Here is a 144,179-nt window from a genome sequence, read left to right as displayed (position 1 = left end):
GCAGCCCCAGTCCAAATCTGCAGACTGCACCATTGCATTCTCATGACCACATAACATGAGGCAAGAGCAGGCAGAGAAGGCATCAAAATTAGCTCAGGAAATCCCAGGCAGAAATACATGTGTGCATGTCGTGTGGTAGGTATGTGGTAAGTCACACCTACTTTTGGGCTCACTATAACTAGGCAGATGGATGGCTCGGTGTAGAAGGACTGTCTTGATGCAGTCATTGACCATTTTAAAATAAGGCAGAATTAGACTGGTAAGTGCTATAAGTTACACCAGTTATCCAGAGCTTGGAAATCCCTTATAGCCACACATGATACAGAGAACGAATGGGACAAAATTAATTTGCCCTGACACATGATTATTACAAAAAGCAGTGCTTTGGGAATGAAGGTTACCTTTACTTAAGGCCGCAGCCTGCTTCACAACTGCTGCTTCACACTGATCGCATATACGTGCCCCGTGCTCTTTGCATCCAGACACACTGCGCATCCACCCTCTCACTTTGGGTTCAGTGACAGAGTCCCATTCTATACATGGCTGCACAGCTCCCAGAGCAGAAAAAAAAAAAGCTCATTAAGACTCAGAAGCTATACTTGTAAATTAAATTCATGCTGAATCATTTTCTGGCCCTCTTCTTTCATGTCAACTGGCATGGAAGAGCCTGCCTCTATACCATTAAACTCCTTTATTCTTCAAAACAAGGGTCTACTTACCCAAATGTCTGTTGGGAAGCTTCCTTGGTTTATGCTGACTCTTCACCATGCCCAGGAGCTCTCTGGAGCCTACTGGTTGCCCAGGGCTAGGAGCATGCCAGAGACCAGTTTAACAACTTAGCAGTACAGATAGTTGGGTTCTAACACCTGGGGACAGTCCCTGGCTGCTAGTGTAGACATAGCCAAAAAGTCAGGATCCTTCCTCTCCTGCTGCTTGGTCTTCTCTGTATAAGGAAATTTGCGGTGTAACTGAGATGAACTTGTACCTAGCCTGCTCTCCTGGCTGAGGAACAGGCAACCAGGACTCTGACTTCCTTCTCCCTGTAGTCCCACCTAATGCCTTGTTCTCAACAGAAGGCATCACGGGAATGCATCCCCCTATGTATGAGAGCTGGAGTCAGTGCTGAGCAGGAAAGAAAAAAGAGCCTTGTTAATGCTTTCCCTTCTGCACAACTGAATAGAAATTGCGACCACATAGCCTTTACCCAGGAACATCTCTCCGATGCGAAAAATCCTTATGTAAATGGAACTGTAAATTCAACCCTTCCTCAACTTAGTCCCCAGCCAGTGGTACTGGCACTTCAGCTAGTATTTCAGCGTTATGTAAGCAGGAGTGTAGGCCTCTCCTTAACTTAATGACACTCCTTTTCCCTGCGCCTCAGTTTAATACACCGTCATTGCCAGTACCTGTTAACTGCTGCAGTCTCTGGAGAAGATGCTGGGAGCAGTTCGAGTAGCAGAGGTCTGGTGCTCAATGACTGGCACTAAAGGTTCAGCTGGGCCTCAGGTCTCAGTTTTCTGGCTGGCAACCAGTCGACTCAGAGCTGTGGGCTCTGTGTTGTCATGCTGGAGTTTAGTCCATCAGTCAGATGCTGCTCTCATGTGCAGACACAGACATTTTTCAGGCATCAATGGAGTCGGCCAGCTGTTAGCACTGTAGGCCACTTTTTCCCCCTGCATGGAGCATGTAGGATGCCGTTATTCCTTGTTCCAGTTTAGCTAGGGGGAGCGGAGGGAGAAAAGCGAGAGGAGAAATATGCTGGGCTCTGTTGCCAAATCCTCGAGACTGAGCTTCATGAAAACAATGCCAAAATCAGGATTAGGCGATATAGGAGCCAAGATGCTGTACAGCACTCAATACCAAATTTTAAGTAAAGCTACTGCACTTAGAGAGGAAACTATTACATTTTAGGAAGAGTGACCACATTGTTCAGCACAAATGCCTCTTATAGCTGGTAACTGCAACGTAACATAGTATTATAGAAAGGGCAGGAGCCAACTATTCTTGTAAACCAATGAGGAGAGAGCAAAAGTGGTATTGTTGTTGTTGTTATTATTATTATTATTACATAATTTTCCATTCTTAATACTGCCACCAGAGACAGTGAACTTCCTTCCACAGCAGACAGTCAAGCAAAACTTGATAGTTTCCATTTACCAGCATTCACACAATTTGTTTTGGTCCACATACCATGCAATCCCTGGTTTACCCAGAAATATCTGGTAGACAAAAGCTGTGCCTAAAAATAAGCCAGCAGAGGAACTAAACACATCAATAAAGAGACTTTGTTGATATGTGTAACATCTTTAGAAAATTACACAACATCTAGTAATAAACTCTATTACAAGCTTTTACTATTCCGTCATGTTGTGCACTGCCTCTCCTGTTGTTCATATTTCTATAGCACTAAGGAGGTTTGTGGACCCATTCTGTTTAGCCACCAGCACTCTGTTGAATAGTACCAGATTTTGTGGTCTTGCAAATCAGCTACTTGTTGGAGGAGAATTCAGTAATACAGACAGAGTCTGGAGATTTTCTCAGTGTGAGAGTCCACAGGCTTTCTGGATTAGAGGCTGTTAAGAATCATTCACATTTCTCTCAGTCATCAGGTAAATTAAGCAGTCATCTTTTAATTGAAAGCACTGTAAAGGCAACATTCTTCTATAAACCAGGTTTGTGGACTGTTGATGGTTCACTGCACTCACAGGCTGAGAAACAACTGGTTAGACACTATATTTGAAAAGCTCGAGGGACCAGAGTTTTTGAAATGAATCAGAAAGTACTAAAGAAATACCTAGACTCTGCATCACTGTCTTAGGGTTTGGCTGCAAAAGGCTTTGTAGGCTGACACAGGCTCACTCTGCCCACACTCCAGGCAAACCTAAACTCTTTCCATCCCAACCAAAACCAAGGAAACTTTGTTCTAGAGGCCATGCAGCTGTATTACTGCTGTGTGGATCACAGCTAGTTTCTTCTGCCTCTCTCAGCAGGACTTCTTTGCCCAGGTTCGGCACCCTTCTCACCGCAGCTTCCAGTCTGGAGCTGTCGTGTCCAGCTGCCTCATTGTACAAGCAACTGAGCTGTATGTCTATAAAGTATCACACAGCCATTGTACTGTAGAGTAATCTTTGGGGGATACTTTCTGAGCAGGAGAGATGGGCAAAAAACACTCAAAGTCCTTATCTGAGACCCCTCTTGAAAACATATTACTGTACAGTTCTCAAGAAACAGTACTATTTCTAGAATTCATTCTAATTAGAGAAAAACAGGTCAAAATCTTCTGAGTCTGGAAGTAAATTCTCCAGGAAAATAGGCAACCGAGAATTTATACTAGCAGTTCTTCAAGGACAGAATTGTGCTCTTCTTAAGAAAAACAAATGGTAAAGCCACAAGTGCCAGACCCACCCAGAGACTGTGCCAGACTGCAGTTACTGCATGCTGTTAATGAATGATGTCAATGCTATCTTAATTTGGCCCATATAAATATAAGAATACATTTTATCAGTTTTCATAAATACATGTAATATAAGAACATATCTTATATAAATATAAAGATACACTGAATTTACGGCAGATGATGTTAGTGTATGAGCGAGAGAGATGCTCTAGCAGTCAGAGAATAGGAGTGGGGCACGGGTATTCCTAATGTCAAAGGTGTCAAAACCTTCCTCAGTCTCCGTGCCTCACGTCAGTGTTGTAATGACTAATTAGAGCAAGAAAGTGTTTCTCTGCATATGGAGAAGGGCAATAACAATGCATCCAGAAGGCTCACTCTTTGGGAGTAAGCTCACAGAAGATTTCCTTGTCATGATGGCTTTTGGTTTCACTACTGAGAAACATAAGGCTCACCAAGGGGTTGGGAAGGGAAGTTCTTTAGATGATTCTGTGTGCTATCACCCAATAGTACATGAGTGGATACATTCAGTGTGGAACCAGGTCTCATCTGCTCCTCTTTGTGATAATTTTCACTGATAATTGAGTCAGTGGAACAAGGAGTACATTTATTAAGTTTTCAGAAATAGAGCATTGAATTTATATTGAATAGAGCTGAATTTTTTTAAAAGGACAGATTAGCATTTGAACTGATTTTGAAAAATTGGATAAATAGACTGAAAAAGCTAGGAGGAAATTCACTGGGGATAAGTTCAAGATACTGCATGTAGGAAAGATTACTGCTTTGGAATTACTACAGCAGTAATGGGCTGTGCAAATAAAGGATGAGAAACAGCTGGTTGGATAGCAGTCCTTCAGGAAAAAGTGTGTAGGCTAAGCTGAATAGAGATGATGCCAGGCAGTCAAGAAAAGTACAAGTACCTTAAGCATTATGTATAAATAGGAGTCTAGCTTGCAAGACACAAGAAGCAGTTCTGTACTCAGCTCACCATTGGTACTCTGTGCGAATTTGAGCATCACTGTTCAAGCAAGATGTGGGCAATTGGAGGGAGCCCAAGAAGGCTGAATGGCTTGGGATAGTTGCATTAAGAGAATTCTGAGGATGAGAGTCTTCAAATACATGAAAGGCCATCAGAAAGAAGAAGAGAATATTAGAAGAGAATTATCAACTGTAGTGAGCATAAGAAGTCATGAGCTGAAAATACATGAAGAAAAGTTCATATTAGACATTGGGAAAACTTTCTGATAGTTATGACAGTGAAGCACCAGACTGGACTGCTGTGAGTGATTGCAGGATCTTTGTCATTGGAGGTCTTTAAGAAGCAATTAGACAAATAACTTTCAGGAAGATAGAGTTGATCCTGCCATGGCATAAGGCTATGGACTTGATGACATCCAAAGGACCTTCCAAAATGACTATATTTCTGGGATCCGTGTTTTAAGAATTACCATCTGGAGGAAAAGGGTGCACTATCTCTTAAATGAGACCAGGGATTCTCCCTTGAAGGGCCCAAAGGCCGGTGCTAGCCAGCTCAGCTTATCAGTGCTAAAAGCTTCAGGATAAGGGCTGGTGTGTGCAGACTTCTGTGGGTGAAATAGAAGTACCTGGAGGAATTAAGACATAGTGTTTCCAGGGAGGCTTGCAGGTTTGACTCCTCTTACTGCCCATTCCTGGTCTTCAGCCATTGCCCTTGTACTGGAAATGCAACAGCAGACATGATAAAGAAGCAATTATCCTAGCAAAATCAGTTATTACAGGCGATTCATATGGTAATGATGGCAGTGAGGATGATGGCGGTGATGCTCAACTGTAGTAAGGATGATAATAACCGGTGTTTTAGGGGACGGATTACAGGTTTAATCGTAATGAATAGTTTATCACAGATAATGAGTTTTATGGGGGAATACAGTCCCTAGGAAAATGCCTTGTTCTGAATGCCTGAAAATTACATTGATTTAAGTGGCAGGCTACCATATTTGCACTATTCATTTGGAAGGGAAACACAGCACTTTTAGTTAGATATTCTTTGCTAACCTTAAAAAAAAGGCTGTTAATGTCATGATCGTGGTCATGGTAAGGAGACACATTACAGAGCCCTGCATGTTTATTGGTCTAATTTTTATAGGCTCTAACATTTTGCTGTTTAGTCCTACTCATTTCATTTTGTTCTGTTTCTGGAATAGAACGAAAAACTATCCCAGTGCTAAAAAGAAACTAAGTCTTGTGAGTATCTGGTGAAATTCATAAGCAACAGAAAACCTAATTCTGGAGAATGCTTAAACTCCTATGATTACAGCAGACTTAAACACAAGCATAAATGGATGCTCTCTCAAACAAAGGAAAAAATATATATGGCCTGGAACCATATGTTATCACTAGAATTATTGTTAAGTGCATTCACTGTCTAGAACATGTCCTTTTCTTAAAAAGGGTTGGAAGCTTAATTTATTTGTCATAGGGAGAGGCTAGGAAACTAAGGAAGAAGAAGTACATGATAAGATAGAATAGAGAAGTTACCCATGTTTTAAAAATGGATATACATTTCAGACCCAAGAAAACATTACTTTGCCTCCAAAAGAAGTAGATCTGGGCTACCAGTATATTTCCTTTGCCATTCATTTAAGTTCTCCTTGTCTTGTGTGAATGCTGAATTCACTGTAAGATCATTCCTGATATTTTTGATGCTGTTATGCTATCACTGTTGATTTCAAACCATGCTCTGTTTTACTTCACAAAGTGCCTTCCAAACTTGAACAGGCTGCAGAAATGCTGAAATCAATACATGACTCTTGAAGGATAGATCTTTTGTAACACAAAAGAGAGAATGACTAATAGATTACTGGGGCCTTAACAAAACCTCAACAGATCCCCATATGGTGCATTGCAATTAAGAGTAGAGGATAGATTTATAATTTTTGGGGTGGAGGGAAAAAAAGAAAAGAAAGAGTTTTGGACAAGAAAATGAATGAGGTGGAGACAGAAGTGATGTGTGGCCATACACAAAATAGAAACCCTTCTTTCTGAGCCTTTCATCTCCGGGTCACTGGTTCCAATCGAGCCCAGGTCGATAGTGAACAAAAATCATTTTAATCTGATGGCTGTTTGCTGACCTATGTGAAATGAACTGGTTGTGTCAGCCCACTTCCCAGCTGACAGCTCTCCCCATCGTCAAGGCCATTGCTACAAGTGGCAATAATTGGTACTTTTTTGAGGCAAGCTCAGCTAAAAGGCTGAAGAATGGAAAAGGCAGTAGAGCTGAACCACCTCACTCGTCTTGTTAAGCTGCTTCCTCCAGGTGAGTGCTGGGGGACACCAGGGGAAGCTTGCACTACTGTTGCCCAACACTACATCTGCTCTTTAAACAAATAAAAGATTTCAGGGCAAGGCAGAGTCCTCTGAAGTGGTAAAGGCTTCTCATGAACACAGATCTGTTAGGGAAGATGTGGGGTGGTAAAGCCTCAGGCCTGCAGGCCTGCAGTATATTGCAGGCGAATACAGATGTCTGTTGGCAACCCCGTGAAAGGGTTTCTGTGTAAGCACAGGACTCTGAAAGGACCGGTCTGAAAGGACCAAGTCCAGTCCCCAGGGACTGGGAGCTTACAGGTATAGTTCTACCTGCAAAACAGGAGCAAGGAGGCCCAAGTCCAACTTCCATTAATGTCAGTGGAGGATTCCTGTTCTCATTCACATACAGGTACATCAAAAGGAGTTTAATAACATTTTCAGAGAATTTCAGTTTTTAACGAAACAGGCTCATGTGAGGGCAGAATGACCAGTCTAAGTGAGAAAGTGAGCTGAGTCTAAGATGTTGAAAAAATAGAGGAAGAAATAAAAGATGGACTTTGAGAGGTTAATAAAAGCTGATGCCCTGTAGAGGACAGCTTTAATCATGAATTTCACCAGCATTTGCCTGAGCAGCTAATAGCTCCCCTATTGTAAGGAGGTAACATATTATGAGGAGGATATTATGACAGGGACTTTCAATCACACTTTAAGCAGTGGGGGGCTCAGATGCCCCTAAAAACAGTGACATGGCCATGGGAGATCAAAGATGCCTGTCCACCTGCTCCAAGATGCTCTGGATTACTGGGAGCACCACCAGGTGCTCCCGCCTGAATGGTGCAGACCAGTGTCATCCCACCCACCTCATCCCTTGCCCTCCAGTGGCTCACACATTAGAAGTGAGAGTGTCATCCCACCTGCCCCACAGCTCTGACCCAGGACACAGGCTCTGTGACTGGCCAAAGCACGGCTACCCTGGTGCCAGGACACCAGCGCAGTCCTAGAAAGGGCGACATTACTGTTTCTGTAATGCTCTGCTCCCCAGCAGATTTGAGAGGACCTCCTTGCCCTTATATTATCTCCTGTCTCCTATTCCTCTGCTACAGTGTTGGTAGAGCCCATGTGGAGGAGAAAGGCTTCACTTCTAAGGCCTCTCTTTCTCTCTCTTCTACAAGGTAAATCTGTGCTTGTCCTGCCACTGCAGACAACAGAGCAAGTGTTACCAATGGGTGAAGGGAATGAGATTGGTGGCAAAGCTGTGAAATGAAACCTCACAAAGTGGGAAGTCTATCTTGCAAAGATCCATTTCCCCTTTCAGGGATTACACCAGGCACTCTCCAGGTGGAAGGGTCTGTGCTGTGAGTGCATTTCCTGACACCTGCATGCACTGCTTCTGACATTGCACTTCACAAAAAGATTTTGTGATATTCCACCAGCTGTGGGACAGAGGTGCATTGGATAGGGACACAGAAAAAAAGAAGCCTGAAAAGATTAGGAGGGATCTAGGTTTTGCAAGTTGTGTTGTGCAACTAAGTCTTTGCCAGATGGGCTCCTCCTTCACATAGACTCAAAACTCCTTTCTGACACACATACCAAGCGTCCTTGTCATTTGGCAGAGTGGATGCTAGGGAAAGCAGCACCTCAATTTTCAAAGTAGAGGCAAGAAAAAGGCAAGATGCTGTCTCACGTAGTGCACTTCTGAACTCCAGCCATTGTCAGACAGACCATGGCCAGAGAGAAACTGTGTGGAAAGGTGACAGCGGTCCTCAATGGGATATGCACCCTCTATGCCATTTCTCTAGAGCAAGAGGGAAATGACTGATGTGACTGCATCAAAGAAATCCCTTTTCAGTTTTCACTGGTAATCTGCCATGTTGCTGACAAAAAAAGAAAAAGCATGAACACTTTTAGCAACTTTAGTCTGTATAATAATGAACATCGACTGCTGGTGAAATTCTCTGTGCACACTGAATTCCTTTGTAGCTAAGTGTCTGAAGAGTGTGTGAATGCTTGAAGTATATTCAGATCTCCAAAATCTGCAGGAGAGCTGTTGCCTTCCCATTAACTGAAATCTTTAGGAATGAATTGGAAAGAGGTAATGTGCTAACAGGCACTGATGTCACCTTGGCCTGAGTCAGTCAGCAATGGGGAGGATGAAGAGAACTTACAGGACTGTAGGCAAGAGACGGGTATTATGCAAACTAAACTAGCTGGGCTTTGGCTGGAGTCTTATACTTTCTGGGATCCTTTCTCTATTTAATCCAAGTTAAGCCTCTGCTTAGGGAAATATGGATTGGCAAAGTGAGCCCAGATCTTTGCTGTCAGGGTAGGTACAAGCTGAATTTTACTGCAATGGATAAAGAGCTGGGAGGACTGTCTTGCCATACACAAGGAAAAGAAAGGGCAGAGCTAGGATGGAGAGCCTGTGGGATGAGCCCATTTCCTCCGTATGCTATGGCATAAAAGATTTGTGATTCACAGAAGGGCAGGAAATTCTACTAACAGGAATGTCATTCATATAACATCAGATGGCAAGCTAAAACATACAGAAGTCCTCCTGTCTTTGAACATAAACCAGAACAAAAAGTTCAAGGACAAGTAGAAACATCATCCGGGGTGAATTCTAGGCCTTCTTCTAAAGAATTTGGTCTTCTCAGAGATTAGATCAATACTGTAGTAAATAGGCCACAAACAGAAGAACCATGTTTCAGTCAGGAATAGAGGGATTTCCATAGTGGCTCACACCTCTGGTCCATTTAGTTCAGTGCCCCAATGGAGCCCTCACCATGTGCTTGCTCAGAAGCTGTTAGGCCCCTGTAATAGACAGTTCTGTGACGGTATACCTGTTTTAAACTGTGTCTATCTAAATACTGCATTCCTGTGACCCCTTCAGACTTTGGGTGAGCCACAATGAATATTCTTAACTGGTAAGTTACAGGGTTTAGGGACTAGTTTTCTGCAATAATTAGGAATTATATGAGACCACCTAGTTCATTAAAATAAAATGAAAGTCGGAGTCAAACCCAGGACTGCAAAGGTAAACAGTGCATGAATTCACTGCCTCTGTATTTAAAGCCTTCAAAGCCTTTCACTTAAAATCCTTTTCCACTCTGGATCTCAGCATGCATCTGGCTGCAGGGAGGTTTTGTGTGGTGGTCTGTCAGCTTCCATCTCCAACACAGTGAAATTCAACTAATTGTAAGTGCACATTGCTCCAGGCGTACACCAAACACTGCTACTCAGGCCATGCACACGTGCCGTGACCCCATCCACCTACTGTAAAATATGGTATTCTCTCCCCCTACACTTTTCTTTTTTGTTACTCACAGTCACTCAAAGGATGACAGATCAGAGCAAGGAGCAGAGATTCCCATTGTGTTTCTGCAAAAATTGGTGCACAGGGATTTGGTGCCACAACAGTATATGTGCCGAGAATTGCAGCAATCATTGGATTGTGCCTCTATTAATGAAAAAGAGTTGTCCAGAGAGCACAGTGTGAGGCTGCATTTGCCTTCTAACTTTGATCTTACCTGCTGAAGCTGACCTCACTAGCATGCCAGGCTCTCTGTACTGCAGCTGAGAATCAGAAGCGTCATGAGAAAGAGGAAAAGAAAAATGGGAAATAGCTCCCAGTTAAAGACTCTCTGTGACCCAAAATAGCCTCTGTTAGTACTAATCCTCAGTTGCTTGTGTGGTTCTGAAAGGTCAGTAGCCACACAAGCTTAATTTGCTCATTATGCAAAACTGTTTGGTTCCTGAGCTTTCATGAGACCAGTATAGGCACAGATTACTGGCAAACTGTCCCCAGCTGTCTTTTTTCAGCATATACTTGTCCTTCAGAATTTACAATCTGTGCTTCAGAGAAGTCATATGATTTTGTTTCTTCTTTCCAGACTGAACAGGCCAGGCTGTGCTTCCATCAGAGTAGGTTTTGTTTTGTCACTCCTTAATCTAGTATCTTTTTCAACTTAATTTTGGCGATCAGCTTGATTGTCACAGCTTGTGAGTGTACACTTGACAGCCATTTTGCTTATATGAAGGCCATCGCCTTCAACTGGCCCCTATTTTGGGGTCATAATGCAGGAGTATGTTTTACTCTCCTCCCTCCAAAATTTCATAACTCACCAGTAAAAATACTGAGATAATTAGTTGCATCATTTTTGCAACTGCCAGTTGATCAGCAAACTGTTATGGTTGCAAATCATATGTTTCATCCTTCTATGCTCATGTTTTTTTGCAGTCTTCATGGTCTCTCTGAAGTAAGCAGGCATCTGCTTCGCCATGGCTATCATCCTTTGCAAGGGCCTCAAAACTCTTGAGGTGCATTAAGCATGGCTCTGAGCACACCAAACAGGTTAATCCCCTTTGGGCACTTAAGCAGAGCGTAGGTGTCTCTGAAGTTCAGTGGAGCTTAGCCTGGAGGCAAGTGCCTGCTGCTGAACCATGCCGCTCCAGTGGCAATGGGAGACATTCAGGAGCCCAGGGAACTTTGCTGTCCAAAATTCAGAAGCCAAACGAGGTTTGGTGCCTCCCCAGCTATGGGGAACTGGGTTTCAGAATTACTCTCTTTGTGCCTCAGTTTTGTTTCATTCCTGCTTAAGGTGCTGGAAGATGTCATGCCTATGTCTTTATTGTGTGTTAATACAAGACCAGGCATAATGTGAGCCTGATCTTTGACTGGGGACTGTAGATGCTACTGTCAAATAAGTAATGTAAATAGGATCCATATTTGGTTAGTTGTTGGCACACCTTTTAGGCTAATCCTCATAAAGCGAAGTTCAATTCAGAGTAACCTTTCTGATGTGGCTAGCTTGATTTTCAGCACTATCCTGCAGAAGTGTTTCTTGTCCTTCAGATCACCTGCTAACTCTCCTGTCATTTTCAGTTGACCTGTGACACTCTATAATTCAATGCTGCTTCAGTGACAATAACATTAAAATTCAACCACACAAGATCAACAATTTAAATAAATAGTTCTAGCTGCTCTCAAAGAACTCATAATCCAAACGGCTTTCACTGCCACTCACCGCTGAAATTCACCACTTATGCTCACCTAATTATGCAACACTTTTCTTCCCAAGCCATTGCACCTGAAATGCTGATTATACTGTACTTGGAGTGCTGCATGCTCTCTGAAGGACTGTTTGTGGTGTCTATGATGTTGCCACTTGGTTCCCAATAGGAGTGATCCCATTGTTATTTTCTGCTCCATCTTGGGAGGCAATAATTGAAGTGCTAACGTTCAGGGATGCAGCCACAATACAGAAAGAAGTGGAAGTGTGACAGTTTCCTTGTTGGAGATGGGGTATTGGAGCAAAGCAATTTGCCCAAAATCTCATTCTCATTTCTGAGCAGGGCAAGGATCATGATCCAGGAGTGTCAGACCCCTGTCCTGACTGTTAGAGCACCCTTCTTTCTCTGAAAATAAATAGCAGGCAGGAGAGCCCTGAGGAGATACCAGCTGCTGCTAGTTGCCTTAGGAATTAACTTATTAGAGAAAAAGACAGTTCCCCAAAATATTTGAAGAGAACAATTCAATTTCATTAAATAAAAAAATATCTGAGAGGAGTGAATAGGGAGAGACAGTGTGTGGTGCATGCGTGCAGATATGTATATCCTCTCTCCCTAACTGAAGTATTCTCATCAGTTTTGCTGCTTCAGTACTTTATTTCTAGGTGCTTTATAAAAGACAGATCATTCCAAAGACTAAAGTCAAGGGGATGTTTTTGGGGGCCTTTTGATGTTGATTCAGAGTACAATGGGATTTGCTAATAGAGCAAAGATAGCTTTTGCACATATAGCCAGAATAAACTGACATGGCAGTGAATTCTCACTTTGAGGGCTGAAGTGATAAGGACCTAAGACTTCTTACTGATCTTTGGCAAGAAATGCATTTCATCCATAAGGCTTCCCAAGGTAAAAAGTGACACTATAGCAAACCGAAAACACAAGTAAAGATATCTCTGCTTCTTCTCACTTGGCCGTAAATGTCTTACCCATTTGAACTCCCATTTCCTAGAAGAGATTACAATTAGGAAGGAACAGATTAGATAGAATTGAGCAGCTCAGCTGATCCTGACATGCATTCTGATAGGTTTTGTGTTTCTGAAAATAGCTATTCAAGAAAGTTAGGGCTCTTTCCTTTAATGGAGACTTTAGGTCTAGCATATGAGATGGGTTGTCTCAGAGCTCCTCATCCACCTTGTGGGCAGAGTGCCAGCCCCTAACACCCAGTCACAGGAGGAAATGCAGGGGGCACAGCCTAAAGGAACGAAGGAAATAAATAGCATGTCTTTGCATGTCCTTCCTTGCTCAGGGACTTGAGAAGGGCCAGACCTACTCTTCTCACAGATTTCTCAAAGTCCTGATTCCTATCTCCTGCCTTCTCCATGATTTCTGCAAAAGGTCACTAAGTTTTACCTGCCAGTAAATTCTCCCGTGGCAGCTGCTTCTGAGAGCTGGGTCAGTGCTAGGAAGCAAAGGACTCCCCACTTTTCTAATTCCCACAACACCTACCTATATGAGGGCCTGCATTTTTCCTTCAGCATTCTGGATATCAAGACAAAGCATTTTCTCCCAACAGGGCTATTCCCCTTGCCTATTGTCCTCTACAGTTATGTTATGGTTTCTCTGAGAAGCTAGAAATCTCTAAAGCAGGTGCTAGTATGGTTGGGTTTTGCCATGTTGACTATAAGTAGTAGTCATTAGTAAGTAAATGCTGAATTCCCCCTCTCCAACTGTTGCATCTTTCTCATGCAGCTTAAGAACATTATTCATCTCTTTACTTTGTTTCCTGCCGAGCTTGTTCCAAGATATGTCCAAGATACAGTATATAACTCACAATTATTCTACCACCATTCTATTTCTAATCTTAGTAAACTGAGGTGTAGAGATTATTTCTGAGGAGTTACTGACAAGTCAGGAGGAGCTGTTGGTTTGAGGTGTGGCAGAAGGTCATTAACCCCCAGCTAGTCATAATCCCCAGGAAATGTCCACCCTGCAGTCATTACTGCTGTTAGGATGAAAAGTATTATAAAAGAGGAGAGCATTATTATGAGGTGAGAAGGGGATTAAAAAAAGCCAAAGATGTTTTTCTGAGGGTAAATGCCCTCATAATTTGATTTGATTTGATCTGGATTTCCTTTTTCTAGCAATATTGAGCTTCAGCAGAATGAACACTGGGTTGCTTTAAACCATTGCTTCCCTCATTTGTAACTCAGTTTGTACAGGCATACATTTTTTGTTGTTGTTGTTTCTCTGAATACTGTTTATTTAAGTAATTGTTGGCTCTTTTCCTGTCCTTTGTTGACCCCAGGAAACAACTTTTTTTATGTGTTTCCATTCTGGGATTTCTATTATCTACTGACGAGCTGGGTGTACTTCCGTGAAAAGACCCAAAAGAGAAGGAGAGAGAGCTAAAGTTACTTGTGAACTAAAGTCAACTTATCTTCCAGTCCGAGCCCCAAAACAACCATCACTTGAAGTAAAGCACTTGGAAGGTAGTTTAAAAGTCTGTTTCCTAGGAGCAAATGAGGATGCAGTGATATCACCTTTATGAAGTTAAAGGAAGTGATTTTACAATTTGGTGTAAAGAAGTCATGCTGTTAATTAGTCACATTTATTTGACAAAAATGGGGGGGAGGGTGGAAGAGGGAAAGGAAGTTGAGAAAGCAGAACAGAGCAGAAGGGAAAAAATCTTTATGATGAGGTGCTGGGCAGGATGAAGGAACAAAAGGAAGGCTTTCTGCCTGTCTCCTGATATTTTCCAACTCAGCAAAAAAATCCATTGTGTAGCTTCAGGGGAAAAAAAAGTTAAAGTTGAAAGCTTAGTGTGTGAAAGCAACTGCTCAACCATTGTGTAATATGGGCTAATGTAATGTCACTGTTTCCCCGTGATGTAAGTAGCAATTTTTGTTCCAGTTGCTGTGGTCAATGTTATCACTTTCACTTTTCAAAAGGGGGCAAAGGAGTGTGTGGAGATGGTATTTCTCGTTACCCCCACTGCTCCTTCCCCACCCTGAAACAAATACTTCTGTTAGGAAATATCAGTGCTGACCAGATGTCACTGACTTTTTTTTTTTTTTTTTTGCATGTGTCCCTTAACAGCTGGCAAGAATATCAGCTCAAATTATTCACCACAAGCACACTCTTTCTGTTTGTCTCCAGATAAAGGGATTTGAAATCCTGGTTGTCAGAGAGGGATGCTGAAAACTGTGGAATGGATTTCTTTGAGCAAAGGGAATACTTCTTGAAGATCCTTAAACCAATCAGCAATGGTCATGACCAGCATATAAAACAAAACAGATCCATTAGGGTTGGCACTTCTCACTCTCAGAAACTGTTTTAGCTAAGGATGTTTTCTTGGAACCACTGGGAAGTGGCTTGTTCATATCAATCAGCAAATCTAAATATAGAGACACTTTTCATTTTGGTCATGTCAGCTGAAAAAAACTTAGATGTGGTTACAGATGGGAAATAGAGTGGGCGGATGATAAGAGATTGCTGTGCATGGATGCTCTAGAAGCGCTTTGGAACAGAGCCGCGTGTCTGTGCTACCTTGGGCTATGAGTGCTGCACGTTGTGCAAACAAATCGAGGGCAGGACTGTGCCACGCTTGCAGTGGGACTGCGCCACGCGCAGGTGGGTGTCGTAGCCCTCAGAGGCAACGCTGTCAGGGCAATGAGCAGCACCGCTCGACCTGGAACCGTGCTACAGCAGGTACTGCTGTGCACAGCGCACAACGGGCTGATTTCTCTTTATAAGCCATGAGCCGACAGTCCTTGTCACCAGTGGCAGCGAGGACCATTACATTCTGTGTAACTATAACTTTCTCCTTTTCCTCTCATATTTACAGTTATAGCTGGTTTTCTCTTCTTCCCCTGTTCAAATCTGTCATAGGTAACTACTGTGTGCAGAATAATGCTGTGCTCTTCCCCAGCTACAGCTCCATTTCAACAGTAAGTATGTTTTCCTTATATGAGCAATCAAAGAGCTTTGAGGAGTCTGATGCATGATGCTGTTAACATCATCTTTCATTCATCTTCAGATGAATGACAAACTGAGATCAGATGAAGACAGCACAGAGTTTCTGAAAACTTCCAGACAGTGCGGAAGCAAATCTCAACTGTTCAGTTTAGTTCTCTCTCTAAATCAGAGAGAACCAGTGGTTTATTTAATAATGCAACATGTCTTTTATGATGGCTTGTAATAGTTACTTTAGAAAAGACATGCAGACACTTTGTAATGAACAGTAAGAACACCAACTAGCATTGGGAGAGGACATAACACATGACATTTCCCAGGTAGTCAATGGTTACGTTATGCTTCAGCATATGAGGGCTTATATTCTATTACTTATCCTCTAAAAAGTAGCTGTGGGGTTCTTCATTATTGATATGAACAATGATCCTTTTCTAAAGCCTGCTAAGCCTTTGAAATGACATCAAAGATGTTCAGAGGCAGTAAATTCCACAGGTGAACTACATGTTGTAGCTTCTACTTGAAAAACATCGCTTTCTTTTTTTATTTTATGTCCCTTAATTTGGCCTTTTCCAGCAAACAAATAGTTGAACCCTATTCCTTTTTCCATATATTATCATGCTCCATCTTTACTTCTCCTTTAAAAAGGAAAGCCTAGTATTTTCTTGTAGTATAGAAGCCTTTCCATATGCCTGGTCACCTCCACTGTTGATCTCTGCAGAAAATCAAATGGGGCTCTAGACTACTGGAAAGGCATTCTTGGGTGACCTAGAGTAAGTAAACGCTTCTGTTAGAAATTCTTGCCTCATTCAAGTCCCAGCATTGCCATGACTTCAGTGGGGCCAGGATATCTGCTTCTTTGCCTCCATTTTTGCAGCTGAAAAACTGGGAATTATGATACTAGCCATTGCCTCTGAAGTGGTTTTAGATGCATATGAAAATTAACTTGTTATATAGAAATTAATGATAATTATTAGTGTATTATTTTCCTTATTGTTTTCCATCACAATATTTTGTACGCTTCTCCAATTGCCCCAAGGCACAGAGCAGATGTTTTCACTGAGCTGTCTTTGGTGACTTTTAAATTACTTCATCATTGAAAAATGGCAGCAGTGCCAGCCTTTTGTTGTAACATTTAATCTTGTCATCCCCCATACACTTATAAAAAGACAACGTCAGGGTCAAATATACATGACATTGGAGCCACCATCTCAGAGTATTTTATGTAAACAGCAAGAGAGAGATGGAGAGGTAAAGAGAGAAAGAGAGTGAGAGAAAGAAACAGAAAGAGAGAGCAACACAGGCAGCCGGGCTGACAGAGAGACAGAAACTTATTTGTGCAATTCAAATGCATCATAGTTTCAATTTTCCTCAAATACTGATGGCCTTAAATTCAAATATTAGTTTAATCTGATTCTTGAATCTGTTTCATCTTAGAAATAATGGGCAAGTTCTTTATTAAAAAAAGGGAAAAACATTCCTCAAATGTCTGACAATGGAACATTACTGAAAACTTTTGATTCCCCCAACAAAAAACCTATTTAAAAAAAGACGAGTCATTAATCAGTAACAGCTGCTCCCAGCACCTGTTATTTATTCCTGTCATTAACACTTCCTTTAGTATTTCTGACAGAAATGGGTATCTTTCCTATCTGAATGTACTGAGCTCTCTGGAACATCCCTGGCATTTGGCAGCTACATTTGATCTACAAGGTGCATTCGCAGATTACCCCAGCATGGTACTGGAGCTTTTTTTTCTCACTTGTGGATCCTTTCTCTATTTTAAATGGAGGTTTAAAAAGCACAGAACATCCCTTATCTTTTACTGAATACTTGTGTGACATCTGTTTTTCAATATGCCCTGGTTAATTGGTCATAGGAGCACAGGCACATGCTGAGTATGGGGAAATCAGTGACCATTTAATCACAGGCAGCCTGTCAGATTCAGAGAGGACAGCCTAGCAGGGCTAGGCACTCACAGGAGATTTGTGAGAACCACCCTCATTTCCTAGTTCTTCCCCAACTTTTCTGTGTTCCTTGTGCATGTTATTTAGTGCCAGGTTCTTAAAATATGTAGGTGACAAAAGATTCACAACCACCACTGACCTTAACCCCCTAATGCCCAATTCTCACTGGGGCCAATAGAAATTCAAGGGACTTGCAGCCTGGGTTGTAAATGTTAACATCTCCTGCTGCAGCCTCGGGAGTTTGGCACACCCTTGCGTGGCCCCAGCTTCAGAGAACATGCATCAGCTCCCAGTTACCTCTTCCTCTTTCTCTTCTCAGGGCAGAAGGCTCCTGAGGCTCTTCTAGGGTAGGAGAAGAAATCAAAGCAGATCATAGAGCAACAAGCCCTCATGTGCAGCATGTGTCCCTTGTGCCCTACACCTGCAGGCCTGCTGTGCTAAAGCTTGGGACAGGGAAATCCTGCTTTCAGCAGTCATCCAAAATGCTCCTGTGCACAGGCAGAAGTGAGCCCCGAAAGTCCAGCCAGTTTTGGCAACCTATTTTAAAACTCTTGTGATGCAAACAGATACGTTTCTGTACATAGTTAAGCCTGTATCATCATCAGTGAAAGAAATGCAAGCATACCACTAATATTTGTGCTGTTTCCTTTTTCCATCTCTCTAGTTAATAAGTATCAGTCAAGTCTGTTTGACTTGCTTATTCACAGTTGAAACATTCAGATTTGTAGTGGTTTCCTACCACCATTAGATAATATTTTTTGTATGAAAGCCACTGTTTTCATTCAGGACTGTTGAAGTTTGTGGCAATATTTCTGTTAGACTTGGGTTTTATAATGTTATGTTAGGTAAATGCATACATGTGGTTGATGTAGGAGGACGTTGCTTCTTTATTGCAGATAGATAAAGAAAGCAGTGTACTGTATTTATCAAAAGGAAATGTCAGCAGAACTTTATAGTCTAGTAATTAGATAACGCGGATGAGTCTGCCGAATTTGTGCACTCACAACTGCCATTCCAGACACGCTTTCCAAAGGCGATTAGAAGAACTTACACAACAGTATACATTTGTCATGGTTCCTTTCTTTAAACCAATATAGAAGGAGAGAAAAGGAATATCCAAACTGTAACAAACCTCATGTGCCGTTGCTGCGTGGTCCCTTTCTGTACTGAGCAGCCCAGCTCACTTCGCATGAGCTCCCTGGGCATCTGGTGTTTCCAGAGGAGACGGGAATGGTGGTGGTGGCAGCTGCGCCAAGCCGTCACTGTTGCAGCACAAGGAAAATTCCTCACTCCCTTTGATTTGAAACAAGGTAAAACCAGACCGGAGCAAGGGGGTACATTTTTGGGACAGGTGGCCTTTGTAAACACACACATGTGCATCTATGGGAAATCCCGTAAAGGAAAGTCTCTTAGTGTCTTGAAAAGGAAAGGGACCAAAGAGGAGCCAAATTATCTTGGATGTGGAACTCAGATCCAAGTGTTTAAGGCCTGATTCTCATCTGCACATCTTTTATTTTAAATGTCAATGAGGTATTTTGATTCTGTGCCTGTTGAAAATGTTCTGGAGAGGTTGTTAATGGTAAAGCATTAGCCTTTTATGTTAAAAGCTTTTTTCTCATAATGTTTTGTGCCTTATGTAATCAGTTGTTCTTAAGTATACCAGGTTTTCTTTGTGCAGGTTACCAGTAAAAATAGTTTCTGTCATATGGCCAAATGCTGCAACTTGCCTGTGTTTAACACAGCCTTCCTCAGGCCACTGAAGTGCTACTTAATAGGGTCCAGAAAATAGGGAAAAAAAAGAAAAAAAATAATGTTCACATTCTAAAGCAAAATCAAAGTAAAATATACAATTTTTTAATGAGATAAAATTCCCAGAAATATTTTTTGAAGAAAATGAACGGAAGTTTTCTGCTAACTTGCTGTCTGCCGGGAAGCACTTACTTGTCATTTTGCTATCTTGCTTCAGGAAGAAAGTGAAACTCATAAGAGCTTTTCAAGAGGGTATTTCAGTTTTCCATACCCAAAAACCAGTTTCCCCACTGAAAAATGTACTTTCTCAAAATAGTAACTGTGACATCCTGTGAAAAGGGTAATTTTCTGCCAGGTAAAAATGCTGATGAGAAATGACCAGCTCTCTCTAATGCTAACTGATCCTGACAGTGCTGGGAGTTCAGTGCAGAGATGGCTCTATGGAGTGTGTCCTCCCACCACTAACTCTGGTCATCATTTTCTACCAGAATATGTTCTGCCCTTTCCCATACAAAATGCTGTCCTTACAAAGTTCAAGTTGCATTTTATGAATGAGAACATAGGACGCTGTCTTTCTCATCCTTTCTCCTGTGCAGCCTTCAGCACACTGGGAAATTACCCTGTGTAGATACATGTGCTAACTAACTGTTGTTAGCCCACAAAACTTAAAGTGCTCAAGCCTTGCCCTGACAACCTTGTATTTTTTGAATTATACCCGCATCTTTGTAGCCACACAACCATGCTCTGGAGAATGCAGTGGTATAAAATTGCTTTCACCAGCAGAGCTTAGATGAGTAAACAAGGGAAGGGAATTTATTTTTACTGACATAAGTGACCCTTATTTCAACATAGCTGCATCCACACTGGCCATTCTATTCATATAACTTTATACCAGGAAAAAAAATCCTCATGGTCATATATAATTCATGTATAGAGCAGGCTTTTGTATAAATAATGCCATGTTGATATAGTTACCCCAAACAGCTGACGTGAGACTGCACTGACCCTCACAGTTACCCCATACAGCTGACACAAGGCATTCCTTGCCAACGCCGAGTAGTAAGGCATTCTTGAACGCGGTGCTAAGTGAGACACTCTGGATACATCTGTGCTAGCAAATTAAACAGCTCCTGCTCTCTGGAGCCCAATCACCTGTGTTGTTAAATTGCGAGAATGGTTTCTGTCACGCTTTTGCCCCATGCAATTAGCAGCCTTCCGGGCGCAGATCAGAAGCCTTCCTAAAGCCAGTTTCGAAGTGAGTCTGTGTTGGAGGCTGAGGGAGTTTAATAGTATGGGTGCAGGCTGCCCCATGCCAGATGACTGCAGGGCCGCAGAGCAGTCCCAGGCACATTTATTAGTGCAGACATAGCTTCAAAAGCTAGGAGTTTTGTTGAAGGAGACAAGGCCTAAGCAGCAGGAGAAAAGACGTAGGCTATTACTTCCTAAGGAAAAAAGCCAACCTGTCATAAGGGGGCTGTAACCTCTGTCCCCATCTTCCCCTTGTCTCTCTGCCCCACTCAGCAGGCAACAGGCTTTATATGCGGGGGCCTGTCTCCACCTCTGCCTCAGTTCAAGCAGCAGGATCAGTGGCCATATCTTTGCAACAGAGGCTCCATGTAGTTATGAAAATCTGTTCCACAGTGCACATTGGGTCTTCTCAGGCCAGGCTCTTGATTTTTTTCATTTGCATAACATATGGCAGGACACAAAGCTGGATACAGCCAGGAGAAAAAAGTAGTAGAGAAAGGCACTTGGAGGATCCTCATTCATCAAAGACCCAAGTAGATCGCAGACATCATGAAAGTCTGCTACTCCTTTAGGGGTCTGGTCTGGAAAAAATAGTTTTCCGGTGATTTTCTTCGAAATATGTGACTTTGGATGTTAGGCCATAATGCTGCAGAGGATTCCTAGTGTCTTTCAACGGAGAATTCACATCTGCATTATTTCTGCAGCTCTCCTTCCTCATCCCCATAATCCCAAGCCAAATTTAATCTGTACCTCTGCCTGCAAAGCAGGATTGCTGGAAGACAGTCTGCTTCAGACTTTGTTTGCAGGTGCTGATTTAGGAGAGGAGGCTGATGGCAGTGGAGCCCCTAGCCTACTCCCTTTGGTAATACTGCCTCCTTTGGCAGCCTTTCTGGGTCATGGCCACTCAGCTACATCCCAAAACACCAGCACATCACTGCACATGCATTTTTACCACTGCAGCTGCATCCCTCCCCCCACAAGTTTGTCTTCTTGCTTGCCAGCATAAGGTTTACATATCCTCTCTCAAACGATGGATGTTTCAGTTGTGATTGGGGTCTTTATTCCATGCAAGTTCACCGCAAAAATAGCTTGCCATCTTGCAGACAAGCAATCTGACATGCAGAGATAGGAAATAGCTTTACTTGCCTCAGAGGGTATTTTAACATTCCCCATCACCACAGTATCCTCTCACAAGCACAAATGACCTGCTCCCTGTTAGTGCAAGCAGGAGGCCCCCATTCTCCTAAGACGCTGGAAAGATTAAGTGACACAGGTCTGAGGTTGCGCAGGAAGTCTGGAAGGAGTGCTGGAAATAGAGCGGGGCCCTCCGGAGTCCCACTGCAGTGCCTTGACCACAAGACCATCCTTCCTCTCCCAAGGTTACACATGAAATCTGTGGTGGAGCCAAGAATAGTACCCAAGTTTCCTGACGCCCAGGCCATCCTCCCTCCCTGTGCACAAAATAAGCATAAATACCAATTTAAAGTAATTTATAAACCTATGTGTTGCAATTAAACCTCAGACGCGCTGTCTGAGCCCAAAACTTGCGATGTTTTGAAAGCTGTGACACACCTTACTTAAAAAGGTCATTTTCTCAGACAAGGCAGCTAGTAGTTCCCTGTGGCAAACTCTTTCCTGCTATCTCAGCTCTTTTAAGTTTCTAATTTGCCCTGTTCATGTCAAGTCTGCAAAATATTTAGGTGGTGGAAGCAGTGCCCCTGATGCCACCACTTGCCATAGAGGAGCAGCTTTATAGCTAGGGGCACAGCCTGAAGTGTGCCGCCATCTGGAGGAGGGCACAGAATGAGGCCAGACATGCCCAGACCATCCCTCACTGCTGCCCAGCAGTCCTCAGGGGGACAAGCAGCCTGAGTAAGGGCTGACCCAGCTAGTGCTGCCATGAGCTTTCGCATCCCCCACCTGCAGGGGACATGTGTGGCTTCCCCAGGGGAGCAGAGATGTGCTGTGTCAGGAAGGGCATGGTGCCATGTGTCCCTGCAGCTCGTTGGAGTCTTTCCATTAATTTTAATGGGCTTTGGATCGGGCTCTGAATTCTCAGCTGTCCTGGCTAAATGGCCTCCTCAAGCTGGCTCTCCTCTCATTTTAGACCAAGGAGGCCTTTTGGAGACCCTGCTGGCAGGGAGGTTCCTGACACTTTTTGAGACTGGATCTTCCCTTCCTCCTACAAGTGTGGCCGCAGCTGGCAGCCCCTCGTGGGGCCAGCACAGGCGAGAGCCAACAAGTGCCTTTTGCCGCCTCTTACCCGTTGCGTGCACTGTCTGTATGCCCTGCCTGTATGTGCCTCCTTCTCTCTCTCTCTCCCATGCAGATGCATGCATGACTTCGATCCATCTATTTTTCCCTAGAAAGGACCAAGTGTTAATGATGAGGAATGTAGATCCATTGCTCCCGATTGCATACCGCAACCTAGTCTGGTCATGCAAGGCTCCTGTACATATGTTCGGATTTGCGGGACTTGCTTAGAAATCCTGCCTGTGGCAGTAGCCCCAACCCTGCTCATCATGGAAACTGAAAAAGCAGTTAAACTCATTTGTGTAGCTATCATTTGAGATGGCACTTCAGAAAGACATGACGTCCTTCTTTTTGCCCATGGCATATTTTCTTTCACTCACCAAACTCAGCACTGTTAGTAATTAGCACAGTAAGCAAACTGAGTTTTCCAAAGGTGTATTACCTGCCTAAGTTAGGGAGATGCTGATTTTATGCTCATTTGCAAGAGAAAGAAGCTGTATGTTTTGCCAGACCTTTACCTGACAGTATGTTAAAGTAGCACTTGCTCTAGCACTGAAGACCTATTGTTATTACAGAGGCACTCAAGTCATCAATGAGCTTTTATTTTTTATTGCAGTTTATATGGAAGTAGCACTAACAGGGCCCAGCTGAGACCATGACACTGACTGTAAAAAGTGCAGTACATAATAAGTGAACAATCCCACTCCAGAAAGCTTAGGAAGAAGAGGAAACAGAGACAGAGAGAACTGATTTGCCCAAGGTTAGAGAGCAAGTCATGACAGAAACAGCAGTAAATCACAAACTCAACCAAGGCTCACTTGTATGTCTGATCTGTGTGATTATGCTGCTTTGAACACCCTGCCACCATACACACTGTCATGCCTGGGATAATATATAATGCACTGACTGCGATTATTGGCAGGCTGTTGTGTTACCGCTCAGATTGGAAATGCTCTTTGGATCATCACTGTTGGTCTGCTTCCTAGCACCTCATGTCACTCTCCTCATAAAAACCTTCCCTAAAAACACATCTTGGAATAAATATAAAGGATTATACACTGTGGTGTGGATTCATGTGAAGTATGTCTGGTATATCTCTTCCAAGGTTTGGCTTGGTGAGAAGGCTGTATAGACCAGTAAGCCCCTGGAGTCAAGGTTTGTTTTCTATCGACCTCACTCAGAAGTAAAGTCCTTGTTGTTCACATATTTATGTACATTAAAATAAGGCAAATGCATATATAATTTAGAGTTATACATCACTAATTGCAACAATTGCTTCATATTTCCTGGTATCCCATTCTTTGCTTTCAGGGTAGAATCCAACTCCACTGGAGTGAATGGGAGCAGAATATTTTCATCAGCTCCAAGAATGGCCCACAATGAACAGGGTGGGTTCAGCTTTAATGGATCAGGAAGGAAATATTTTCTTAGATTTTCTTTTTTTTTCCCCCGCAGTGGAAAAACACTTTGCATGTTTCTGAAAAGACTCTGTTAACTAACACACAGGACAACTTGCAGGAGAGCTAGTTAGGGCAAACCAAACAGGGGAAACTGCCTGAGCATTCAGGGCCAAGCCAAGGGAAGGGACCACACATCACTCTGGCATGATGGCAGCAGGCACTAAGGGCATAGTCAAAAGCAATGATACAACCGGTACTTTAGACAGGTGTCACACTCAGGAGAGTTGTGACATTCAATTAGCTCAGCATCACCCTTCCTGGGTGGGAAGTGCCCCCTCCAGACCGGTCTGAGGGGGCAGCTCACTTCCCGTGGTCGGTATAAAGGAGCTGAGGCCGGGTTGCTGTCTCTGACATGCCTGGGGTGCCCCAAACTCCAGGCAAGGGTTGGAGATTGCAAGAAGTGAAGAGTTGTGTCACAACAGGCCCCGTGTCTGCACTGAAACGGAGCACACTTGCACTGCTCTTTCTTGGGAAGAGATGCCGTATCTGTTTATACATACACAGTCCAACGTGACTGAACAAACATTATTCAAGGTTTTGACAGAAGTTCACCTTTGAGGTAAGAGTGAGCACAACCACAGGGTCAAAAGTTCAGAAAGTTAGGAGGAAAGGAGGGGTCCACACAGAACTTATTCTCTACTCTTTGTGATAGATCTCAGTCCCACCCCGCCTCCCAGTCAGCCCACAGAAGCCTGCTAGATGCTTGGTTGTAAGGTTCAGTGCATTTGTCATGGGTTATGGAATAAACATAGCACTTTGGTTATCATTAATAATATTTATTTTGGAAAAATATTTTTAAAATGAATTTCTTCATTAACAAAACAGTAAAAAAAACCCTCAAATAACATTTGCACAATATTCCATAAATACATTTATATACAAAAAAATATAGTCACATAGACCCGAAGTGCCTTTTTACATATTTACCAAAAAATTTAAATTATAAAAAATGAACATCACAAAATACTCAAGCTTTACAATTATCATGAAAATATTTTTACAGATTCAAAAAAATAACACACTTTTTCTCACCTAGTAAAAACACATTTTAGTATCAAAAAAGACAATAAAGGCAGTGTTTGTGTCTCTAATTCAAGAAAAGACTGGCTCATAAGAATCCAAAATATACACTTCAGGCAGTGCATGCTTCTTATGTAGTAAGTAAGTCCATTCATTTAAATATATATAGAAAAGCAACTGACCATAGTGCAATGATAAAATTCGTAAAAGGCAGTGCAACAGTAATCCTTGAACACAGACCCTTGCCTAGTGTCCATCTTGTTTCTTTATTTTGCAGTCACTTTGCTAACTTCAGTAGAGAACCAGCTCAAGCCTGAATTTAGTTTCTCAGCAGCAGTCAGTGAAGGAATCTATCTCCCATTCCTCTTTCAGCAGCATTCATTGGGGCACGTCTCCTTTGAAATTGTTCTGAACAACAGCTTTGCCATATCACTTCCGTTTTACACCTGTTCAGAGAAAACAAGAGCAGAGACCAGCAGAGATTAATAGGAAGAAAAAATATGGCTGTAAGGCTCAAGAGGGCCAGGAGTCTTATCTCCATGTCAGGCAAGAACAGACTCCATGTTAAGCATACTAAGGGGCAAGCCAGTAGATCATGACTGTACCATAATTGTATCCTTGTCAGCAAGAGTCACTGTACCTGTGACACCCGCTGAAGCAAGTGGCTTGCATGACCAAGGTTGTCTTAATAAAGCACAGGTTTTTACAACCTCCACAGCGCAATAAACTCAAGAGAACCAGATTTCAAGAGCTACAAATCAGTGTGGCATCATGAAAAACAGCTTAGCTGCCCTCACGTGTGTTAGATGAGGATCGCGCACCAAGACTTTTCTCTGCTTTTACAATCACCAGGTGATATACTAACCTCAGTTGCTATGATGCACTCGTCTTTCTCTTCTGATATGACATACACCGACTGGTACTTTGTGTCCTTTGAAGTGGAGTATACTGAATCTGGTCGTTTTCTTTCAGAAGTATCACTATTGAAGACAAAAAAAGACAACACAAATCAGATGGCTGCTGCTAACACCACCTACAAGACACATATACCTTTCAGAGTAAAGCTGTTCCCCCTGCACTTGGATACGAAGGATACCTCTTTAGTTGTACTGCACTTTTCTCCTCTGCCTCTGAATCATATGTTTCACACTTGGCTTCACATTTGCTGTGCTCCTCTTTAACAGAGTCCTCATTCTTGAGTTCATGCACCAAATTGTAATCCACTGACGGGTATCTAACTTTGTAGCCATTTTTATCGGAGTTATCACTGTGAAAGTCTACTTTCTTGTTTGTGTTTTTAATCTGAGTGGCACCAATGACACTTATGGAAATGTCCTTCTCCCGCTGGCAGTTTGCCAGGTTGTTCATGGTCTCAGTTTCACTCCTACATGCATCAGGCTGGTGGTGCCTCTTTTGCATTTTGAGTCTGACACAGACAACAACAGCAGCACACCCCAGCAATAGCATCAGGACCAGAATAATCCCAGCACACACCGCGATCCAGGGGAACTGGGCGTTCTGGCCTTCTGTGTACTTCTCAGTGAAGTCGACAATTACTGGTCCCTGAGGCTGCTCGGGGAGCAAAAACTGGCAGTTGAGTCCGCCATACCCCCGGGCACACTCACACACATAGCGGTTGTTTCTTTCGTGGCACGTTGCCCCGTTGTGACAAGGGTTGTGTTCACATCTGCTCACTGGGGTACTGCAGTTCTTCCCGTTGTATCCTGGGGGGCAGGTGCAGGAATAGTCATTAATTCCGTCCTGGCAGGTTCCTCCATTGACACACGGAAAGGAGGCGCAATCGTCCACATTATCGTCACAGTGTCTTCCAGTAAAGCCAGCCTGGCACTGGCATATGTAAGAATTCCCAAGATCAACACACTGGGCTCCTGCAACACATTAAATGGGACAAGCACTGAGAGGTGTACAGTCGGGCTGCCCAACCTCGGAGCTTCTGCTTCGAATGCCCAGGACACCCCAAGTGATGTTCTCCAGGTGATCATCACAATCAGCATTTGAGAAAACATTCCCTTTTGAGAAAGGTTTCGATCTTTGCTAGGTCTGTTCCACCATAAAAAAGTATGCTTTTTTTTAAAGGGAGATTTTTCTTAGTGATATTTGCTTTTCTTTCACCATCCTATTAGTTTTTTGACATGTCACTTGGCTTGGACAATAAAGCTAGTCCACCTGAGTATCAATCACATCACAGTCTCATGCTGCAGAGCTACAGTGGCAATGAATGTGGAGGACCATACTAAGGAAAGTCTTCACTAGTTTTATCAAAACGAGATGATTACTACCACAAGATTATAAGTAACAATATTTAGGATTTGTAAGGTATTTCCCATCCACAGACCTCAAAGAGCTTTTACAAACCACTTGGAAGAAAGCCTCCACATGTTTATGCAAGAGGCGTCAGGCCAAGTGACCTGGCCACAGTCACCCCTTAAGAAAATGCTATTTGTAGCAGTGAGCTATATCGTGCCATTACTTTTTAAGCACAATTCCTCCGCCAAGTCAACTATTGACATGACACAGGCCATGATTTATAACTGGGTCTTAATATGAACTCCAAATCAGAAGCCTAAGTAACTGGACAGTCTCCTTTTAAAAGGTCACCTTTGCATGTTTGGCCTTACCGTTAGCACAAGGGCTGGAACTGCAGTAATCAATTTTCTTTTCACAGTTGAACCCAGAATAACCTAGTGGGCAGCGGCAGCTGTATCCCCCATCAGGGTTGTCGGTGCACCTCCCGCCATTGAAGCATGGTCCGTCAGCACAAGTCATTGCACTCAGCTCACAGTTTTTACCGTAGAAGCCTGGGGGGCAGGTACAGGAATAGCTGTTCTCAAGATCCTGTTGGGAAGAAAAAAGAATTTTTGTTTGTTTGTTTGCTTGAAATATTTAACTGAAGTTGCCACAAAACCCCAAAAAGGATTTTGGAAAATCAGTGCAACTGACATTTCCTCCTCCTTTGGGGTTTCACATGGCACAAGCAACTCAAACTTACAGTGCAGCTTCCACCGTTCTTGCAAGGGTTGGCGTCACATTCATTGATTTCAATCTCACAGATGGAACCTGTGTACCCAGGTCGGCAAGAACAAGTGTAGCTCCCCTGGCCAGTGTTGGTGCATGTGGCACCATTTTTGCATGGCTTGTGGTGGGTGCAGTAGTTAAGGTCTGTAAAAGATTTTTTTGAAAAGAGAGATCCATCAAGACGCTTGCTACTTTACAAGGCTAGCAGAGCGCAGATGAGCTGGAAATAGCTGCTTGTTTTCTGTGTTCTAAAACACACGCTCAGGCAGGGCCTGAGCACTTACCCTGGTTACAGAAAAGGCCACCCCAGCCTTCCTGGCAGTTGCACTGCCACGGTTGCTGACAGGTACCATGAAGGCAGCCTGGGTATCGGATGCACTCGTCACAATATCGTCCCTGCCAACCCACTCTGCATCTGAAAAAAAGAAAGCCAACAGGAAAGTCTTGTCAGATTTAGATATCTCACAGTTGGAAACCCTATCGCAAACTCTGCAAACACACTGATGCCAGGGATTAAGTTTCCTAAAAGCCTTCAGTGATCCTTCATGAGAGAAAGTCACCAAGTCCAACTGTCGCATCAGCTTTCATCAGCCCCAGCTATTTCTTCCACTTCCTTAGGTAGTGCCATGGTTCCAGGTAGTTAATTTGTTTACTCTAATAACAGACAGCTAACCCTTACACATGGTACTGTAAACTCATTAGGTAAATATTAATGGCACTGATGTTTGACTTGTAGATTAATACTTTGATCTGGCATTACCTGGATTTCTCAAATTACCATCTAATATGAAGAAAGGCACTTAAACTGACCCTTGAATGACCAATGGCTTATTTAACACCAGAGCATCAACATTAAAGAAGGGAGCAGAAGGGGAGTGGAAAACTTACTTGCATTCCCCAGGTTTATCGCAAAAGCCATGTTGCTCGTCACATCCAGGCAAACAAATTGCTGTGAACGAATCAAGCAGGGAGAGATAAGCACCAGGACCAAACGCCTCCTTCTAAAAGCACAATTCTGAGAGCACCTTGTGGGCAGGGAGTGAGCCTCTTTTGCTGGGTCCAGGCAGTTAACAGCAGCTGAGTTAATCTCCAAAGTCTGCAGGAGTATTGATCTTGCCTAGTAACTGGGCACTTTACTTATCACCAGGGATGAGCATTCTTCTTAATACAGTTGCACACAGACAAAAGAGGGCTCACAATTGCTCCCTTCCCCACAGCCCCCCACCCCCCTTCCCTTCCCAGTGAGGGTCAGAAGTCCTTTTTTCCAATTCTATGCACACAGCTCCACCTCTTAATATCCCCCGAAAGTGTGTGTGTAGATAAGAGTGGACAGCTGGTGTGCAGGGTGCCAGTGCAAGACAGCTGCTCTATTGTCTATTCTCTCCCAGCAGCTGCCCCACTGCAACAATACCCCCAGCCCCGGAGCCAATGGGGCCGCGGCCGGCTCCCGCGCAGCCTATCCCTGCCCACAGCTAATCTATGGCACGCGCGTGATTTCGCTGCAAAAACTTTTTTTCTTATTCAAATAAATAAGTCTAAAGTTCTTCCTCCCTCCTTCCCCCCTTTTCGCTCCCGCCCCACTCCGAAAAGGGGCGGGTGGGTACAGACATGGTAAAGAGGTAAGCGGGCCAGCAGGAGGGAGGATGAGGGAAGGAAAAAAGGGACTTCTGCTCATTACTTCGCCTGGTTATGGAACTCATTAAGCAGGCACTGCAAAGTTTTAATTCAACAAAGCCAGCCAGAAACAATGGCATGAGAGGGGAAGGGGGAAAAAAAAAAAGAAAAAGAAAAAGAAAAAGAAAGAATCAGCACTGATAATCAGATCGCCTCAAAGTTGGAAAGAATGGAGCTGAGGGCAAGTAGACGGGAAGCAATCTGGGACTGGGAACTCTGCTTGCTAACAGGAAAACACTCTTTTTGCACACACACACAAACATGTCCCTATTGCCTAGGTCTGTGCTGTTGTTATAAACTGTTTTTCCAAGACAGAAGGAAGAGTGAACAGCATACATAACGAGTCAGGAAAGATAGAAAACATTCTGCTTTGCTATGGGAAGAGAAGCAATGCATAGGCATCCCAAAGTGCTGACAGCCTCGAAAGAGTTCATTATCAAAATGCTTCCTTTTCCCCCACCCCTTGACACAATCGGGATAGGCACTTTTGATCATGGGAAAGGTTGTAGTTCCTATTTAAAACACTGTCAAAGGAAATGCAAGCCTCTTTGCCTGCTGTTTATTGTGCAGCATTGTACCATGAACTGTTAAAAGCATCTTAGCGGTCACTAACAGTGTGAATAATCAACATGGGCCTGTCTGATAGCAGTCTGTCTGTGACCACAGCGTAGGCTGGTTTTAAAAACAAAAACAAAAAACAGAGAGGCTGCTTTTCACATTGCAACAGTTTTCTCCCTACCTCCCTGGCCCTTTGATGATGGGAGAGCAGCCCTCACACGGTAGGTAAGTCATCTGCCAGCCCACTGCAGATGTGCATATACACACAAACAGAGAATGCCATCACATGCTACAGTAGGATCTCTGTGTGTGTGTTTGCATGCGCATTGCTATGTACCTACAAAGGGTGATGATCTTGTACAAAACTGGATGTATCTGACATCTCGGACTACCCTCCTCTTATCTGCTCACTATTCCATCTTTTCCTGCTGTATCAACACACCACATTCCCAAACAACTTCAAGCTCAGGTTTACTCTAAAATTCACGTCCCTTGCTACTTTATTAGTAGTAATCATCAAGGGAACATCATAGAAGTGAGATGGGGAAGAAAGTGAATGTTCCTGCGGTTTCAGGTGCAAGAGTATCTGTCAGTGGCAGGTTTATGAGTACCACAAACGAGAAACATACAGCCTACTGCCCAGAAGCATATCTGGGATCTCCCAGTACTTGTTTCAATACAAGGTAGCAAGACATCAGACCATAACAAGCCTGCCATTCGGACAGATGCATGGATGTTGCCAAAGCCTAGCTTCCTTTCCTGAAGCCATGTACCCCTCAGTTCATGATACTGATGCACCATGGTGGGAGGGGTGGGGCAAGGTGTAAGAACTAGACCTGATATATTTTAATACATCCTCAAGCAGATGTTGAACATTTTGCTATCAAGTTTGACAATTACAGCAAAGAAGTGAGAGTGTAACATTGACATTGTCATTTTATTAGCTCGAGATGGGGCTGTTAACTTTCTATGGTAACTCTGAGGACCTCCTGACCCCCATACCAGTAAGGCCCATACGCAGCACCAGACCTCCACGTAGCCTAACTCGGTTCCCCCTCTCTTGTGGGGGCTCACATCAGAGCAACACTTCCCAGCGAGCCCCATGGGCACAGCTGAAATGATGCCTGGGGAGACAAGAAGTTGACACTCACGCTCAGTGCAGTACTGGCCTTTCCAGCCCGGGTTGCAGACTTTCTCACCACGCTCCCCGCAGGTGAAGTGACCAAAGGCATCGTCCCGGGGGCGGCAGAAGACAGAGCAGCCTTCTCCATAGTAGTGCTCGTCACACACGAAGCGGTAGGAGTACTTGAGGTCAGTGCGGCCGCTGCTGTGCAGGTCCTGGGACCACTCTTCGCCCACAGCCAAGTGCCTCTGCGTGGCCAGGCGGCTGATGAGGCGGTCAGGGTTTTCTGTGAGGAGATGGAGCAGAGAAGCAGGATTAGGGGACCTGCAGCAGGCAGTGGCAGAGGAAGACACTCAAGGCAGGGGTCTGCGGTGGGAGGGCAACTGCAGAGGCAGGATCACTAGGGCCGTGTGCCAACAGGTTGGTGTCTTTCCATGGTCTCCCGAGAAGGAGCAGGGATGGGGACAGGGATTGCGCTGTGCAACGCAGAGAGAGGGATGAAGCGGGATGGCAGAGCGGCAGGGCGGGGGTTATTCTGGGAAAGGGCCCGTTTTGAGACAGTTACCTGTGGTGAGGTCGTCCGGCGAGTCGGTGTGCAGCGCTTCGATGATGAGCGAGAAGGTGCCCTGGGGAGAGAAGGAGCAGAGACCGCCGGCCGGCGGGCCGTGAGGGCCGGCAGGGGCAGGGGGCAGCCCCGGCCCGGCCCCAGCGGGGTCTTCTGGCCGGGCCCCGCCACCACCGCCCGCCGCCCCCCACTTACGGGCCAGGTGAAGCCGAAGGGGAAGCGGATGGGGTTGCTGAAGGCGGCGGGGTCGGCGCCGCCCGCGCCGTCGGGGACGCTGAAGGAGTTGGCGCCGAGCACGGGGGTGATGGCGCTGCCGTAGGTGCAGGGCGGCTCGGGGGACACGCTGGCCTGGTAGTGCTTGAGGCACACGCGGAAGAAGGTCTTGCAGTCGCACTGCTGCAGCCCGGCGCCGCCGGGGCCGCCCCCGCGGCAGCAGTTGCGGTTGCCCAGCAGCCCCTTCTTATTGACAAACTCCTGCAGCTTCAGCTCGAAGACCCCGGAACAGCCGACCTGCAGGGGGGCAGGGGTCGGGGCGCACACCCCGCGGCCGTCAGCCCTGCGGAGCAGCCCCGCTGCCCGGCCGCCCCCCGGCCCCGCCGGCCTCCCCCTCGCACCGCGCTGCCCCCCTGCAGCGGGCCGCCTATAGGCCCCCGCACCTCCGCGGGGCCGGTGCGCGCTCGTACGCGCGCAGGGGACCCCTGCACGTCTCCGCGGCGCCGGGGGGGCGGCGGCCGCGGGAGCCCCCGGGTACTCACCTGGCAGCGGCACAGCAGCACCGAGAGGAGGGCGAGCGTCAGCAGGAACCGGCCTCCCATTTTGGAGGGGCAGGCTCTGGTGCCCTCGCTTGCCTCCCCCTTGTCTCTCTTCCGAGGGGAAAGGGGAAAGTGTCTCTCGGGGGAAGGAAAAATTTAAGCGGCCAAAGCCGCTTGTGCCAGCAGAGCTGGAAGAGTTAGTGTCACGGTTTCCTTCTTTCGGGGGTGTCTCTGATTTTTTTTCCCCCTGTCGATGTCTCTAGGTGCAGCCTCTCCGTGACTGACAGCTCTTTTGGATGGCAAAAAGAAAAAAAAAAGGTTAAGATTATCGGCTAAACTCTTTTTCTTTCCCAATCCACGGTGATCCTCCTTTTCGCCAGGAAAAATAAAAATAAAAACAAAAAACAACTTAATTCCCAATAGAGGCAGAGAAAAGGCTTCCCAAGGAAGATTAAAAATCAGCGATCTGGAAATCCCTGCAGACGAAGCGGCGGACGAGGCGGCGGCGGCGATAATTCCCGGTGCGGCGAGATGCGGGGAGCAGCTCTGCGCGGCTCCGCGCGGCTCCGCACGCCCTGCGCACGTCGGGGCTGATAGGTGTCAAACGGCAGCAGCGGCTTGCAGGTCACGTTGGAGCCTTGATCCCCTTTTCTTTACTTTTTTTTTTTTTCAAAAGAAGCACAGCTGTGTGTCGTCGCTGTGGACTTACTTTTGTTTTCAGAGGAATCCCAGCCAACAAAAATAAGCTCGTGTCTCAATAGCCGCGCACGGAGCGTGTCCGGGTGTGCTCCTGCGGGGGGGCTGCGCGGCGCCCAGCCTCGGCGGCTCTCTCTGAGTGTGAAGCGCTGAGGATCTGCCTCTCCTCGGGCGCCTGCCTCCCTTATATCCCGCCGGCCGCCCGCATGCCTAATGAGATGCAAATGAGCAGCCCCCCAATCTGGCTGGAGCTGTCACAAAGGAGCCACTTTTCCAAACCCTCCTCTCAATGGATCGCCAAATGGTCAGTGAGCTGTAAAATGTGCAACCCTCCTCCCCTCCCCTCCGCGCTCACAAAACGTGCTCATTTACATTCCTGCAAATTTGGTAACCGCAAGAATCCCCCTTCTGCTCCGGGGAGAGGGTGACACCCCCTCTGCCCCGCAGAGAGGCAGCGCAACGCGCTCCGGCGAGAAACCGACCCCGGCGGCTGCGAGCCGCGATCGCCTCTCGAAACGTGCAAAGCACCGCCGCGCCCCCAGAAAGTAACTTGCTGATCGCGACCATTTCCAGGGGGATCTGCAGCTTTAAAGGGACGGGGGTGGGGGCGAGCCGGCTCCCCACAACAAGGGAAAGCTGATCCCTTTAAATTCACACCATATTTCCCCTGGCGTGACCGGGATGACGGGCGGGCAGGGCGGCGGCGGCGGCGGCGGCGGCGGCGGCGGAGGAGGAGGAGGAGGAGGAGGAGGAGGAGGAGGAGGCGGCGGCGGCGGCGGCGGCGGCGGCGGGGGAGGAGGGGGAGTCACGGATGAATTTGTGCGAGCCGAGCCCGCCGCTTGCTCTTCCTGTGGCTCCGCTCGCAGCCCCGCCGCGATCCGGCCGGCGGAGGTGCCGGGCTGCCGGCTCTGGCCGGGCTCCCGCCGGCGCCAGGACCGGGACCGTGACTGGCGCGGTGCGGAGCGGTGCGCGGGCGGCCGCGCCTGCGGAGGGTCACCGCGCACCCACCTCTGCACGGCAGCGCCGAGCTGCCCGCTCCGCCCGGGTCCTACACCCCTGTATGATTATTATCATCATCACCAACAACCTCTCCCTCTCCCTCTCTCTCTCTCCTTTTTTTCCCCCCCCTCCTTCAGCTTAGTAAAAAGTGAGTTTGGTGTGTGTCGTTCGCGTGGCTGTCATTAAGGCCGTTTGTTATTGTGTGAGGGCTGAATCAGTTGGCTCTTTGTGCTCTCAGCTGTATGGTAATGTAGACAGCACCTGCTCGCTGCACAATGAGAGGGAGAGAAAGAGCTCCCCTCGGCGCACGCTACTGCCTCTACAACAATGTCCGCACATTTTTTAAAGAAATCCCTTCCAGCACTTCCCCCCTCCAAAAAAAAAAAAAACTTTACACCAGCCCTCACCTTATTACTTTTTTACATATCCATCAGACACTAGAACTTTTATTTTGATCTTAAAAACATGGAAAGGAGTTTACTGGTGTGGTGAAAGAGGGGTAAGAGATGATTACCGTTTGAGCAGTTTCTTAATGATGGATGGAAGCGGAGGATAAAAGTTTGCGGGTGACTCTGGCATGTCACTCGAAGCGGGGTTTTCCACTTTGTTCGGGCCCTCTGTTAAACACCTTCGGTAGGCGCAGGCGGATTCATTAGGATGCAAGGTGTAACTGTCTCTGTAAATGTCATTTTAATTGTAACAGCTCATTTCAGCACAGATTAAGCTTGTGTGCGAAAGGAGAGGATTTGGCTACAATAACCTCACTGTAGGTATGCCGTACTAAAAGCCTTATTATGGCGACTTTATTGGGTTGAAACGTGCATTTGCATGGCAAAATGTGACTTTCATTGAAGCAGATGTCTTGATCACAAATTATCTTACAATGCGCTGAAAAAAAATCTTAAAGACTTCTTAAAGTAAAAGCATGGGGTAATACTAATTAAAAGAAAATCACTAATGAGTTCATTCAGCCCAGCTCCTCTTGACTGCTACAGGACTGTAGCTGTGCACGTTCATTTACTGGGCGTTTGTGGCAGCCACCCCAGACGCAGGCAGGTACCCTTGGCACTTAAATAAGCAGGCAGATTTTTGCAACATTTTACCGCCCTGCGCGCATGGCCTTTAAATATAATTGTGGTCGAACGAGAGCTCGATATTCAGGTACGCCTCTCTCCACCCCCCTCCCCGCCCCCCCCCCCCCCCCCAGCCGTCCTCGACGCTTAGGCAAAAGCGTAAATGTGCAGGAATGCTTGTTTTCGCCCCAGAGCCGTATCTGGGCGAACCCAGGAGCAGCGATGCCGCGGGCGCCTTGCGGAGGCGCTGGGAAGGCGCCCGGGCTGCGCCCCGCTCCCCGGGGGCGGCAGGCAGGGAGGGCTGCCCCGGCCGCGAGCCGAGGCGAAAATCCGCCCCCGCGCTGCCCTGCCTCTTAACCAGGAGCCTGTGGGCGCGCTAACCAGCGCACCGACCAGCCACGCCGGCTTGAACTGTAAATTACTTTTGCCACCTAGCGTCAACATCTTTTCAAGTGGCTTGCCGCTGCTTCGGAAACTTTGCCGCGGCGTTATCCCCAGGCCGGGGAGGGGGATCACTTCGCAGAGAGTTTACCAAGCAAGTGGGGCGGGAGGGGGGGGCAATGTCTGCCCCCTGCATTGAAATTTGGGGGTCGCCCGTCGGTGGAGGTGAGAAGTGACATATCACCGCGGATCTTCTAATCTACGAGAGAGAGAAAGTTGGTCCATTAGCATCCCCTTGCTTAAAAAACTGGAAATAAAAAGTTACACGCGCGAGGGCTTTAACCTTGTAGGGGGGAGGGAGGACCCGAAAAAACTTGCCCCAAATCCTTAACAACTCCCTTTCGGTACCGGGTATTTGTTAAATTGACGTGGCACAGATTTCTCGATTACCGCTGCTGAGCGTGACTGAAAGGCGCCGTGAGATCCGGCAGGATCCTGCCCACGGCGCTCATTCTTCTCCGGTTTAATTTATGCCACGCGATTCTGTATTGGGGAAATCAAGCAGAAAGCTCCTTTTTCTGCTTCTTTCCCCCCTCTCCCTCTCTCTTTCAGATGCTGGGCTAACGGGGAGACTGTTTAACTTAAGTGTTTCTATAGGAGGCTGTTGTAGTTTAACTCCTGCCCACCAGTAGCTGAGGCGAACAAAGGAGGGACTCGAGGTCTAACTATTCATCCATTCTCTGCACTTTAATTTTCATTGATTTTGAAGACAAGGGGAGCCCTTAGGGATTCTCGCTGAAGGGGGATGACACGCCTTTAGACGCGATCAGCCCCCTAGCCAGCCATCTGCTCCTAACCAAATGGCGCTTTTTCGCTCCCAACCGCGTGTCTCCGCACCGCGCTCGCCCGCGGCCCCCCGCGCCGCCCCCGCGCCCGCGCACCGCCGCGGGCCGCCAGCTCCGCGCCCGGGGCCGCCCGGCACCGCGCCGAGCCGCCCGCGCCGTCGGGGCCGCGCCAGGCCGGGGCCCCCCCGCCGCCCGGGGGGCGCGGTGCTCCCGCCTGGCGCAGCCCCGCTGCCCCCGGAGGGTCCCGTCGCCGTCGCGGCCCGGGCAAGCATGTGCCGTGCCGCCGCTCGGGAGCCGGCAGCGCCCGCCCGGCCCGCCGCAGCTTCTCTTCCCAAACGAGCCAGATTATGGGAAAAAGCCACTTCAAAGGGGGCCGTTAATTAGGGCAGCGCGCTCCGGGCCCTGGCGGCGACCCCGGTTTCTTCCCGGGACGGAGGGCGCCGGGCATATGGCGGACGGGGCGGCGGCGGCCGGCGCGGTGCGTGTGGAGCTATGTGCAGCCGGGTGTGCGTACTATTGTAATGAGGCCCGCAGCCCCGCGGAGGTATGTGTGGGCCGCTACCCCTCCGGCACGGCCCGCGGGGGGCGGGGGGGGGCAGGCAGCGCACCGGGCGCCGGACACCGGGAGGAGCGTGGCCCGGTGCCCCGCACGGCGCCCCGCCGCCGTCCCGGTGGGTGGGCAGGGGCGGGAGGTGCGGGGGCGCAGCCCCGGGGGGGCTCCCGTGCGCTTCCCGTGTGCGGGGAGCGGGGAGCGGATTAAGGAGTTTAGCGTGTAGGTTAGCCCAAAGTTGCAAAGGCATGTGCTGATTAGAATAAGAAAGGGCAGTCGCGTGGCTCAGCTGGCACACAGAGAGGCCAGATGATAGATAAGCAGCTCTGGGCCTTCCCTCCCCCCCATCCCCCTTTTTCAAATCGCAAATCATCTGCTCCGGCCCTATCCTAGCCCCTCATTTTCATAACAATGCTTGTGTGTTTACCTGTGATCCTAGGACCGACGGGGCATTCCTTTGTCTCCCGATGAGATTACCGCAGCCAGCTGCTCTCCAAGCCTTCCCTGGGCAAATCTGAAAGTGGCCGCTATATGTGTTTTACTGATGGCACACGAGGAGAAAACTAGCGCTCCCTCCCCCTCCTCCTCCTCTGCGCTAGTTGTTTGTTTGGGTTTATTCCCTGGCTTGTTTCCGACGTGATTTTGCTTGTGAGGAACTGCCGTGGATAAAATTGGCCACTCGTGTGCGTGCGTGTGCTGTTGGCTTCTTCCCTCCCCTTTTAGCTCCAAACTCGTTTCCCCAAGACACTCACGATCTTACCTCCACTAGAAACCACTGATTGCGTTTGGACTAGGTGACCTTCTGAGATCGTTTCCAACCTGAAACAATTTGTCATCCTAAGAATTATCCTATGCTCCAGCAGCCCATCCATCCCGTCAGGAGCCCGGCATAACCCCATGGCTTGCCTCGGTGCGGGTGTCACAGAGCAGAGAGGGGGTGACTTGGCTAAATTTGTGTACATGAGGAAAAAACATCTGTTACAGCATTTCTCAGAAAAATGTTCTGCACTCCAGCTGGGAGATTTTGCTGGATGGCTGGGAATAGTCCCTCTGTTGACATCCAACTTCAGTAGCAACACTGCCTGTCTTCACCAGTTTCTATAGGGAAAACTCCTCTTCCCTGTTCCCCGGTTTAATTACTCATAGTCTTGAGCCAGAATGAACTCCTAATGGTATCTGCACAGACCACTCTTTCCCTATGACTGCCAACACAGCGTGCTGCTGTACTGTACTGCACTTCATGCATGAAGGGTTTTTCTGGTCCCCTGTGGCCTGCAGCCCCGCTTGCACGGTGTGCACATCTTGTGTATTGTGTGCTTGCTGCAGTGCAAAACCTGCTGGAAATTAACTTTGGAGGGGGGGTGTTGTTTGATAGTATGTTTCCAGGGCTTTCTGAGCCACCTCCGATTTGCCTTGTTTTTCTTTCATTCTGCATCTCTCTGAACCTCAGATGTGTGTGTGTGGGGGGGGGGGGGGGGGGGAGAGAAGAAAGGGGCAGAAACTACTTTGCAGAAGGTGATTATGAAAAAGAGGATGGGTATGGATGGGGCGGGCCTGTGCTTTTGGAAATGCTCTCTTTTCTGAGAGCATCTGCCCGCAGATGAACAGATGTGGGCACCTGCGGTGACAGGCCACATATGCTCCGTCCTATTCACAGGCATTCAGACATGGCTACAATGGTGAGGCTTTGTGTATGCGGAGTCACCAAATATATTAATCTGCGCTCCCCAGAGCACTGCTCTGTTTAATTTTTCACCAGCAATAACATCTGATCTAATCCTTCCATCAGCTCCCCAAAGTGCCTCTTTTCCCCGCTGAAAATATGTGAAGTTGCTCAGGTCTCCACCTGTTGCCTGCAGGGTGGAAGTGGGTCGCACACCTGGAGAGGCCCTGGCATGCCTGCAAGGGGTTTATCCCAGCCCACTGCTGAGAGCACACACCAGCAGAGCGCAGCCAGGTGGGGAACACGGTGGTTAAATGGGGCGCACCTTCGGTTTTAATTACCAAACAAAACCAAGCAGCTCTGCCCCCCTCCCCATTCCTGCCCCGTTCCCGTTAAAACTGCATATAAGGTCCCCCCACGGGTCGCTTTGTTTATCAGGCTCTAGTGGTTATTATAAACATCGGTCAATAGGCCACGCAGCCAAAAGGTAACATAAATCTCAGATGTAAGACTTAGATTTTTTCAAACAATTTTGGTGCACGACTCTTTCATCTGATCATCTCTTATTCTGTTTTGATTTGTTTTCGGGCACAATGAGCCCTTTGGTCCCATTGTGGCCCGCACAATGCGCACGGACACCAGGCTGTGAATGAAGACAGAAGCAGTTTAAACAAACCAGGCCCTTTCTTTCCTCTCTCCCTATTGTAATATGAATGGGCCTGCTGTAATCGGCTGCTAGGAAACGCTCCTTTTAAAGCCCAATACGTGCACGGCGAGAAAGGGACCCCCATAAAAAACGCCCCCCACCCCCTCAAATGTACCGCGTTGAGGGGAGGGGGCGCACCTGAGCAGCCCTTTAGGCTTTTTTTTCAGTCATCTCTCAGATCCCGAGCAGCCCCCAAGTTACACCTAGTGTATACCACTGGCCCCTGCCCCCGAGAGGCCGAGGCAGCGATATGACACAGGCACAGTCCCCGTTGCAACATCGCCCACGGGGCGCCCGACAGCCGCCGTTTCAGGGCACAACGGCCCTCGAGGCAGGCCCCGCCGGCGGTGGCGGGTGCTGTGCGCATGCGCAGCCCCGCCCCAGGGAAGCGGAAGCGCCGGCCCGGGTTAGTACTGGGGGTGCTGTTAGGTGGGGGCGGGCGGCTGTTTAACGGCTGTGTGTCGCGCGCGCGCGGGGAGGGGAGGGGGTTCTCGGGGGCCGCTGGAGGCAGGGCGGGGGGATTCGCAGACTCCGGCCGTCGCTCGTAGCACGGCGTGAGCGCCGCGAGGTGCCCTGAGGGAGCCGCTTTCCTCTTCCGGGGCTGGACACGGCGGCCCTCACGCCTCTCCCGGGCAGCCCTCGAGCCGGCGGGCAGGTGCCGCAGGTTCCTCCGTCTGCATCGGACCTGGACCTGGGCCGCCGCGCCTGGCGGCCTCCCGCTGCCGCGCCCCATGGTCGGCTCCAGCCGCTCAGGGCAGGTCGTCCGGGCGGCGGCTGTGCGCGCTCTGCCCCTGTGCCCTTGTGCCGGCTTTTGAGCTGCTGCGTGCACGGGAAGCGTGCTCACTGGTGTGCCAGGGGCTGCGCGCCTCTTTCTGCTGCACGTTAACCAAAGGGATGGGGAGTAGAGAGCTTTGCCTCCGGTGCCTTGTGCTGTGTACCTCGGCTAGAAGGCTCTTGTGAGGGTTGGCACAGTTATTTTAAACGCTTCTGCCCCCAGCGTAATGATTCTTTGCAGTGTTGTGCATTACTAGGAGCGTAATAAAATCTGCATCGTGGTAGTTGTTTGCTGACAAGATAAAGTTAGTGACATCTCACTAGCTGTAGTAGGGGCCATCTGCCTGAATTTTTGTGTATATGTAAAAATTAGAGGAAAGATGTTTCTAATTATTTCAGTTTGTGGAGAAAACTTACTTTTTTTTTCCGCAGAGTCGCACACTTGATAGTTATGCCATTGGGATCTTCTGGTAACCCGAGATCTCCATTTTACACAAATAATATTAAAAATAAATGTCCAGTCTTAAATTATTCATCTGCTGCATAAAATACACATGCTTTTCACTGTAAAGAAGTGGAAGTTTTCATTAGAAATTTATTACTCCAACATAAAGCCTTTAGGTTGTTATTTTGCTGACTTTATTCAGGTATTTAAGAATGAAAGTACTTCTCAAGTCAGCAGATTTGACTTATTTTCTGTTCTGCTACTGTGGCTGATTGGACAGTGATTTCCTTAATGTAAGGGCTGCAGTTTTGTAGTGAAGCAGGATGGATGGCAGAATATAAAATCTGTGGGTTTTGTTATGTTTGCATAGAATATGGTTATAATAATAGTATTAAAATCTTGTGGTGGCCAAGCTGTTTGCTTACATGCTAAGTCACACAACTTTCTATTGATTAAGCTAAACTAGTACTGGTAATGGAAATTTTTCTGATAATGTCTTTATCATAGACGTGCCTAGATTGTTAGGCAAGAGGAATGCTTCAGATGCAGGTGTCACGGGGTAGGAGAAAGTTTCTGTCACCTTATAGTATAGCTGGTAAATAATTTACTACACTTCCTCCTCTACATGTGTAGCTGCTGAGGACAGAATCTGTACTGAATCATAGCTAGAGCTTGCTTGGGCACACAGTACGTTTCCGCAGAAACAATGCCAGCCGTGGCCTACTGTATCTATGCAGTGACCTCATATCATGCAGTGTGTCTGCATGTGTTAGTGTTTGAAAGGTAAAGATCTTCACACCCATTGCTGTTTCTCCATGGAAGATAATAAAAAGTAATAACACACCAATGCTCAGACTGGGATCAGAGGTGTAGCAAATGGCTGGAATCTTAAGGGCACTCACACGGCACCAGTAGTAGCATTGTGTGGAAGCAGCATCCATTACTACACAATACCTGTGTAGTAATGAAGCAGATTCATATTCATTTATTTCTGGTTTTATTACAATAATGTCTACTGTTTACTCCCAAGTTTATTTTGTATTTATATGCGTATATTTCATACTGCTTTCAACTAAAGAGGGTATTCAAAAGCAGTCTGTGAAGGGTATTAGATATTTAAAACTCTGAGGAAGAACTCAGAAATACCTTTAAAAGTTGTCAACTCACAATAGTGTTGTGAATTCAACTTCCTTTTTGTATACCCCAGGCATGTATGTTGTAGCGTAACGCTCTTGAGATGGTCTGTAATTGAAATGTCAGAAACCAGCAGTGAGAAAACCAGAAGAATTTGTACATGTTTAATTAAAGCATGGTGAATTTCTTAACTGTTAAGTGAGAAAGGATTTGATGTTTGTGTAAAGTCAGAATAAAAACAAAACAAAGTTTGTCTCATCGCACGAGAAAATCAATGTTGTTACCTCCAGTTTCGATTGGAAGGTCCTTTAAAATAGTGTTGTAGGAGAGGAAATTGGTGCTGTAGTAGAAGAAAAAGGACATTTAACATGAAGCTGTGCCAAACTTCTAGGCATTGAGGTTTCTAGAAAGAAAAATGGAGGTCAACGAAGGTTTTAATTTTAACCCACAACTGTATCCTTATGGAACACGTGTATTGGTTTATTTGACTTACTCGTAAGCTCTGCTACAGAACTTAGAGGATCTGTATGCTTCAGTCTTTTGGTAGTTATTAAATAAGCAGAAAATAGGCTTATTCCCTAATTATTTAATTTTTAGCTAATGTTTGCATGTGTCTTTTAAAATAGATAGATTCAAAATTGCTGTGCACGCTAGAAATTGCATTTAATGTATTAACTTGACTAGTAATGAACGTCAGATTTGTAGCTTTACTAAGTATAGGTAAGCCTATAATTTAATTGTGTCTTCAAATGACGGGATAGTAAAATGGATTCGACTTCTGTTTCAAAGCAGAACTGACAGTACAAAAATTATATAGGAGTAGAAATACTGCAGCTGGTGCCATATTAATGAACTACTGACTGTGAACTCAGATGGCAGCTGAGCCATTTGCACACTCAAGGTACAGAGCTGAGTTTCAAAGTTATTCAATATGTGTTTCCACTGACTTCAGTTAAAGGTGTTCATATACGTTTAGTGTGAAAATCAGGCCATTAATTCCTGTGTTACATGTTATAAACTAAGATGTTATAAACTTTTTAATTATATGTACCTTTGTTTTCCTATAAATGAACACTTTCTATATATTTAACTCTATTCATCTGAATTTTTTAAGGTCATACTTGTGAAATCCTTTTTGATAATTACAGTTTCCACTTGATATAAAAAACAGAGGTGGAAGGCAGAGTGCTTTGCAGGGTGAGTGGGCTTTATGTCCAGTTTGCTGAAGGCAGGAAAACTGGTTCAGACAGTTTAAAGGCCAGTTTAAGGACAGGTTAAAGACAGTTTAAATAACACAGCAAGACATTAGCAAAAACGGAAAATTAGCTAGTTCTGTTTCCAAACTGCTTTTTTTAACTGTAGAATTTCATTGCTTTTCTCAGTATTACATTTTAGAATGCTGTTTTTATTTTTCTTCTTTCAGGCTGCAGAGAGTTTCAGAGATCAGCCATGGGCATTAAAGGTTTGCAGGGATTTATGACAAAGGTTTGCCCTGATGTATGCACAATGGTAAATCTGAAAGAAATGGCAGAAAGACACCGCATCAATCATCCCGATTTCCCTCCTGTTATTGTAGTAGATGCCATGAGCTGTGTTAGATACTGGTACACACCAGAATCTTGGGTGTGTGGTGGCCAGTGGCAGGAGTACCTTGCTAATTTAGAGAATTTTATTGAAGCTTTTATGGCAGCTGGTATCAAGTTGGTGTTCTATTTTGACGGTGTGGTAGAAGAAAAAAAGAGAGATGAGTGGATCAAAAGGAGGTTGCAGAATAACAAGGAAATAACCAGAATATTTCAGTTTATTAAGACTCACAGGAAACAACCAGGGAGAGAAATGTTCGTTATTCCTTCCGCTTTGCCTACTTTTACACGTTTTGCCCTAAAGTCACTTGGTCAAAAAACAATATGCTCATTGCAAGAGGCAGACTTTGAGGTGGCTGCTTATGGATTGCAACATAATTGCATGGGAATTCTTGGGCAAGATAGTGACTACCTCATCTATAATACATCTCCCTACTTTTCAATTGAGAAGCTCTGTTTGGACAGACTGGTCACTGTTATGTACTCTAGAGAAGACCTTTGCCGTGTGTTGGGTCTTAGTATGACACACCTCCCTCTGTTTGCATGCTTGCTTGGCAATGATATTGTCCCAGAAAGCTTGTTGGAAGGCTTTTGGCATAAATGTTTAGTCATCTATCCCGTCAAGAATAAGGGCTACAGCAGAAGAACTAACATACTTCTAGCAGTAGCAAATTACATCTCAAAAGTTCCATGCTCATACGGCAGCCTGAAAGACTTGGAAAATATGCTACCTTTGGGATCAGACAAGACTTTACTCTACAGAGGAATGGAGTCCTATCTTTTGCCTGGGCAGCAGTCTCCGTGGATTCCTCCCAATGTAACAAATATCCAGATGTTCTCCATTCAGCAAGAAACAGCCATGTGTCAAGATAAGGAAATATTTCAGGTACTTCACCTCTTAAAGCCTAATGATCACTTTATTGCAATGACTGTTTAATGAAAACTGGTAATGAATACGCTGAACCTGTTTGTTTAAATTTGCTTGGGTAAAATCTTCTGTGTGTTAAGTACAGCTATGATATGCATGTGCTCAGGGCAAATGGAGCCCATTTCATTAACACTGGTTCCTCTGTTTTTGAAACATGAGGCAGGTCAAATAATGGGGCAGCAGCTGAAGCGTGGGACACACTGGGCACAGAGTTGTACTTCCCATGTATTGCACAGTGTAATAGCTTCCGTTTTGCTTTTTGAACCTACGGGTCAGATACAGCTGATCACTGGTCTGCTGCTCTGTGCCTGGCCCATGTAGTCAAGGTACCAAAGGGTAGACTACCTAGCTAATAGAAGACCCTGCATCTAGAACATGGACTAATATTTCTACCAGCTGAGCTACCTTGTATCAGAGTTAGATTTTAGAGCAGTATTAAGTCGAGAGTATAATATTGCAAATTCATGGAAGTTAAGAAAGTATGTTGAAATTTACTTTAAAACATCTTAAGAGGTAGTGCCTTTAGGCCCCTATATTAGTCATCTGTTCATCCTTATTTTATTAAGTACATAGAAGCTTCAAGTAGTCTTTTTTGTCTGCCTTTTAGTTATCTTGAATCTTTTCTTTAAAATTATTTTCCTGTTTCCTCATTACATTACACTAATGTAATGCTATATTTTACATTTTCCTTTCTGAGAAGACCCTAAATTGTTTAAAAGCATAGTTTGAAAACTATGCAGTGCTCATTTCAGCTAAGCTGCAGACATCTTTGGGGTTGATATAAACCACGCATAGATACGTATAATTTTTGACTGTACTACTTAAATGGAAGATATTATTAAAAAGACAAAACCTTACGTTTTAATAAGGGGTTAAAAATACTATTTGCGATTTAAGTGCAAGGAAAAATTAGGCAGAATATAATTAGGTAGGTTGGATTATGGCCAGAACAATAGTGTTAGCATCCTTGCTCTTAAGAGAACATGCCATACAGTCTTTATGACAAGTAGTCATTATTTCTTGGTTTTGTCTTTCATTTGAAGGGTTACATTGCTCTAGCATCATGCTGAGAAAGTATTATAATAACTATAATTTTATTATAGTTTAGATAGTTTATTATAGTCTAGAAGTTTCATCGAAGACTGTGGCCTCACCATTGCTGCATAAATCCTATGTTAAGTCGCTTCCTTGGCCAAAGAAATTACCATCTAATTTGTAGATTTGTTAACCTGTATTTTGTTTTTCTGTTACAAGTATTTAAATATTTGTAATGTCTATGCAGCACCTCATATTTTGAAGCCCATACACAATTCTACTTACTTTACACATTATCTAAAATGCACATAAGTGACATCTATAGCTCAATTCCAATCTTGAGGAAGTTGCCTCATGTTACTGCTTCTCTCAGGGAAAAGAAAAGCATACCTTTCTAGCCATCTCTATATGTAAATCAGAAATATGTTTCAAGATACAGCACTGGATACAGCTATCATTTTGAAACTAACATCTTTTTTATTGCATTAGGATGTGTAGATTATTGATAAATTGTAAGAAACTAGCATTTTCAAATGTGTTAATATCTATGAAAGAGGTTTGGCTGAAATAGTTCCATACTTCATTCTAATCATGCTTAAAACTAATGAACTGTTAATTTTTTTTTAATATACAAAAGTGGATTGGGAGATTACGTGAAGTAAATTAAGAGTCCTGAAGTGTTTCTTCTAGAGCACTTGTTATCTTACTCCTGTAAGAGAATACTGTGTTGATGAGCACTATATGCAGGAGCCTATTGTTAATTTTGTGCTCATGTGAGATGTTTTCTGACGTTATGCTTACATGACATTTCAGTAGAATTAATTTTGATCAATAATGACCCAGTGATTGACTGCAGCTTTCAAATATGCATCTCTGAGTTCCCAGGCTTGCAGATGTTAGGAATTTTGCAGAAACAGTGAATTTGGCTCTGGGCAGTAGTGTGGTATTCCCCCATGAAAGAATTTCAGATAGCTCTGTAGATGGCACAACCCAAATAATACAGATAGTGTGACACATGTAGGGAATATGGAGCAGAGAAACTTGAGTGCTTGCTCAGGATACGTCATTGGTCCAGGAGAATTTATTAGTGCCCCCCCCCGTGGAATCGGAACTGACTCCAGTCAGCTATTTGACCACTCTGGTAGCTTTGGTCTGGGGGTGTGGAGCAGAAACAGTCTATCTTATATTTCTTTTCTTGGGAAAAGCTATTGCAAAGTAAAAGTGTAGTGAAGGTAAAGTATTTTAGCTTCACTGCAACATAAACTACACAAAGTCAGCTAGTGTCAGGAAAGAAATAGTGATGTGCTGTGTAGTTTATCCTTCAATAAAATGGAAAGTTTTGGTTTTGTCATGCCTTCGCTCACATGTTTAAAACAAAGAAGTGTGTGTATGCACTTTTTAAAGGAGAAAATTTAAGTTTTTCAAGTGAGGGTAAAGGGTACCTCGTTTTTCTGTGGCTGATTTTAAATTCATAATAAGCATTCTTATTCTCAAAAAAGGTGTCATCACTAAACAGATTTAAGAATTCAAGGAGGGAATAGGAGAAAGATAATGACGGTTTTTCTGAGGATTCCCATCCACAAAAGGATAGGTATCTGAAAATATACTAGGCTCCTGTTTTTTGAAAAAGCACTTGTTCTCTCCTCCTTGACCATTCCCTCAATATTTTCTCTGATAGAGGAGGTAGTTTCCTATAACAGTGAATTAATTGTCTTTTTGATCAGTCTTAATTTTGAAGATCAATGGCTTTTTCCTTCTTTGAAGTTAGCCAAAGAACAGCACATCCAATCTGAAAATTACGCAATCTTCAATATCCTGAGTAATGGAGAGATTGAGTGCAGCAACTCTTTGGAAGATGAATGTGATACAGAGATTCCTGGACAGGCACTCATCTACCGCCCTGCTCGTCAGCATATTTATTCTGTCTTGTTGGAATCTGGAAAAGGTAAGGTTTAGACCACTTACACCATTATTCAAGCATACTTTAAATTTGGAAATGTGAAATCTTGAATTCCATGTTTCAGTGGCTACATCTGCATGACATCCATACTGTGGACAGCCTAAGTATACTTATGAAGGAATCAATAGAAAACACAACAATGAAAATGTAGTCTTTCTACATGCTGTTGAATTTTGGTGCTTTTTAAGAGATTAAAGAAAAAACTAAATTTTTGTCTATCTTGTTAAATGGGAAGATGTGAAAATTTTTAATAATCAGAAGATTGAGCAAAAACAGTGAGGTTTAGAATATTTTAAGAGTCTGAGTTTGAGTCATATTTTGATTTGATAAGTGTATCTCTTTAGAAGTTAATGTCAGGTGTAATACCCTTTTGTAAAACGATCATGCACTGTTAGCATTTTATCTTCTCTTGATTTTAAGTCTTCAACTTTAAGAACAGCTGATAGGTGAAGTCGGTTATTGCACTAATGTGAACACATGTAGCCATGTCAATGATTTTTAGTTCCTTCAAGTTGCTAGAGTATACCGTTTCTTTATCCGATGATGTAAACTGATGCTGTAACAGGAAATGTATTTGTGCTTATATTCTTCTGTGTAAAGAGAAAATTCTTTATGCAAATACACGGATAAATCTTATGTTCTTAAGACTTCCATTCGTTAAATGTTATTTTTAGCTGCAGTGGCTTTTATTTCATGCTCCCAATGGCTTTTAGACAGTGACTTGAAAATTAAAAAATTATTGCCTCTTTATTCCTTTTAATATGTTGTTTTCTCCTTGTTAATCACTTCACATTTGGTGATGAAAGCGCACCACTATCAAACTTAATATTTTAATTATGTATTTAGAAAGGCCATGTAGCTAAGTACCTGACTTCCTTCAGCCACTACAGACTGAAGTTGTGCTATAATAGGAAAGAAAATAGGAAAAAGTGAATCAGAATTTAAATAGTCATTTGAAGAGAATAACAAAAAGCTCAGCAGTAATCATGCACATCTGTCATTTTTCAGCCCACTGCCTCTAGATTTTGGGGACAATTATAACTTAGTTGGGTTTTGTTTATTCCCCTAAGCAGCAGGATATTCACTGATGTGCTCAGGAACACCCAGAACCAAAACTTCTGATTAACCATTGTCACTGGGCAGAGTAGTAGTACAGATTTGCATTTGTGTTACAGCATTTGTAGTACTCAGACAAAGATTATATTTGAATTGCAGAAACATTAATTTAGAATCTTAAAGAAAATGAAATTTGGACATGAAAGATGTCTTTAAGAAAGAGATGTTGCATAAATCCACAGATAACATGTATTATTGGTTCTCAGTTCATACTTCAAATTCCAGGTGCAAATAGCTGTAAATAATTTTCTAAAGTAAATCATGGTGAACACCCCTAATGCCTTACCCTTCCAAAATGGTAGGTAGAGCATGTCTGCATGGGCACCTATAATAAATCTGCATTTTAGTGGACATATCTACTCTAAGTGTTTTAACGTCACTTCCTATTAGTGTATAGGTTGGTATTTTACTCCAGTTGCTTCTAGGTCAAGAAGTTGGACCATTAATCGGACTCTGTATGGAAGTTCGTAAGTAAACATCCTCATTACTTCTTATGAATTTGCTCTTAGAGCTACAAGGAGGTAGTGTCCTTTACCAGTTTCTTTTAGATGAAGTAGACTGTTTTTTGTAATTCAGTTAGGGGTAGCGTGGGAAGAACTCACCTAATGATATGTCTACACTGCAGACTCTAGTATAATGTAGAATTACTTTGGGTTAGCCTTAAAAAAGAGCTTACTGGAAGGAGTCAACCAATTAAATTAGTCCTTGTGGAGTCTGCTGTCCTGTGAAACAATTGCCGGTATAGCTCATTTACAACTAATTTGGCTAACTGTACACAGTGTTCCAGTTTGCAGTGCAGATGTATGTGTGGAATCAGACTGTCTGCACTAAATGTCACACTCAGCTTTTTAATTCCTTAAGATCCCTCAATTACAAGATTTCTCTCTCAGAAACTGACCTCTTCACAAACATTTTGCAGTTTGTAAACCTGTTTGTTTACTGCTGATAGGGATACCAAAGCAGCCAGCATTTTGTAAAACCAGTAATTATGGTTTTTGTTAAGAACAGTTTAAAAATAATATGAACTGCTTCCTCTACCCTGAAACAAGAAGCTGTTAGATTTGAATGTTTCGGTTGAGATTTTCAAGGGTGCCAAAGGGAACTGAGAATCAGTAGGAGCTGGATGTCTTCATACTCTTTGAAATCACCTGCCTAGACTGTGACACTTTGCCTGAAGCCATAGTTTGATAAGTATTTCTTTTTTCGGCAGTGCCAGTGTAAGCACTTCTCTTGTACAGCCACTCATTTCAGCACTTGTGCTACCTCTTAGTTGTGCTGGTGCAGCTGTTTGCGCAGTTACACGGTGACCTAGATTGAGAAACTGGTCTGAGTTAAAACAGCCCTCTCTGTCCTTCTTGGCCTTTCTGTCATTAAAGTAAGTTTAAACTGAATCAGTTATCCAGTCTGGTTCTTTGGCCAGCCACAGAGTTGTTGAGATAACCTGAGGGAATGGCACAGAGTGGCAATGAGTAAGTTAGCAATGCTGCTGAGAGAATTGTTCAGGGAGCTATACCTTTAGCTGTGATTTGGGTATGTTAAGCATGTGCATACCTTTACTTAGTGATGTGTTATTAGAATCAGCACCTTAATTTGACTCTAAAAAAAATAAATAGAGCTTTGATGGTGATCTCGAATAACATGGCATTTGTTGTCTGTGTATTTTTAGAATATCTTTACAGTTAATTGTTTGTTAAGTGGAATATTGCAGGTAGTGATATATAAGCTCTCATCTTTAAGGATCTTTCCTAGAATAACAGTACTACTGGAAAAATTTAAGGAGGAGGAAAAAATAAGTGAATAGTGCTCCTGTGTAGCACCTTGATAGGCCAGCCTTTCTTTTGTGTGTGTAATGAAGAGTTCAGAACAAAGCCGACAGGTTTTGGAACTAGCTCAGTCTGTGGAAATACCTGCACCTGCATTACTGTTGCCAATTAGGAGGTTATGTAACGTAACATAAACATGGGGCCAACTCCTGGAAGTCCTGGGATCACGCCCAGTTCTATGATTAGCAGGCCACACTGACCCTCACTTTGATACGGTCAAAAACAGTCCATTAGTAGAATTTTTGCCAGGTATCACTGGTGACCACTCAGTAGGGCTGGCATTGGTGCATATGTAGAGGAGCGTGTATAACATAGTTACCAATGGTCTGAGTTTAGTGTTTTGCACACCGTTAGAATTTGCTTAGACTGATAGGCAGTGCTTATTCACAGATTGTTCAGAATCTGTTTAAACAAAGGAACTGCTACCTTTAAGTTTCAGTGGTGATATTCTGAATGTACATCATGGAAAAAAGTTTGAAAAAGGAGACTGGGATTTTTTTCAGAGATGTTTCTGTGTAGGGAGAGTTGGCATTTAGTAATCATGTCTACATTTTGTTCTTGCTGTGTTAATGTGCTATCAGTTTGCAGGACCTTGCTTTCAGCTATATTTATGTGACTTCTTATGTGAATAGTCATATATTTTTGTAAGTAATGGATTCTAAATGTGAAAAGCGCTCAGCTGATGTTGGTGCTGCATCCTGTACCAACATTCGCATAGATTAGAAACACAATGCTAGAAGTTTCCTGTTAACCTTTTACTCTACTTGATTTCAGTGGGCAATGTAAAAATAGTATTTCACTGGCATTTGGGATCAAGTGACGTTTTAATAAGTTGTTCTGTGAGCTGTGGAACCAATTAAGAGTGACTTCCTCCCCACTAGTTTCCTTGCAGCAAAGCTCTGTTATTCCCATGCCCCTTCCTAGTATCCTTTTAACTTTTCCCCATGACCATGAAAACCTCCTTCCAGCAGTATATTGAGTTGCAATATATTGAGTGCCCAAGTATGCCTCCCTATTGCCTTCTGCTCTCCCCAAATCCTATCTCCTTCTTTATTCAGCTCTAGCATTTCCATAGGTATTTATGTATTCATTGGCCACCCAGTGCTACCAGATAAAACAGGCAACTTGACTTCCCTGCCTTTCCTTCGGTTGGGGCTTTAATAGGCTCCTTCTCTCAGCTGAGTCACCAGTTCCTTGAAATTTTTTGTAACTTAATACATTTGAAACATCTTCTCCTCTGTCTGATTTAGTTGAAACAGAGCAGTGGGTTCATGAGTTAAGTAAAAGACAGACCTCCTAATTGTATAAGCCTTGCTTCCTTAAGAAGCCAAGATAAAGTGTGGGAGGCTGAGTGAGCTAACTCAGTTGAACAAGGCAGAGTAATTCACTTAATAAATCTTAAAACAGAATGCTAAAACATCAGAAATCTTTCTGAAAGTGACTTTGGGCTATTAAATTGGAAATTCTTGTTAATGATAAAACATTATTGTAGGCAATGGTTTATAATCAAGATGGGAGACTATTCAGCTGTTGGCATGTGCCATTTCTGTTTTTTTTTTTTTTTTCAGCAAAGACATTTTTCATTTTATTCTTCATGTCAGCAGTTCCCAAACGGTGAAGCATGGAAAGCTAGGTGCAGTGCTGTCCCTCACAGTCCAGCTGGTGGCTCTTCAGTGCCTCACCCTTGTTAGGAGTTTGTGCTGCAGGTCCATGGGTAAGGAAGGAGAGAAAAGTAGAGTTGTAAAATAGATGATGTTCTGTTATTTTTCCCCTCCTCTTATCCCTGATACGCCCCATCTGAGGAATTTCTGCCCCTATACCATAGCACACCAGTGGTTCATTTATGCCAACAGTCATTTGAAGAGTTGAACTATGAATGGGATCAGGAAATTGATATAAGCAAAGGTTTGATGGTGGAGGAGGAGGGTGTTGGAGGGATTGTGGTTTTTTGTTTGTTTGTTTGTTTTTAGCTGGGTAAGGTTTTTGACTGGGGTTCACACTGTGGCATCAGAAATACTTGCGCATTATAGCACAGGGTGATGGGAATTGATGGTAAAAGGCAGGTGTTTGTCAAGTTGTTAGTACAACTGAAGCCCCAGTGTCTGAAAACCGGTGGCTTCAGCACTGTGGGCCATGGCTGGAAGGAATTAGAGATGCAGTTCTGTGAATCTGGAAGGGGATAAGGGAAGAAAAGAAAAAGAAAACAGCTTTGAGATTTGTCTAGAAAAGATTTGAAAACACTATTCCAAGAGCCCAGGAGTAGCTGAGTCTGTTTATTTCATACTGCTTATCAGAGGGGTGGAAATTTAAGGTACTGTGACATGGTTATCAAAAAAGCAAACTGTGCTCAATACAGAAGCACTATTTCTGGCAATGGTAACTCCCAGTCTGCATAATATTAGGGAAGGCATCTGCTTATGGGCTAACTACTTCAAATTGGGTAGGCTTCATTCCAAAAATTCTTAACTTTTTGAGGTGTTTTTGAGGGTATTTTCATTTAGAATTTTTAAAGCATCAAGTAGTTAGGTGCAGTAACAAAGAGAACATGTAACCATTTCTGCCCTAAATGTATTTGTAATACCCAGAAAAACAAGCCAGCAAGATAACTGGATTAGATATACCAATATGCTGGAATGAATGCTGTGCAAAGAAAGAAAGAAACCTGTATCACATAAGGCTGTTTTATTTAGAAGGACTGAGAACATGGTTAGGCCTTTTTCATGCAGTGTAAATCAAATTTGATAATTGGCTACACCCTCATCCTCTGCATGCCTCCTTGCTATAGACAGATTCTTTAAGTGGAACATTCAGAGAAGTAAGGTAGCTAGCTTCCTTTAGATTTGACTGGGAGTTGAGCTTTAAAGTCAATATGGGATGGGGAGAGTGTGGCTCAGGTAGCGAAACTTCTAAGTTAATAGATACCTTAATGTTTACTTGGGGGGGGGGAGGGGGCGGAAAGGTAGGAAGCCACTTGAGCTATTATGCATACACAATCCCTGTATACCAGATAAAAGGTCTGGAACAATGTAAAAGGGCTCTAAAAGCTCTGCATCCGACTGTGGGACAACTTCGTTGCTGTCCGCTTTCAAATAGATAGCCATCAAGTCCTCCAGTAAAGATTTTGTCTCAAACTCTGACACAGGAAATATCAGGGCAAGCTGTGAGAAGGATTATATTAAAGACTGGCTGTACATGTGACAGTGGGACACCCCGAAGAAGCTGAGCTCATGCAGGTGCCTAAGCTACACCAGATGCCTCCGCAACTGCCTGAACTGCCTCAGAATGGGAGGGCCTAAAATTGGCCAAAAGCCATTTCAGAATGCTTTCCACAGACTCTTGTGCTTATATTTTTGGCTGCAATTCCCAACTCCAAACTCATGTTATAGTACATAATTCAATGTACATAATTCAACTCTATTCATTTGTTCTGATGATTTGTCATAAAGATACTAAAACTAATTTTTCTTGGTTTGTTTTTAGAGAAGCTGAGCAAACAAGTCATTATGAAGCGCTTTCTATTACTTTAGAATCCTAACCACCAGTGCTTCCAACTTTTACACTAATGTCAATACATGTATTTGATTTATTGACCCAATTCTGTGTTTTTTAGATGGAGCCTATCCTTTTGTAAAAGAGTGGTTTGTCTATTTTGGAAATCCTCTACAGCAACCAGAGCTGGTACAGCCTATACAGCCTCCTGTTCCAGGTAGAAATAAAATATGTATTGAAATCTGAACTGATATAATGATGTCACTAAAACCGGGTTATAAAATCCATCATTAGGCATTTGATATGGAATCCAAAATGACTGTGGAGATCAAGGAGCTAAAGCTGGAATTTCTGCGTGTCTATAATTGCGTCTAATTGCCCTGTGTATTTGTGATAGGATTCAGCTTTGAACTATGTTATTACTGTGTCTCGTTAAACTCAATGCTAATTCAAACATCAGTTCTAAAAAGCAAACAAATCTTTAAGGGTTCTAAACACTGTCCCAAGGCCAGGCTAAGTGGTGTGCAGGGCTATATTAAAATTCTTCTATTGTGCTGTTTAGGAAAATCTGTCAACAGGATTGGAGGAGAAAATAAAAAATAGTCATTTTTAGATCACCTGTGACATCCTCAAAAAAGAATCTAACTTTCAATGAAAAAATAATTAGGTTATCTGTGTCTGTAAAGTCTCTTGTACTATCCTAAGCATTGACTGTTTTGGATAGTCTTACTGTCTTCTGTTAGTTCTCTTTTCCTTTAGTGAAGGACACATTCATGTACATCTTATAGGATTCAGTATTATGAGGAATGTCTTTCAATTATGAGCAAATATCTTATACTTTAGTTAGAAGTTTGGGCCCTGTATATGTCAGTCATCTTTCTATCGCTAAATTGTATCATGCTGTACAGTTTATGATAGGAAGTAAAAGGTTCCACATTGGTTTTGTATTTCAGAGGGAATTCGTAAAAGCAGTTACCTTGCTAATTTGTCTGTGCTATTGTATTCATAACCCCTCTGCCTTTACTCTCGTCGTCATCTCTCTCTGTCTATCCATTTGTCGACAGGTGGATCAGGAGCTCAAATGTTTTTAGTCTTTCATATGAAATATATTAGTTCTGTTGATATACACTACTATTGATATCTTGTTAGGAAAAATGATTATCTAATTGAATTTGAGAGTATTCACTAGCAGTTTTTCCTGCAGTACCCAGAGTTTTTGGTAGCAGTCCTTGTTCTGGTCTAGTCTAAATCCCTTCACTTCTTTGTGGTGGACATTATATGAAGTTCTTTTTCTCCCCGCTCCCCCTCTCCCCCTCTCCCTTTTTTGCTAGAGATTGATTTTAAAACCTATTTGGTTCTAATTTTCTGGGATTACAGTAAATTGCATTTGTTAATGTATCCTAAGATTATATGTGTATATTAATGTTTGAAACTTACATGTTTAATGAGAGTCTTCAAATTCAAGGACAAAGGAAAAACTGTTGTGTTGGTCTTTAGGTAGCGGCCTTTTCAAAGTCCTTTCGAAAGGAGCTGTGTTTGGGAAGAATTGAGTTATGTAAACAACGTGCAAACTTGCTTTCATATCATACACAGCAATTTCACTGTCCATTATACCTGATACGTTATTGGGAGAGTGATTATCTAATTGACTTGATGATATCTTGAAATTGTTGTGAAATTTTCCAAATGGATATGAATACATCGGGCAAAAATTCATTGTTCTCTCCTGTAGAACTTTTTTATTTCGGCATACAATGCTCCAGTATATGGGAGCATGCATTTATCAAACAAACAAAAGAAAAAGTGCAACAAAGCGTAAACCATACCTATGTGTGTTACAAGAAAGTACAAAACTACCCCAAATGTAGCCTCGAATTCTGTTCCACGCACTCCTGCTGAGGTGATCTACTTAAAGAGCAGGGGTTTGATTACAGTAAGGGTAAACATACCTAATCTAGTTTTAAGTTAGCTCAGCTTGCCTCCAGACAGCAAGAGAGTAGTAGAAGCGTGGAATCATCACCTGAGTAGGAACTCAAAGTACTGGCCAGATGTGAGCACTGCGTACTGGGGCTATATTATTGAATCTTTGCTCCTTATGATCTCTCAGCTATGTTTGCTTCTGACGCAGTTACATTTCAGTTTGCATGGCAGATATACTATATTTACTGCAGTGGAATTTTCCTTCCCAGGTAATACAGTACATTCCTCCTTTTCTGAAGAGATATCTACTTAATGTCATGTTGTCTGGTTCTGCTTTGTAAACATGCTGCACACAGAACCCACCTTCATATTGACAATAAACAGGCTTTAAAATCACTGTGAATTCTTTTGTATAGCAAATACAAAACAGGAGTTTATAAAAACAGCATCTTCTCAGCCATAATCTTTACTAACTCAATAATGAAAGACTGTTCTCGCAGACTATTAAAAAAAGGGAGGAGGACTTCTGGTGTGTATTTTTAGTGCTCTGTTGTCATTCCTTCAGCGAACAAATATTTTTCTAAAATTTTTGCAGTCCATATTTGTATGCCTTACATTCGCTCATGCATCTTTTTTTTTCCACTGCATGACTTTATAATTCACCAAATAAGGTTCTCAGCAGTGCATCACGTTTTTCAGACAGGAATCTTACTTAGAGCTAAATTTAAAGAAGTTGTTAGGAAGTTAAGAGTTCAAAACCATCAATCAGGATCAGGTTACTCAAGAAATGAAAAGAAATGTTAATAACAATTATTTGAAAAATCACAGGTGCTATTAATCTGGGAGAGTCCTTTTTTTTTCTTTTTGGGGAAAAAAATGGTAACTCCATCATCATACTGTTTTAGAAATATAGTGAGAATATATGGAAAATCTTGACTGTGTTGAATTTGGTTTGGATTGAAACCTCTGAAGAAAGAGTATGTGATGTGACTTTTGAACTGTAATCTACATCACTATAAATATTAGAAATTTCTCATTGATCTTAAAAAAAAAAAAAATTCCCACTGAAATGTGCAAGTCTTTTTTATGTATGAAACAGTAGAACTGTCTTGCATCTGAAAAGCTTGCAGGTGATAGCTTGAATGTTAGATTTTTTTTTTTTTAAGGAGCATTGAATCCTAAAGGCTACAAGGTGGTAGTCTAAAACATATTGAAAATATTATGTGTATTATGCATACGTATTTTTTCTCAAGACAGAGTCTTCTGAATTAGCACATGCAGGCACTTTCTCTGTCTTTCTCTCCCTTTCCCTCGCTCCTTTCTGGAATGTTCCCTTTCATTGGAATGAATGTGATCTTGATGTTTCCCACACATTGACAGAACACCATTTAAAAAGTTGATAAAAACATCTCTGAGAGATTCATTTTCTTAGAAGATCTGTGATCTAAGAAAATGCTATTTAGCCTCCTTATCTTGTGAGCATAGCTGATTTGTTTGATATGATATGTTTAGCATGTGTGTGGTTTATTATGGAGCAGGAGGAAGTCTTATAGTCTATACTGGAAATGTATGGATGCTGCTTTTCATTTTATTTCTGAAAATGTGTAGGATATTGTAGCCGAAAGTGCATGCAAATCTCCTCATACTGCAGGAATCTGGATATACTTTCAGTCTTCTAATGATTGTATCTTACAGGGGCATGTCATGAATACACTCATTTTCAATTTATTGTCTTCTGAATGTTTCTTTGATGTTCAGATTTAATATGTGTTTGAGTTTATGGCAACTTTAAAATTGTCCAAGATTGTTGACAAGTTAATGTTGAGCAGTGAAATGTTAAAGTTCTATTACAGTTGTTATAAAATGAAAATTCAATAGTCATTATTAATTCAAACATATATGAACAATCAATATTATGCATGAATGTCTACGTACAGTATGATTACCTGACTTAGGTTGGTATGAATGTGAGAATCTCCTTTGCATAAACATAGAATTTAATGTTTTCACAGCATTAATGCATTCCACAGCTTTTGCATACAGTGCGTGTTGAGAAGTCAGTTAATGAAGCTGACCAAGTTAAATCAATATATATTCACTTGTAGTGCTCTTGTTTTTCAGGATGCTTTCCATATGATCATGTATTTAAATGTATGCATTAAAAGAAAAAAAATTGATCAATGATTTTTCTTTCACTTGTTGGCTGTCCATTTGGGAGTTTAGAAAAGCACTGCCTCTTGACTTATCCTTGGAGGTCTTTGTGATGCTTCTCTTTTAGGAGGGCATAAGGACTATGTACATACTCTTGAAGACAGTTTCTCACAGTTTTGTGCATATTGAGGATAGCCAAAAGCGTACATAGTGTTTGACACTCTCTCTGTAATTCATAGGAACTCCTGGTTGCTACAACCCAAATAGGATAATGTTCTCATGAGTAATATTTAGAGTAGAAATGTAGATTAGAGTAGAGGAGAGATGAAGTGTTTTGGTCTGTGTCTGTCCATTCTGTTACTTAGCTTTCTTTTTTTGAAGTGAAGCTAATAAATATTCAGATGTGTCCAGAAAGTTATTTCTCCACCCTGTCCAAATAAACCGTCTTTCAGGAATGTTTTCTAGTTGCTGTTAAAGTATATAGTACGGGTGTAACCAGAGCATGTAACTGGAGCAGAGAACTGTTTTTAGGTCTACTGTATGTGAATCTTAACTCTGTTGTTGACTGTATACATGGTCCTGGGAGGGTCATTTAACTTCAGTGTATTTGTTTCTTCATTGTATTTATCTTTCATTTAATATAACAGCTAACTCTTGGGTATGACATGGAACTTGTAGAATGCATTGAGATCCTTGTGTGAAAATACTGCTTTTGCAACATACCAACCAAAAGGAGATAGTGTCGAGTTTTCTTTCCCAGAGCAAATAAATCATAATTCTTCAGTACCTCTTTTTCCCAGGCACAAGTAGATGTTGTTTCTGAAAGTATAAGAAACTGTTTATAGAAGAGATTGTTTGAATTTTTTGTTGAGCTCTCTCGATATAGATACATACATTTCATTGTGCTTGTTTGAAGGTTATTTGGAAGAAAAGCTAGTGAAAGTGACATTATGTGTTTTAAAAAAATGTTTATTTTTTGTCCAGCAAGATTGTCTGCATTATTGCTGCCATTAGTAATATTACTCCGAAGAAAAAAAAATTGTATTATTAGGTATACGCCTGGATGCAGTTCCTTCAGAGAAAAAAATGTGCAGATGGAAGAGAATACTTTCCTTTATCTGATTCTTGGAGTATATCTTCATATGCAGCTGATTGGGAACCTTCTGAAAAGCAGTAGACATCAAAACTAGTTGTTTTTATGCTTCTAAAAATTGTCTCACACTTTAAAGTTGCTTAGCCTCTATAGGAAAAGTTGTCTTTGTTTAGTTTTTATGTATGTTTTCTTTGTTTTCCCTCCTGGAAGTCAGTCTCTTCTGTTCTTTTTTCCCTAATGCAGTAATTACCAATACCAAAAACAGTAATCTGAGTTTTATCATGCTCCCTATACTGGCCCTCTCACTGCCAGTATCTGTGATATCACTAACCTGCATTTCTAACCCAAATCAATCTACCAGTACTTTTAAAAAAAAATATATATATATATATATATATATATTTTTTTTGGTAGGATTACAAGCAGTTCTTTACATAGTTGCAACTTTTGGTGGGAAAGTTAGTAGTAAAAATAGTAAAACAAACATCCACCAGGGAAATGAAGAAAAAATGCTAGAGAACTTGCTTTTTAGTTTCTCCCTCTCTGTAGAATTAGTACCATTTGGTTAATGGGCTTTCTGTGTTAAACAAACATCATCTATGTAGATCTCAGAGCCTTGTCACTTTAACCATTTATTATCACCAAGTGGTCCTAACTGTGGACTACAGCTGCTGCATGTCACAAAAAAAGAAAAGGTGTTAACAAATGTAGCTTAATTAGTCCACATTTAAAATTCACACCTCTTTTTATTTAACTACAGAAGCAGCAGTGTTTTACAGTAGGATTCTATCTTTAATTGGGATTCTTAAGCATAACTGGCTAGCCATTCTGTTATTTCACTCTCATTAGTGTTTATTTTGATAAAGGATTAAATGTAATTCAGTTGGGGAGCAAATCTTATATTTGTTCACACATGTCGCAAGTTGGGAGATGGCAACATGGAGTAAGTATTAAGACTTAGACTTAGACACAGTGGTGAATGATACTGTAGAAAAGGCCCAAAAGATACATTATATGTAACTGATGACAGCTCTTTTGCAAGTGTTTACAGTAATGTTTCATACTGTAGCCTAGGGAATACAAAATACTAGATAGCTGTGATTTTTTGTTCCCAGATTTGCTAGTGCACCTTCTGCAGAGGAGTCATGCTTGCAGAGTGCTCTGTGGAGAGTGAGTGCAACCCCTGGCTTTGCCAGCAAATGCCGTAAGTGGCCAGTTTGTTCCTTAAAGGAGACGGTGATGAGGGAGCCAATGCCAGGATCTTTCAACGAGCCTGGATATGTCAGCTGTAGGAGAAAGGGTGAAGATACAGATATTCTTTCTTCTTTTTGAATTACTGTTTTATGATGATGCTAATCTTACTTTAATAATGCTGTGAGTCCTCAAGGGGAAGGACACAATTTTAGACAAACTTTGTTCTTGCAAGGGGTGAATACCTCCTGTCTCAAAGTTGTCTATGCTGTTGTAGTAACAACTGAATTCAGCCTGCTGTGTTAAACACCACAGTAGTCAATACAACTTGTTTAGATTACAGAACTTTTGTTGTTAACTTTTTCTTGAATGCCAGTTTTTGTCAAATTCATTTCATTTTCATTTTGTGGGCCTTGCAAGTTCCAAGAGCAGATCCATTGTTTCCTTTCAGATTTTAATGAGGAAAGCATGTTTTATCTTGCTGCTGCCAAGATAAAATAATGGATTTCTTTTGTAGGTGGAACACCTAATTTGAAAACACTGTGGTTTGCCAAAGGACCTGATGTCGAAAAGCAACGCTATAGTACATTTCTGGCATGCTTTCACCTTCAGGACATGATGGAAGAGCTCCAAGCTCTGGAAGCACCTGTTGCAGGATTCTGCTGCTTGCTGACGTATCTTATCCTGCAGGTAACTTGAACAGTTATGCTTTCTGTAGCTCTCTGCCTCGAGTACACTGTTTCTTACTAGCCTGTTCCCAATTTTTCTCTTAATCTTTACTGTAGGTGTAATAGATCAAATATAATAGTACTACATTACAGTATTTTTAATTACTCCATTTAACATGCATCATCCTGTTTAAGAAAATGCTTGTAGTTTTTAATAGTACATCATAACTTTCACATGCTCATGACAAAGCTCCTTGGGCAGTTTAACAGACAGTGTCAATTGAGGGATTTACCCCCCTTCCTTCCCTCCTTTTGGGACCTGTCTGCAAATTAAAGCTTCTCTTTCTGTGTTTCCTTCATGCCATCAAAAGAAGACACACACACACCCCCAACCCCACAGGTGATTGTGCAGGCTGTGCAAACAGACAATATAAATATTTAGTCAGCTTTCACTACTTTTTCACACCACCTTGTGAAGCCAGAATGGAGGATATGGCTGTGCTCATTAAGTTCTGAGTAATAGGGAATCATTAGGTGGTAGTACTGTTATAATTCCAAACATTTGGCAGCCTACAGGCTACTTCAATTGTAGTAAAAAGGAATACAAGATTAAATACAATATTCATTCATTATTTACATTTTTCTTAAGTATTTAATACATTGTCTCTACTTGCCACCTTTCAAATGGTGATTGCACAAGTAGATTTTCCTCTCTGAGGATAAGAAAATTACAATGCCTTTATCTAATTTGATGAGCTCTTGTTGCACTTTTTCTTACACTGAACAACATTTTCTCTTTCATGATTTGCTTGTCCAGACCTCCTATTTCCCAATAACAAATTATACTGGTGTGTAATGCATGAACACAAGTTCTCTCTAAGTTTTTCTTTCTTTTCCCTTCATGTATGTTTGCTCATACTTAGATGGTGCACTGTGGAAGTCTGTATGGGACTTACACAGATGGTCAGTAGCTACTTTTTTTAAAAATCTTTGTATAGCAGAGTATTAATGGAAAAATTTTTGAAGATGAAACTCATTAAACATAATTTCATGTCCTATAGTTTCAATTCCACAGGATACATGTCACATACTTAGTTTTAAACACATACTTTAGGTGTTTTTTGTATTTGGATATGATATATTTTGACTGTTTCATTTATTTATCATGCTATCGTCTATACCCTTTTATACCCTGTAATGATTACCAAATTATCTGAGAAGGGTTGTTTAGTAGGATTAAGAAGAGGGATAACAAGATAGAACACCTACAGAAATGGGAATTTTCTGAGCCTTGATCACAGCATATTAGTAAAATGAAAAAAAACTTGTAGGGATACGATCTTCAGAAGTTATTATCCAATGGCTAACGTTAAAAAAAAAAAGAGAACAATAGTTTTGCAGCTCATGTCTTCAATAAGAAGAATAGCAGAGAGCTCATGCAGAGGACTTAGTTTGCTAGAATTTTTTTCATAACAGTGCCAGTTTCAGCAGTACCTGTCCTATTTTTCTGATTCTCTTCTGCTGTCTGAGTTGTGTTGATACAATATATCCTGTGAACCAGACTAGGGAACTGAGTTGGATTGAAATGTTTTTCACTGCTGGATTGTTTTTAACTTTGATTAGGTCTCTAATCTTGTCCGTTTGTTTTCTTGGTATGTTTGAGAGGAAAACATGGGAGCAAGAGCAAGCATCAGCAACCATGTAGTGATCTGGCATTACTGCTTCCATTTATTTTATAGCTGAAAAAGCAGTGCTTGTCTGAGTGTCACCTAATTCTTGTCCATACTTTATACTTTAAATTTACATTTTTATTAGAGAGTGAAAATGGATAGTAGCCGCAAAGGTGATTGAAGCTGAGTGATTTTAGGTTTCCTTGAAGCAGACTAGTACCATTTAGATACTCATCTGGTGGAGAAAGAAACTTATTAACAATTCTGTTACTTTAATGTAAAAATTAAGATGAATTTTTTAGAGGGAGAAAAATATCCCAACAAGCAAAGCTTAACTACATAAACAAAAAAGTGCCGATTTCAAAAGTAATCTTTTCAGTGACGGTAATGCTCAAATATCCTCCAAATTAAGAATAAAAATAGTGAGAAAATAACAAAATAGTAATTTTGTCTTTAAAAATAGGGTAAAGGAGTGAATGAGATCAGAGAGCAAACTGTGGAGTCTCCACAAAAGGGGAAATTGAAACATTTATTTTGAGCTATTACAGTTTTGGAAGAGATCTGGCGATGGAAGCATGATAATTCACTTGGTTGCGATACTAAATAAAGTATTAGAAAGAAGTTTTTTGACATGTTGATCTTTCTCACATTATTTGGCTGTTCTGCTCTGTTGTAGGCATTTCTTCACTGTGGTACTTGCAAGCTGTCTTTGAGTTGGCCTTTTAGGACACAATTGTGCAAGTTTTAGGAATTGCTCTGTAGGTGAAAGTTACATTTCTGTTACTACATTCTATAAAATTTACAGGTTTAGTAAACCTCTCTTGTTGCTATCTACACAAAGGTGACACCAGATTTGAAATAAAAATGGGGCTCCTGAAGAGGGGCCAATTTGCAGAAAGTTCCTCTTCGGAGCTTGCAGGTAATATGTTATTTTTCATCTCTGTTTTAGGTCAACAGCCTCTCTCTGGAGGACTTAAATGCATTTGTGGCACTCATTCTCTGCCTCAAAGGGAAGACAGCTGCTCAACTGGCAGGTTTGCAGGTATTGACTGGAATAATTTAGTAATATGAAATATTCATGGTAACTTTGGGATAAATAAAATACAGTTTTCTTTTGGGTAATTCTTCTGCATTAAGTTTTTTCAGATATGGGAATTGAGGGTCGCAGTAAATATATAGGCTCTTAATATGCCACAGCTTGTATGAATTTTACATGTGTTAATTATGTAAAAAATTAAAATGGAAAGGACATTTTCTAATGGTTGGAGTCCTAGGGTGAGGGAATTACAATCTCAGGTTTCTTCCTGACTTGTCTTCCTGACTTCTAGCCAATGGAAAATTTTAATGCTGAATTCTGTCTTGCAACATTTCTTCACTCTTTTTTCCTGAGGAGGGATAGTGTTTCAGAACATAAGCTGTGTGAAAATCACTTCATTGAATAAAGTTTGATATTATTACTTGTGAAAAAGTATAAACCTATCTGGAAAAAAAAAGACTTGTTCCCTAATGCTGCCCGGTATTGTGAAGACCACCTTTCGGATCATTCTGTCCTATAATACTGGATAACAAAGAACTGTTTCATTTTTTTCCATGTCATTGTGAGCTAGTTTTATCACTTGGATTTTGTGGTTTGTGGATCAGACTTCCAGCACAGTGTTAGTAGGACATAATAATTGTTCTTATTGCTAAAGGGGTAGCAGGGAGTGAAAACCTAGGACAGTGGAAACTGTATGAGTTGTGTAATCATGGATGTTTGTGGAATCAGGTAGAGGGGTAGACTGCCTATATGAGTGATGAATTAAATTAAGTAAAGATCATATTGTGATTTATTAATAATAGTGGTATATCAATAAAGATTATCTAAAATTTATAAGGCTTTCTGGAATCTGCCATTCGATCTGGAACCAGATTGTAGTAGGTTTTCAAAAAATATTTGAAGATACTGACAATGATTAAGAATTGTGTATTGCACCATTGGTCTTCTGTAGTGTGGACTGATCCTTGCAGAGGAAAATCACGTTCACTTCCATATGCTGCATATTCAGGAGACTGAAGGATGGAGGAATTCTTGGGTCTGCTTCTTGTGCCGTTGGCTTTCAGTATGGTTTTGGCAAATGCTTATCGTTTCAATACTTCAGTATTTTCATTTGCAAAATGATTGTCGCAGTGCTCACCTTGTAACCAAGGTGGCCTGTGAGATTTAATTTATAAATATTTTTGAACTGCTTTGGACTCTTTGCATAAAGTATTATTCCATTTTGTTTTATGGTCTCTTATGTGAGTAAATTATTTTGGTGACTCTTCTAACTTAATTGTTAAGATCCAGGTTTCCGGACTGTCAATTATGTGGCAGGGGTTACGTTTTTTTATTAAAGCAAATATGTATGTTTTTCTCTTTCCTTTCTTCCTAAATCCACATGTGGAGAAACAGTTTCTTAGATGGTTATTGCAGTTGGATTACCCAAATGGTTCCTTTTACATATCTAATTATGCAAGAGTACTTCCAAGCTAATAACATCAGATAGTATTTGAAATGTTGGCAGTGAACAGCACAGACAGATTGCATGTCTTAATTACTGACTGATCGCTTCAAATCTAAGTTCCTATTCAGTGGTAAATAGGGTGTTTTTCATGTTTGGCTATTTAAGCTGTGGGTCTACTTAAAAATAAGGGGGAAAGCATTAGAAATGGGCGGAACCTTATTCTATCCTCATTCTGAAAATCTTGTTTATATTTCCATGGAATTCTCTGTTACTTTGAACAGGCCAAGTTACAGTTTTAAAAGTCCTTTTTTCGATAGAAAGGTAAGTTAGCCACTTCTGTTATTGTTTATTGTTTTCTAGTGCATGAGGACCAAAATTCCCAGGATGGTGTGGTTCCAGTTTCATTATTTGACTTATTCCAACAGGTTAAATCCAACCTCATACTAATTTCTTCTGAATTCATCACAGATTTGTTCTACAGCCAGTCAAATGTTAGGTATTTGTAACAAAAAGGAAGTGATGAGATGAAGGTAATATAAAAAAAAACCCACCCAAATATAGGATTTATTCCTGTGTAGAAGACATTGCACATAATGGTGTGCAGAACATGGAGAATATCGTTATTTTATCAAGTCTGATGTGGCAGTCATTCAGTAAAAGCATAAAGGAAGCCAAACATAAGCATGAAGTGTTAACATATTTCGTTTAAAAATGTGCTTAGAGGTACTGTTATGTAAGTTTCTAAAGTGCTTGGAAGTTAATTCTGTTTGAATTAGATGTGTTTGTGTGCTTCATTTAGGTTGTGGTTCTATGGGATTATAAAACTGAGTTTAGGATACTTAATACTGCATCAAAACGCCAAAGATTGATGCATAATGCTTAACAGCAGTCACTCTGCTAATTCAGTGTTACTCACAGAATTTTGTAACTTTTTCCTGCAAACCTTATGGCAGGTCAGATGTTGTCTATTCTTCAACAGCTGATGCAGAACTACATGAAGTATGGTGTTCATGTTAATACTCATGCACTCTGCCAAAGTGAAGTATGATGTTGGAGTTCAGTTATGGGTACTTGGGCAGGTACTTTCGAAAGTTACATCACGCTGCTGTTCAGATAAGCACTTCATGCACTGATTTATAATTCCTTCTGCTGTGCAAAAGACCAAGAAAAGGCTCACATAATGCAGTTGAAATTTCTGTATTTCTTGTCATTTATAGAGCACTTTCTTGTCTTTTTCTATTGAAATTCATGATAGTGCCTTTGGTAGTAGTTAAAGCCAGAATCAACTAACTCTTTGAAGAGAATAGTGAAGAAAGATTTTGGCCTCTTTCCCTTCTGAGGTTGTGAACAGGTGAATAACAGTTTCAAAACTTCCCCGCATTACCTTAAAATCACATACTTCGATGCCTTGGATCTCCCAGTGGAAAATAGTTGCTGTCTCTGCTTGGTGTATATCTCTGACTTGTCAAGCTACATCAAAATATGATGACGGGTTGTATTAGTTGCCATACCGATACTCTTTTTTTCTTCATATGTAAGCCACCTGTAGTTTTGTGGTAGCGGAAGTAGCAATTAGATCTGTATGAGGTTACTCTCACAACAGGAAGGTTAAAAGGTGGATTTTTTCTCATATCTGTGCTTCTGAAATTGTGATGTGTAGATGAACCTGGCACTGTCCTGTGAGATTGTTCATGGAAGGGCAGGAGACTAAACCGATAGAATTTCTTAAATAAATACTCTAAAAATAATCATTGATCAATAATGCAAGTATTCCGAGAATTGTAATTCAAGCAACTTTCATTTTCAAGATTTCATCCCAGAATAGCTAAAGCTGGTTTTATTAATCACTATGCTTATTTAATAGTTTTAACAAAATTCAGTGTTACCCTACTAACTCATGTTATTCAAATAGGTATTAGATATGTTATTAGTAGGTATTTAATAGCTTGCTTTTCTAGGTATTTATTTTTAAAATCAGTAGTAGATCCAAGTGCAATGAATTAGACTAATAGAGATAAGCTTAATCTATGGGCTTTATAATAGGAAAACAGAGTTTAACCTGTTTATTGTAATATTTTTTCTCCACTGAGAAGTTAAACATGATGCCTAGAAACAGCTTAATAACAAAGCTTTCAAGGAAGTTAAATTAAACCTATTTAGAATCTACAAAATACTATGGAAATGCTGGATCACTTGCAATTTTGAACTTAAAGCTATATTGTTTTGAATGTAGAAAAAAGTTTACTTCTTGTAAACAATTCTATGAAGAATACTGTGATTTGATCAAAATAATTTGGCTCTGATTCTGCAGAAGAGTCCATTAGCAAATGTGTTTTAGCAGAAGAAAAATTTAACTTCCACTGTGAAGTATGAGAGAAAAAGCAAATAGAGCTTGTTCTTCTCATATGGTGAAGAGATCTTTCTGATTTTCACTTCCAAATCTGCTTTCTGATCCATATTTCATAGTTAATGAGATCCATAAACGCACAAATTCATGAAACAGAAATATCCATGGTTTGAATAAAATGGGTTAAAGCCATAAAAGCTATGGTTTGTCTCAGGCTGAAAGCAAGCAGGCTGTGGATGTAGAACTAAAATGCAAATTAAATATTTATTTTCTGAGAATAGCATAATGTTTATACATGCAGATTTGATTATTTTTCAAGATCAATGGTTTCAGAATACAAAAAGTGCACATGATAGGCAAGAGCTTTTGTACATTCTTTTTCTCTAATTTTTTTCTAGTTTCCTTGTGCCCCCCCTTATATGGTATATAAACATTCTGCTTTGCACAAGCCTCCCATAGAGCTTGTACATAAGGTCAGAATTAAATTTTGGACCCCAGGTTGCCTATTTCTCTTCTTTCTATTTTAATCTGGTGAGTGATTTTGGCAAAAAGCCCAGAGCGCCATCAGTCTAACTTTGCAGCCATTGTAGAGAAAAAGAGGCACCAGCAGTCATGCTTGCTGTGTTGTTTCTGATATTGTGCTGGCCCTAGTTGTTTACAAGTGCAGTTATAGGTCATTTTTCACCTGTAATGCATGTAAAATACTGTCAAACAGGAGAGGTTGCAATGAATTATGAAAAGAAATACATTTCGTCTAAGATTTCTCCAGATATGTGAATATATGAAAAAATTATATTAGAGATGGAAAGCTGTGAATCACATATTTTCTGAAAGTCGTGGCCAAAGATGAGCTGGGGAAATTTGGTTAAAAAGGAAATATACATGGAAATTGTCAGATGAAATTTGCATCCTCTTCAGTGTACTTTAAATGCTTTTAAAAGTGAAAGGTATGTGAGAAAATATGAATCAAAACTTGTTAAAATCTGAATCCCTTTTCTGCTATGTATTTTCTTCTAGCTTTCAGAGTTCTGTTTTACTGTAGTGAATGATTTCCCTTGATAACATACTACAGTCAAAATGATGTTTCATAGAAGTAGCAGATGCATAGGTTGACATATGGCACTTTCTGCTGGAATTTATGGCACTGTAACTATTTGGAAGCTCTTTATAGCTCTGCTATAAAATATCCAGTTATGCCAAAATATCTGCTTTGGGATAATTACATCTTTTGTGCCACTTGTAAAAGGATCAGTTTGGCTGTGTATGAGGTGTAAGAATGTCAAACATTGAAAATGTGCTCCTTTAGTTCTTCAAGTGCTTTTATTAAAAACAATTATTTAGAAAGGATTACTGATTTGAAACGAGCACAGTCATTTTAGATCTTAAAAGGTAAGTCCCAGAGAGTCTTCACAACGCCACTGTAAATAAGCTTTCACAGAAAACATTAATAAATACTACTTAATTGGCTTTTGAAATAATTAAAAAACACCCAGCAAACTATTTTGACAGGCAGAAATAGCTTTAGCAAGAATTGCGATGCTATGTGAGCTGCTAATATTTTCTGCTGTGCAGTGCCATGGAAGCAAAGTTAACTTGGTAATGCTGTTAAATCAATATTACACCAGATATCCTTCTGTGAATATTTTTCTAAGAAATATTTAGCCGCATTCATGCGAAAAAGCAGTATGTTTTACAGTAGTCTGTGCCCAAGTTAGGGTCCCTCAAATTTCAGAAGAGTATTGTTAAGTATATTTTGTACTTTTAAGCTCAAATTTTCTTCCATTGCCACCCAAACAGAAAAGTACAAAAACCACCCTGATTGTGAACATACCACATTTTCAGTCTTCTGACCTATTTGGCAAGCAAAACCATATTTGTCAACACCATTAGATGTGATACTTTTCAGACAAACTCCAAACAGCCTTTGTGAGATACCTACATTTTTCAAAATACAATTGTTAAAAAACAAAAATTCTTTCTCCCCAGGAAAAATAAAGCCAGTTTGATGTATGTTTATTGTGTCTGTGTGACTTTTGCCTGAAGTCTAATTGAATTGAGGAAAACATAAAACACAAGCATGAATATTGTAAAGATCTCCTAGATAAACCTCTGTTACTAATTTAGGACCTACTTCTATGATGCACTTCAGTATTAACTGAAGTGGAATCTGAATGCATTCCTGAATGCTTTCCTGAATCAGGGCTTTATATCCTCACAAACTCTGTCAAAAGCGTTTTTAGAATGATAGGTGAGATCGTAAGTGGGGAAGAGGTTGCAGTGGTTTACGGATCTTGGCATTGCATGCCAGCCCATTCTCTCATCTGCAGTCTTTAGATTTTCTCAGTGCTTTGGGCTAATCTGGATCAAAAGTGCAATAGCGTGAGCTGTGATTTCAAGCTGAGATTGGTTCAGGCCCTCTTCAGCCTCAGAAATGTAGCTTTCTTTTCATCTCCTCAAGATAGCCTTAAGTGAATTTGTCCAAAAAGAAACAGTCAAGTCTTAAAGCAGCTATATTAGTTTTGTTTTTAAACATTCAAAAAAAGATTAAACGATTAATGAAAGATAAGTTGCATCAAATGAAGACAGCAAGACCAAGAGACCATTTGATCTTGATAGGTAGTTCAAAACCTTTGACATTACAGTGAAGAAATTCAGAGAATAGTTTCACTTTAGGAACCCTGCTTATATTAAATCTGTATACTAAGTTTGAGTGCATTCAGCCTTCCATGCTCTCTGCTTTTCTTTTAATGACTGTGTTTTGGTCTCTTGGGCCTACATGCCTACTTCAGTGTGCTGCCTTTGTACCGCAGAACCTGTCTATTTATTTTCTCTAGTGACTTTGAAGTGGTGGATATGGGTGTCTCAGTCTGTTTTTGAGAGTTGTCTTGCACTCACTTGCACAGATCAAACAACTGTGCAAATATGATTGTATCTCAGGAGCTTAAGTTACTTACTGTTTACAGTATTTGTTGGAAGTCCCATCTTTAGATCTGTTACTATTTTCAGCATCATCTTTTGAAATTCTAAAGAATTTCAAGTTCTCTTTTTCCTGTTGCATGGCCCACTGACTCTAATTTTTTTACTGCTGTTGGTTCATAAACATGAAGTATCCCTAGGCCAGCATATCCAACTTTCATACAAGATTGTTGTTTTTTCCCCCCTTATTTTCTTCTTTACCTATTTGGGTATGTTTATTAGTATTAATAGAGACCATTTGCCTGGACATTTTTTACATTTGACAGAAGCTTGAGTGTCAGAATTCACATAGTTTTTACCTCAGCATGACTATCTCCCTTCTACCTCCTGAGAAAAATACATTTATTTAGTTGTATGCAATTTGCTTATGGAGAAAATCTTCTTGAGCAAGCATGTTAAAACAGGGGATTTGTCTTCCTTTTTGTGAAAGATGATCCTGCATTTTTTCTTAACTGTATGAGTTCACTCTGCTTTCCTGAGAGTTTTCCTCATTACTGCTATATAGGTTGCTGTTAGCCAGGTGTACAACAGCAGGGAAATAGTGGCAGTGTTTCAGTTGTAAACTGCTTTCAGCCTTTATGTAGCTTAAAGTATTTTTAGGGTGTTTAAGGTAAAAGATGATCTGGAATTTCAGATAACATAGTTACTGTTACTTTTTAATCCATGCTCAGTAATATTGCAGAAGGTGAAATGTAGCTCTTGCTAACAAGAGTAATAAAACCCTCCCAAAATATTGATTAGACAAACTGACAACTTTGAAAAAGTCAGGGACAACTTTTTACAGAGAAGGAAGTTATTAATTTCTGGTATCAACTGACATTTTCCTGCCAGGTTTTGCATTGATCAAAGTGTACATTTACTCATAAGACAAACAGCTGTCATTTCCTTGCGTTGTATTGTGGGTTAGAAGGAGCAAGCAGTACCTGAGGCTGGAGGTGGTGTTTGCCTGGCAAGGGTGGGGTTGCTCCCCACTGCCTTTAAGGGCTGACCTATGTCCCCACAGGCAGGTGGTGCACAGCGGCTGGAGCCCGGGGAGGGAAGGGAGCCACTGTGCTGTGCCGTCAGGAAGCAGCGGCACGCCTGCACCTGCCTGTCATCTGCAGGGCTGCCTGCACCTGCCTGTCATCTGCAGGGCTGCCTGCACCTGCCTGCATGGCCCTGTCACGCCTGAGCAGGAGTGCAAGCTGCACATCTGTCTTGGCTTTCCCTGGAGAAGCAGATGGCTATGTGTAGCTTGGGAGAAGCAAAAATGTTTTCTGAAATGACCTTATGAGCCATTTGTAGGTGGATGGAGAAAGAAGATAAAACAAGCCTTGTAGGCATATAGTTAGTGCTTTGTAGGATGCACGGGTATTTTTCCAATGAGTGCAGTAGAAGTGCTCATCTTGAAGGTATCAGAAACAATAAGGCTGACCAGGAACTGATTTTTTCCCTTTCCCTTCAAGTGTATCCCTGAGGGGCATCATTGTTGTCCAGGAGTTAAGAGTCAAAACAGTGTCTTGTTCCTATCTGTTACTTCCTCTATTACTTGGGCAAATTGTTCACTTGTTTCTCCTGTTCTAGTTCTCACTCGTAACACTCATGCAACCTAGTAGTCTCAGTTAATAACAGAAGCTCTTAAATCAAAAGTGCTCTATAAATGTGATTTTGTATATATTCTTAGTGTTAAAATAGGAGTTTTATTGCGCATATATTCTCTCCTCTCCTTCACCTTTATTTTGTGATGATTTTATTTGACATTTACTGAACAATTGTTGAGATATGGTTAAAGCAAGAAGAAACGGAGCTGTGTTCAGAGAAAAATGATACATATACATTATAACATCTGCAGCTATCTTATATAGCCCTTACCAGGATTACATCCTAGCAACCCAAGACATCATCACTCTTTAAGTCAGTTCTTCCCCATTTTATATGTGAGGAAACCAAACCCCGGGGACAATAAAGGTCAGATCTATAAAGGTATTCATATGTTACTTCCGAAAAAAATTAGTGGGAATGAGCAACCTAAGTATGAGTTATAGGCAAATTTATTGAGTTGTTTAGGAATCTCTTCAACATGTCTAGAGCGACACCAGAGTTCAATGCTAGAACAAAGAATAGGCCTGCTGATAAGAAACATATGCATGTTAACTAAAAAAGTATGTTAAATTCGGCTAGGTTGTTATGCGTTCACCTGATATATTTAAAACAAGCATCATTCAGTTCCTCACTCAATGACAAATGATATAGCTGTTTTAGCTAGGGCAATTAATGCGTACCTAAGCATCTTTTCCTATTTAGCAATAGGTTTCTTTTTATTTTATGTATATAGGATACAGAAATGCATCTTGGCAGAAAACATTTCTGTGCAAGGACTGAAGTTCCGTAAGTTCCCATTGAAGTCAACAAGAGCTTTACTACTCAATTTAATAAAAGCAGAACTATGCCAATACACTTTTGAAAAAACATTCCTCAATCTGCTCAGTATTTTTTACTTTTTAGCAAAATTACATATGTTGCCTTTGTGCAATAAAACTTCAATACAACAAAAGTGTACTTCAGACTACCAGCAACGGCAAGCGATATTTCAATAACTCAGTTGAGAGTGTAGTGATCCTGCAAGAAGTTTATTTTGGTACAGCCCCTTGTGCCAAAGAAATAGGTGCCTTTTGTTTTAAAATGGCAGTGGATCAGTTCCTGAAGCCGGAACATAAGTGAAATATTTATTTCATCTACAAAGCTCCTGCAGAGTCCAATGCTGGCTGAAGTGCTAAGATCCCAAAGTTTTACTGATTTCAGAGCATGTATTTGCTTTTAAGCAACATTCTTCTCCATGTTAAGTGGAGACCGCCTTTAAAATGACCAAGTTACTCTCGCTTTAACCATTTCCCTTTCCGTATTCAATTTGCTGTGACACAGTGCCAATACCAGAAAATGTAGACTATCACAGGTAAATAACATTGGGTTCCTTAAATCTTTTATCTGTAGTCAGTTCTTGAATAGCACAGAAGACCATCTTTACACAACATCTGTGTGCACCAAACTACTGAGGATTCTCTAGTTTAACTATGTGTGTTCATCTGACTCTAGCATAGGGTTGCTGTTGATGTTCTTGTATCAAAAGGTCGCAATTTTCAAGCTATGGATGGCAGTTTTCTATTCCAAAAGAATTTGATCATCTGGAAGTGGATACTTTATTGCAGGTTAATTACAAAATGCATGTGATTCCTGGTATCTTGAACATAGCTGGTCATGAGTTGCAGGCAGCCAGTTCCTCTCATAGATCATCTGAGATACTGTTATGTTGATTCATGGTTCAACTTGTCTTGGACCCCAGGATTGACCTGAAATGGAAGCAGAGCACTCCTCCCTTCCTTCCTGAACCCATAGACTTAACACCTGGAAAATCCCTTAGCCAGAATTGTTTGCCTTGGACTGTATGACTTAAAAGATGAACCTTAGTAAAAACAGTTTTATTGTGCTGCTGCTTTGCAATACAAAAAAAACCCCAAAACCTGAAAAACCTTGAATGCTCTGGCAAACAGCTTTTGATCTTGTGGAATGCCCTTCACTAACTCTCTTGGTTCAGTGACATTTTCATTTGAAGAGCTTGCGTAACAGACCTGACACTAACAATAGTTGTCATAAGGTTTCATGAAGCTACAGAGCTTCAGACATATCAAATTATGCCTAATCTAAATTCTGCTGAAGTTTCGTGGTCTTTCTGTTGATTTCATTGGGAAGTAGATCAGGCACTTAGAAAGTTGTACTTAAAACAGATTAGAGAAGGAATGGCTATACATTGAGACAGTTAGCTAGATCATAAACATATAGTCTGACTGTGGTGGGGGGTGCAGGGAGATGTACCTAAGTTTTAAGCTTGGTTAATTAAGCCTTGGACAGTTTAAGCAGTGAATCAAAATTTCCTGATAGTTGTGATCATGCCTTAATCGATGGCAAAGGTTTCACAGTACACTGCAAAAAAATGCCTCCAAGATGGGACACCAGACACTGGCAATCTGAAGAGTTGTGTGCCTGAACAATTATCATTTGCCAGTATAGTCTGCTGCTGTGAAGGAACACGCTGCATTGGCAAAGGTAGCCCAGGACACTGCTGAGCAGCTGTGCTAGTGGCAGAATTTTTACTCATAAAACTGTTCCATGGAGCAGGCCTCGGATTAAACACAGCATAAGCATAGGGTAAGGTGTGGATGAAGATTTCAGATCAGGAGGATGGTCAAGATGCAGGTAATGGCACATGAAGCCTCTGATTTTAATGGTTGTGTTTAAGGAGCTACTCAGTATATAGTAGAATATTAAAGTATATAGTGAGACTTAGCCTTCTATACCCTTCAGTAATTCCGTTACTTTTAACTAATGTATGGAAAAAAAGAAAAAAAAATGGTCAAGAGAGCTTTCAAAGTCCCAGACGAGTAACTGTTGTATTTTGCTACCAAGTAAATTCAACGTTATCCATATGAGAGAAAAGTGACAAGGTTCAAAGATAAGTATGTCACCAGAAAACACAGGTGTGTATATAAAGATGATAAAAATTAAAAACTTAATGAATCAATTTACTTTTATAGGAAGTATGTGGCTGGGTGGGTCACCGTTAATCAGATGGTTAGCCTGATTAATACAACTCCAGATTTATGCAAATGTTGTATAAATGTCACACGCATTATGGATTGTCATTAGTCCAGTAATCATTTTATATTGGAGTCGAACAGTTGTACAATTATGGTTAAAATAAGAAAAATGATAGTTTGATCTTTTCTGCAAGTGCTAGTGCACTGTCCATTGAAGAACTGTACACAGATACCTGAGTTTTGAGAGCTAAACTCTGTATCTGGTGATACTCATCATCACAGAAATCCACAAAATGCTAAGTTTTGTTGTAGATATAATAAAGAGCTCTGATAAAGATAGATATTGTTGAGAATGAAACAAGAAACTAAAAGCAAATTTTTTAGTTGAAGGAAATTTTTACCTGGTTGTGGATTAATTAGCAATACTATTTTTTGTTCTTATTTTATAGGGTGATTAAAGGAAAAAGTAATGTTTGAAGCTTTGTTTAGGTTCACTTTATTGGGGTTTGCGGTTTAATGTAAATAGCACTGTTGTTCCACAGAAGTATCATTTTACATCAAACTCTGATAAAACGCAGTAAATAAACCTTCCTCAACATATAAACACCAAACAGTTGAGCTGTTTATTGTTAAATATTTACTGTAAAGCATTAGAAACGTTTAAGAACTGGTTTTTCTAGTTTCTATTGCAACAGATGCCCTCACAGGATCAATCGCCTCCTCTTTTCAGTTCTCACTTCCTTTGCACTCACCTTGTTAAAGCAGGAAGAGCTTAACTTAAGCTGTAGTCTATTATCAGAATAAACCTTAATTGTGTTTTGAAAATACTGGCTTTTCTCCCTTCCCTCAATTTGACAGGTCAAGGAAGCAGCTGACATGCTACACATCCAGCAAGCTATTGCATAAAGCTGACTGATGCCAAATGAAGTTACTATTTTACCAGCCTATCTTTGTAGGATAACATTGCTTAAATTTGCCACCATTGCTGCCACAATTTCCATTTCCCTGATGCAGCCATCGAGCAGGCAGGATTCCAAACAGCCATTGGTATTTCAAATACTCTGGGTTGGAAAAGATGTTGAATATCATAATTCCGTACAGAATACCAGCTTTCAACAAGCGAGGAGCTAGTGTTATGAAGGAGTAGTTTTGCATCACTATTTGTTTAAAATGCATGTGGGTCTCCAGTCTTTATGTGCTTCCCTTTGATAATAAATGTAGGAAGCCTTAGTCAGAAAACAAAAAAACCCAACAAACTCAAGCCGTTACGTAAGCAACTTGCACTTTTTTAGGGAGACACTCAGGACAGCTTAGGTAGATCAATTATGATGTGAAATTAGAGAACCTGTGTGGATACTCTGGTATTAGTTTGATGTTATGGAAAGTACTGTTTCAGCAGGCTGAGGTCAGTTTACTTCTGAAGGAGTGCACCTGCCTAGGAGTTTTAACAAAATTTGGTGTGTGTGTATTGAATTGTTGACTTTTCCTAATAGGTTCGCTGGTGACAAATTTTCATAGATATTTAGATCAGAAGTTCTCTGGAACAACTTTTATTTTCGTTGGCAGGGTGATTTATAGTTGGCAGTAGAATATTTGAGATGAAGTGGCTACAGATGGTTATCCACTGCAGTGACTTCAGTGGTGTAAACCTCTAGTATATACAGATATCTGCACCAGTTTAGCTTGTCTTCGCTCAAGAACAAAGTATATAGTTCCAGGGCACAGCAGCTTTTATAACAGCTTTTGACAGCTTACAGCAGGGAGACCTAGAATTCAGGAAAGGACTTTGTCTTTTGGTTGAGAAAAATTGTTTTGTGACTCTTTCTGCTGTAGAGAATTGAACTTTAGTGAAGTTGTCCTCAGTTGACAGTTCAGCTGTCTATATTTGAAACACAGTGTGCCTTACCTGTCCCAGCAATCTTCATGAAGGGCAAAGCTAAAACTTGCTGTTTTAATGGCAAGTTCCAAAGATAGGATCTACCCACTGCCTTTCTTGCTCAAGCATACATTGCCCATAGTTAAATATCTGATCATTTAAAATAGAGGTGGGTTTGAGGGAGGTATTATATGAAGTAGTATACTAATAATATACTGACTGAGTTCAAATGGATCTGAAAAGAACTGGTTTAACTAGGAAAGTACTCAGATTTTGATCACCATCACTTGAATTCCAGCAGTTTATTGCTTGGATCAAATTTCCTCGGTTTTAATTATTGTTCTTCAATTGATTAATCTTAACCAGGATTTAGCAAGTGCCAACTTGCCCTTGAGTGTTGCATTTTCCTTCTTATAACAGAAAGAAATAGAAACTTTTGAAAAAAAAGCCTGATGTTATTTTAAAGTTATTTATTTTTAAATTTATATTTTAAAAAATGTTAGTCGTACTCATATGTTCTATATTCAACTCAGCCAGAGGAAGAAGGCAACAGACTAGGAAAAAAAGAAAGTACAAGAACAACTTCTAACCGAAGTTTGAGTGTAAAAGAATATATATTAATGATTGTTAAAGTATGTCCCCAGAATGTAATTAAAAATCCTACTAAAGGAACCAGTTCTTAAATGAAATGTAATGTTTAGTGCATCAAGATATGGATGAGGTATTAAGTATATAGGTAAAGGAATATAGAATTATCATCATAACTTCACCTTTCTTCTTGCTTTCTAGAAGTGAACAATGTGAGCCACTTGCCCACACATTTTATGTATGGTAAAGGCTATTCATCCTTTTAACAGCATTTGAACCCTCAAAACTCCATAGAGTAATCAGTGGAGGGGTTGTGCTTTACCTGTAGTATGTTCCTGAAAATAGCTTATGCTGCTTTCCAAGTGTATAGGATAGAGTATGCACTTCTGCCACAAAATCAGTTGTGAATCTATGAAGTCAGAGAACTAAGAAATATTTCTTTAAAATATAAAAGTATGTTTACATTCTGAAAATGTTTTTAAGAAGTATTTTATTAGACATAATTGGAACTGGAGATTTGCGTTTCATATTCAAGATACATATATTTTTTTCCTGTAAGTAAGAGCTCTTCAGCAAGTTACACAGTCTGTGGGTCCAGATTTGCAAACTGCTCCCTGTGGGCAAACACTTTCCCTCTTGCAAAGCCTCTTTCTGAGATCAATGAACGTGAACACAAAGATCCAGCCACATGGTCCACAAGCTAAAGCTGTGTGTTTGTAGAGCAGAAAAAGATGTGGTATGAGATAACCCATGATGATGGCTCTTCTAGCAAAGGTATTTCTCAAATTGCCCTCGAAAATGTTTCACAATAGCGGTGTGGGTATTGTAACAATACTTTCTCAGGTATGGTTACTCAGTTCAATTCAGACCTTCTAAGCACAATATCAGCAACCTCCCTTGCAATGATGATAGAGGACTGGGAACTTCTGAGTTCTCTGCTCGGTCTTCAGTTAATGTTGTCAATTAGGAAAAGTAATCTTTCAAAACTCTGAGAGGGTGGGAAGCTGCTGTTGGTGGGAGCAGCAGCAGGAGCACAGTACCAGCAGCTGGTGCAGGAGGAACAGTTCTCACTCATTCCCTCGCTCTCTTGCACAAATGTCATCAGCTGGTGGTAGGAGTAGCAGCAGCAGGATCACAGGAGTGTATCTCACATGATTCGTTGGGTCCCAAATTTATAAAAATAGTAAAATGAACAGACACAATTTCCAACAAGGAGTAATCTCTAGGGTGTAATGCCCTGGAAGGCAAAAACCTTCTTTTCCTTTGGAATTTTCCACTTATCCTCATCGTGACGTCTTTGCGTTGCAGACACCAAGCAGTTGTGAGCATTCCCATGGCAAAGCAAGTCTGTGGTTTGCCATGTGCACTGGCTCATTGTTACAGACTCACTGTGCTTTCATTTTCTTTGTTTACCATTGCCAGACATGGAAAATAGAAACTACTCTTTAGCGAATGTATTTCCTGTCTTATTAAAATAAAGAAATCACTGTTGATAGCTCTTGCCTCACTCTTGCCAATATTGATTTCCATTAAAAAAACAGCAAGCCTCCCACCCCATTACTTTGGTGTTCAATGAAAGTTTGGATTGATATTCCTAAAAAATGAAGCCTTCTAGCTGTAAAACATTCTTTTGCCTTTCAAACCAGTATGTCTCAGCCATAGTTGAAAGAGTAACGCTAGAGTTATGCTGGTAGCTCAATCTTCATGTCACTTAGTCAGCAGTAGGAATTAGAGTCAATAGTGAAGGTCCTACAGTGATCTCCAGCTTGAACAGTGTTCAGACTGTGACCTCAAGGTTGTCTTGTGTATTTTCCTACTTTGTGCATCACCATTAAAAGCAGAATTTTTCAAATTTTCATTTAGACTCTTGTTCTGCAAATATGCATGCATTTGTTTTGCACTAATTCAAGTAACACCATTGAAAGAAATTGGATTAATCACATGTTTGTGTTGGGTGTATGCATAGAGTTTTCAGAACAGAACTCTGTATTTTAAAGATTTGTGTCCCAGATGGCATCCAGCATCCACATCTAGTATTAGTAATCTGTTCTAACAGCTGTTTTACATCATCCGTACCAGTGGGATTAAACAAAAAAAAACAGTAACAGTATATTTTTATCAATACATGACAGAAAGGTGCAATTCAATAGTCATACCAAACAGAGTAGTTAAATCAGAAGGTGGTAGAATGCTTGCTGCAGATGACAGTGTTTACTGTTTTGTTTTCAGCAGCTTAAAATAAATGCTTTGATTATTCCTTGTGAAAGTTTATTTTCAACAATGACATTTTTTAACACTATCAGTACAAACTGATAATTCAGTGAGAGGCAATACTAATTTGTACTTCAGGGAATTTCAGTCTTTTTTTGGACTGATCTGTAAGAGAATATTGGTAGTACGGGTTGTGTTGATACAAATTTTGTCAAGCTTGCTTTAGCTGGTTGGTATGCGACTGTCACTCTTGGGCTTTACTGCTGATTTTAATTCAGTATTTCTGTTTTGCTTATAGCTTAAGAGCAAAACTTTAGCCTGATTTAGTACTTGTCAGAGTGCAAGAAAGTATTTTATTGAAGTTACTTAAAGTTCAATTTCTTGTTGATTGCAAAGGAGACCAGGATGCATAAATTCTGAAAGAATTCCCTAGCTGAATTAGATTTACAAAAAAGAGAGTTCTGAATATTCCTGTCAATTCTTACTCTTTGTACTTCCTCCCATAAAGCCTTACTCTTAGATCACAAAGCAAGCAGATTCCATTTTAAAGCTTGCAATGACATGAGCAAGTTTTCTTATCTGGTTGTGAGATGTGATCAGAAGCCATCTAGTTAATGCAATGTAAGAATCTATTATCTCTTGGCTGCAACATAATAACTGGTTGTGTGCACCCTTACAGTCTCCCTGGTACAAATAATACTGCTTCATGTAAACTGCATTCCTTGGTTAAGTACCTTTCAGCATCATTCAGTGGCAGTTTGAAAAAACCTGCTTTACTTGCCAGAGCACTAGATTTTTGAATGTGTGTGTAGTTACCAGCCTCAGCTGGCAAAATGATAACTTGCATCCAAAGGAAGCTGTAGCTTCCTAAAACTTATAACGTGATCCCATACTGCAAATATTTTTATTTTAAATGGTGGGGAGGCAAGAAGGCTTCCCCTTTCTCAGGTATGAAGTGTCACAGCCGGTGAAGGATGGGCCTTTCATTTTTCAAGTAACCTCTCAAATTAGCTGGAGTTGTAGCATTTATCCGGATGTTTACGGTTGTCTCAGCTGTCTGTGTTGGGTGAGTATCAGGTACTGAGCGTCGTTTTGGTTCAGTGACCTGGTGGTCAGCTCAGTGCCTCTCCAGGAGTCACTAGAGGTAGAAGTTCTTCCAACAGGGCTCTGGACTGCTCTCCCTGGTATCTTCTGCCAGCAGCAGCATCTCTAGGTCCTCTTTTGCCTTCGCACTGCAGAAAAAAATGCCAGTAGATGTACACCTCATTCCTTCAAGTGGGTTTGACAGAACCCTACTGCCCCTTGTCTGTTGTTAGGGGAACCCTATCACAGGAACTAGTTTTATATAATCAGATTATGCAACAGACTGCAGCTTATTTTATAATAAAAAAGAAAATGGAAGTCCTTGACCATAGGGTTCTAGCTGTATTCTCTTCCATATGATTTACTGTGTTTGGATGTTTCATAAGAAGTTTCCTAGCTCCGTGTTGCTAGTAAAGGTTTTTTGGTTTTGTTATGTGTAGCTTTGGGAAAAAAGAAGTTCTGATCCATTAGTACATTTCATGTTGTATGCTATTACCTGTCATTCTTTAAATACAGCAATGATGCTGTATGTGCATACTGGTAAGGTTTTCTGGGGGAACCTTTCAGCATGTAAGATGTTATTATCATTACTAATAATGGACCAACCTTTTCTATTGCACTTCATATAAATAATTCATGGCTCTCCAGGAGGCAGGGCTAAAGCAAATTTGAGCCACCTTTTTACCCTTTCTGTTCTGGACTATTTTGGATGCTATTCCATTCCTGGTATAACTTACACTGTAAGCAAAACTGTACAGCAGCTGCCATAGATTACTGTACTGACGGCAGTGCTGTTATGAGTTCCTTCTGGTCCTGACAGACTGCAGCAATACAGACTGTGTTGTGGAAGAGGCATTCCCCCGTGAGGAGCTTTGTACTGTTTACACTTACTTACAGAGTTTTCCCCTTATTGGATTTAAGGCTTTTATAGTTGGGCATACTCTACCACAGCAGGATTTTAAAATCACCCATCAAGTTTATTTTGGCTGTGAGTTTTAATTGCCTTGTCGAGTTTCTCATTTTGTATTTTCTGGATGTTGTCATACCATTCCAGTATTTCTTCTGAAGAAATCCATGTTGAAGAGAAATAATTTGGCCTTTAGATTGCAGTCAGAGGAAATTTTAGAGTGTTTAAAATATTTTTGAACCCTGGGCACAATGAACTTTGTTCTGTCAGATCTTATAATTTACATGATCTCTAATTGCTGTCACATTTCCCAGTTGATGAAACTGTGGAAGGTCAATGGATAATTTTATATACATCACTTTATACTCCCAGTTAATGTTTTACATTCCACTAGCGAATTCCTTGTGGTGAACTGTTAACATTTGAGAAATACTACAGAGAATAGATTTTCCTTCTCTTTGAGTTTTCATTTTGAATGTATCTGTCTTAAAAATTTGATGGTGGTGCTATATTTTTAAAAACAAACTTCTGCTTCCTTTATTTTGATGAATAAAACTTAATACAGAATCCACTGATGAGTTCTACAAAGCCCTTTAGTGCTATGGAGTAGAGGACATCTATACAAGATGCCCCATGAGCCTCATTCTAACAGTTTTGGGTCTGTTTAGCATTTGTTCTGCTGTTCTCATGATTCTGTGACTTGGTAAGGTCACTTACATTCCTTGATTTGTGATGTGTTATTTCTTTTTTTTATGTTGACAGCTTGCACAAGTCGACTCCAGAGCTGTGCATCTTGGCACTGTCTTTATTCGTGGCCTTACAACTTTGCTCATGGCCAATAGTGCCTGTGGCTTTCCATTCAGAATGGATGATTTGATGCCATGGAAAATGTTTGATGGGAAACTTTTTCAAGAAAAATATCAGCAGTCACACCGAGGGTGCTCTTTGGAGGAGCTTTTGGAAGGCAGTGTGAGTAATCACATCCCTCTGGATAGTTTTGTATTCTTGGAAAAATGTACCTGTCCATTACAGACTTTGTTTCATTTTAAGATTCTTGTTTACACTGGTCCCCTTCCTTTCTATTTTTCCTCTCCTTCTTATTCCTATTTCATCTTTCCTGCCAAAAAACACAAGAAAATAGATATATTGAGGCTATGAAGAAAGTTAAATTTTTACTTTTATTTTGGTTTTCACTACTCTGAAAATTATAGTACAAGGAAGCACCAAACTGGTTGTCCATTTCAAAAAATGAAAGTGACTGTAAGAGTTTTCTAATATTAAGATATTAATGAAATACTTTGCTATAAGATTTTTAGACAAAATCTTAAGAATTTCTTTAGATAAACATACTGGGTGAAAATTTTAAAGTGCTTAAGAGTGACATCTTTAAAGGTATTAAGGAACCTAAAGTTTGAGATAGTTGAATTCCAAGAGGAACTGGAAATCAGAGTAAAGTATCTATCTAGGTATATTTTACAATCTCACTGAGTACTTTCCCATGTCTGTAAGTACTTATTTGACTCTAAATTTTCAGAAGTTGGTGATTTGTACAGTTTGTGTCCTATATTACTTAAATCAATATGACTTAAAGTATGTCTGCACAGGCAAGGGCAGACAGATATCAGAGCCAGGTCTGGCCTGGATGCCAGGTAGCTGCATTAGGGTAGCATCATGTCCAGGCTCAGAGGCAGGGCGCAAAGTCTGGATTAATGTACTGGTGAAGCCTCTGGACCAGACCTGGCTTATGCCCCACCAGCACAGAAAGTGCAGACAGGAGCTTGCATAGTGCTGTACTCATCTGTGTAGAAAGCGCATGAGACATTAGATTCATATATTTCTTGAAGGTGGAACTGAAAATCCTGCACCATTTAATTATTGAAAATTTTACCTTAGAAATGTTTTAACTTGTTACACATATCACCTCCAGTTCAAATAAAATGATTACAGAGAAAAATGTTTTTGTTTTTGAATGATTTTGATGTCATGCATTTAATGTCAGTCTTTGTATAATTAGTTTCCTTTTCTGATTTTGTGTCCAATTAGATTCCATTCTGAATCAGAGTGATGAGGGGAACGCACGGGGGTGGGTGGAACGTATGTGTTTTCAGCATGGAGGAGGAGGCTAATCCTTTCCATATTGAATCAATCACATGATTAGGACCATAACTTCTACCCAAAGCCTGTAGTTCCCACTGATCATTCTGTTGATTTCACTAGATTTTTGGACTGGGCCATTGGTTCATCCAGTTTTTCATGTAGGACTTCTGGAGAACGATAGAGAGTGTAAAGAGTAAGTGAAAAAATAGAAAACTACACAGGTCTATGTGGAACTGCTACTTCTTTTCCATTTGGGCAGAATTCAGGTAGAGTGAATAATCTTTAAAATATGTATCTAAATCAGAATAAAATTGATATCAGCTGAGAGGTGTTCTTAAATGTTAGCTAGCATTTTTTAGCTAACTGAAAATCCTGAAATGATCAGGTTAAAGGTATATTTTAACATGTCTTAGAAGGGAGATGAAGGAAGATGCTTAGATCCCTAGAACACAGCTGAAGATTTACTTGATCAGCTAACATATCTAAGTTAGGGTTTTAAGAAGCCTGATATTCCAGTCTAAACAAACCCAAGACAAACTGTTCTGCTGTGGAAAAAATACTCAGTCTAGTCCTGTGAATTTTTAGAGTGCTTTGAGTATTTTTTCTTTTTTAGTTATGGTTTTATGGTACATATATGGCAGAGATAGCTCCCAGACTAATAAACAGCTTTCCAGCTTATCGGTTTGAAAGGCAAGAATCTGTTTTTGGGAAAATTGCGAAGAGATGCCAGTTTAGCTGGGGACCCTGGCAAAGCAACAAGCATATGCAATTCGTTGTTCCTGCTATTATAAGTTCAACTTTAATAAATACAATTGGTACTTAGTTCCTGGCAGAGCTTAATGTAGTGCTGGAAGCCAAGATCTTTCAGCACTTGTTTGTTAACAATCTACCCTTGAGCATCATAAATCTAATCTGTTGATAGCTACAGTATTGTATTCAGAAAAAAGTTATTGTGCATGGGATGTTTTGTTATTGAAAAGTAGTAGGAAAAAGTTACTCCTTTTGCTGTTTCTCACTGCCTCCTAAGGTCTCTCCTCTATGTGTATAAGATCTGGACAGTTATATTATTTCAGTGAGTTCAGGAGATCCCACAATCAGTATTGTTTTGATTATGATGGGTTTAAATACAGTGAATAGCTTTATGAAAAGTACAGTAGAGATAGAGTCTTGGTTACATATTTGCATGTATGTCGTCAATTTTTGAACACTTTAGGGTTTGTTTCACACAGATCCCTGTACCAAAAGGAAAAAATGTATGAATTACATGCAGTTGATGTATTTGTCGGCAAGTTTTTGTGTAACTCAGCTCTATGTAGCCCTAGCAGTTGCTAAAGATTAAAAAAAAAAAAAAAAAAAAAGGAAGGCCTCTGATAAGAATCAAAAATAGAGGTATCTCGCCTTTTTTTTTAATATATTAAGCTCATATTACGCTAGTTCTCTGTTTTCCATAAGAGTAATCATATTAGTTTGTTTATCCAAACAGAAAATTGGATATAATAATCTCATAAGGCAGTGAGGCAATGATATTATCACTTAATTAGCTTTTTATTGTGCTTCTCAGTAATGGGGTATGTTCATGATCCATTTTTTAAATTAAAAACAAATTACTTAATGGGCTAAGCATAGGCGATATGTTTTATCCTTTTTTGATAATGCCTTTCATCCAACCTTCATAAACACATTCTGAATTTATTCTCTCAAGAATATAATGAAAGGATTTTCCCATTAGTGTTTGTGGGAGTTTGTCACAGACTATACTCAGTTTGTGTGAAAAAAAGATTGTCCATGGGTTGTGCATAGAGTTCTGTCTCTAAGGAAGTTTATTAAGCCAAAAAATGTACTAGGAAAGTTTAATGAACGTTTCAGGGATTCAGACTCTACCTCTATTTAAGAAACCTCTCTATTTGCTGCAGTCTTGCCATCTATTGGTCTTTTACCTTATCATTCCCCTCTCTGCCAAATCTTGCTTATAAAAAGGTATTATCATCCTGGTAAAAGTCAGTTCAGCTTTATGAAAATCACATACTATGGCATTGCTCAAAAAATCCCTTTTTACTAATTCTTTTCAATGTGGACTACTGCCCAAATGCTCAATACAAATCAGTAAACAAAGAAAAAGTTTCAAGATCTGACAGTTCTTCAAAGCTTCCTGAAATTAGTGGAAGTTGAGAATGTATCACATCTCTTAATATTGGGTCTTTAAATAGCTTCAGCTTGTCATTTTCACAGTAGAACTTTTCATCACATGAGGAACATTTTTATTTAATGCTTCTGTCTTTAGACTAGGTTATGCTTTATCAGTCAACAAATATCTGGAATTATGGCTGATGTATTACTATTGTGTGTTAAGGTTCGTTTATGATGTATGAGATTAAGATACTTTGAATTTCGTTGATGCTTTTTCCATCAGTTCATCACTCCTTGTCTGGAGGCTTTAACCATCTCTGCCTGAGGTATTGCTGAAAAAAGTCTAGTTAGGTGTATCTGCAGGTGCAAGGTGATATAATAGGGAAGCAAGTGATTTATGGATGTGAGCAGAGCAGAAAAGCCAGCTTCACTGAGAGAGAGAAACACAAAATACATTCCCTCCGCACATCTATCCACTCCTTCAAGAATCTTCTTTTGATATGAAATGTTTTAACTTTGTTTCCTGAAAAATGCAAACCAGGAGATCTAGCACTTGTAAGGATATATGAGTCTGGGCTAAGAAAATTCATTTAATTGTTGTAAATGTGATTGATTTGTGCTACACCTGAAGAGAGAAAGGCAGAACAGTCATTGATTCTAACCTTACTATCCATAGGAATCATTGTATACACCCTTCCAGAATGTGAAGTCATTCATTTGCAAGGCTTGCATGGTGAAGAACAGAACAATCCAGAGCAGACAGAGAGGGAATGGAATTATCACAGGTTGGCATCATGTTAATTTTCCTCAGTAAAGCCAGTATATTGATGAGTTCAATTATCCTTCAACAGCAGCAGAATTTCCCCAGGCTGCTTGTCAAGTTGAGTAAATCAAAAGATTTTTCTCCAAGAAACAGAAGGAGAGACCTAAGAAAATATTTTTTGTTTTTTAGGCATTTTTATGAATTTGATTACCCGAATTTGGATAAAATAATATTTTCATCTAGCTACATAGCTACTGAGTTGCATGCAATAAATAAAATATTGCCCACTGACAGAAACATTGCTGTTTTTTATTTAGTGACTATTATTTTTATAGCAGACTCAGACGTATAGATGACTCGGAGTGTTTTTCTTCCTTTCCCTCAGGGGAGCCATTTTAGCCATGATAGTTTAAGGCCTGAGTGAGGCACTGAAGAGAGACTATTCTTTATAGGACTGACTGATATAGTCGAAAATACAGGCAAGCTTTTGAGCAACACAGAAAAGGGCATTTTGCCTAAGACCTTGCTCATTTTTTCCAACTATACCAGTTGGTTTACTAAAGATACTAGTTTTCCCACCAGGCCTGCCTGACTTTGGGGGAAGAAACATCTAAAAGGTTTTCAGCATCATTCACAGATCAGCCTGAATGTTGAGGCTTTTGTGGTTTCAAAGTAATTCACACCACATCTCAGTTCAAAGGCTGTAAATTGGTGTCATTTTAATTACAAAAATAGATTTTAAAATACTATCATTACTATTTTAAAAGTTTTTACTACTTCCTGCCTGTTTATTATTGAAATATAGATAAGAAAATGTGGGCGTAGTCTGCTAGACTTTCTTTATGAAGCGAAAGTTTAATTATGCCCTCAGCTTTTGATCATATTTGCAGAGAACTGTAAGAAGAACCTTTAGCTCCCTTTTTAAACTTGAGTGTTGTTTGTTTTTATGTAAAAGGAGAGAAGGTTTTTTGATAACTTTTAAAGGAAAGACTATTGGATAGCCTGTCTGTGGGTCTTTTTATTTGTTTATGTTGTTGTTCTATAGTTTCATTCTCTACCATTAGCAGACCTCTGGTTCTGCATTCATTAATTACAGATCTGTGCACAACAGGATCACCTAACACTACAAATTTGATCTGGTTTAGGCATGAGCAGAGGATTACATTATGGTTGAATTAGCTGAATGTCACATGATAGAGTGTTTGCACGGATTTTAGGTTTATTACCTGCTTAATACCTGATCTGGTATAAAGTCTTCTAGGATGAAAATTACCCATTCAGAATTCTTTGAGCAAATTACAACAGACTGATTTTCTGCTGGTTCAGTGCTGTGCATCATGTGGCAGCAAGACTTCTGATATGGTACTAGGCCATACAGGTGATGAACATCCTGAGCTAAAAGTACCTGATGGTGATTTATGGTACCAAACCTTGTTAGCATCTGCTATTGCTTTAGAGCCATACTTAACCTTTTTCATTATGATTTGTGGCTCCAATTTGGACAGAGATTTCTGTTTCTTTTAAATGACTGCAATCTCCAAATCTGTGTTACAAAATTTCAATCTGGTTTCTAAATATGCTTGTTAACAGCTTGTAATTGTGATGAGCATAGGTGGAAATGAGCACAAGAACCATACTTATTAGGCTAATTTTTGGAAAAGTCATAATTTCACGTAAGTATATTGGCATAAATCTAAGAAATTATCTTTCCCAAAGAAGAACATTCCCTCTCTCTTTTTCTTCATTTAATCTTATACACAGTCAGAGTCAGTTAGTAAATACTGTTTTTCAGGAACACGACAAAGAGAACTCAATCCCAGGTTCCAGCAAACACGCAGAACTTCTTTTGTTCCTCCATATCATTATCAGATGGGGGTGTTTCCACGGAGAGGCCCTCAACCACAAGGTAAAAAAAAAAAAAAGGGGGGGGGGGGAGAGAGAATATGCATGTGTGTATATTTGGAATTGTCTCTATCAGCACTACAACAACTCTGTTTCTTTATGCAGTTTGCATTTGTATGCATGAGATTATCCTGTGGCCATAGCAGTCAGTAGCAAAACTTGTTTGTGTCAGTTCCAGTTGTGTACTAAAATGAATTGTCACAGCTGCAGAGAAATGTCTGTCTGAAATCTTTAGTTGCAAACCTTAACTCATATTTCAAAAAAACACTTAAGCATGTGAATAAAGGTAAACATATTTTAAGTGGTTTTCTACATCAGGGTCTCAGCTTCCAGATCCTTGCCTAAGTAATACAAATGCAAGTTCTCTTCTGTCTTGACAGAAGTTAAGATTAAGTCATTCACCAACCTCACCTCTTGAACAGAATAGACATTTGTGGAACATCACTGTGGATAACACTGTTGAGGTGACACTAATTTAACTTTATTTCCTCCTCATTATGAGGTAAAGCATATGCACATAGAAAAAAGAAAATAAGCAAAAGAGAAGAGAAGCATTTAAGGCAGTTATTTTCTTAAGTCTGCAGAGCCTAAATTTCTTTTGTTTCCAGGTTAGATTTTGAAAGAAGATTGATGATATGATTGGGGAAGAGTGTTAATAAATAAATACAGTATAATTTTGAATGTGTTTTAGCTTCCATTGTTACGTGCTTGAGAATGAGATGGCTGGCATTTAATTCACAGATAAGATTGTTTGATGGCCTGTGTAGCTAAAGCTAAAACATAGAGTGTTAATGCTGACCGAGTACAGAACCAAAACTGATCATTGTTCGTGTGGCTGTCTCAAGTAGCCCGCTCTTCAGGGATCACTTTTGTAGGCTCTCTGATCACCTCCAGGGATCTTACGACAAGATGTATTTCACAAAGTATGTTCCACAGTAACTGTGCTGAATCATGTTATAAACGTGATTCGGTAACATTATTAAAACAGAGCTTTGCTTTTTCTACACAGGCAAAATCAAGCCCTATTATACCACTCTCGGGAGACTCTTAGAACATGATCCCATAAATTCAATTAAATTGCTTCTGTTACAAGTAAAATACATTTACTAGAAAAATGTGTCTACCCGTACCGAAGAGTTCTGCAATGTTTTAGAGCTCCCCTTAAACTGATCTGCCAAGATGATTTATTTTGATGGAGTTTCTTTTTGTAAGTTTGCTAATATTAACACAACTGTTTAGTTTGCCTCATTTGTAGCTGCTGTCTCAGCTATATATGTCTCATGGAAGAGAGAAAAAAGGAACAAAAAGTAGTGATTTTGTGTTCCATGATAGCTTATGACATAAAACTTCCTGGTAATATTACTGATATCCAGCTATCCCGTACTTTATCTTCCTGTGGTATAGTTTCTGCTCTGGAAAGCGTTGTGTATTATATATAAATCATTAGATAAAATGCATTACAGATTAATGGAACAACAACCATGGGACAAGAAAGTACAAGAAAGTACCTAATGATTAGGCAGCCTTTGCTTTCTCTTGTCAATTAATTTTTAAGGATTCCACGACAGCAGCTCAACTTCAGCTTTGGAGGAAAGAATGCATCCACCCAGAAAGCATAAACTTAAGCACTGATACTTCTCTGAAATGAGAGTTTGAATCCCCTCAGGCAGAACAGGAATTGAACCTAGGCATCCCTCATTTTATGATGAATGCTAACCACTGATTTGTTGTAATTAACATCTCATCCTCTATCTGTGTTTTGAGAGAAGGGAGCTCAGCTGGGTCTCTTTTTAAAGTTTTCTTGGTAGACTTCTTGGCCGTGTGTCACAAATGGAGAGAATGCTTCCATGTAACTCAGAGCAGGACACCTAAACCTCATGGAGAAGTAGAAGTTTTGTCCTCAGTATTTCTTGTTAGTTAATTTAAATGACTTCCCATTTAGCATGATGACTTTTGTGTATCCCATTCTGAGCACCTAACCATTCTGATGCTTATTATACAGTAGGCACCTAATAGGTATCTAATCTAATATCTAGGCATCTAATTTAAAGCTAAGATTAGGCTTCTGTTATTGAGATGTAGAATACCTAAAAACTGGGCATTGCGGCACATGTTCTTTTTCTGGAATACATATAAATGATTTTTTTCTTGTATACTATCATGAATAAGCTCATGTTTTTCTGGTTTAATGTTAATTGAAAATATTTAATTCCTGTCCTACTCCCTCCAGGTAGAGCATATAGATCAGGACATCCAGGCCAGAGGAGAAGATTCGAGCTTCCTCCTCGGTAAAGAATATATCTGTAGGGCTAGCAAACTGAAATGATGGGATAGTTACCATTGAGATCATTTTTGTCTATAACATCCACTTCTCAGGAAGTTTGCCGATTAACTGAGCCACGTATTTAGCCTGTTAATCCCTTGTCATTTTAGGACTATGCTTGTTATGAGACCAAAATCACTAAAACTTAAGGGAACCAGATGAGGTAAAGTATATATATACACAACATTATTTTGTCCCATTGACACTGGAAAGTCCAAAGTATTTTTACCATATCATTAGATAGTCCTCAGTTTGTAGTTTTATACATTTTTGCATGTAGTTTTGTATACTAACAAGAGCTTTTTCACCAGGAATAATGTGGAATAGCCATGCTGAATCACCGATAGTATTAGCAGATGTTATTTTAGGGTTTTCTCTTGTGCTCACTGTTACTGAAACGGATGGAAAAGATAGAAACATTGTATCACTGATGTAACTATCACTTGCCATTGAAACAAAATAACCTTCCTGTAAAGTGCACTGCTTTCTTAAAGGAGCCGAGACTTGCCATTGGTTTTGGCCCTTCTAGTTAAGCAACCTTTTCTACCTCAGTTGAATGTGGTGGGGTGAACCACATCACTGCTGAGGAGAGAATGAGTTCTGCTCATTGAGGCTATGTCTGAGCCTTACCGTGTGTTGCCCCTGCAGTGAATAATATTTATGAGAACAATGCATTTTTTCTGTCTAGAATTCTAATTCAAGCATTCATCTTTAGAATTAGCTTTTAAAAATGAATATATTTTGCTTTGTTTTTCAGTTTCAGTGACAAATGTATATTTCTTCAGTTATAAAATAAATTAATTTGGAACAGAATTAATACAAGCAACACTAAAGAAATACATGGTAACAGAACACACAAAATTTTTAACAGCACCATAAGGTTATATATTTGTAAACTGATACCAAAAAAAGCCCATCCTCAGGACATTACTTGTGTCTTTTTAAGAAACTTTGTTTTAGAAGTTATAACATCTTTCTAAATGTCTTCTGTTTGCATATCCATTCAGTTAAAAATAATCAGAGGGACTTTGCTTAATTGCTGTCTTCAGACAGAAAACTAGGCAGTTATGTAAAAGTCCCCCTTTAAATTGTGAAGTATGTAAATTGTATCCAGGAAAAAAAAATCAAGTGTCAACAACACTGAGGTCACATAGAAGATGGATGACGCACTTAGAACTGTGGTTATCTCCTTACTGGTCTGTATCTCAACAACCTGATTGAAAATTGTCTCCATTTATGTAATCTTCAGCCATTTCATAATTTTCTTAGCTTTCTAGCAATCTTTGGATTGGGTTGGCTCAAGTGGATGTTTACAAAACTGATGTTTTTTTCTCTGTGTGCTTTGGAATCACCCTATCTTTAGTTTTGTACTTGAACATTTTTGCTACCATAAGTTATAGAATAACCTCCCTTCTTCATATGGGAAGTATGAGATGAAAGAAAAAGCATGATGTCTTGTTCCTACTCACAAAAAAAGACTGAGCGGAAGAATGAAGGGATATCCAAAGACAGGGGAAAATGTTAAGATGCAGTTTTTAAATCTGATAAAGTTTGCAGATTTTCATAAAAGCATCTTTAGTTTTTGAGAAAAATAACTATTCAAAGTAGCTCTTAGAAGTTTTCCACCTTTCCTATTTTCAATCTTTAGTAAGAATCAGCAAATTTTTTACTATATTGAGTGACTAACATGTTTTTGACCTGATTCTTGCTTAACAGTCATCAAGTCAGAGACTACAGATTTTAGTTTTATCTTGTCCAAAGTCTCAGTATAGCATTCAGAAAAGAAGTATTTTTCACAAATCATTTAATACCACTACATCCCAAGCTCTGTGAAATACATGAAGATAACTTACCTGGAATTGTGACAGATTTTTATCTTTTGTTTTCATATGTTAACTTTTGTCAGGGTAATAAGAACACTTCTATGAGTTATTTTATATTCCAGTCCTGGAAATCACTTTCGTTGAAGAACTCTCACCAAAATCAGTGGTGTTGCACCATGGCCTTAATGTTTATTATCTTAAAAATCAGCTGTCTTGGATTATTTTTCCTTTTTGTTCTGAATAACACTGATTAGTATCTTGTTCATATAGTTCTTGTGGTCATCGTATTAGATTTTATTGATACAACAACTGTATCTCAGTCTGGTGTTTCTTATTGTGTTACTGACAGATAATTTATTTTTATAAGCATTTGAAAATTAGATCCTTATATGAAAGCTCTGTCATGATCCTTACTGAGAATAGCAGATACTATAGGACTTATGCTTGCATTAAGATTTATAGAATTTTTCCCTGTTTAAGGTTTAAAGTACAAGTGTTGATCTGCAAAACTAATACATAGATCAATAAACCCAGTACGCATCATTATGATAATATAACCATCTGCATAATACAGACCACAGTATCTCACCCTGTATCAGGCCGTAACTTCTGATTAAGGTAGACTCCACCAGAAAAGAGTATCTAGTCATGATATCAAGACTTCAGGTATTTCAAAATTCATCATATTTCTAGCTAAGGATTACAGTCCAGTTACTATAAGTAATATTCTTGTAAGTACCTTATAAGTAGCTTGAATTTGTCTAAATTCAGTATCTATGTATTTTTGTCTCTAAATTTCTTTGATGTATTCAAGGAAATCCAAAATTTAGAGAAAAAGAAATCTGAACAGAAAAATAAACAAAAATTTTCAAATATACTTCCATCTTTTTTTTTTTCTCAAAGAAGAGTTAGGTACTCCATATTTTATAGAACAGTGGTAGCTGCCTGTAGGCTGCATCTTCAGCTGTATAAGGACCATGAAAAAGTGTGGTCCCAGGAATCTTATGCCCACAGGAAAATGTAGGCTCTGAAATGTCCAGTGGTTAGAGCAGATTTTCAGAGATACCTGTAAATCTGAAGATTCACCTTTGAAAACATTCTGGAAATGAGACTAAAAATTTTACCCTAAATACTTGGTACATGTCAAGCGTATTACATTTTCTTTGGCTTCATGAGCAGTTTGAGTACTTTAGCTTTTCACAGGGTTTTTTGTTACTAGAATTATTTCAGTGTTGATGTTTGTGTGTCATATTTGGCTCCTCACAGCTGTTTGTGTTTTAGATGGCCCAGATGACTCTACTCATTACTGAGAGTGGATGAAAATGGATAAGAAAACAAGATATATTTTTATGAAGTACTATATGCTGAAGATCATAAAAACTTCATCAGTATTTCAAGAATGGTGGTGGGAAGGCTCTGATCAGAAACTTATCATAACTTTATTTTCAGTTACATTTTGTTTTGTATCCTTTTTGTTTCCAGCCTATTGCTTACAGAAATAAATGTGTGGAATTTTATGAAAGTTACTACATAATTTAGGTTCTGGATACTATTGTTTTGAGCCCTTTACAAAAGCCTTGTCAACACAGTTATGAAAATCAATCATAAAAGAAGTATGACCAAAAAGTAGAGGGCAATTGTGTGTGTCAAAGAAGACTGCAGAAATGTAATTAATTCGTCTGGTTCTATCACTGAAAGACGGTAAAAAAAAAAAAGTCTCTTCTGATAAGGTCATCCTGTGCTATGAGAGAATGTATGTGCATCCATCCTGTACACAAAAGGATACTTTTCTGTAACATGAAGTGCTTACATTCATTTCAGGGTTAAAAAATGGTTTTTTTCTGTCCTGTGGCTTACTAGTTCCTCCGTTATAAGTCTCAGAAAATGAGAAAAGTGTAGCTAAAACATTCAAGAAATTTTTAGAATTGATTTTTTTGTATACAATATAATATCCGATCAGTTAGGGGCAGTAGAATGCAGTGTCCGCTATTAGAACATCTAGAATTGTCCTCCATATGTCATTTCCTAAAGATTTAAGATTTATGTCAGACCTTAAATCTGTCTTTAATATCAACCTGAAGGCTTCAGCGTGAGCCTCTAACCAGTATAATTTTGAAGGAAATTGTAAATCAAGAGGAAACTAGCAGGCATTTTGAGTGCATTCATTTTTTTTAATGACAATTGTTTGAAGCACAGAAGGTAAATTGTTTTCTCCATTGACATCAGTGGTGAATCATTTGTAGTGGGGCATTGTCAGTAGGGCAATGATTTCACTCTATACTTATAAGATAGTCTTAAGGATATAAATAAATGAGCAGTGTACAGGTGAGGCAGTTGAGTATCTCCTGTGTTAATTTTCATTGGTCTATTACTCATCACACAGTCTTAATCACTGCTTTGGAGATAGGTGTATTTTTAGAATAGACTCAAAAGTAAATCTGTCTTTAGAAGTGTTTAGCTTGAAGAAAATACATGTTATTTTTATGTCCCAAAGAGAAAGTTTAGATCTAATTTTGAAATTTATTTTCAAAATATATAGCTACTATACAACTTAGATTAATCCTCAAGGTATAATGATTACTGATTTAAAATTTGTTGGGTTTAGTCCATTTGTGTTTAGTTAATGTTTCTTGGGTCATGTGCAGGTAACTCCTTCAGGTCAACTGTCAATAGAACTTTTCCTATTTACTATACATGTTGTGTCAATATGAATAGTGTTGTGAGACATACATAACATGATACTATAATTTCCTCTGTCTTTTTTTTTTTTTTTTGCCTATAACCCAATAAAAACATTCTGTCATACTCTGCATATAACAATAGTCCAGCTAAACAAATAAATTGGCAACAGCACAGCATTTCTGATTCTATTAAAAATTTGAATAGACACAACTATTACAGAACACAGTATCTGATTTGCATTCTAGGGATCCTCTGATGATAGGGGCATTCCTGCTTCCTTTTTCCACTGATTTGTCACTGATTGTAATTGTACTACTTATTTTTTCAAGCCCTTTTGGAAAAATGTGGTCTGAGTTTTTTGAAAAGATCTCTAGTTTCAGGAATCTCATTATGTATAATAGTGCATTCAAAAAGAATGTAATTGTGTGCCAAGATCTGTTGGTAATTCCCACTTTAGGTTCTGATATGGGAAAAGATTTCTGTTGGCCTGAACAACCAAAGTTGAATACAGTTAGAGTGGGAGTTTTGCTGTGCTAGTTGTGGTATGTTATGAATTATTGGTAATAATTATGCTAGACCATAAGCAGAAGCTGCTATTATTATTATTTCCAAGCCAAAGGTTTTTTTTTCCCCCGCCAGGAATCAGTCAATGCAGAAGCATGAAGTTGAAACATGGAGGTGCTACTTTCCTGTCCTGATGGACTTTAAGTTAGTCAAAGCACCACGAAACTTATGGACTATAGAAGTAAATTGCATACAGGAAAATGGCCTTAAAGATTCCGCTCTGATAGGGTTTCCTTAATGTTTGGGCTACAGGGATACTTTGAATCTGTACAGGAAGGAGGAAAGAGACACATAGATTTGAAGTGAAGGAACGTATGTTTGTGAAGGGAAAAAATGCAGGAAAAGCATTCTTATTCCTTGCTTGTCTTTACTGCCAACTGTGTCCTCTAGCCTGTGGAATGTGTAGCTGACTTTCAGCAAATGTTCACTGAAACTGTGCTGTTATTTATCAGCTGGTCTTCAGGAAAGGGGTTAAGAGAACTTTCATTAACATCAATAACTCAATCGACTGTGACTTTAACAGAAATGGTAACCTGGTCATTGTGAGTGAAGACAATGGGAAGACGTTTGTTGACTCTTCCTTTTTGTCTAAATGCATGCTTCATATCTTACATTACTTTGCACATCTATGACACCACTCTTCTGGGGACCTGATGGCTGCAGAAAATGGTGAGTTAATCTTATGATGCCTGTGACACTCTAAGCAGCAAAAGGTATGAGTTATGTCTGTTTTATATAATGGAGAACTACAATTTCAATTGCTTTGCTACATTAACAAACACTGCCCTCAGGCAGAAGGGAGCAGCAGTGCTAAAGCTCGCAAATTGTTCTGTACCATGTTTTAGGGACAAAGCTGTAAGGATAAGCAAGCATGGTATTATTTTGCAGAGGTGGCCTTTAGTTAAATGTTAGGGAATGAGATCAAAAGTTTACTTGTTCATATTTAAACATTGACTCTCTTCTTGTCAGTTAAGGAGGGAGACAGGCTAGTATATACTCCTTCCGTAGGAGAGTTGATGGAAGATCCTGTTGTGTTGCAGAGAGCATCCCTCCTGAGAAAGCCTCTTTTGGTGGTATGAGAGCATGGTCAACTTAGTAAATAAGAGGAAAGCCTAGCTTGTTTGTGCCACTTAGGCATATCATACGTGAGAATATAGGGGTACTGTGACAATGTGTGAGACTCGGGTGAGGCTGCCCTCTTAGATAAATTTTGGTGTTCTGGTAATGTTGCTCCTGAATGTAGGTCATTCAGACTTGCTGAGATTGCTCGGGGCAGGGCTTTGTGGTGGTGGATGTACAAGCCACAGTGTGTCCTAGTGTTCCAGGTGCAGACGGACCTGAGAGCCATGTGGGTGGCTGCAAACTGAGTGCATTACCAGGCTCTGCCCTCAGCCTGCAGGGCTTTGGCTGTCTGCAGCTGGGTGACCTTGAATCTGGCTGGTGTATAAGAAATAGCTGTGTGAGAGAGTTGTGAAGTCTCATGGGAGGCTGCTGCACTCAAGAGCTCCATTTAAGCCCAGATCCTTGCCCTTGGTCCTTTCCTGATCTATGCAGATATGCCTGTGTGCAGCCTGGTACCTTGCTGATGCTGCGTAGGCCTTGCTGATTTGACTTCCTGGCTTGACCTTGGATGTGCCTCGTCACTATGGACTTCTCTGGTGTTCACTGGGTTGTTGTCTGAACCTGGTTACCATCGCCAGACCTGCTCTGCTGTTCTTGTTCAGGTACTGTGGGACTGCACTCTCGTCAGTGATGTCCCTGCCCTGCCTGCATTGTCACCATCAGCTCCTGGCTTGGCTTCCCTTGTGGAGCAGCCCACCCTTGCTGCTCCCTGACAGTGAATTTTAAGGTCCATGCAGCACAGGCAGTCAGGGAGCTTGGCTCTATGTACAATAGTAATTGAACAGTGTAAGCACAACAAATATGGGACTAGTTGCTGCTATGAAAAAACTGAAGACAGCTACAACCCGCAAGGTGTCTGTATATTTCTCTGTATGGTTAGGAGCTTGCATCCATTGCTTTCATAGACCTTGCAGGTGACAGCCAGAACTTTCTCACCCATAATTAGGCTGCTGAGTGCACTATGCTTGGAAGTTACACAGCCCAAATGTAAAATTGGTTCAGAACTTGGAAATTCATTTGTTACAGAATACATTCTCGCAACTGATGCTTTTAGAGCTTTGCTGGCAGTAGCCTTTGGAGTCCTAATCATAACATAAGATGTTAGATTTAACCTACAGTGCCTTCAAAGGCTAGAACTTCTTACCTGGATGTCCGTCTTTTTCCTAGCGCTCTATACTTGAGACAGCACATGATGAGTTGCAGTCTTGTCTGTAAAAGACATAAAGAGAGCTGTGAGGGTATTCTGTTTGAGTACTCATCAGCCTAAACATGGCATTTAAGCTCATTACAGAGGTGAGGGCTAATGTTTGTCTTTGCATATGCCAGCTGGGCAAATATATCTTTTATTGTATAAAAAAACTAGAGTCTTAAGCATTTGTCTGTTCAGCCTAGGAATCAAAACCAAATGCTGGCCCTGATCTTGTAATGAGCGCCACTTCTTGCACAGAGTAGGAGTTATGCTAGTGCACAAGTGAAAACTGTAATGCACTTGAAACCAGAGCGCGCACAGAACCTCAGCTGTAGTAATTTTAGCTTCTCTTTTCTGTCTGCCATATCTCTGTATACTACAAAGAGGAAGGTAGACATTTAATTGGTGTCAGAGAACTGCTTTGACTGCAAATTTTCAGCCACATACAGTGTTACATTCTGTTCTAGATATTCATATTTGCTATCAAAGTTGTGTTTCATCATTAGGCAGGGTGTTGCTGGTGTGAGCCTCATAAGACTCTTCTCTTTGATTGTACTTGCATCTACTGCTCGTGAGGCCTGCAAAGATGAAGGACTTGAAGTGCTTATCTGTCTGATACATTTCTGAACCTAAAAATCACATAATCTAGGGCAACAAGGAAGAGACATAAGAGGGATGCATATGATGTTTAATATATTTAAGCTTTTATTTTTGTGTTGATTCTTTTTATTCTCCCACAGTTAGTCATTAGATTACTTATTGAATGACCTGCTCTTGTTAGTGGTCAAATGTATAAAAAGGGAAGTAATCAATGTTAGTATACTTAATCTAGGCATGACTTTTGATGTGAAATACAAATACATTGGCTTTCATTTCATGTCCTTCCATTTGCCAGCAACTGTAATAAAAGCCAACATTTTAAATGTATGTATGTGTTTTCTGTGCTAGAAAACACAAGAAATACTAGCTATAGAAACCAGTTCTGGATATAAACCATCTGACAGTGCTTGATAACTGAAGGCTTTTTAGTAGAGGATGTTGCCCCCTGTCTTTAGGTGGCCAACTATGAAACTGGACTTTGGACCATAGTAGTACACTGTAAGAACAGCCTTGACCTCAAATGTGATTTCTGAATTTGCTATGGATTGATCAAAAAGTCATTGTTTAGCGAAAGCAGTCATAATTTTTAGAACTGTGGTATGAAACTTGCATGTTATTTATCACATTTGGAAGTTTGAACTCCAGGTAACCATTCAGAGGTTATCTTTATCAGATCCAGCTTAATTTGAGTCAAGGGTTCATTTGTTTAGTAATAACAGGAGGCCCAGCAGGCTCTGTATTTACTTTTTGAGAATACTTTAATTTTCATTTGTAATGAAGATGTAGCTCATCTAAATGTATGTAAATGTATAATGTGCTGCCTTTTGATAATCATCTTTGCCCTCTGGTTTAATTACCCGTAAGATCCTTTAGTCTACATTCTGCTGGAGGGTTTTCAATTTGAGTAACGTTTATCCAGGTTCAAGGCTTTCTGGTGATAAAGCTAGACTTCTATTATGTAATACGCATATGAAAGATCACCATGTTTAAATGTGTTGCTCACTGAATGTGGTGAAGAGGCTGAATCAGAATCTTAGCCATCTTTGGGCAAATTAGAAAACTTTTTGAGAAAACCTTTCCCTGGTTATTCCCATGTTATTAATAACACCCACAAGGGAAGGGCTTTCTTCTCTGCCTTCCCTATGCAGAGGACAGACCCCATAAAGGAGCAAAGAGCCAAGGTTCCATGAAATCCAGTAGTGACTTTGCGCTTCCGAACAGAAGCGGGAGAGCAGCTACGCAGGTGATGCATAACAGCACGAAGTATTAAAAAGACGGCCTGTGCATCCAGAACAGAAGTTCCATGTGTTAGAAACAATTCAGAAACCTTCTGAAACATACTGGACTTCCATCATGGTTGCAATATGCTTTCTCCGGTTAAGTTTTTTATTGAGCCTCTGCATAGCCAGGCTGATTTTGCAACTCAGTGTGACCCCATCCACAAACCTAGTCAGTTACTTTGGTTTATGCTTTATATGAAGATTACATTTTGAATGATTTCCTGAAGTCGTTGAACAAAAGAAGTCATTAATAATCTCCAAATTCATCAGCCTGTTACTCTGAGGACAGATTTCTTTTACTCCTTTGCGTCGGTGTGTACTGTATTACGTTAATTCCTGGCAGCAAGTAGTGCTGTAAGAAACTCTTGCTCTAAGCAAGTTAAAAAATAGCATCAAAGAAAAAATATAAAGTGCTAATAGAAGCCAGCTTCTATGTCCTAACACTTGCTTGTTGTGAGTAGGAAAGAAATCCTAAATTTGTAATTATGCATTTATTTACACTAACATTTTATTGTTTGATCAATCCACTGTCTTCTCCCTCCCTCTCCCTGTTGAACATCCCCACTTCTCTCTAGTGTATTGGCCCAAGCTAGCAAGGCCAATGGTTTGTTGTTTTAGAAATCAGGATCTGAAAGAAAAAAATGATCACCCTCTGATGCTGTGCTCCAGAAGTGCAGTGATTCAAGGGGTTGTTAACTGCCCCCAGTAGTGCGCACTAGGGGCTACAGCTGGAGCCTGCCTGCAGCATTTCGTTGGGAGGATGAGTGTCCAGGCTGCTGCAGGCTGAGATGCATTTGCCCTTGCACGTGCTGGTTATGAGTCTGTCACTGGGGAGGGAAAGGTTTCAACCGTGAAATGGAGGTACTTCTAGGTATGTGAGGGTAGAGGGTATGAAGCACTTCTGTAAGAGACTCTAGCGTTTTCCTCCCATACTGAAGTTTCCTCACTCTTTTTGACTTCAGTCAAAGCTCTGAAAGGCCAGAGGGAGTTTTCTTTCTGATTTCTGTTAGTTTCAAACTGGGACAACCAGGCAAGGAGATAAGGCAGTTTGAGCGTAACTTTACAGAAGAGGATTGAGAGGCTGTGAGGCCAGAACTGCTTGTAAAACAGAAATTAAGGGCAATGTTTTTTCTTGGACAGTTTGCACAACTGACTTCACATTAACTGCTTCCTTTTGGATGTGTTAGCCTGACAGTGCTGGGAAATTAACCCAGACCTTCTGACTTCTGATCAGTTTCCTGGCTGCTGGAACACAAACTTGTATGACAGATTGCATCCAGCACAGTAGGATGCAGAAAGCAGTTAATGGAAAATAGACTGCTTTGATGTTCACTTCTGGTGGGCTGTTCCTCTGGTTTAAAGGCTAAACATCTATTGTCCTCTGTCAGAGTTTGCTTTACTGAAAGCTTTCGCAAAATCTGTAGGTTTCCAAATTTGTTTTCTGAGACTGTGGTTTGCTTAATTTCTACATTCACTAGCCAACAAATATTTTCAAGAATGATTTGTGATTTTTCAGTCTCTAACTTCAGATGTCTCAGACAGGGTCTTATTTCTCAGAAATTGCTGAGCGTCTGTCCTGTTTGCTAAAGCCTATGTCCTTAAAGTTTTTCCGTTAGAGCAACAGAAATGAAGGCACCTAAACACATTGCCTGCTTTCCTGAAAAATGAGGCTAAGCACTGCAGAGATGCACCTTACAAAACAGGCTTGGTTAGAATTAAAATACGGGGTGAGGGGGAAGGGTGAGGAGAGTGAGAGCAAATACAGTAACAGCCTATGATTAGAAATCTCAACAATGACAGTGAGTTCAGTTTAATTTCTAACTGCTTAAAAGCAGGCCTGGGGAAATGCTGTGCTTAGAAATGCCCTGGAAAGTGCAGCTGGTCCTTGCGCTTTATCTTGAAAAGCAAAGGATCTTTCCCATTTTGCAGTAACACTGCCATTTACTGGGCCATACCACTAGCAATTTGCAACAATGGGAGGGAAAAAAAGCTGCCATTTGACCTAGAATGCAATTTTCAACTAATTAATAAAGTGACCATTAGTGCCCGAGGGGATAATAACAGGAATAAGAACAAATTACTATGGGGTGCAAAGGAGGCTTGGGCATTGTATTGCAAATTTCTTATGGCACTATTCTTTTTTTTTTTTTCTCACTAATACTTTTAAAGTGCCCCCACTCAACACTTGCTCCATGTAGGACCCTGGCAAACCACGTAAGAATTAGCCCTTCAAAGATCAATCAGGATCTAATTGTTGTTAACAAAGTGCCACCTGGAGAGAAATGTTACAATATACCTTCATTACAAAGCATTCAATCTCTCTCACACTCACAAGTCCTGGCTACAGTACAGACAAAAAGAAGCAGTTGCTAGCATTAAGATCAGGCACCTGCAATTGCTTGTAAAATGCTGCCAGTCCCTGCACAAATATGCTCCTAACATTGAATGAGCCTCGTCAGGATTGTTCTGTTTATGCTTCCTCTGAGCAAATCTTGCTGGGGTCCCTCTATTTGCAGTGCTTTAACATATCACCATCAAATTGATGAGGACATTAGGCAAAGCAACTACATACACCATGTGCTGTCATCTGGCATAGGCTTCAGGAACTGCTCTCAGTAAGGAATTTTTGGTATGTTGTGCCCTCCTGCCATCAGTGTGCCACAAGCAAATGTTCAGGAAGCCCCCAGTGAACTGATTTTGAATGCCATGTCTTCATTTCCAGTAACAGGCTTTGTCTGCCCTGTCAGGGATTATAACTGTAGATATAGCTCATCTACTGTAGATCCTGTCTGTGCTAGGACTCTGCAGCTTCACCGGTTAAAATTCAAGACGAATCCCACATCGCCCAGTAGCTGCCACTTGCTTCTTGGTTACTTACCTGGGCTGCATTTCCACAATAGTTTAAGTCAACCGATACTACTTGTCTGTCCCTCCTTCCATCTGCTTTCTTGTACTGGCACTGGCATTCCTCTGACATCCTAAGCTGGATCCAGATGCTAAGCCAATTGAACTTTTTTGAAGCTGGTTTAATTTTTCTGCTGGTTTAATGCACTGAACTGATTTGCCCTGTGGTCACACAAGTGTCCTGTTGCAAGGGCAGGTTTGAGATCTCGTAGCTGAAGAAAGAATTACAGTGCCAGTTTAAGTGAGCTCCTGCTGGCTGAGATACCTGTGCATGTCCACACAATGCACATTTGACTGACAGGCAGCTCATGGCACTCCTTCAGCTGGCATTCCTGGTCCTGGCAGTCAGGGCCTGGCCTGGCCTGGCCTGCCCTTTCGCTGCTATGCCAAGAACCGCATGTTCATCCCCGAGGCAGCTACCATATGCAACTGATGTGGAAAGAGGCGTAAGGCAAGGCTCTTTAGTTTTACGGCCAGGTAAATGGGCCAAGGCCAGATCCGGGTGTTTGTGGAGGGAAGGGGTGACAAAGCTGCCTAAGTGAATTTACCTCATAGTAAAATGAAAATGCTTTTTCTTCACTGTGGGCAGCTTGCTGTATTTCTTTGAGCTCTCAGCTGACTGCTAGACTGCTGTGTCTGGTTTGGGTAGTTCAAGGCTATTCTGCCCTACAGTTACCAGTCTTAGTCATTTAGATACATTAGTTACCTTCAAGTTAAAAAAAAATCAGCTATTGCACTGGTTCCCAGGGGTTAGCCCCTGCACACCCTTTTCTGTCTGCTCAGTCTTCTCAGCCTCCTGAGAAATGTTTCCTGCTCTGCTTGTGCACAATACAGCATGCTGGATAAAACAGAACAGGAATCTTGAACCTTTTTTGATTTGTGGCCACCTAAAAATTTCCAGTGGCCACTTTATAGCAAACCGAAGACTACTGCCAGCAGGCCTGCTTTTCTTCTGCTTTGTTTGCAAAGTCAGGGAGTTGGCTTGACTGAAAGCTAACCTGATCCATGAACTAAAAACAATTATTAGTTTTTGGTCTGATCAGTTACCAGATCTGTCTGCTGTGCGTCTGCACAAGCACTAGTGCCAGCACGAAAAAGGGGTAGAAATAAGTAGCTGGGGGCAGGTGAGGGAAGACAGGATCTAACCTATAGTGGGGACTTGCTCTATATTAAAGTGAGCCCACCCTCTTTACCCAAAAGCCAAAGTCATTCTCGAGGCCCTGAGACCACACATTGAAAATCGGTGATGCAGAGAACAGTTTCTCTTTGGGTCGTTCCCCTTCCAGTTTGGTTCAGGCATATTCAATCCTCACTTAGTCCCTTGGCTGATAGTTGTGATAACTGCCATCACTAAGGCTGTGGAAGCAGGCCACTGGGGCAGGTGAGGGCAATGCTGCCTTTTCCAGTCATTCTCTAGGGCAAGTACTACATAAGTATGTGTTTAATTCCAGCTATGCGGTTCCTTTCCCTGGACTGTCAGCCTCTTTCCAGTCATTCCTGAAAAGCCAGGAATTCAGTCAGATACTCCATTTGCTGGGTTGTGCATCATGTTTGTGTCCATGCTAAAGAAGCATAATTAGTACTTAGCTCTTTTACATAGTGTGTCTTATATAGCAGAGTCACAGAGAAGAGAATTGCCTTGTTGAGGGTAATTCACAATGGTAAATTGGCAGAAGTTCCTTGGAGATACTGGGATGTTTGTACAGTCTTAAGACACAGACTAGCTTGCTGTCCCGGCGTGCTGTGTCCAAGAGTTTTCTGTGGGGTCCACTGCAAGAAGCAGGGTTTGTTAGAGGGTGTAGACCAGGTGCCGCAGTTCTGCGCTAACCTGACACAACCCACAGTCACGGGAATGCATGGGTTGTGGCTACCCTGCAGAACTGGTATGGCTGGTGCATCGGTTCTGCTGTCTCAGTTTGAGTTCAGTTAGTAGGTAACGTACATCCTAACTTTTGCAATACATACAGTTTTGATATAAAAGCATTAATAACCTAATTTGATTATTTGGAAACATTGGATTAGTCTTTACAAACACATGAAAAATGTCAGCCATCTGGACTCTAAAGTATTTTTTTGTTCACAAAGATGTTTGTATGAGTTCCATCAGTAGTACGGCATTAATCCCAGACCTGATTGACCAAAGTGATTTGGTATGTTGGGGAACAAGCTGTGACAACCAAGTGCTTTTTAGGGAGAGTCTCAGTCAGTTGGCTGCATGTCTTGGTCACACCTGGAATATATTTATAGCAATGATAGGCCATTACATGTAGAAACTATACTTTTGCTGACTGTTCTGTAGCATGTTACAAAGATAACGTGTGCTGGGAGTAAACATTTCAAAGCTGTCCAGAATATATTACTGGCTGCATCTCTAACCAACAGTAACAATTAAAAAACTAACCTCAGGGGAACCTCTGAGTCTGCTATTGCAGAGTAAGAGAGCCTGCAAAAACAAGAAATTGAAGGCAAGAGGAAAAGAGAATACTACAAAACTGCACAAGATTACCAAAAGATGGTATCTGGATGAACAGAAAACTGAAGAAAGTACTGTTTAAAAATGGTATGTTTTGTAAAGCCTTCTAACTCAACTCTAAACAGAGCTTCCAAAATTGCCATGAAAATGTACCAGCCCAGCTACAAACCTTCTTGCCTACTCTTTGCCATAGAGAATGGTTAAGAATGATAATAAAAGAATAGTAGTATTTTGCAATTTTTTTTTCCTTCCCACAGTGGAAGATAGATTAGCCTTTGGAAAGTGTTTGCCTTTGGAAAGTGGTGACAGTAGTGAAGCAAAACAAAGACAGTGAATGGGAGAGAGAAATAATCTTGTATTTTGATAAATGTGAATGTGCTTGTTGTTCTGAGGATCAAGAAACTGGAGAGTGAGGGAGAGGTGGAAGCAATCTCCTCTTTCTTTCTCTTCCTCCCTCACACTAGCCACCTGCCCAAGCCATTATCTGCACCACTTCAGAGAACTGAAGGAATCACTGGAAGTGAGTGCTCAGTTACTTCAGCCAAGTCAATTCGTTAATGGACCTGCCTGGAGGCAGGGATCTTCTGGAGAATTAGCCATGCGGCCTCCGACTGCCAGCTTTACCAGAGAAGTTACCTCTGTTGAGACTCTCTGTCTCATACAGATATAGATGGGAGAAACAGCATGCCTAATACCTGTCTTATTGGATAACTCATCCCTTGCAAATGTCTGCCCTACTTACCTCACATTTTGGTGCATAAATAGTACAAATAGAAATTCAGAGGATATTTTCTCCGCTAAAGAACACATTATACCAAATCAGGCCAATCCTCCTGTGTCCTAAAAGGCTTTGTATGTTAAATGTCATTCCAAATGTCCTTAACTAGAAGATACTGTCTGTATATACTCACCTTGCAGCAGTTTTGTGAATGGTCTGCATTATCCCTGTAATTTAAACACATACTTTGGATATTTCTTTTTGAGTATGTATATCTTTGCCCATCCTCAGCTGCAGTGTAAGAAGCATGTTGATTATGAAGGTGCTATGTTGATTTAACCTAGGTGAAATTTTGCCAAAGCACCAAATGGTGCTATTTGAAATAAATAGTCTTTGAGCCAGAGAGGCTTCACTGAGTTAGTATGTATGCGCAGGCTTTACTTACATATGGAGGGTGAAAAGAAAAAAACATCTCCTGTGACTGGAAAAGAACCCCACCAAATAACACTGAAAGAGATGGGCTTCTGACAGCATAATCCCAGACTTGCAGATTGCCTTTTTGATGGCTAAAAGCCATTGATGGCTTAAGCAGCCCAGAGCATAAGATTGGCACCTCTCAGGAGACTGGCATCCCTGTCCTTGAAATGAATCACAAACTGTTCAGCTACTCAGTCTTTTCAGCTTAAAAGTGTCCTTAAAAGGCTATACTGGAGTTACAGTGCTTGTCGCTGGAAGTCAGCAACAAGAACACGTGCTTGGGATTCCTTGCTGCTCATGCAGAAATCTGCAGTTTAAATGAGATTACATATCCAGCCATTCAGATACATAATTTATTAGGGAGTTCTTATTGAACACTTGTTTTCAGAGTTGATGAGTACCAAATTTGGCCTGCTATAAGATGGTGTTGTCTAATCAGTAGGATATGGGACAAAGAGTTAGGAAAGCCAGTCAATTCTGCTGCACATTCCTAGACCTGTCATTTACTTACTCGGTGACCTTGGTCAAGTCACCCCAATTTCTTTTGCCACCTGTTGTCATCTACTGGAGCAGAGCCTGTCTTTCTCTAAAAGTCTCTATGAAGCTTAGATCCATTGGGCACTGATCATGGCCATTAACTGCCACTGGAATATTGCCCACAATAACTGTAATGCTGAGGCTAAATACTGAGGTGCATGAAACCAGAAGCTGCTTGACAATACGGCGCTGGACTCTCTGTGCTGCTGTTTGCTCATTGCTAAAACAAGTCTGACAATATTTGCTCTCAGAGGTACTGTGGGAATTAATTAATCTCGAAGAAGGGGTAGGAGATGCTTATATGAATGGGCTACAGGACTGCAGAGTATATGGGGTTTTTTTCCTAAAATGTGGAGAGAAACTGTATGACTTGGTGTGGAGGCATTCTGGGGTTGTCCTGACTGCAGACTTCTGAGCAAATTCATGCTCTCCAAAGAAAGACACAAGGAACAGAGACAGAAGAGTTTGCCATGCCCAAAACAACTTGGCAGTCCCCCAGGAGCAAAGACTGACTTCACTGGAGGGTCTGTTCTTCCATTAACACAAGAGATGCGAGTCCAATTAGCGTTAAAGGGAGGTATCTGCTAAACTTTCCCATGCATTAGTGGAGGAAAAGACTTCTAAAGGTATTAGAAGGTAACAGAAGGTTGTTGCTGCACATGTTCCCTTTCTTCATTATTTGCCTGTGGTGTAGCTCTATGCTTACACCATTTAAACATATCTACTTGACATCTTGCTATCTGTCACAAAGAGGCATTCTGAACCTGTCCAACATGCTTTCCCATAATCTTCAGTGCAAGACTATGAATATAAAACTTGCCTGTAACCTGTTTGCATACTGTTTCTCTATGTCCCAAATCAATCTACTGTTGACTTCCAAAGACTGTAGTCCCCTTTGAATCCCATTTTTTACTGAATGCTCATCAACAGGGATACATGCCTGATTTTTTTTTCCTGTGGCTATAAGATGTTTTGTCTTTTGTAGCAATCTTTAAAGTTTACTTGTGGGCTGAGGAAAGTTAGACCCTATCTGACAATGTGTTGTGGGGATTTATTTAATCCTGTGGGGCATTTGGTTGCATTCTATTGGGGGAGGGATGGAGAGAGAAAAAGAAAAAGCTGTAGAAATCAGTGGAACTGGAGATCTAGAGCCCTAAAAGGTGGCAATCTGTTAATTAGTGTTCTTGGGAAAACCTGCTTGTGATGAAAATAAAGCCCCATCGTTAAAACCTACTGCATTTTCCTTTTCTGCCACTGAATGTTGTTAACAATGTTGCACTCTGGTTAAGTAAAAATCTAAAACTGCAGTGAAGTGTTAGTAATTGGTTCCTGAGCAGATTCCCTAATGCTATTCACTTTTCCCTGCTAATCTTCCTGTGTGAGTTATAACAATGCAGCACCAAATGAGAAGGAAATGTCAGGTTATGTTTCAGGGCCAGCCTCCTGCCCACCCTCCATCTGTGCTGATGTCAGTGCTTATTGGAACATATGCTGCCTGTTGCTCACTGACCATCTGTTAGCTGAGCTGATGAAGTGTTCCCGTTGCTGGGACAACGGAGCCCTTGATTGCCAGTGGCACCGCAAACATTTTCCGCTCAGGTTTCACTTTTATCTGTGCTCTGGAATGGCAGCCCCAGGTTGGTATGGGTTACCCCATGCCTGCCTTTTCCTTTGGCTTGCGGGGGGGGGAAGTGCTTGTACTCAGAATTCAAGTTACAAGTTTTAGGGCAAATGTAAAAGGCCGCGTACTGATGTGCATGTGATGCCTGTGATAAACTGTTTGCATTACAGGCTAAGATCTAAGGGCAGGCACGCTTCCTGATAGGAGCCCGGTGTCAGTGTAAGGCGGAACATCTGTGGCTCACAGCTCTTGGTGTTTATAAAGTTTTTTTGATAAAAGCGGATAGACTGTAACTGGCTCAGCACAGAAACGCTTGTAGCCATGAAGATGTGCAAGGCTACAGAGGTATTTTGGGAGCCAGGCAAAGGGCTAGAGATGGGCAGCTTTTCCCATGGATGAAAGTAATTTGTTCTGTAATTACTGCGTTTTGTGTTTGTGTCTGACAACCACAAATTTTCAGATGCAACTGAATACTACCAAATATAATCATTCCTTCACCAGGTAGGCCTCAGTCTGTAGAGTGAAAGAGATATTAAGCCACAGCAGCAATAATATAACTGTTTGCCCACATGCACCCTTTTGGCAGCTGTGTCTGGTGAGCTTTCCCTCTCTCTTAAAAATGTCTGCAAACGTTAATCAATCCTCATGACAAGCCTGTGGGGCTGGCAGGTGGTATTCCCATTTTAAGGAGAGAGAAGCAAAGTGTGAGAGCTGGCATGAGAACCGAGGTATGCCTACCTCCCAAACCATGCCTGCTGAGATCACTAGACCATGTTGACCTTCATTATACAACGAGAGCCCCAGCTCAGCCGTGATGCCAACAGAGCTGCATACCAGAAATGAGGGCCAAGCAGACTATGTCCTTTAGTTCTTTTAGTATATGTGAAAGGAAAAGAGCAGTATCTGATAAATGAACTTTTTTGGTGAAGATGACTGTGATAGCTAGGCTCTGTGCTGAGGTAACTGGGACAAACTTGATGGCCTTTGGCATGCAAGAAGTCTGGATGCTCAGTAGTCTTAAACACTATGAAGTTGTGAAATGCCTTGGCCTCTCATTTTCTGTGTTGGTATTCTTCAGTATTTTCTCCCCTGCTGACTGCGGTTTTGTTCCCTGGATGTTATCATTTACTTTCATGGTCTCTCAGCCCCAGCCTTAGGGCTGAAGGCTCTCCCATCCATCTGTCCACTGCTCTTCCTTTTCTTCTGCCCACAGCCTTGCCTCTTGCCTGCTTTTCCAGAATCTGCTTTCATGTATGCTGCCACTTTCCAGTCCCTACATAGCAAAAAGTGAACTTTTTAGCCTTTCCTACAGGCTCTCCTTTCTATCTTCTCCCACAGTCTTCCCCATCCATCGTAGCTGTGGCCTTTACTCTGGCTAGCCTTTCTGCTGGCTCCTCTCACTTCTCATGTTTTTGAAATCCTCCTTTCTCCTGTTCCTAGCACAGAAATCCTCTTTCAGTCTTTAAGTCATCCTGTCAGATACCTGTACCTTCTTTTCATAAGGTTTTCAAATTCTAAACTCTTCAGAAAAAGGGCTCTTCCTTTTTTCACCCTATGTATCAATTATGACTTTAATTAAATGACTGAATAGTACAATAATGCTGTGTGCTGAGAGACTATATGATGCGTGTGGTAGAACTGGGTAAGATATGATACACACTGACATAATCCTAGGTGTTAATAATAACGTGTAACTTCAGCATATGTTACTATTTCAGGTTGTTCTGGCACAGTAGACTGGTTTTATTCACCCTGGGGACAAGCACATGAACAAATTACCAGAAGGGCAGCATGGGTGGGGATTTATATTGCCTCATCTGCTCTGTGGTAACAGCCTGTGTGTTGGTTGTTATCCTTGTAGCAAGTGTGAGGTAGTGTGCTGTGCTTTCATTGAGTGGCAAGCTGAGTCTCTTGCCTGGCATTTATTGTGGTTATGACAAAAGCATTTATCTTCAGTTTATCAGTTACCACAATGGAGCTTAAGCACCCTACATTTATACCCTATCTTGTGGCAACTCGTTTGGTGCCACTCTCCTTTTAAATCTATTTTGATGTCCTTTTGTGTTGCCAGAACGGTATAAATGTGCCTGTACATAAATGAAAATTGGGCCAAATTTTTCTCTCTTCCAAAAACCTCACAGAGCCTGGGAGTTTTGCTGGTTTTACAGGCCTGAAGTACTAAGCTTTTCGAATCAAAACAATGCAGAATTTAACACTTTGCTTTAAGTTTTGACAACTTGAATTTCCCTTGATCAAAAAACATGAAGCAAAACCAGTAGTATAAGCCACTATTTGCGCAACCTGTAGCAAGATTTGTAGTTCAGAACAGAAAGTGCTTTACACAGGACAGGGCTGCATGTTCTGTGCAGTTATTAGACTCAAATTAAACCATTGTACTGATCTCTACATGTGGCAGAGAAGATAAATTACAGTGTGGACTTAGTGAGTGGTGTTTGAACAGCAAGCGTGATAAAGACTTTCAAATCTTGGAGATGCTACTAAGAAAGTTGAGATGAGGCATATACCTGTGCTTTACCAAAAATTTGTAATGACTGAGCGTTTCTAGGAGTGTGTAGCGGTAAGGCTCATGTCAAAATCCCATGTAGGGATACCATTGCTGCTTTATTGCTGCTTTAATGGATAGCTTTGTAACAATTACTGTCATCACTGTACAGTGGGGAAGGTTTCTGGTACTGTGGCCTATCTGCAACACTGGAAGGTAAACTTTAGGTATTCTTTTGAAAGCATTTATATGGGCTTCCAAGGTATGTACACGTAGTCTTGGCTGATGCTTGTGAAAAGCCAGTGGAGTGGATATAGATTGCCTGTTTGATGTTGCTTAGACCAGTATCAAAACTGGTTGCAAAGGCACAGCTGTGCTGCTAGGAAAGTTCCTCAGCTGGTTGACATTTATTGACTTCATTGGAGAAATGCTGATTTTTACCAGGTAGGGATCTGATCTCTGCTGTGGCTTGGTGTGTTAGCCATTCAGAGCTCTGTTTAAACACAGCTTTTAACACATATCCTGAATTTGGATGGTTGAATCCTGTGAAGAACAATAAATACTTGATTGTCTTGCTGTGCCCTGAGGTTTGCAAAGTGGGGCTGTTGTGTATGCTTTTGTGGAAAAATCCTGGCCTCAGTGCAGTCAGGGGCAGTCTGTCACTAACATCAGTTGCGTGAGGATTTGCTCTGTACTGCCTGAGCTCTGGAGATCATTCTCCACACAAATTAATTAAAAGATGCCCTAGGTAGGTGTCCAGCAGGCACAGAAGGAACCCAGCTCTCTGTTACTGGTCTGCAATCCCCAGTTTTCCAGCTGTCACTGTGTAACACGGTCTCCCCCTCACGTAATTCCTTCCTGTAGTCCAATAGAAGTCCTTTAAAGAAAGAAAAGAAGAAAGAAAGAGGAACAACAAGCAAGTAATCCTGTCATACGATCTGCCCCAGTAGTTTGGGGCCTGTTTCTCTTTCAGGGGCTGTGAGCATGCTTTGAGGTGCACAATAGAGATGCCTTCTCCATTGACTGTGGAGCTCAATGAGCCAAACTCGGTGAGAGCCCTGGTAACAGCAGCAGCAGCAGCAGTGGTGCAGCACAGTAATGGGCCCAACTGTTAGCTGATTTAACACTCTGCCAGCTGCAGTCCCTGAGCTCAGAGAGGAGCAGCGGGCCTATGTGGCTCTTTGAATATTACCTTTCAGCCAATTAGACATATGTCACTTTAATAAAATATTTCATGTGTGCTCCTATTGAGGGAGGGTTCTGTTGGGGAGAAGGGGAATTGCGTTACCTGCTTTTCTCGCGAATGTGACTTGAGTAGGGATTTGTTGTTGTTTCTGGTATTATTATCGGTGTTGATGCACGTGCTTGAAGAGGAGTGTGAGGGGAAGAGAACGATTCTCGGAGCTCCAGAAGTTTTTCAGCCATTCTTATAGGCCACCTGGGCTAGGAGACTTTTACAGTAAAGATGGGTTTGAATCATTACATTGAAATGAGACTTCTGTCATCACCTGAACACAGAGAAGGTTAAAATCAGCATCTGAATTGCCTTGAGTTTGTTTCACATGTAAATACCCCGATGTCAAAGAAACTTTGGATTCAGGTGAAGTAAATGGCTGTGCAGATGTCAGAGGACTAGTGCTGATTTGCAGGAAATAATGAAAAAGTTTTGGCCCAGCAATAAATTTTACAAAGAAGTACAAAGTAAAATTGTTGCTAGTGAGCTGTAGCTCAACACTGCAGACTGCTTGGTTGGTCCAAAGGATAATTATCAACTGTATCATTGACTCAGCAAGCCCAGGTATGGGGTACTGCCCAGAGCTGCTCCAAAGTCAGTGTCTTTAGGACATGGATATTCACAGGAAATAAATATGGATGCTTAGCTTCACAATCAGTGTGAAAAGCAGAAATGTTTATATGTGTCACAGAATAGGTATGCCCCTTTTTATTCCTTCAGATTGAATGAATATTTTTATTTCAGTAAGGCTGAAATTCTTATTTCAGTCATGTCAGTCTGCTTCATTCTGTCTTTTATATTGAAATACATTAAAATGCATATATTAAAATGCATATGAAATTGTGGTAAAATATGGGGAGATTATGGCAATTTTTTAAAAATAAAATTCCTAATAGAATGTGTTTAAAATATTTTAATAATGTAAAAGTCAGAAACAAGTGAATTGAAATTAAGAAGCTGAGCTAAAATAACGTACTTTATCAAAACAAAAGGAAAAAGTTAAGATAAATGTTTCAAGTTTTTTCTCACAGCAGTGTAAAAATTGAAGCATTCTGGGGGTGGGGACTGATGGACAAGAAAAAATTTATTTTAAAATCCTAGCCTTAAGCTTTCAAGCGGGCACTTTTTGCTGATGCTATTGGTGAGCAGAAATAAGGGACCAAAAGCTGTGCAAACACTACTTGCCTTTCCAGCTGGAGGTGAGAGAGACAGCTGCACAGGTTTTGGATACTATCAGGCCTGGACAACAAACTCTGCATGAGAAGAGGGGAATGGGTAATGGCTACTTCTCCTCTAACTTGTGAGAGGAGGGCTGAAGCCAAGTTAATCACTAAAAAGCCATGAGGGTGAAAGGCTCAGTGAATAGATGTGATCAGTTTATTCTGTTTTGGCTTTCCCAAGTTTATTCCGGGTTTTCTTTCTCAGTCTCTTCAGTCATCCTCCCAGTAGGAGCTTTTTTGGTGTTTGGTAATAGGGAAATAGTGCTTGTCAAGGAAATGAGGCCAGACATTATCTTTTCTCAAATTTTGGGGTGAGGGATCGAGTTGGGACTAAATGTTTAAGAACAGTCTTTAGGTACTCAATCCTTTTCATATCGAACAACACCTGAAGAAAGGCTTGAGTTTGGATTTTGAAAGAGAAACTCTCTTTTTTCCCCTACAGTGTTTTGACCAGCTCCAGGCAGTGATGACAGGATTATGGAGTGGTAATATATAAGCTGGAAAGAGATGCTATTTGGAAGACCTCAGGATTGTAGTCAGACAAATACTTTAAGCCGGCATAAGTTGTAAGTGTTGATAAAAGAATTAGTTCTGCACTTCCTCTGCTGCTGGCTGTTTGTTCTCACTCCCGTACTATTCTCTTCTTTTCACCATACTGTTCTTTTTGCAGTCTGATGGTGAAAACTGCAGCAGATTCAGCTGGAAATAACCTTTCAGATTACTTCTGAGTTTGTGGAGAAGGGTTGGGGAGAGGGTAGGGGGTAGCTGGATCTAGTTCACTGCATGGCTACAGAAACTCTTGTATTGGTAGATGGCACACGGTACCACAGGGATGGAATTGAGCAGCCAGGGCAGTGAAAGGTCCACCTTTTTTCTGTGTTGGCCCTGGCTTACTATATCCGTTGAAGTCCATCTTCCCATTTAGTAAGGACAATTTGCCCATTTTTAACAGCTGGATCACTTGCCAAAAGAAGCCACTTGGACAGAGCTTACAAAGTACAAGTGAGTGTCATTGCTCAGCCAGCAGCCAGTGAACCAAGGTCAGACATTTCCATTGTTGGTAGTACCTGTGGTGGCAAATTCTGATGATGCTCTTTGCAGATGTTGCTACCTGTAGACTTTGTTTGGATGTGATAACTTTCACAGTGGGGTGGCTCAGTGCTGCTAAGCATGTTTTTGATGATGATGTTCCCTTTATCTGATTACAAATTTTGTGGGTAAAATACAAACTGAATACAAGTAAGAATCTGAAAAGTTTACATATACCATCAATAAATAACACAATATTTCCCTGCTGTGGAAGCTTTGTAGATATTTACTGCACAGGTCTTGTATAATACCCCACTGTTTGAATGTGGTATTTCAGATAACGTGGTTATTCTCCTTTTCATCTTTCTCTGCCAAATCTTCACTGAAGTGATCTGCACACTGTGTTCCTTTCTATCATCAGTTGCTTAGTTGGTATGGCTTGGAACTTGCATATCTTTGTGCATTTGAATCTATTACTAATGAATAAGCATTCATCAGTTTGGCAGGAGTGGACATTACACATCTGTAATTCATAAGCTTCAAGACAGTTTTGGGTGATGATGATTCAGGCATCCACTAAATGTCCAAATTCCCTTTGGCATCAGTTGTCCGGCCATAACTTGTTGGATCCAGCAAAGTGGGTTCACATTGCAGGAATCATCTCCAAATTCCTGCTTAATAGTTTGCATGCAGTTCATGCTGGAATAAGCAGTCTTTGCATGGGGGAAGCTGGCTGGAGTCGATTTCATCCCTTTTGGCAGAGAAGAGTCGATAATGGCATCAGTTGTTGCACTTTTAGGGACAAACAGATGGCATGTGAATTCTTGTAATTTCTGAAAGAAACCTGATGAAAGCTCCCAGGGTTGTCCAAACACTGAAAAGTTATATTGATAATGGCATTTTCTTTGCATGAGTTCTAGGGCTCCCTGTTTTCCTTTGTCTGAAAACACACTAACAGCATTGCATCCCGAAAAGACATGCAGGCCAATCATTGCTCTGCACGCATCCGTCCCAAGGGAGCATGCTATTATATTACTGTCAGTGAATTGTGTCCGTTTTCCAACTTTCTTGTGCATTAGCCAAGACCTGTATTACTGCTGGATTTCATCCATCATTTGAGCATGCAGTATAACATATGTCTTCCTTCTTTTATGGTACTTTGAGAAGTTCTGTTTTCTGGTGGTAGTCTTTGGTTAGTCAGAAACAGGGGGTCACAGCTGAACAGAGAACTCCATAATGTACTTTGCCTTTGTAATGTACCCTCCTCTCATCTTTTAAATGGGAACTGAATGAAGTTTGACTTGTTGGTGGAACAAGACAAAAATTTGTCTGCTATTTGGATATTTTGGTCTGCAGCTGTGTCCTTGAAATGAGTGCTAGTATTGGATCCTCTGTTGGATTTCTCACCACCTTTTGTTATTTTTGTCTGGTAAATGTTTAACAGTATATTAACTTTATGACTTTCTGCACCTTCGTTTAGTTTGAATGAGCAGAGATGCCTTGTTAACAACACTCAGCCTTTGGACAAGTCTTTGTTAATAACAGACAGATGGGATAGTGATGGTTTCAGAGGGGCTTTGGTGGACTTTTTTTCCCCACCATCTGACTAAATAAACTAAGTCTTAGCCAAAGGGGTTTGTCTATTGCTCTGTTCTTGCTGATGGGCTTAAGTCTTCCTTCTATCCTGTTAACATTGTATGAAGAAACCATGTGACTGAAGCGTTTGACTTAATTCAGTTCTGTGGACTGACAAGGCCACAACTCACTCTCACTGCATACTTTGATGTCTGCTGTCCTCTGTAAAACTGCTCTACACAGCACCACTTGGATGCCTATTGATTTTTTCTTGGTCGCTTTCAGCTCTGTGTTCAGCACTAAATTATCTTTGGCAAGCATATCCATCAACAAGTTGTCTGGATACATGATCTGTTTCCCTTTGTCACCCTGGCTGATACGTACCTAGTGTCTCCTTCAAACCCGGTCTTTCAGGTTTTAAAGGATTTGTTTCTCCGTTGAAACATTATTTATTGGTTCACATTTTTCTTTTCAGATAGAACCACTCTTGCTTTGAGATAAAGGTTGTTATCATATCTGGATTAGCAAAGACACTTTATGATAAATGCAAAGAGTACTTGGTATACAGAGCAGGGGGTTTTTTTCTGCAGAATATTCAGTTTGGATTATCCATCTGGTAGTCTTCAATGGTATTATTTTGACTGCCTTTGAATTGAAGTACAAATGCTAACAACATCAGTAATTAATGAACTCCTACAGCCACAGTTTCTCTGTTTCTCTGTTGGTTCTTTGCTGCAATATTCCTTAACCGCGCATCAGTATATGGTGTCTTACTTTTAACAGGCAGTTTCTAGTCCTTTGTCTTTTCAAATACTTGTAGGATTTTGTTTAGGGTTTGCGGGTTTTAGGTTGTTTTTTTTTTCCTTATGGAAGACACTTTTCTCTTCCTTGGATCCTGTTTCCGTGCTTTCCAATAAATTTCTCTGTTCTCAGCCGTTTGTGCATTATTCCTTTGACCCAATGACATCCCAAAAGACCTTTCTTTGGCCATGAACATTTATACTTCCCATAATATTGAATCTGTGATGTTTCATTTTTGTTCAAGTGTTTGACAACATCCTGAAATAGTACCTGATTGCAGATCTAGGCAGCTCTCAGAAGAGTATTTGCAAATGCATGCTCAGATGTGGTTTTAGGTTAGGGCTTGGTCTTCCTAAGTTGCGTGAACTGTGTATGTTTTCTGTGCCTTTTCAAAGATGTTCACTGGCTCCTCCCTTTTTACTGCTTGCCTACATTGATGTGACACTAATATTTTAAATATGCAATAAAAAGATGCATGTATTAGAAGCATCAGCAAAGTTCACCATCATGTAAACATGAGCAGAAGCAGCATATGTATAAAGAAACTGATACTGTGGCATGCAGTTAGCATTTGATGACCACTTTGGAAAAGCTAATCAGCTTGACAGCTGTGATATGTCGTCAGACCATGTAGATAAATTCTGTAACAACAGCCAAGCCGTACAGATAATGAAAAAACTGCTGATTCATACAGAAGTTCACCTAACTCAAAATCTGCCCCTTCAAATGATACTGGCTACTACCCTGAATCCTTGAGTAAGAGGAAAAGTGTTGTATCTCCACTTCAGTGAGCACTCAAACAGCAATGGGAAGACAAGTATTCCTTATGCTAACCCTGCCCTTCTTTAGCCAAGCAGAGGATGTAAAATTTTAGCAAAAGAGCAGAATTCAACAACTCGGTAACATACACCAACAGCAAAATAATGCAAAGATGGATTGCTCTCAGAACAAATTGAACCCAGCCAACGCTTTGTGTTATTTGACCCATATAAAATTCTGATTTTACTAATAAATATTTATCTGGCTCTCCTTCAGAACCAGATGGATAACTCTGTTGTTACTATGTTTTCATATAAATAACCTTGAAAACTCAAACCTTTCAGTTCATTCTCCACTCTCTCTTTCTCTCTGATGAGAAGTGACTAGAGGGATCTGGATCAGAAGACTGTTGAAACAGATATGTTCTAGGGATGCATTTCATCCTCAGCAAAACAGCATATTTGACTAAATTTTATGTCGTTGCAGATGCTCCCACCAGCCCTGGCCAGCAGTATTTGCTAATGCCTTAAATTAAATAGATATTATCTTCAGAAAGCAATTGCAGTATTTGCTAATGCCTTAAATTGAATAGATATTATCTTCAGAAAGCAATTGCCCATCCACAGCACTGTTAGCACAGCTCTTCTCCCACTCATCTTTCTTTGCTCCTTTCCCTTACTGTCTAAATGCAAGTAATCAGAAAAATACACAATCTGATGGATAAGGTAAATTGACTGCCTGCATCATACTTTGTATTTTTCCTTTGATTTGGATGTTCTAAAATGACCCATAATGACTAAGAAGGGGGAATCTGAGCAACAAATCAGCAACGTAAGAAAAATTGTGTAAAATTTAAGACAAAAAGTTCTGTGACATGAGCAGAGAAAATAATGGCGCATGGTCTCTACAGGACTTCCATTTCATGCTTGCATTCTCTGGTGTTTAATAAAGTATTGGCCCTAATCTAGGGCTTTAGTATAAGTGAGACATTCATTGTGTCTCCCATACGGATTTCTTGCACCTTAAAAGGCTTGAGCTTTTGCAAAAGCCTTTTCTTCAATAATGTCACAAACAGAACCTGCTTCCTGTGCCCAGGTGTCCATTTTCATGAGAGCTGTAGAAATTTCATATCTTAGAGAGCAATTTCAGCTTTCACCAAATTTGGTGGAAACTGGCTAGTTAAATCAAAGTTCACTGGGAGAGCTAAGCATATAGGGAGACAGGCAAACATACAGAAAGTTACTGAATAAACCTTTCTTCCTTAGGAAACCAGGCTTAAAGTTGTGTCTAAAATTAGGCTCTTATCTCTGAGCAGAGAGGTCTATCTTCCATCAACTCCTGGTGACTTCATCGCAGTTCTGAATCATGGATGCTCTGGGCACTTTCTTCTCTGCTTTTGTGTACACTTAGGAATCTTATGTTAAGAGCCCTTCTTGTAACAACTTGTCTCCTCTGAAAGTTTGGTGAGCTACAACCTGCTTGTGTCCATCCCTACTAGTAGTAAGGAAAACCCAGAGCAGAGAATAACAAGCTGTTATGAACATGGACATAGCTCTCGAAATGTGACTTTTGATCCTATTTTAACCCTACACTATGTGACTGAAAACACTGGTTATTCTTGCATTTTTTTTTTCTGCTGCCTTGAAAAACTTGAGAGTCAAACACAGACACCATATTTGTCTCTGAGCAAAACAATTAAGGTAATTAGCCAAGGCAACTACTCACTCTATGTGGAGTACAGCTGAGGAAAATAGGAGGAATTTCTTCCTGTGAATGACACTTGAAGTTATCTCCAGATTCTTAGTAATTGCTGTCAACTTGAAAATTTAGCTGGCATGCAAACCTAAAGGGACAAAGCCCAAGCAGGAGGAAAAGGGAAAACAAGACACTTAAGAGTATCCCAGAGAAGATTAGATGAAGATCCCTGTACAGGAACTCTTGACACTACAGGCGTAAGTTGAAGAGACTGTCCTGAATTAGACTTGTCAGAAAGCAGAGCTAACAGTAGCTGCTGGGCCCAACAGACACAGCTGTGTTCCCAGGAGACTGGACTGTCTATCAGAGATTAGTCACTGGAGACAGCAGAGGTGAAAGAAAGGGAGAGTCAGAAACAACCATTCTCTTTCTCATACCTGGCAAGCCCAGTGAGCGATGTGAGCAGGACATATTGCTTGTGGGTAGCTACAATATCCTCCATCCAGAACAATGCTGTAGGATATCTGCTACCAGTAAGTTGTGCAACAGCACTTAAGATTTTATCTGTCAAAGGGAAATACAGAGGTAATATCTGAAACAAATTGTCTAGGGTGCTTGCAAATGAGGAAATAAATGTCCAAATCATTTGACTGTGGAGAAGCACTGTGGTAACAGTGGAGAGTAACAAAGATGAGGGCAAAGTCCCTATTGACGTTATATGGCTAAACCAAATTCTGTCTGCTGAACCTGTACTCCCTTGGTATTTCCATTATGGTGGCATTTGGAGCCATGGCAAGACAGGTTGGTGCCACACATGTATGTCCCTTTTGTGGCAACAAGCTGGTGAGACATGGGCATGATGGCCACCTTTGCTCACTGTTGCTGCAGCTCTGAGGACATTTGGAGTCACCATCAGGGAGCAGGGTGTGCTCCAAGCACATTTTTTGTGGCTGATGTTGAGGAACGCTGAAGACGCTGTCTTACATTTAGAGTGCCAGTTCAAGGGATTCCTGGAGAAATCCTTGCAGGCAACATATTATAAAAGGGCTTGTGAAAGTGTCTCAGTCATAGCCTGGGAGAGGAAATGAGGAACTCATTTGGAGCTGCATTTTTTTTTAAATTCTTCGTTCTTAACCCCTGAAGCATATTCTACTTTATGGATAGTGCAGCAGTGTATTCAGCCAGCAGGCTGTATATAGGGAGGCTAGGGTGAGGTCCCCGATAGAAAGGATTAGCAAAACTTGTAATTCAGGACAAAATGCCATTCTGTTCAATCTGATGTATTTCACAGAGTGATTTGTGTCACCCCTCTTAAACATGCCATGCTTTAACATTCAGGAACATACACCTCTTTCCATGAACTCGATCAGCTACTGCTTTTCCACCCCTTCCCTTCAGCTGAGTGTCAGAATTTTCACTTGCAAATATCTCCAGAATAAGCCCGCTCATCCAGAGGAAGGAGGAAGAAGCAGAAAGATGCTGCTCCTCTTAATAACTTCCCCTAAAAGAGGAGAAAAACTTCCTGTTCTCTGTGAACGCAAGTCAGCTCCATCACAGATACCGTTCACCAATGTGCCTTTCAAACTTCTCCTTCAAATAAACATAAAGCCACGGTCCTGACTCCTCATTCTTATTAAATATCTCTTGGTACTTTTCACAACTGTGAAAGTGGCAGCTTGTGAACTCCGACTTTGAGTAACTGGACTTTACTTCTCTGTATTCCTTGAGTAGTTTCATTCCTCTCCTTCATGTGTTGCCCTATACTGTTGGGCAGCGCTTGTTGGGTTAAACTGGTTCTTTGTACCACTCTAGCCAAGGGCAGCCCCATGTCAGCAGTGTGTTTAGTTTGTACAGTAAAAGTACAGACTGAATCCTTCAGTCCTCATGCTAGACAGGGCTCCCCTTGAATTCAGTGCAAGTGTTTGCATGAGGACTGCAAAATGGCTCCAGTCCTGTATCTAAATTAAAGCAGACTCCGGTGCCAGTATAGAATTTCCTTCCTTCTCCTCAGTTCTGTGAGACTCAAAAGGCTTCTCTGCGTGGAGCCAGGTGCAGCAGCGGGGTCTGAGTTTGTAAGTCTTTCAGATAAAATGGGCAGAGGAATTCACAGAGTCAAAATAGCTTGTATACTGGTATTGTCATCCTCATACAATATCTTTAATAGGCTAATAACAAGGCTGCTGAGAAAAATCCTACTTACTATTTATGACCAATGAGTTGGGTGTAAAAAAAAATGTTTAGAAGGCCTCAGTGAGAGTCCAAAAAGATTCTGGAAACAGCGAAACTTCTGAGAACTCTTAAGTGTCAAAGCTTGTGAAGTCTTCATATGCTAAAAAGAGAAACTTTAGCACTTGAGCATTTGTCCTTTATTCAGCTATCTTGTAAGTGTTGCTGCAAATGGAACAAGAGCTGAAAGCAGGCAGCCTCTTAACAGTGTTTTTTTCTTGTCTGTTTAATAAACATACACTAGATACAAATTTAACCAATAAAAGGGTCATGTAGTATGTATGTATTTATAATACATGCACAAAAGGGCTATTCAAAATGCATAGCAACCACTCGGCAGGGTTTAATTTTCCTTAACAGTTTTCTGTTTTCCTTTAAATTTGGGGTGGGAGTAGGGGGTAGCAATCAGAATCTTTGGCATAAATAGGATAATCATAAGGAAGTTCCTGGTAACATCGATATTACAGTTCTTCACAAAGGATACAACTGAATTCAGATAAAATAAAGTTTTGGATTAGAAGAGACTGTATGAATGAAAAATTCATAAAGTTATTGGAAATTTCTTTTGGTTCTTAATCACTGTCATATGTTAATCATATGAGAAATGAAAAACTAGCCAAGATTTTTTATCATGTTTTATTAATTTGGTTAACAACTTTTTCAAAATGTATTTTAAAAACTATTAGCATTCTGTGTGATAGTACACATAAATTATGTCAGCCAAACAGTACAGCAGGTTACATCATAGCCTTCTGTGACATTTATGAAGCCAGCATCTGCTGTGCATGGTGGGCTGGCTTTTTCGAAAGCCTATCGAAGGGTTTTACGGCTGGCTTTCCAAATAGATGCCCTTCCATGTTCTTAAAGTGACACACACATACAGATTGTTTCGTTTCAGATTTTCATCCACAGTTTTCTCACTTAGCAAAGTCTCCTCGAGTATCTGTTTTTGTGTGTGCCAGCAGTGAAATCTTGAGTGTCAAACAGATGTTTATATTGCAGTGATACCTAGATGCCCGGTTTTAGACTGTGGTCCCATTGTAGTACAGGGGAAGAAGTAGAAGTTATCAGCAGTTGCCTGTAGCATACATAGCCCAGGGGTTCAGTGTGCTGAGTGCTGCGAAAGCCCAGGCACTGCCTTGGAGAGCACAGAGGCAGATTTTTTTTTCAAAGTATTTGAGCACCTAATGATACAGATCTGGGTTCTCTCTGCCTTTTTCAGTGCTTAAATGACAATCTAGCCCTTACATTGTGCAAGAGGCAGGTTTGGAGATGTGCCTGTAGGGTTATGTAAATATGAGGAAGATAGGGTTTTAAAGAGTTTAGGATCTAGGCAGATGAGCAGCATGGAAAAACAGGAGTGCTGGTGAAATAGCATCAGTCCTGCCAATCTCAGTGGGAAACTGTGTAAGTTGGTCTGCTTGGTTTGTTTTGACATGTTAGTTTTTTGTTTTGTTTTGCTTTTTTTGTTGAACACCACAGCTGTCTTCTGATATGTTAGTGAAATAGGTGCAAGAACCTCACAGACTTCCATTTGCTTCTTTACCATCCTCTCCTACAAAAATATTTTTTCCTTTCAAGATTAACAAAACATACCATTCCTATCAAGAATAACAAAATATATCTTGTGATAGATGAGTTGAGATATATACATGTGTGCGTGTGTGTGTGTATGCATGTGTGTACACATAAATGTATATAAACTATTCCACTCGTAAGTGTTGAAATCAAATAAAGCCTGAAACCCCTGCAATGCACTAAGTCATCTTGCAGTCCTGGTATGTGCATAAAGCAGGCAATCTAGCACTTCTTCCTCTAGAAAACTTTCACTGCCTCTCCATTTGTCTGTTTTTTGAGGAGCAGTCAGAGTTGAGATCCATTTTACTGAGATGCATCCCCATTTTTCTCACCTGATTGCAGGGATCAGTTTCAGATACCCCTCCAAAACTCACCAACAAAACATAAAGCAGTTATTGAGCCCCTTCTCTTTTCTAAGCCCTTCGGTGGCCTGAGATACCTTTCCTTGGGGCAGCAGTTCTGCTTGCAAAAAGCGAATCACTCCATCAAAGCCCCAGACTCTGAAGAACATGGGCTGTGCCTTCACAGGGCTGCTTTTCAAGGAGGCATCTGTGCTTAGCATATGGCAACTATTTATTATAGCTGTTGCACTGAGAAACAACAATTCCCATGATAATTGTTTCTCGTATATCAAGATGCTTCAGTCTCTGTTTCCCACAACATTCTGCTTGTCTGGTATGTGTGTGCCAATGTCACCACAGTCCTAGCAGACAGTTGTCTACGTTTTGTCATTACTGAGGGTAAACAGACATGACTTGAGTGGGAAGGAGAGCGGGGGAAGTGGACTGCTAATTTAGTCTGGCTTTGATACTGCACTGTGAAAGAAGTCCTGAATGATTTGTGGGCAATATTTACAAACCTCCCCTCCCTCGATCCATCCATCCTTTTTCTTCAAGCACACATTGTTTAAGAACATTAATGCTTATTATTTGCCAGAATGCAGTACAGATGATGCTTGGTTTTGCATGGGGATGGGGGGACTTTTCCCATGTGTTATTTTGGCAACTGGTGTTCTGTTCATTATTCCAGAAGAAATGAGCATAATTTCCTTGAAAATATATAGCATGTATCGTACATTTCCTCACGCATACATGTATACACTTTCAGGATCTATAGCAGATGTATACAATATATACCCTTTCTCTTTCTGCATACAGCAATCATGTACTTACATTCATATGCTAGATGTCAAAATCCCTATACACATAGATTAATTTAAAAAAAAGTCATGCTATAAAGTAGCCTCCCACCGAGATGCTATAATATCTTGTCACCAGCAAGACCTCGACTTTTGCTGCTCGACCTGGCTGTGATGTTCCCTTCTAGGCTTTGAGTTTTGGAGAATGTTCCAGGGACCACTTTTTGAGAGTAGACAGGCCATTGCAGTAGTCCAGCATCTAGGCTCTTTGTTTGCAGAAATCATAGGCTTTTCAGTGACAGTGTTTTGGACCATGCCAAATGAGATTTGGATCCATAATATATGATGATGTTTTATTCCCCCCCCCCATTTTTTTTTCCTAGAGGAAAGTAGGAGGAGGAGGCACTTTTCACGTAGTTAATGGAAGCAAATTTTACCTGTAAATGGCTCAGCAAAACTGGCATCTGAGAGTCCAGTGCAACATATACAAATTGCACCTCAAATTCCTCAGATAGCTACAGCCACTCCTGAGGACACTTAAGCATTAAAAATCAGGAGGATTTAAGACTGATGCAGCAATCAAGGAGTAGATAAGAAGGCTGTTGGCTCTTACGATATTTTAACCTAGGCCATGCTACTGCAAAATTCAGACAAGGCCAAGACTTGCTCTCAGCTCAGTTTGTATGTACTAAAGCAGAGGGGGTAGTCTATTATTTTTTGAGAAATTTGTTCCTTTCAAAATACTGCATTACTCCCTGACAATACAAATGAGCCAAGCTGTTACTGCTGTCATGAGAGCTTTGCTGATATACAGCAGTTCTGCTTCTGACTCTTGTTCTTTGGTGTAGCGCTAATGTGTTTACACTAATGAGAAGATGTTCACACATACCATATTATTCATAAGTTTATCTGATTTTAACCAACCTGTCTGCTTTCATGTTAAAATCTGAGATGAGACAATTTTGGTTATGTGGTGAGGAGGTACAGTTTAATGAAGTTACATGACTCATTGGCTTTACACCATGGCTAAATTGGGTCCTGTATTTGCATGTAAAAGTCAGGCTTGATAATGCTGCTTTATTTTTGGCTTTGTGCAAGCAGTTTCTGGTTGAATCAATAGTAAAACTGCTCCTTAAGGCAGATAAATATGTAATTAGTAGAAATAATAGAGCAGTAGTCAGTCAGCTGCAAAACTGATGCTTCATCTAAATGTGTGTGAGGTACTTTATTTAGTTGGCATGTTGCTAACATCTATTAAGTTAAATTATGAGAAGTGTTTTGAGGCTTTTCACACAGAATGTGAAGCTTTTCATTCCTTATTTACATGTGTGAATGTATATGCATGGAAGACTTCAACCCATGAATTAACTCCAGAGGAAAACAAACCACCAGATAAACACAAAGCCTGGGTTTGTGTTTGGGTTTATTATCTTTTTCCCTTCAGAAAGCAAAGAAACATCTTTACAGAATTTTCTGATTAATTTATTCAAAGAACTTAATTGATGTATCACAACACAGCAGTATAATTTACATGGCATTAAAAATGGAGTTGCTTAGTTCTTTGCACTGACAGCAGCCAGCTGAGAGATGAATAAGTCAATCTTTGATGGTCATTTCTGTGACTTTGAAACATGTGCTTTTATTTAAATCTCACCCCATGCTATTGGGTTTTTTAAATAGCTTTAAATGAGTCTGAAGCTGTGCTTGAAATTTTATACAGTGTTTTACTAAGTGTTAGCTCTAGGTAGATATGGGTATTTCCAAATCCTGTCAGAAGTCACCGCACATCCCAGAGCCTTAACGGAAGTTACCCATCCAAAACAACCTCTGGATTGGATAATTAAATATTATCAATCAGGAACCAGTTTAGTGATTTACTTCCAGGAGGCAGCTGTGGGAAGAAGTCGTTTATCACAGTGTCAAAGTGCAACAGACATACATATATGTATGGGCTGAGTGTCCTCAGTGGAACAAATGTTTTTAACACAGTCAAGTTGGTCCTTAGGGGCTTGGATCTGGGGTGCAATTTCTTTGCTCTTAGGTCCACTTACAAAGTTGTCCTTATATAGAGAGCAAAATAGTCACAGTTAACCTGGGTGACTTTTTCTTAGATTAAGGAAATCTGAGGAACCAAAAGGGGATGAAATCATAGAACCGTAGAATAATTCAGGTTGGTAGGGACCTCTGAAGGTCATCTAGTCCAAACTTCTGCTCAAAGCAGGTCCAGTTAAATCACATTTTTCAGGGGCTTGTCCAGTCAAATGATCATAAAGACCTCCATGAAAGAAAAAGCAGTATGTGAGAGTCCTTCTCACTCTATTGCAAGTCTTCCTGCCAAAGGCTACCTAGTGTGTGTATAGCACTAGACACAAGCTCCTGAGAGGCTGTAGCCGGGGGGTTACTCTCCATATAATCCTGTCCCAAGCCCCATAACACCTCTGTGTGTGCTGCTAGTGAACCCTGCTGAAATAGAGACTATAACCAGCAGTCAGTGATTTACTAGGGAATGAAGACAGAGAGATTTTAACCCACACCTACACCTTCTTAGAGCCAGATGGTGTGGTGCATGCCCTTGTGTCCCTGCAGAGCTGTGCCATTCCCTGGTAGGATAGGACTGTAGCCACCTCTGGTCATGGCTGCACAAAACTTCATCAAAGATGGGTGTCTGTTTGGTCCTAGTAACTGTGAATGCAGAGGCACATCACTTGGCCATACCTCATTACAAGCAGGCTAAATGGTGTGGCGTGGAGCACAGCTGAGAAATGCCCAAGGCTTGTGAAGTGTCATCTCTCAAACAGTGGCTGTCTCTGCCCTGCAGCCCAAAGTCCTACTCTGTGGTCTGCATGCCAGCAACTGCGAGGGGGTGAGAGGACAGTATCTCCATGTACAAGCACGTTTTACTGGTAGCATAAGAGAAGCTGGAAAAAATAATAAAGCTTTGGTTTTCCATCTCCTCACAAGCATGAAGTACCTTGTCATACTGTCTCATAGAGATTTTAAAGATGATTTTAATACTTGAAACTTCCTCCATCTTCAAAGAACAACAAGACTTTGAGACAGATACGTGGGAATTCACTTAGCCAAATAATGCAATTTTAGTTCTTCTGCAGTGATCTGCAAACCACAGACTCTGAAATGAGCAAGGGGTTATGTGAACGTTCCGTATAAGTATTTATTTTTATTTTCTTTAGCAGAAGCTGTCAGATAAAGCATCTCCAGCCCTTCAGAGCTTTTGCAGTCTATGCAGAGCTTCTGGAAGCCAGGGCTTTGCTTAGTACACTTAATTAGAGTTTGTTCATTACAACAGTGCAAAATACAAGCTAGTTTTACTCTGGGAATTAAATTTTGCTGCATTTTGTTTTTCGTTAGCATCAGTTGCTTCCTAGTATTGGCAATGATGTTCATGAAATCTGGTATATCTGGTTCAGGAAAGGTTAGCAGATTTATACAAGAATGCATTAAAAATGTATCTATTAGAGTAGTAGCCGGGACTTCAGTATGTAGCATAATTTCCGCATTGCCCCAGGGTAAGTATTCTATTTTGATTTTTTATTTTTTAATTCCAGACCAAATGAAACAGATGCCTCTCAATACACTTCTTTGGTAAACACATTCTGAGAATCCTCCATCCAATTGTAAATGATTATATGGCTAAAAATGTACTCTGTAATAGAGAAAACAGATGCAGTGATAATTATCCCAGTGCCCTGCTTATCAAATGTTAACTATTGGTGATGGAAAAAAGGGGGATGAAATAAAAACAAAGTGGGATTTGCCACAATGGATCAGACTATCCATTCCTGTAGTTTGACACTGATTTCAGGCATGGGCTGGGCCTGATAGTTTCAGAAGAAATCAAGAATGTTTCTTTATGGCATGACAGGGAAAGATGAACTTCTGAGGTTCTGTTATCCTATCAGTTGTATGTGTGTGATTCTTGCAAATCAGGCATTGAACTCTGACGGCTTTGGGGGCTTCTAATTATACTTATTTGGGTATTTTAAATCCGCAACCTGAGTTTTTAGGGCAATTTTACTGCAGTAGCCAATTGTGCTCTGTCTTCAGTAATATGAGAATTGAAGTGCCCTCATAGGAAGTTTGAGGTTGGGTCACTGAAATAGGCTTTGCCTGTGGCTGTTGTGGAAAATTCCATGTGGATGTGAAAGCTTAGCATCTGCTCTTCCAAAATGTTGGTGAAGTTTAGTGCTAGCTAGAGTGACCAGCATATTCAAGATCTTGGCCAGGCTGGAAGGTTTAGTCCTTCAACCAAAATCATTGCAGCTGTTTCTGACTGCTCTTGTTCTGTCCTCACATGGCTGAAGATGATTCAATTTAAAAATATAATTGTCCAAATAAATAGGCTCTGATATGATCTAATTTCTCCTGCTATTTTGCTCTAATTAGTTTTAGGAGGGTTGCAATACTGAAAAATGCAAAACTCCTCCATGAAGCTGACAAAGGTGTTTTGGCTCAGTTTCCCCTCAACTAACTGGAGGCATCTAACCTACGGTACCCAAGGGCAGGCACTCTCTCACCCAGCATCAGCTGTCCGACAGTTGGGCTGCTGCAGATTCAAGCTGATAATCTATCTTTCCTCTCTTGCCAGTAGAAAAACAAGAGATGAAGAGAACAATTTTCAGATGGTGGTTTAGTCCATCCTAAAATAGGTAGGAAAACTGTCTCCCACAGGTGCCTGTCTCAGCTCAGACAGTAAAGGGAGTCAAAAGTGCTAGCACAAGCTGGAAGTTTGATTTTTGATGGCTTAGGTTGTCTGAGGTGAGTCCTGCCCCAGTTAGTAGTACCCTTTGCTTCTGCCTGAAACAGAAGAAAGACTCTTCCAGAGGGTTATTTGGTTCACTTGATATCTGAATCTGCCTTTGGGAAGTGCCTATTTTCCTTTCTTACAAATGCTTAGGGATACTGTCACTCTCATTTTAGGCATCTCAGAGAGCTAATATTAGAATGAAACCAGATCATCTTCCTGCAGTGTTATTCTGGAGAAGAGACAGAAAGAACTCGTTGCCCTCAAGGGCTCTATCAGTCCACTGGAAATCTCTTTCTTGGACCTATTGCTCTTCTGAGTAGTCTAGGATGGAAGTCTAATAGGAAATCTATAGCTCTACCATCTATAGGACACAAAAGCCTTTGACTTACCAAGCCACTTTCCTGACAGAGTGAAGATATCAAACAAAATCACAGAACAGTTTAGGTTGAGAGGGACCTGTGGAGATCATCTAGTCCAGGCCCCCTGCCCAAGCAGGGTCACCTAGAGCAGGCTGCCCAGGAAAATAAATGCTATATTGATGGAAGAAGAGTCTGCTGTGACGTCTGAACATGGACACTCGTGCATATACAATTAACAAAGTGGGCTGCTTGTATTTTGAAAACTAAAAATGAGTCATAATAAATTGTCACTTCTCAACATATTGCTCCCTAAAAGCAATTTTCTGATGTACAGATGAATGTGTTAATCTCATTCAGTCTTCCTGAAAGATTGAGCAATAACACAGTCTGCTGTACTAGGATAAACAGGTTGTGCTGTACTAGGATAAACAGCCTGTTACTTCAGTTCTTCCTCAGCTGGTCTGTCTTTGATCAGAACCCTACGTAAGGAACAGACTCACTGACTGGGAGTACGGAAGTGTGATCCTGCAACACAGGGTAGCCAGTGGCTGGTGGTCAAATTGGAAACTAATGTAAACTGCTTATCATTAACAGACAGGTAAACTTTAGAAACTGGGTGAACTCACCTGTTTGAAATGTATGAAAAATTGGTCAAGGCCATACTCTCTGTTTACCCGCTTTTAATCTCCACCAGGTCATGGCAATTTATCAACTTTTCAAAGTGGAGGCCCTGCTCAATACAGAGAAATGGGCTAAAATCCCATGTCCTAGGATAAACAAGTGTTTAGGCCAGAAAAATCTGATGGGCTTTTTGACTTTGAAATATGCCTGTCTAGGCATAATTTCTTCCAATTATATTTTGTTGTGGTTCTACATAGATCAATTATTACACTAATGGGATGGTCTCCTAAGAAATATTGTGGGGGCAGGAGAGGCCTCGTCTTTGCAAAATTCTCCTGGAGGGGGACAAAATATTTAGGAATATGCTATGTGCATATTCCCCTAGGAGAAAGCTGTGATATATTAATGTGAAAAACAATGTTCCCTGCTCCTGCCAGAAGGAGGACATGAGAGACAGGGGCTATTGGAAGCTAAAGGCAGTAAGGCTGATGTTGAGGAAGGGACTGCAAAGCAGCCTGGCTGCACCTATCTGAGGCCAGCGCTCCAGGTTGTGGCCGAGACCAGCTAAGGTTGGACCTAAACAGTAGGTCTCTGCATTCTTCTGCACTGCGCACTGGACAGGAGCAGTGGCAGCCAGTGCTTTGCTTCAGCAGTAATCACCGTGCTGCCCTTTCATTATTGTCTGACACTAATTAATATGCCATGTGCTCTTTCAAGAGCACAAGATAAGTACTCACAGCTTTTGCTAGGCAGATGGTAACTTTCATTACTTGACCAAATTTGCTGATCTCTTGTTAGATATTTCACTGCTTGCACAGCTCTGCTGCCATACCATGCCATGCTGCTGGGCGTTCTCAGTCACACACAAAAAAAAATAATAAAACAAAGAATCCTGTCTGATTTTGATAACTGCAGCCTGGACAAAATCCCATTGCTCTGTTCTGATACTAACATCATCTAAGCTTTTGTCTGAACATAGCTAAGAGAACAAATTGCAGGTTTATGCTCACTGTGGGCAGCAAATTCCCTCCCACAAAAAAAGCCTTTTGTTTTTCCACTACTTTGTGTCATCTTTTAGGTCCCAGGAGAGGAACTGCAAGTTGTAAATTTCTTTACGTGTCCTCCGTTCTCACTCTTAGGAATGAAAAATAAAATGCTGCCCAGCTAGGCCATCCCTCTGTCTCTGAATAAACATTTGTGCCGAGGGCTCCCGTTCTTACCAAGGTGTTAGGATAACATTCTCATGCTGATTCCTCTGCCCTCCTTCAGCATCCCTGTGCTGGAGGTCCATTTCCGAGGCTTTGAAATGATCATGCTCTCACCTCATCTCATACACATGGAAATCAGATCATCAGAAGGAGAGAGCTTGTAAATCCCACGGAGAAGCTGACAGGACAGGTTCGGAAATTATGGCCTTCGGTATATTGGCAGTTGACTGAAGAGCTCTATGCAGCCGAAGAAGCTGCAATAAAAGTTGAGGAGATAGGGTTGGTAGATGGGTCAGGGCACTGGTAAAGGGCTTGGGCCTGCTTCATTTGAACTCTACTGAACGTTTGCCATTGTGTCAGGGAAAGCCAGAGCTCACCACTGAAAACTTTTAACCGTTCGCTTATTTTTATATACTAAGAAAGAAGGCTCTCTCATCATTAGTAACTGTTTGTGTAAGAGTTTAGAAACCACAGCTGATATGGGAGCCACGTTGTACTGGGCACCACACATGCCCAGATCGTCCTTGCCACAGACTTACAGACAAGAGACAAAGGGATACAGCATATAAGTAGCGTGGGTATTGCAGCAACACACTTCCAGCAAGCCAGTACCATCAACCACAAGACCAGCTCGTCTCCCTAGTATGTTGTGAAAGACAGAGGAGGCTGACTGGGTGTGCAAACAGCTCCTATTTATGCTGCTTCTAATTAACCAGAGGAACTTAGTGCCATGTGGTATCCGTGAGGCAAATAATTGCAGTGATTGCACAGTTAGAAGAACAGGACTTTTTCTGTGCTTAAAAGGGGATGTTCATGTAGTTACTCCACCAAACCGTGTTGACAAACCTTCCAGCTACCACCCATTGCGTCCTCTGTCCAGTACTGATCCTGCTGGTTCTCTGAGCAGAAATAGCTATGAATCCTGTTGCTACTATAGTTGTACCTAAACAAGGGTTTTTCCTGGCAAAATTGTGGTGGTAAGGGAAAGAATAGTCTCATACTCCTGGCTGCCATAACTTCTGAGAGGAGCTTCCAGAGCAGGCCTGGTGGGATACTAACTTCAAACAGTTAACACCCAGACAGGAGGGTTATATCAGTCTTCAAGCTTCATGGTTGGGATCCAGAAACAATTTTTCCTGTCATTACCTAATTGTATAGGTAGGTTAATTTGTGGAGGGGTTCCTACTCATTTCTTTCACTTGAATTTCCTTCACTTGCCTATTCCAGTAGTGTCAGGAGAAGCTCCTGGAATTAGGTTTGGTTGGAGTCTCAGTACCACTGTTTTCTTTTTCATAGATGCAAAGCAGGTCAGAAGGAGCTTATGTGTGAACAGATTAGTATATCACTAAATCTACATCTCTGAAAGCTTAATTGAACACTTCTGTTTGCTCCTGACCTGTAAAACAAAGTACCTTGGATTAGATTTGAAGTATCCATTTAGTGACAGTAGATAAGGTCAGTATTGCTTATTTAGGGTGAGGCAAATTAAGTACAGTGAAAGGCCTGCGGGGAAGGAGGGAAAGCTATTGTGATAAAGACCACATTCAGTATTATTCTGGGTCTGTAAAATAGAAAGGGGGAAGAGACCAAAGCTCAGATCTAGATTAGATCCAGAGGTCTTATTTGAACTGCAGTAGGATCATCTTCAAAGCTTAACTTCTGACTTAAATATTTGTTTTCTAATCTTGAAGATGAGCTGCTTTGGGGATATTGCTTCAGGCACATCTTTTATACAAAATATCGTGAAATTCATATTTATCAGTGATCCAGGAGACAGATAGAAATAAGTTGCTTGGAAAATGAGAATTTTAACCAACACTGAATAAAATTATACAGAAATACTGAGACTAGTCGAGTAGGGTGTCTTAACATATCTTAACACAATTAATTGCCTGTTAGTGTGGGTCTTTAGACCAAATGTCTTTTGATACCTTAGAAAGAATCAGGCAGCAAAAAAACAATTCTCACAGCTTTTTGGAAAACTTCTGGTTTTTAAAACCGAAGTAAGAGTTGGAATTCTGCCTGAAATCCTGCACTACGAACTGTTTCACAGGTGAAACCCTGTATTCAAAGATAAACGTGTGCACACCTTTGCTACACCCCAGCCTTTTGTTATTACAGATTACTTGTTTTAGAGATCACAGAGGACTTCTAAGTAATTTTCTTATAATCAGGGGGACACATTTTGATGCATGTGCGACAGCACTTGAAATGGGAACGTTCCTCATTCTGTATTAGCTAGCACACTCATTTTGAGGGACGTTTGGTTTGGGTTGTAGGGTTTTCCGTGTTCATGTTTGTAGCACTCTTACACTGAAAAGAGAACCAAGAGAAAAGGGAACAAAATCTTAAAACTGTTCCCATTCCTCTGCCACTAGAGTGAAATATACTCCCAAGAATGAGAGTAGGTCAAATTATTTGGTGTTGGTATATCAGTGCTTTGGGAAAGGTTACGAGGGCATTTCCATTGCTTGCTGTGGTTCTTTGGTGGTTGTGACATTTAGAGGGTACTTTGAAGAAAATAGCCCGGCTGGTAAATGACAGCAGAGAAAGGGGAAGGAAAGCAACTGGAGAGGAGGGAAGTTCACAGAGATTTCCTGACAAGATGAAAGGGTGACGAAAACGCAGTGAGTTCTAATTCAAAAAAAAAAAACATTTTGGTGGCCCCTATTTTTTAGCATGCTTTACAACTACTTGGTCCTGTCCAGGAGCACGCTTCACCAAATGTCTGCTCTGTTTAACATCACAGTCAACTTAGTAACGTGTGATGAGAATTATTTTTACAGCTGAGCTTCTTAGGAGACGCCCACATGTGATGGGTAAATTCTGATGAGTTTTAATGCACCTCAGTTGCATGAAAGGGGGAAATGCTTCCCTTCACCAGGATTAATAAGATGCACAGAAGTATTAGTATCCAATGTTTCTACCAAATGAAAAGGAGCCCTGTAATCCTGGCGTCCTCCGCAGGGCACCAACTGTGTGCCTGAGGGGGACGGGGATGTTGGCAGGGCTTCTGCTACTGATTCTCAACATAGTTTTCATCATGCCACTATCCAATCCATCCTTCAGTGTCACAACCAACAGTGGAGAGAAAATAGTGACTGCTACTACAGACAGGCACTGTTCAGTAAGTTCAGTAAGTCTCAGTGCTCTGATACCGGGTCCTAGCATAATTTTTGCTGGGCACTTAACTAAAAAGGATGGTTGGGAGGAATAAGGGATCAGCCTGACATGGGGGAGTCTTGTGGGGGAGCACGTTCGTATTTTGTGTGTGACCTTGGGCAAATTGCTTAACTTGTCCTCCGTGTCTTTGTTGCTCAACCCTAAACTCAGGTTGATATGTTACTGCCTAGCTTGCAGGATTGCATGAGCAAATTAATCAACATCTGAGTGGCACTGAGATACTACAGTGATATAAATAGAGCCAGGCAGGAAACTCTTCTCAAAACCTTCAACTTTATTGCACATCAGGATAAAACGATCTTTCAAAAGTTGTTCAGCAGACTTGTAATTGAAACAAATACATACATAGAATAGACATAATTTTGATGATAAGTGTGCTAATATAGGATGTGGATTCACATTCAAATTGTCATTAACTCATTTCATAGAGAGACCTCAACCTGGGGCTTTCCTTTCTTGGAAAATTGTGCTCAGAATTCAGGTGTTTGGCTAAAAAAGCTGTTTGTGTTTAAAAAAATAAGAAAAGGAAAAGGGCCATCTCTAAACACAGGTAGTAAGAACAGGAGAAATGTAAGTGCATAAGTGCAAAATTTCAATAAGGGCCTATCCTTATAGAGAAGGCAGAGCAGGAAAGGGAAGAAGAGAAGAAAAAGAAAGACTATAAAAAGGCATGCATATCTATCACCAAATTGCTTTTCCAAAGCATGTGGAAAAAAGTGCTGTGAAGGGTGCAACACAGCAGGCTGGGTGCACGGTGGATACATAAAACTGTCCTCAAAACACTGAGTAGTGCAATGGTATGAAATAGTGAAGTGTGAAATAGAGCAAATTAGAGAAAGCACAGCTATGCCAGTATCATGAGGGCAGCCTAGCTGCAGCCCCATGGTCCATACGTAGAGACTAACATAGTCTTGTTAAGAGAAATTAGAGATTGGGAGAGAGGGGAAGGAGAAAGTGTTGGTGCATTATAACATTATCACACATTTCTAAAGAGGTCTGAAAGAAGCTGATTTCCTGCTGGGGGTTCCTCTCATATTGGTGTGAACAAGCATTGCACTATCACCTCCAAAGTCTTTAAGTGCAAGTGGTGACACTTTAATATTCACAGCCTGCCTTAGAAAATCCAAGGGAAGCAAAAAAGAACCGTGAAAACCATGCAAGTCAAAAGGGTGCTGCTGCCATTGTTCTCTCTGCTGCTTGGTTGACTAGAAATCCCTCTGAGCAGCAGAAAGGTCACATCTCCCCACATGCGCTCTCCCAGCATCCTAGAGCAGTGCACTGCTGCCCGCGTGGAAGCATCTCCCCACAGCCACCTTTCATGCCTTGTAAGTGTATGGTGAGATCACCCTGCTAGGCAAGAAACAAGCTCTCACCATGAAAGCATGTTTTTAGCAGAATATACACCTGCTAACACAACTATCATCAGTCAAATATGATTCCCTTGTGACATGGCAGCACGGCCTCTACAGAATAGACAGGACTGAAATGACTTGAGTCTGTCTTGAACTGTACTAGCATGTCATGGACACTTAAGACTGGGCCTGACTTGTCAAAGACAAGAACGGTGCAGTTTCACCATGCAGCTAAGCTGCTCTGTCATCCAGACCCTCCACCAGCCAGGACCTTGGGGCTGGCCCCTGCACCCGCAGCCATTAGCTCCTGCTGGTCCCTGCCCAATGGCTTCAGGGCTGAGCATGCTGTCAAGCGCAGGATGAAGACCTGAAGCTGAAGGAAGCCATTGTAGCCATGCTACAAAGGAGTAGGAGCTTCCCAGAAGAGCATAATAGCAACAAACAGATTATGCACCAGAAACTGAGGGGAGAGGGAAATTAGTCAGTTTTTGACATCAGGTAGAACAGTTGATCATTGGGGTGATAGCCACTGGAGGATCATGCTGAGCTCAGGAAAGACGTTAGACGTGTCCATGTACTTTGCTGCTTGAGTTTCATACCTTGCAGAAATTGTAGCACCCCCGAGCTCTCCCAAGGAGATGCTCTGGGCTTCAAAGGGCTATTCTGCTATCTCCAGCATGAAGCAAAGGATTGCCAGTGCATTCAGGCTTGTTATTGTACTGTGTTACGAGTATTTGGAGAGAACCTGGAAGAAACAGGGCTAATCAAGGCCCTTTGTTTCAGTAAAACAATAGGAAAACAAAGCTTATCTTCCAAGCAGGGGTATGTGGGATGGTTTGGGGGTCTAGGGGAAGTGTACACACAGTTAAAACTAAAGAGAATAACATGATCTAAGAAACATATTTGTAAAAAGAAATTATAAGTATATTTTTCAGGAGCTACTTGCTTCATGTTGGACCCAGATCCATACTCAGATCATATAGTATGACTGTGTGCTGCTTATTTCCAGTTTGGATAACCTCCATCATTTGATATCCAATTCTATAAAAAGGACACAAGTAAGGATGAAAAGTAGTGATCTGTAACCCTACAACATCCTACAGCCATGTTCAACAATGAAAAGGCTCTAGGAGATTGTTCGTGTTTTTGATACATTGCGGGAGACAAGACTTCTGTGTTTCTTCTGCAAATGCTTTATTTTTCACTATTTTTAACATATCCTCAACAAGTCAGTCCATTTCTGTCTTGAAATAGTGAGATAATCAGGCTAGCTGACACACACTAGTGAACGATTTGAGCTTGCCTTCCTTGCATTTCAAGAAAAAGTAGGCAAAAGGGTTTTTTTCTCACTTTAATGAAAATTCACTTTTTTTTCCTACTTCTTTATTCATTTGTTTTTGAGGCCTTCCACCTCTGTTAACTGTGGGAAAAAGCTTCACTTTGCCAGGGTACAGCATGCATTGTAAAAGTAATTCAATTTTACACCATAGCAATGACATGATCAAGGGGACTTTGAGCAGGCTTTGTGGCCAAGAGCATTTAACAAGTATGTGAAAAGCTTCCAGAGAGCCCTTCATGAAAGAAAGAAAGATTATAACAATAGGAGAGGTAGTTTGATAGTGGTAAATTGAGAGTCATAGGAGTGACTCTAATCAGGTTAGGCTTTAGAGAAAGAGAAGCACCTTTATATCTCTCTAAAAGATCTGGTGGCACTGTGGGTATAGGCCTGACTGCATCAAGACCTGTTTGATTTGTGTTAGAAAGTACACTAATCCATGTGACAGCACTTACTCCTCCTTGGACTGAAGAATTCAGCCCTGCAAGAACAAAGACTTTCTAGTCAAAATAAGCAAAACTGCAGATTTGGACCAAGTAGCTTGGCAAAATAATATTGCATCTTTGTTCTCCTGGCAACAAAGGTTTTATAGATTTCTAGACCTGTTTAGAAGTGTTGAATTAGGCATTGGTTGTCTTCCATTCTGTTCTCTGTGGAAATGTCCTGACAGTTCCAGGGCAAGGGTGGAAGCAATGTTGTATATGGAAGCGGTGCAGAACAATTCACATGTGTTCCTGGTTCGCAAGGTCTCTGCAGCCCGAGCCAGATTCTGTCCTGAGCTATATCCCGGTGAAGTACATGAAGCTGCAGAAGGGAGAGTTCAAACTGACAACGCAAATGAAATTTTGGCCCCGCAAAAGTCAGTCAGAAAAATAAAATGGTTTCAGTGCACTCAGCCTTTCATACTACATTCAATAGAGGCCATGCAAATTACACTTAATTATCTATAGCATGCATATCCATATGTACATTAGGGAGACTGGTTCTGGGCATATCATTAAAACTTAGGGTTAGTCACAAAGGTAGGTTTTAAAGGATAATCCAACTACCTAAAAAGATAATACCTATGCAAACAGCCATATCAAGCACTTAGGGCTAGTTTCTTTGTTTCTTATTTGTGGCTTAATCAACACCTTATATACTAGTATGTTACTGTGAAAAATTATCAGAGTTTATTTTGCTCAGGGAAAAGGTTGTAACTTGCCTTTTTCTTTGTTAACAAAAAATAAGAAATGAAAAAGTTGGGCCTGACTCATTTTTGCAATCGACAGGGACACCTACAGGAAGACAAAATTAACACATTGGCATATTGGGTGTTTTCTGCTTTATTTGTTCACAGCTTGAGCCTATTACCTAATAGAGACACAAGAAAATGGCCCATCTGTTTGCAGTGGGCAAATGTGTGAGTACTGCTCTCTGGGGCTACATGGGAGAAGGGTTGCTTTTCAAGAACGTATTTACTTTACTCTCTGTTTTCTCAGCGGTGTGTAGAACTCAGTACTAAAAGGCTAATTTGTTTAAGAAAACCAAACCTGACTTCTTCAGTTAATTGCTTATAGAAAAGCTGTAGGTACTGCACATAGTCTGTGTGCTTTGCTGAGTGTACTGGAGTGGCCTCAGATATGCTACTGGCGAGGGAGCAGAAAAGGCAGCTCGATCGCAGCGCGCTGCTCATTGTTCCTGGCCTCCTCACTCTGGCTGGGCCTCGGCACTTGGGAAAAGATCAAGGATGTGTAAGGAGTGGGAGAGAGATGAAAGTCTGTCTATCAAGGAATGAGGATGAGGCATCTGGGAGGGGACGGGCACGCAAGATTTGAGATATGATTAATGCTTTGGCAACATGCTAACAAGAACAGGATCTGGCAACTTAGAGGAACTGCCTGTGTGTTCGCTCGCAATGAGCCTCAAGCTGGAATTTGAGCCTATACTCGTGTGAAAGTGAATCCAAGCTTTTGCATGTACATGAATGGAAGCCGGCTATAATTGAACAACTTGAGATTTGGAGACAGGCTGGATGGCAGGAATTTTTCAGGGACCATTTCTCCAGTTGGAGCAAGGGTCTGCTTTGTAGCTCCTTTTAGCAGCAAAGAGACAGGTACCATTTTAGTAAACAGCAGCACGTTCTGCAAAACTTGTACAGTCGTTACTTCTCCTCCCCACATCCTTTGTCACGCAGGCTTTTAAAATAACTTTTAAAACTCCCAGAATCAAAACCAGTGGAAGCCGAGGTACCCTTTACTTCTCTGTAGTCTGCAGGGACAGAACTGCTTGAAGGTATTAGCTATGCTAAGCCTCTTAAATAACTATTAAACACATAAAACTCTTAAATGCACGCAAATCCTGTGTAACAAATGGCAAACAATAAGGAAAAGCTGATCAACCATTATACAGCAATTTAATCTACGCAATTTGCATAATTTTGTCTAACAGAAGGAGCCTATAATAGAATTGCTTTCTGAAGAAAGACAGAAATGCTGTACAAAACAGGTAAACAATTGAGCATGAGGATTTTGCAAGTTCTAGACAAATTCTTGGCACGCAGACAAAGGGGGTGTGATATAATTGCAAGGGAGTGTGATATAGATAGACTGGAAAAGATAAAAGACAAGTTGTGAGCGTGAAAAAAGTTGATTTTGCAACTAAATCAGGAAATACAGAACAAAGGTTGAATGCGTACCTTGAACTGCCCCTCTGTGATCATTTCAGTAGACTTACATGTCCATATCCTGTATTAGAGATACCGTACTCTTTACTGTGACAAGCAAACTAAGGCTAGCTTCAACATTTGCGCATGTGTAGCACCTTTACATTTGGAGAGATCAAAGGGCAGTTACTTCTGAGCAGCCTGTTTTACGGATGGCCACAAGGCAAATGAGCTGCCTGTACCAGGGCTCAGGGCCACTCTACAGAAGAGTCTGTGCCTCCTCTGTTGCACCTACAGAAACCCTGCTTTCTCTGTTTTACAGTCTCTAAGGTGGGCTCATATTTCTGGAAAATGCCTAGCACATTGTGTACTCTAATGCCAATCTAAACCCACATACTGAGCATCCAGGTATTTCAGGGACAGATTTTGTACAACTGACGCATAAACAGACAACCAGTGCCCTGCTTGTCACTGCAGAGCCACCTGTTTAGATGCAGCCCTTGCACCCCCTAAGTATTTACACCAGAAGCTCATTAACAACTTAGTGCTGGGCTGCAAAGCACCTTTTTTTCAGGAATGTCCTCTATTATGTTGCCAGCAATCTGGTAGCCATCAACACCTTGCTGATAAACTGGAAATCTTCACCTTCTTCCATCCTCACCTCTCAAACGACCCATGAAAGAGGCTTGGAGATCAAAGAAATCCTCCTCCATCCTTATCCTCCTGACAGAGACTGATGGGATTTAGCACCCATGTGGGAATATGAGCATTGGTAATTGGGGAGTGGTAGGGGTGGAAAATGGGGTTGGGGGGAAGATAGCCCAAAAGATGAATTACCTGGGGAGGAGGTGCATACTGAATTGTGGTCTCCACAGCAAGTGTGAGAAGACAGAAGAGAAATTACTTCCTCTGCCCCTAAATAAAGATCAAGCTGCATTTGCATTCAAAGAGGTTGGGTTATGCACGTATCCCATCTCTTCAGTCACTTTCTTTTAACTTGAAATCCTAGCTAATTAATTGTTCTGCTCCTGCACCTCATATATCTGAAGGGCATACTTATTTCTCCACAGTTGACTGCATATGTTCCTTGCACTCATGTTTTGCTGTCCAAAGCCAAACAAAATACAAAGAGGAATCAGATGAGAAAACTAGAGGATTCTGTGAGATTCTGTGAGATTTTTTAAAAGATCCTGCAATTCCAGTACTTTGAAAGTAAAGACACATTTGCTAGAGATAACCAAGCAAAACATCAAATAAGACTTGACCATTATTTATCCTATTGTTTCAGCAACTTTAGGCCTTATCTTGAATTCATGTTAGTAAACTCAGCAACCCAGGGGCTTTTCACAGCACCTTAGGCAGACTGAAATGGAGCTGAAGAATAATCTGTGATGAAACAGTTGTTATACAGATAACAGAGAACTTCAGGCTGCAGATGTGCATGGAGTTGGGGGAGAAAATGTTGTGCTCAGAAAAGTAATACAATGGAGTTTTGTGTATTTTCTTCAGATCCAAAAAACAAAAAAGCAATACTCTTTTGTCTGTTGCTGTCATTCCCTGCCTCGCTGCTTCAGTAAGGTAGTTTTCCTTCTTTTTTTGTGATAGGTATTTTGACATAGACCCCTGTCAATCATGCTCTGAGAATGATGAGCCCATCCACAAGCAGAATTTTTTTTTAGAAGTTTAAATATTCTGAATGTCAAAATGTATGGTAGTTGAGTTAGTTAGTTTGTATCCCTGTGATTTTAATGTATTTGTTTCAAAAGCAAGTTAATTTTTAATCACTGAGTATACTGAGTTTCAAAGGACAAATAAAAAAATACAAGAAAACAATAATATACTTATAGGTCCAGTAAAGATCTTTCTAGCCTTGTATCCAGCAACAGTGGTCAACAGCAATGTGTAAGAATAAGGCTAGCAAACAGTGACAATTCTCTTTGTATATCCTCTTTGTATCTGGTAGTCTGTGGTTTGAGGACTTTTGAGCTAGAAGTTGTAGCCATATCCGTATTTTGAATTATGTTTCAGGACTTTTCTTCTCTAAATTTGTGTCTTTTTTACTTAATCCATCCAAGCATTTGATATTCACATCCTGCTGCAGTGAGCTTCATAATTGATGCCTTATAGAAAGAAGTAATTCCTGTCTGTGTTTTGAACTTGCTGTCAGATGGTTTCATTTGAAGCACGATAGTATTTGTGTTGTGAGAAATGGTGAATAACTGTTCCCTCATCGCCTCTCCATATCAGTCAGAATGTAACATATCATGTTTTACCCTTCCTTGGTTATGGACCTGGTCTGTTTAATCTCTACTTGCTCAAACATCATCCACTGCTTTTAAGCATCTCTGAGTATGTTCTTTCACTCTTCTGTATATCCTTTGTTTTTTCTGGTGCATCCTTTCTGCAATGGCCATGCAAACCAGAATGAATACTATACCTGGGTCTACAGCAGCACAGCTTGGGCTTTTGAGCTGCCTGCCCAGCCTTCTACCCTGCCTGAGACTGCGTGCGGCAGAGCAGGAGGCAGAGCTATCAGCCGGTCCTCCGTCACCCACAGGAGAGCCTGAAAAGGATCCTCCCTTCTGCCTGGGCTGGACTGCTCACTGAGGCATCCTTGGGCATTTTTGATCTAGAGCTGGTCTGCAGTGAAAAGCTGGTGTTAGCAAACAGGGTCCGAATTTACAGTGTGCTAGCTATTGCCTGTTGGATCGCTTTCAGGATCCTATGCAGGCCCCTTGAAGAGAAGTGGCCTTCGAGTGGTGGTCTGTGGATATCTAGAGGTCATAGATAACTCACAAGAAGTCCGTGAAAGGTGATTTAGAAAAGTGGGCCATCAGCAGTCTTCAGTTCAGTATCCAGCACCAGTAGCTTGACTGGAAGATTGTTGGGACCTGCCTACTGAGAAGGGTGGAAAGCTGCTGCTGTAAAATCAGCAGTGAGAGAAACATCTTCACCAGGGAACTGAGCACCTGAGCAAGTGGCTAGAAGGCTCCCGCTCTGCTCAGTGCACAGAATTTCATTTGACTTCCCCATGGCCCAGAGAGTAAGCGTGGAGCAATCACTGTGCTGCACCCTCATCCTCCAGCATATGCTAAACTCGCTTCACCCTTGGGCAGATGCCTAGTAGTCAGTGGTTTGCAGAAGTGCCACCCTGAGCTGGCCGGTAGCTTGTCTCAGCCACTAATGCACAAGTGCCCAAACTTCTAAAATATTTTCATTTCAGGAAAAGGAGGCCAGGGCCAAACTTTGTATAACCATGTGACATATGGCCAGCTTTCCAGGAAAGCCAGCGTGCCTTGCCTGAGGCAAAATGCAAACATCTCTCATCCTCCTGGCAGAAATGCAGCTTTGAGAGACTGTAAGCCCCCAGATGTGTAGCTCTGTGTCAGCTGCGTGGCTGGACACAGCGCGTGCTGCAACCTGCGACAGTCCCAGCCCAAATACCTGCCTCAGGATTGGCAGCAGGCTGCACTGTATGTTTGGCTGTGGGTCCTCGGCCCACATGCCCACCACCCTGCTACGTGGCTGTTATTTATTCCTTACCTGAGTGCCGTTATGAAGCGATGAAGTCCTAACTGCTGGCAGTTTTTTTAAAAGAAGATAAGTGCTCACAGGTCATTTCTCCAGAGCAGCAGCCCCAGCTAGGCAGAAGTGCACCCATTCCCTGTGACTGATCCCTTGTTGTGCTGGTTTTTACTTGAGAAATGTCAGTGAGAGCACACAGCAGTAATGTTCCCAGCCCAGCTTGCTGGTTTT

The 144,179-nt window shown here is 41.1% G+C and overlaps 2 protein-coding genes and 1 long non-coding RNA gene across 9 annotated transcripts; 2 read left to right on the top strand and 1 right to left on the bottom strand.

The window, feature by feature from the left end:
- Positions 1-25,087: 25,087 nt before the first annotated feature.
- Positions 25,088-34,431, bottom strand: DLL1 (delta like canonical Notch ligand 1). Its single transcript, XM_026117216.2, has 11 exons — positions 33,064-34,431; positions 32,504-32,818; positions 32,309-32,369; positions 31,772-32,029; positions 29,277-29,337; positions 28,673-28,803; positions 28,363-28,532; positions 27,992-28,208; positions 26,449-27,241; positions 26,218-26,332; positions 25,088-25,798 (listed from the first exon to the last, which is right to left on the bottom strand). Exons 1-11 carry the CDS (start codon positions 33,121-33,123, stop codon positions 25,793-25,795), a joined length of 2,187 nt encoding a protein of 728 aa, XP_025973001.2. The 5' UTR covers positions 33,124-34,431; the 3' UTR covers positions 25,088-25,792.
- Positions 34,432-37,359: 2,928 nt separating this feature from the next.
- On the top strand, positions 37,360-38,288 carry LOC135327899 (uncharacterized). The gene is made up of 2 exons (XR_010388465.1): positions 37,360-37,598; positions 38,044-38,288. It is a non-coding gene; the product is annotated as an uncharacterized LOC135327899 (long non-coding RNA).
- Positions 38,289-40,234: 1,946 nt separating this feature from the next.
- FAM120B (family with sequence similarity 120 member B) lies at positions 40,235-95,850 on the top strand. 7 transcript variants are annotated; one of them, XM_026117217.2, is made up of 12 exons: positions 40,235-40,379; positions 43,750-44,795; positions 47,637-47,817; positions 54,382-54,477; positions 61,133-61,305; positions 63,903-63,995; positions 82,758-82,964; positions 86,896-87,004; positions 88,775-88,888; positions 91,115-91,172; positions 91,318-91,370; positions 94,312-95,850. In XM_026117217.2, the coding sequence occupies exons 2-11, from the start codon at positions 43,776-43,778 to the stop codon at positions 91,367-91,369; spliced, it is 2,103 nt and encodes a 700-aa protein (XP_025973002.1). In that variant the 5' UTR covers positions 40,235-40,379; positions 43,750-43,775; the 3' UTR covers position 91,370; positions 94,312-95,850. The 7 variants fall into 7 exon arrangements, with proteins under 7 accessions (XP_025973002.1, XP_025973012.1, XP_025973009.1 ...); XM_064509274.1 differs by having other exon boundaries at positions 40,308-40,379; positions 44,672-44,795; XM_026117218.2 differs by lacking the exon at positions 40,235-40,379 and adding an exon at positions 42,977-43,227.
- Positions 95,851-144,179: the final 48,329 nt, after the last annotated feature.

The sequence above is a fragment of the Dromaius novaehollandiae genome, chromosome 3, assembly GCF_036370855.1.
Source record: "Dromaius novaehollandiae isolate bDroNov1 chromosome 3, bDroNov1.hap1, whole genome shotgun sequence".
Classification (NCBI taxonomy): domain Eukaryota; kingdom Metazoa; phylum Chordata; class Aves; order Casuariiformes; family Dromaiidae; genus Dromaius; species Dromaius novaehollandiae.
Note: the sequence above shows the minus strand (reverse complement) of the source record. Positions and strands in the feature narration are given on the sequence as shown.

What these genes read in the sequence shown, in the direction of transcription:
- DLL1 (XM_026117216.2), bottom strand. Translation starts at nt 33,123, where the DNA reads ATGGGAGGCCGGTTCCTGCTGACGCTCGCCCTCCTCTCGGTGCTGCTG. An exon ending in CCTTCGGCTTCACCTGGCCC is followed by an intron (nt 32,370 to 32,503) that starts GTAAGTGGGGGG and finishes TTCTCTCCCCAG; the next exon opens with GGCACCTTCTCGCTCATCAT. An exon ending in GATAAACCTGGGGAATGCAA is followed by an intron (nt 28,804 to 29,276) that starts GTAAGTTTTCCA and finishes TCTTTTTTTCAG; the next exon opens with ATGCAGAGTGGGTTGGCAGG.
- FAM120B (XM_026117217.2), top strand. Translation starts at nt 43,776, where the DNA reads ATGGGCATTAAAGGTTTGCAGGGATTTATGACAAAGGTTTGCCCTGAT. An exon ending in CTTGTTGGAATCTGGAAAAG is followed by an intron (nt 47,818 to 54,381) that starts GTAAGGTTTAGA and finishes TGTGTTTTTTAG; the next exon opens with ATGGAGCCTATCCTTTTGTA. An exon ending in GAGAGGCCCTCAACCACAAG is followed by an intron (nt 88,889 to 91,114) that starts GTAAAAAAAAAA and finishes TACTCCCTCCAG; the next exon opens with GTAGAGCATATAGATCAGGA.